Source organism: Hibiscus syriacus, unplaced genomic scaffold (assembly GCF_006381635.1).
Source record: "Hibiscus syriacus cultivar Baekdansim isolate YM2019G1 unplaced genomic scaffold, ASM638163v2 tig00003041_pilon, whole genome shotgun sequence".
Classification (NCBI taxonomy): domain Eukaryota; kingdom Viridiplantae; phylum Streptophyta; class Magnoliopsida; order Malvales; family Malvaceae; genus Hibiscus; species Hibiscus syriacus.
The window spans coordinates 8,894,240-9,021,212 of NW_024061960.1; the positions used below are offsets into that span (position 1 = coordinate 8,894,240).

General features: G+C 33.0%; 7 protein-coding genes, 1 long non-coding RNA gene and 4 pseudogenes across 8 annotated transcripts; 6 read left to right on the top strand and 6 right to left on the bottom strand.

Moving 5' to 3' along the window:
- Positions 1–25,641: 25,641 nt before the first annotated feature.
- Positions 25,642–27,672, bottom strand: LOC120171799 (annotated as a pseudogene).
- A 9,833-nt stretch (positions 27,673–37,505) lies between these two features.
- LOC120171807 (aquaporin SIP1-1-like) lies at positions 37,506–38,286 on the top strand. The gene has a single exon (XM_039179454.1). The coding sequence runs from the start codon at positions 37,572–37,574 to the stop codon at positions 38,172–38,174; it is 603 nt and encodes a 200-aa protein (XP_039035385.1). The 5' UTR covers positions 37,506–37,571; the 3' UTR covers positions 38,175–38,286.
- A 924-nt stretch (positions 38,287–39,210) lies between these two features.
- On the bottom strand, positions 39,211–43,482 carry LOC120173930. Its single transcript, XM_039180965.1, has 5 exons — positions 43,443–43,482; positions 40,901–41,103; positions 40,675–40,821; positions 40,073–40,393; positions 39,211–39,375 (listed from the first exon to the last, which is right to left on the bottom strand). The coding sequence occupies exons 1-5, from the start codon at positions 43,480–43,482 to the stop codon at positions 39,328–39,330; spliced, it is 759 nt and encodes a 252-aa protein (XP_039036896.1). The 3' UTR covers positions 39,211–39,327.
- A 317-nt stretch (positions 43,483–43,799) lies between these two features.
- LOC120167171 lies at positions 43,800–44,060 on the top strand. The gene is made up of 2 exons (XR_005520019.1): positions 43,800–43,844; positions 43,947–44,060. It is a non-coding gene; the product is annotated as an uncharacterized LOC120167171 (long non-coding RNA).
- A 10,851-nt stretch (positions 44,061–54,911) lies between these two features.
- On the top strand, positions 54,912–55,807 carry LOC120167179 (zinc finger protein GIS3-like). Its single transcript, XM_039176276.1, has one exon. It carries the CDS (start codon positions 55,002–55,004, stop codon positions 55,716–55,718), a length of 717 nt encoding a protein of 238 aa, XP_039032207.1. The 5' UTR covers positions 54,912–55,001; the 3' UTR covers positions 55,719–55,807.
- Positions 55,808–64,424: 8,617 nt separating this feature from the next.
- LOC120171816 lies at positions 64,425–66,462 on the top strand (annotated as a pseudogene).
- A 137-nt stretch (positions 66,463–66,599) lies between these two features.
- On the bottom strand, positions 66,600–75,739 carry LOC120173941 (annotated as a pseudogene).
- A 1,467-nt stretch (positions 75,740–77,206) lies between these two features.
- LOC120173952 lies at positions 77,207–78,266 on the bottom strand (annotated as a pseudogene).
- A 3,861-nt stretch (positions 78,267–82,127) lies between these two features.
- LOC120171826 (probable leucine-rich repeat receptor-like protein kinase At1g68400) lies at positions 82,128–84,956 on the top strand. The gene is made up of 2 exons (XM_039179467.1): positions 82,128–83,571; positions 84,145–84,956. Exons 1-2 carry the CDS (start codon positions 82,224–82,226, stop codon positions 84,822–84,824), a joined length of 2,028 nt encoding a protein of 675 aa, XP_039035398.1. The 5' UTR covers positions 82,128–82,223; the 3' UTR covers positions 84,825–84,956.
- Positions 84,957–90,816: 5,860 nt separating this feature from the next.
- LOC120171834 (vacuolar-sorting protein BRO1-like) lies at positions 90,817–98,075 on the top strand. Its single transcript, XM_039179471.1, has 8 exons — positions 90,817–91,609; positions 92,221–93,171; positions 93,435–93,524; positions 93,788–93,856; positions 96,006–96,146; positions 96,917–96,965; positions 97,296–97,399; positions 97,498–98,075. Exons 1-8 carry the CDS (start codon positions 90,932–90,934, stop codon positions 98,047–98,049), a joined length of 2,634 nt encoding a protein of 877 aa, XP_039035402.1. The 5' UTR covers positions 90,817–90,931; the 3' UTR covers positions 98,050–98,075.
- An 832-nt stretch (positions 98,076–98,907) lies between these two features.
- LOC120167190 lies at positions 98,908–99,710 on the bottom strand. Its single transcript, XM_039176283.1, has one exon. The coding sequence runs from the start codon at positions 99,404–99,406 to the stop codon at positions 98,942–98,944; it is 465 nt and encodes a 154-aa protein (XP_039032214.1). The 5' UTR covers positions 99,407–99,710; the 3' UTR covers positions 98,908–98,941.
- Positions 99,711–101,262: 1,552 nt separating this feature from the next.
- On the bottom strand, positions 101,263–106,848 carry LOC120171854 (LEAF RUST 10 DISEASE-RESISTANCE LOCUS RECEPTOR-LIKE PROTEIN KINASE-like 1.1). Its single transcript, XM_039179486.1, has 4 exons — positions 106,329–106,848; positions 102,695–102,727; positions 102,351–102,587; positions 101,263–102,266 (listed from the first exon to the last, which is right to left on the bottom strand). The coding sequence occupies exons 1-4, from the start codon at positions 106,696–106,698 to the stop codon at positions 101,290–101,292; spliced, it is 1,617 nt and encodes a 538-aa protein (XP_039035417.1). The 5' UTR covers positions 106,699–106,848; the 3' UTR covers positions 101,263–101,289.
- Positions 106,849–126,973: the final 20,125 nt, after the last annotated feature.

Consider the following 126,973-nt stretch of genomic DNA (forward strand, 5'->3'; position numbering starts at 1 on the left):
AATGGGTTTAGTTTCGTAGGTGATACTAGGTTAGCCTTATGTGTTGTTAGGTCAAATTTAGAATATTAATTATAATCCCAAAATGGTGTAGCTTAGGAGATTTGGGGTTGTTTGATTAGAAACGGTTTATTTGGCCTTTAGGTCATTCAATATTTGTTTATAATTCATTTTAATCCTTAAACCGAATGATTTTACATTTAATTTAGTCTCTTTATTTCATGCACATTTAATTTTAGTCCTAAGTGACATGGTATTTAGTTTTTGTTGTTTAGACATTGGATGTTGTACTTTGGTTTAGGGTTTGTTATAATTTTAGTCCATTCTATTAACCATAGTTCTATTTTAGTTTTAGTATTTAAAGTGGTATATTAGTTTTTTTTTACTTCAATTATTATGTTTTTTTGTAGTTAAGACGGTAATTTTCTATTTATTATTATTCAACCCTTGTTTTGACAAGTATGATTAGTTTGTAAAATTTACAAGTGTTATGTTTGCTTTTTTTAGTCCTATTTATATATCATTTTTAATATGCATGTATATATAGTTTGTTAATATTAGTTAAAATATATTTATTTAATCCTTGATTGTAAATGCTATTTTATATGATAATTTTAAGTGCTTGTTTGTTTTTAAATGATTACTTTTTTAATTAAGTTTCACATGATAGCCTCACGTGACCCATATTACATAATTGGATTAATGGTAATACCTTTTTAATTTAAAATTGTTTTAAGTGAGTTGTCTTAACTGATTAGAGATCTGCTTTTGACGATTTTAATTTAAAAGTGTATCTCATTAGTGACATCTAAAAAATATTGATTCTTCACCTTAAAATGTGAAAACGTAAGAAAAAGAAATATTCGACTATTTAAATTTGTTGAGACAAGGTCGTTAGAACTCACCTAAAGATTTGGTCTCGATATTTTTAAATAATCGAATATTCTTTATCTTTCTAATGACTCGGTAATTTTAATTTAATTATTTTGGTGCTATTGAATGTTATATATTTTTATTGTTTTAAGGGATCATAAATCAAATTAAAGTTGAACTTGTAAATTTCATTGCAAAGACATTAATTAATCGACTAGGTATCGATTTAGGGCGATGTGGGGGTGCTAATCATTCCTCACGCGTAACCGACTCCCGAACTCATTTTCCGGTAATACAAACCTCAATTTGTTGTTTTAATTAAAATTAATTTTTATTTAAAATGAAAAAAACGTTTTTGGGTGTCCAATCACACCCTAATCAAAGATTGATGGAGATTCCTCGAACCATATTTGTTTTTGTCATAAAGGAATTTCCAAATTTTTCGAAACGAGAGGTTTTCTAAAATCATATTATTTTTAATTAAAAATCATATTGTTTTTAATTTAAAATCAAACCTGAAGAGAAATAATTAAAAATGACGCGATTTTCAAAATCTCGCCGCTCGTAAAAAAATCGTTTCGACAGAAGATATAAGTATACAAGCTTTTCCATGCTAGGGCTGAGCATCAATACCAAAAAAAAAAAACGAAAACCAATTTAAACCGCAGTGTTCTGTTCAGTTTTTATTCAAGTCGGCTCAATTCTAAGATAGTAATAGGGTTATTCGGTTCGGTATTCGATTCACTAGTTAAAATATCATAGTTATCAAACCAAACTGCATTATATTTTCTAATTATTTTTATTTCATTATATAAAATAAATATTTTATTTCTAAAATGGAAAATAAATATAAATTACTATAATTCTTTTAGAGAGAAAAACAAACAATGACGCAAACCACAATTTTGGTCTGTTTTAGTTCGGTATTAGAAAATCCGAATACTGCATATCAACCACAACTTTTGTCCAAAGTTGAACCTAATCATTATCATATGTAGTATTTGTTTAAAAAAAATTTATTCTAGTAATAATAGGTACCTTGCAAATGTAATTGTTTAAACTCATATCTTCTAAGAAGAAGAATATTTTCTTTTATCAATAAATTCGTTCAATGAGTTTCACTTAAAATGGACTTGAATATAAATTTAGTGCTAATTTATAAAAAAAAAAAGGTCTCTTTGTAATTTATTTTACATGTTAAGAATATAATTATAAGTATAATCATTACTATAATAACATAATCAAATGGATAAAAACATATTCAAACTTTTAACTAGAACAAATCTAGACAAAAGTTAACATATAATAAAATTTAAAATCAAAATAAAATATAATAGTTAGTTGTTTCAGTTTCATGTTTGATTATTCTGACATGGTTACACGATTAAGGAAGCAGTCAAAAGAGTATCGTTTCTTTTTAAAGGAGTAAAGGTTTGTCTCCAGCTATTTAATTATATTTGGGAAGGATCAACTTGAATGGATTTCCAGTACTTTAAATGAACAGAGGAAGTGAATTGGATTGTACCAATTATACAGTACTTTGAACCAATGGGGAAATTGGACCACACCTCCATCATTAATCAATGTGTCACTTTGTTTGATTGATTAACTGTGTGTTGATTAATATAGATTAAATTTTGTTTTAAATTTCAAAATTTATTGATATTAAAAAACAAACATCAAATTATATTTTATTTAAAATTAATTTTGATTTAATTTTAGATATAATCAGAATTCGATGTAATTAAAAAAGAATATAAAAGATTTTAGCTTAGTATATGGCCAACGGAGTAGGGTGGTCCAAGGAAATGACGTGGAGTTATTGAATAACTTGGGATTGGGGAACAGGCAAGGCAATTCACTCAAGCTTGGCTTCTTATAACAGTTCCATCGGGAATCATCCATGAATGATACCAATCAACAATTAAACTTGCTGCTCATACAACACACCAACTTTATTTATTACGTAAACACTATGTATGTGGGTGAACTTTATTTATTACTGCAATATTCATTATGCCACAAGGAAAATTATGTAAACATATTATGTGACATGTAATGATGGAACTGATTTAATTTCAGAGCGGGTAAATATATATTTTGAAGTATAAAGTTTTTATTATTATTTAATTTATTGTTTGTATTTACTTTCATATTTTGTTTATGTCTACTTATTTTATGTTATTAATATATGTATATTACTCTTAAAAATATTTTTATATCCGTCACTAATAACATATTAAAATACACAATAACTCCTATTATACTGTTAATTAAAAAAAGTCCTTTTTGCATCGATTTTCAATTAAGTTAATGTTACTTAAATTCAATTATCAGTGTATCCTACTTGAAATATTTAAAATTGACAAATTGAAGGACTTTAAAACAATTAACTAGAGTCCATAGGCTCTTAACAATAAGTCAATCTGTTCTTTTTTTCAATAGAATTATGTAGATACAATGGAAAGGTCTGTGGCAGATCGTGGGTCGTTATGGAGAGGTTCTGAGTGTGTTTATTCCTAAGAAAAGGAGTAGAGCAGGTACTAGGTTTGGTTTCGTTAAAGTCTGTAATATGACAGAAGCTGAAAAAGTAAGGGATCATTTGAATAGTATTAGGGTGTTCGACAGTCGCATTTCAGTGAGTTTAGCAAAGCACAGGCTGGAGGTTCCTAAAGGTAATCTTCTTGTTAAAAATCATTGCACGGAGGCTGGTTTTGTGGGAGGTTCTAGAAAGAAAGTTTTGGTCCATGTTGACGCTCTTGAAGTAAGCAAGTTGAGGAGGCGTTTGGTGGGAGTAATGGCTGAAGTTTGTAGTGTTAAAAGCATCGTTGACATATTACATAACTGGGGCTTAGGAGAAATCAAAGTTCAAAGATTAGGTGGTAACTCCTTTCCATTGATGATGATGAACTGTTTTCCATGCTTGAAGACCTTCATTGGTCTTATTTGAAGGAAATCTTCGTGGAGGTTTTTCCTTGGTCTGAGATGTTTTGTCAACAAGATAGACTTGTTTGGATTGAAATCGTTGGCTTACCTCTGCAGTGTTGGAATGCAATCACTCTTAAACGATTAGCATGTCTGTGGGGCAGATTTGAGGCTTTTGGTGACAATGTTAATCACCAGTTAGATTGTGAAAAAGTTTGTATGTTAATTTCTACTTTGTCAGCTGCTCGGATTGACGAAGTCTTTGATGTAGTGATGGAGAATAAGATAGCTGATGTTTGTGTGATTGAAGTAGGTATGAAAGATCATTTGTTTGTTCCTTCGTCCATTCATGATGATCCTAAGAATTTAGAGCTTGCGGATAAGAAGAACGGAGTAGATTTAAGGTATGTTAAAGAGGGTGTTCCTCCGGCAAAGAGTTCTATCGATATTTCGGAGGATTCTTCAGCGTCGGTTAGTTTAACCGACAAGATCGGGACTCCTAGTTCCACTGGTGGTGCTCTTGTTGAAGAGCGCACTAGTGTCAGTCCTGCTGACTGTGAGAAGGACGTTGTCGTGGAGCAGCCTTTGGGGGGTAGTGGAGCAGCAAAAGATAGAAAGTGGGGCTTTATAGAGTGAATGAGGATGGGGACGGTTTCATGGGCGAAGGTTTAAATATTGGAAATTTTATTTTTGAAGAGGCTTCTAGGAATGAGGCTAGTGGTATGGTTGTTGGGGTTGTTGAAGATTCTTTGGATAGTGGTCTCCCACGAGGGATGGGCACTTTGGTTGAGGAATTAGTGGATTTAAACAATGTCTTTCCTTTGGCAGCTGGTGAGAGGCGTGAGCGTAAGGTTTCTTATGTGGGTCATTTGTCTTCAAGTGTTAAAGTTAGTCCAATTTCTAGGTTGAAAGGTAATACCGAGCTTATTGGGCGTGATGGCGAGGAATCGTTGGATGTGCCGATTAAGTCTTCCACCAATGCTTTTAGGATTAAGAAATTCGGTTCCATGCTGGAAATTCAGGGTAAAGTTCTCTCAAAAGCATAGAGGAGAATAAGATATAAAGCGTTGAAGAAATTTAATTTGGATCAATCGGATCTTCTCTTTTCTGAATTATCAGATTCCTCAATTTTTGATTCTGTTTTAAAGCAAAGGTGGGCCGAAGCTCTTGTTGAAGCGCAGGAGGTGGTGTCGATAAATTAGCAATTAGGAATTCGGTTTGGAAGTCCTGTTAATGAGGTTCTTTAGGAGTTTTGTCGTTAGAAGGGTGTTGGGGTTTTTTTGATCTTTTTAGGTGTTGATTAAGGGTTTTGGTTACTGTTCTTAAGGTTTTTTGTGTTTGTTGTCTTCGGGTCAGGCATTCGTAGTTCTCGCTCAATACAGTGCTTGATTGTTGGGTGGGTTGTTGATGATGGTGGCCGATTTATTTAGGGTGGTGTTTCTTTGTTCTTGGTTGATGTGGCAGAGTGTGGTATTATTGTGTGGTTTATTGAAGTCTTTTAGTGGTATGGTTGTTTGGCTGGTGTACTTGGTCGGTTTTTCACCCAGTTTCTAAGTGTTTGATGGCTATTGTATAGTTTTCAGTTGGGTTCCCTTTTTTTCCTCAATGGTAATGGTTCATTTGTTTGTTCTTCTTCGTACGTTTTGGAGTTTGTTGGAATCAGATTGGAGTTTTGGGTGCTTGATTGTTGGGTGGGTTGTTGATGATGGTGGTCGATTTATTTAGGGTGGTGTTTCTTTGTTCTTGGTTGATGTGGCAGAGTGTGGTTTATTGAAGTCTTTTAGTGGTATGATTGTTTGCCTGGTGTACTTGGTCGGTTTTTCACCCAGTTTCTAAGTGTTTGATGGCTATTGCACAGTTTTCAGTTGGGTTCCCTTTGTTTCCTCAATGATAATGGTTCCTTTGTTTGTTCTTCTTCGTACGTTTTGGAGTTTGTTGGAATCATATTAGAGTTTTGGTGGATGTTTTTTGTGGTCAATGAGGTTTCTGTTATCCGCGTTTTTCAGCTTGAAGGTCGAGGATTCATTCTTTTATGGCGCATTTGACGAGCTCAGTTTTTGGATTCTTTTGCGTAGTGGGTTATGTGTTTAGTAGTATTGCTCTTTCTCTTTTGTTCTCTTTGATCGGATTGTTTGTATGATTGTCGGGTTGGTTTGCTTCTTGTTTGTTGTATTTATGTGTTCATGATTTATGTCTGTTTCCACCTCATGGTATACTCTTTTTCCTTCAATAGGTTTAGGGAGGTTTTTTAATGAGGGTCATAGGGTGGTGTACCTTGTATTCCCTTCAATACAAAGTACTCATCTTACAAAAAAAAAAAAAAAGATGATAGAAGTCTCTATGCAGAGAAAACAATGTATTTTTTTCTATATTCACTTTAAAAAATTTATTTACAACATAAATTTTTACTAAAGATCAAATATACAATGGTTAAATATAATTATAATTACTCTAGATGTTTTTGTCTACACTTAGTACAAGACTTAGAACAACATTATACTACTAAAATATAGATGACAAAGTAAACTTAATTTTTTACTAACTACATGCATGTATATAATATACATTCCCCTCAAGCTTTTGAGTATATTGTATAATCTCAGCTTATATGTAATCTTATCTAAGTTATTTTTTTTATAATGCTTTAATAAAAACATCATCTAGATGACCTTTGGTAGGGATAAAAAAGTTTTATTCCTTTACAATTGACTTTCTCTTATATGAAATGTCTATCAATCTTTGTATGTTTTGTTCTGTAATGGTGGACTGAATTCCTGACAATATTAATAGTTGACTACCTATCACTGTAGAGTTCAATGTTTGTGTTGTATTTTAATAATGTGTTCTTGGAGTTTTGAATATGAATATTTATTAATTTTAATTTAGTTCAACATTACGTGTAGAAAATATTTTAAAGATGATTTAATTGTTTTAAAGTCTCTTAAGATGATAAATTGATTTTTTTTTCTCTCTCTAAATAATGTTATGTGACATTGTAAGAATGGTCCACATGTCAAAGAATGTTAGAATTTAATGAAAATTATTATACGAATCTGTCCCACCATATTATTTGTGATCCTAATAAATAGAAATCACTGAATTTATCTATTTCTCTTCATGTCATTTTTCTAATTAAGGATGATTTTTTTCTATGTAAACATGAAGTGGATGATTACTTGGAAAGCAATTTAAATAGATTAGTGTCGTGGAGGAAAAAAAATGAGATAAGTGTTTTTTATTAATTGAGATCATGAATGAATGACGTAATAATAAAAATTTTATGAAATAATTTATTGAATTTAACATAGTTAGATGTAAATATCAATTGACATGTTGAATTAAAGTAAAGAGACGCATTGAATAATTAGGAAGTGAAACTACCCATTAAAAGATTCGATAACATACATGGGAATCTATGTCATTATACTAGAAAAATTAAATCAAATCGAGTAAATTTTTGTTATACTTTTTTCCTCCACCCGTTGGTCAGTTTAGTCTCAGATTGATTAGGTTATGAATGAAGTTTTTAATGAGAAATCTCTTTCTTTTAATTTTTTATAGAATTAAATTTGATTTTTAAACGACTCATTATCAAATCCGAGCCTGCTTTGGCAGCTCTTTAACCCTATTAACTGGAGGTTTAAAAATGAATTTTATTATATTTGAGAGGTTCAAAATAGATATTTGAAGGAAAGTAAGATAAAAGATTTATGATTTTTTTCTGTTCATTCATTTCTTCAGATGATCTTAATTTCAGTGATTTTTACGAGGTGGAGTTTACAGAATAGAGGAAAAACATAAAGTAATATTGAGACAGGGGCATGGCAGCCTAGCTACATGCTAGATCCATGCTAGAATAAGATAAATATTAATTTCTATACACGTAATGAATGACCTTGATTAAGCAAGGAAGGGAATTCCATAGGATAAAACAACATTTTGTGGGGTTCAGTCCACATCGAACTTAGATCACAAAAATCCTGTTAATGAGACCTTGATAGTAACAGTTGCTTGTTCCATGGCAAAGATAAGGGTACAATGATATCGCCCGGGAAGCCCTTAAAAAGCTTACATGGGGACCAATCATAAAATTTAATCGAAGGAATTAAGATTCAATCGATTCGTTTGATATTTTTTTTCTTACATGCATGTTAAGGATCAATTAATGTATTTATTTCATGTTTAATGCAGTCAACTTTTACAAACGCAGTTAATTGGATGCGAAGAAAAACATGGCCCCCAAACCATGGAACTAGTTTGTGTAGGATGATAGAGTTTGTCTACGGCAAACGTCTTTTTCTCTCGAACCAACGTGATTCACCAGCTACAACAAATGACTGGACGGACTTGAATCAATTAACACAAACACCAGTCTCCTTTTTTTTTTTTTGAGTTGTGCGAGAGCCACTGTCCCTTATTGTTGTGTCAATTTGAGAAGAGAGAGAGATGAGTCCAAAGAGGATGGCAGAGAAACGGATAGTCAATGCTCCATTTTTCTCCACCTTCACTCAACCAGCCTCTATAGTTCAGTCTCCAACTGAAGTCTTCTAATTTTCTAAAGCTCTAGTTTTACTCCATGTAGGTCTTATCTTCTCCCTTCCTTTTTGTTTTATGAAACCGAGCGATAAAGGACTAAATCTCGGTGGACTGTGGATTGTGGCAGCAAGGCCACTCCCTTTCTTCTTCTTTCTCCTCTAAATCTTCTAATTAATTGGATTTTGTGTGACTATGTTCATCTTTTTTGGTTTCACAGGAGACCTGAGAAGAACCCTCTAGACCTCAACTACTTGCCTGATGAGTACAATAGGGATGGTAAACAGATCTTTGAGGAAGGCTCCTTCTCCGGTGACTACTATATAATCTAAGCCTTTTTTCTTCTTTTTCACGCTGTTCAACGCTCTACATAGAAAGAAATTTAACTATTTTGTTGATTTTATTTATACGGCGATTTTAGGTAGATTAGGGTTGCGATTTTATTTATCTGAAACAGGCTATAGGACAAAGAAAAACCGCGCTAAGGAAGGGAAAGATGATGAGTGCGGGAAGGTTTACGAATGTAGGTTTTGTTCGCTTAAGTTCTGCAAATCTCAAGCTCTTGGGGGACACATGAACCGACACCGCCAAGGCAAGTTTGCTAAATTTCAAGGTCTGATATGGGTTTCCATGTTCATTTTGATTTGATATAATTGCTGTTGTTGGTTTGGTGGTCAGAAAGAGAGACAGAGACACTGAACCGGGCTCGGGAGCTGGTCTTCGGTAACGATAACTTCACCACCACCGGGCACCTAGGGTATGTTCCTTCAAGCTACCATCCCACTGATCCGACACAGTCGTTTATTTCGGTTTGTCCGCCGAGATTGTTTTCCGGTTCTTCGTCACCGTTAGTTCCACCGGCGTTACAGCCACCGCAACCGTATGTACACCTGACTCACGAAATGAACGAATACTACTTAGGTCAAGTCGTCAAAACAAGCGGTAATTTGTCACATTCACAATATCATCAGCAAAACCTAAACCATCTGGGCGCATCAGACTCTAACTATACTTGCGTTGGAACCCCGGCTGGAAACAGGTTCGGTCATGGTCCGATTCGAAGATCGATTTTGGACGGACCAAGACCAGTAGGTGGTGCCGGTTTTAGAGACGTGACACAGCACCATTTGGATCATCCTTCTACGAATCGATTTGAAGACGGGTTCTAAATATTGTTTCATCCTTTATCTTCTCTTTAAAATGATTTTTCTTGTGTCTAGGAGTTGCGGGTCATGAATTTGTAAATGAAGTCTTCTTTCGCTTAATAAAATCGGTGTTAAACGTAGTTAGCGGTATGAACTGGATCAACTGATTGACATTTATTAGCGTTTTAATTAGCATTAAATTTCGAATTTCATTTATAATTTCATTTGGCTGATGATTAGTGGCATAGTAGAGATAAAATATATATACGAATACGATAAATTTTGATATAATTTCATAGGGTTAGGATCCAACTTCCAAGTAGTCCGGGAAGGTTTTGTGAAAGAGGAGTTGGGGTCGGCTGTAAGGTGTACCAACACCTACCCATCTCAAGATATTTAAAATTGTCATTATTATTATTATATATACATTAATTCTTTAACAAATTTATGATTTTTTTATTAATATGAGATAAGTAAAAGGTAATATTTGTTTAAATATAACTCGAAATCATTTGACTTTAAACACTCATAATCGTGCTCGAACTTGAAATCTCAAATAATAACAAAATTCATTTATAAAAATATTTATATATAGATAGTTTGAAATTTCTCATTTTCTTTATTTTCTCTCTTCATTTCCTTTTCACCTCCACCGTTATCCTCATCTCCTCCTCTCTCTCTCTTTTTTTTTTTTCCTCTTCATTTGCTTGAGCTTGTCAAAGAACAAAGAGCATTTGGTCTTTGACGTAACTAGAGATGCGCATGGCTTATCTAATTATATATTAATTTCACTTTTTAGATCTAAATTATGGTTTCGATTTTTAGTTGAAGTTTTTTTTTATTCGACTTAGGTTTATTGTAAATTCATCCTTTTCATGTGTCGATTTACTTGCTAGTATTTATTATGTGAAAATTTGGAGGCTTCGGAGGATTTCGGCATGGGAATTTTAGTTTTTTTTATTGAAATTATCCGATCAAAATTCAATCATGTCTCAGGATAGTCTACTCATTCTAAGCATAAGATAACATCTCTTGACCTAAACATCTTATAATTTGTTTCCCGAAGCGAAAGCATTTGTTTAATGGAACGTGTGGACAGTAGAGGGGCGAAAGGTTTTGATTTATGTACAGAGATTGTGGCAGCTGTTTCAGCACGTGGACACTCTCAACTAGTTTGGCTTTGAGCTCTGGGGACTACATGGGGTTGTATTGTTAGTCCCCGTTAGGGCATAGGACATAAAGTTGGGTTTGAACTGAAAAACCCCAACCCTCTTTTTACATTTCTATTTCTTCAATGATTTTTCATCCTCTCCTATCTTTCTTAGTATCTACTGCTAGGGTTTAGGGTCATAATTTTTCTTATATACTAACTTCAAAATGAAGTGAGAATTTTGATGAAGAAAGTGTGATAATGGGAGGGGACTGAGTTCATTAGAGGTGGGAAAAGATTTTTATTAAAAAAATAGTCTAGATACCTATAAATTAACATTTGAGGGAGTCTATTAAAACATATATACATCTTATAAATACAACTACTCGAGCTCGAACTTAAATTTTCAAAGAAGATTAATATTCCATTTTATAACTGAGTACGGATTCTAGAGGCGGGAAAAGATGAATGGGCCGGGATGTATTCATATGCCACAAATGGGAAAAGATGTATAACAGCAGGACTGCATTAATATTAACTACACAACATTTAATCAACTAAAAAGAAAAGGAAATGTATTCAGTGCTAATCAGACTTTTTCTTGATTATTTTGTCTGTCAGGAAACTCTCAGCGAAACAGTTTCAGCCACTTTCTCTCTAGTCATTGCCCGTTTTGTGCCAATAGAACTCACCTGTTCCCTCTCTGCACCCTTCAGTGCATAAGAATCTTGTTCACTTTCTTCTTCAAAAAAATAGGAATTCGATTGTCTCCATTAAAGATTAATGGTTCAAAAGCTCGATAGAGAGAACCCTATGGCCTCGAACTAAAGGCTAAATAGCTACTGAGACACTTTAATGCTGCCAAGTTCCAAGGTTTATGAGGTTGAAGGCCAGTAATTGCATTCCAAAACTGGTTTGATTGATCAAATAAACTCTTATCGGCTTCAAAACACAGGCCAACCTAAACCCTAGCTTATAGCCCTACCGTGTGACTGCAAACTGTGCACCACTCCTTTACGTTTCAGATAAACTAATAACACCATCTCGACTCATTTGCAATTGCAGCATCAAAGGGAGGAGAAAAGAATCATCCATCAGTGAAAAGAAAAGGAAAGCAACCGTAGCTTTTAAATTAAGGTGCCGTGTGTTTCAAGTAAAGTTTTGGTTTTGACAAATCCTACGACTCAAATCCATTATAAATGATAATTCTCTTAAACGTCGAAATCGTTGTTTTGGGGCGGCTGTCGCCTTGTCCTCAAGGTTAAACAACCGGCGAGCAAAGAATAATTGTTTTTGGCACATTCTCCGAGAAGATTCTGAGGGTAAAGTTAAATTACCATGGAAGGTAACCCACAAGAAACCCAGATACGTATTGTAATACAATCTGAAAGCACTGTTGAGGCACTGCTGCTCTACCTGATTTCTCAAAGCCCCGCATGCAGAGGATCTATGTCGACCCCTCAGTCCTGTACCTTTCTCTCGAATATATCTCGGGATCACACCGGTGATAGAGAGAGAGAGAGCCATGGTAGTGATGGATCGAGGGGTGATCAAGGCCGGTCGCTATCTCAAAATTTTAAATTTTTATATATATTTTATATTTTTTATCAATAATATATTTTCGATTTCTTAAAATCTTATTAGTTCATCAATCTTAAAATATTATGAGTTCATTTCCCTGAGTACTGCGCTAAAAAAGTTGCATCTAACTGTCAAAATACTGAAATAAGAGGATACGAATGCACACAAGTGAAAAACATAAGAGGGGCAGAGCAAGCAGACGCCTATACCCTATATAGCCTACGTTAGTTCTACCATATAACACCAGAGTTAGAATGTTTAAAGCTGTTGTACGGCTTTATTTATTAGTTTATATGTTTAGGATTAAATACTCATTTGGTACTTCAATTTCACATATTGTCTTAATTTAGTTCTTAAGATTTGTTTTTGGTAAACTAGTAAAACTTGTTTAACAACAGGCAAGTGGGATCTCTTCACGCCATCTTCAGCCAATGCATCAGCAAGTTGATTGCAGTTTCTTGGCAAAAGAGACATCGCCAGCTTTGTCATCTAATTCCTGAAAAATATCAGCAAAGTGCCACGGATGAGAGATCGGGTGCAGCATCCACTGAACAGCAAGGGCCGAATCAGACTATAATGAAGATAAACCCTGATGTTAATTTCCTACATAATTATTTATGTGGTTCCATTTTAGTTGTCCAACTATTTTTTTTAAATCATATCTAACGTTATGTTTTAGTTTTATTTTGATCATCAATCGTAAAAAAAATTAACGGTGATGATGACATGTCATTATAAGAGAATACCATATCATCATTGAAAAAAATAAGCAATTCTATTATTTTTTTTAACAACAAACGATCAAAATAAAACTAAAACATAATATTAAATATGATTTAAGAAAAATAGTTAGTTGAAGAATACATAGTTTACCCAATACTATAACAAAAACAAGACATAAGTAAGTGGTAGATATGCAAAACAAAAATATTTTTGATAATATCATAAATGGAGTTTTTTTTTCAAATTCAAGAATTGTTTCACTGAGAGACGGAAGAAAAGAGAAGAGATGTCGCTGGAGAGTAATGTCGTCGTTGAAAGGTGAGAGTCAAAATGACTAGTTTAGGGATGTCAGAATGGTCAAATGACATCAGTTCAACCATCCAAATGTAACACGTCAAATTTCTTTGACTACGATAACAATTAGTAATAGCGAAGTGACCTATGTAAAATAATAACATTAATAATTGTTTTGTTTTGTGCTCAACTTTAGTCCTAAAACACATTTACTGATGTTTCAATGACTAGTTATATAGTTTGATGCGGGCATAGGAATGTGTTTTGTGAAGGATAAAGCCAGGGACTAAAATAGAAGAGTACATAGACTGGTAAAAATAAATAAAGACTAGTTGTAGTTTCACTACTCCTATGACTTTTATATGCTTTCAGGTAATACACATTTGTCTCTGACTGCATGCTTGGATATGTCCAAAACATGAAAAGAAAATTTGCTAAATGAAATATATATATATATTTGTGTAGAACTAAAAGGCTAAAGCTTAAGCTGTCAAAAGGTCTGGGACTGTGGCTGATGAGAGGGAAAGAGGGTAGGACTTTTTAGGAAACTAACGAAGTATTTTTTTGGCTATAAACACTTTTGTTGCTTTTGGGCTAAGCAGTACTTTTTCACACAATCATATTATAATCCATTTACTTAAATTAAGTTTTGTTTCATTTCTTTTATTTTCATATAAAGAAGATGTTTAATGTAAAAAAATATCTTATTTTGGCTTTAATTATTATTTTTAGGAGTATTTTGGATGAAAATAATTAGTTAATATTTTTTTTGGATAAGTTAGATTTTTTATTTATCCAAGAAGAAAAATACAAAGTTTCAGAGAAGGTCATAGACTACTATATACAACAAACAAATTAGGTTATATTCCAATTGTTACAAAGAAGCATATTAACATTATCAAGTTTATTGAAATCTCTATTCATATGATGAAGTCCTACTGTCTCTTTTATAGAACCAAGCAAGTCTTCAATAGTTCGGAATTTGTCTCGGAATATACGACAGTTTCTCTCCTCCCAAACCTTGAGAGCTGATATATGTGCTTAAATGACTATTTTAAATTAACATTGAGAGCTGATTTTAGTGTTATGCCTAAAAAGCTCTAATAGTTTATATTAATTTTCTTCTATTATCTTTGTTTACCGTTGTTTACCGACATATCTTTGGCGTCAAGGTCACCGTTTATACACGGTAGTAGATCTAGAAATATTTTTTAGGGTGGATATATATATATATATATATATATATATATATATTATATTAATAACATATTTTTTGTGAGGTAGATACAAATAAAATTTCAGAGTGAACACTTTCAATAAAATGAACAACTAATATAAAAAAAATCAAATTTCATGGTGAACTCGAGCCCACCCTTGACTCCACTTGCGTCTGCTACCGTTTACACATTGTATAAAATTTATTGATTCTTGTTGCAGACATTGCCATTGTCATCAATGTTTTAAATTTTCTATCGTCGCATTATATCTGCAATTGTTGTTGTTGCACTTATAATAGATGAGTTGTTTCTTAGTGATCGTCAATAATCTTAGGATTTGTCATTAGATGCATGTCTCTATTTAAGACTATATCAAGACTCAATCCATTTACCTTTACCTGTTCATCTTACTTTTATTTTTAGACAGATTTTTATTTATTTATTATTGTTGTTTCGCTCATCTCATTTATTGAATTTTTTCAAGTGTATTGTCTTCTCTAAAATAAATATATTATAAATTTTTAACGTTTCGATTAAGATATTTTAAAATACGTTGGAAAGGTGACTACAATCGATTATTTCATACTATACCACTTCTTGAACCACATCATCCGAGACTCCCAAAGTTAGACTCACTAGCATCATACCTATAAACATAACCTTGTAAATCCCATCCTCAATCAAAGACTAGGGGTTCAACTCCTGATAACCCCATATCAAGAGTTGTCCACAATACTAATAGCAATTTGAGTCGTAACTTATAAGATAGCCCAGGTTTTCACGTGGTCAAGTCCATCACCATATCAGTCGGTAAATTTATGCGCTTGCGACTGAATTCACAGTCCCAAGATTTGTCCACAACTGTAACTTGTTTTCTCCAAGCAGCAAATGACTATTTTACAATTAAAAGTAGTTGGTTTGGAAACTCACATGTTGGACAGTAAGAAATGTCGAACATTACAAATAATACGATGGTAGAAGCATTACAATTTCCCTCGAGCACATTTCAACATTTCCATATAGCTAGTTACCTTTTATATTGAAAATTCTGCCTCTGGTTACACAATCCCCTTGCCTTATGTTTATTAGTAGTAAACGCTGCTCAAGAAAATCACAAGCATATGAGATTGAACAACCAGCACCGGTCATCCACGCATTACGATGAAGCTCCTTCTAGTTTCAGCGAACCAAATTTCACATTGCTAATATAGAGATTTTTCGAGCCTTTTCTTCACATTTTGCAAAACTTTCACATATCATTTATGCTTAGTGCAATTCCTCTTAGAAAAAAATATAGAGATTTTTCGTTGATTCTTCAGGGATCATTACCTTCAATGTTGTGTCCATTGTTAATTTAAAAAGAAAGATTAACACTTCTCCAATCATGTCTAAAATTCTCTCACACCTTCACACCGATTCATGTTCGTTACAGAATCCTTGGTTGTCAATTAGTTTCATTTTCTCTACAAATTCATGTAATCTCTACATTTTTGGGCTCAAGTTACTTAGATTAAGAAGATGGATTGACTGGTGCAACAGTTGAGCCCAATCACACACGGTTAATCATTATCGTAGAGTAATTAGCTGCCAAAATGATTTTGAGCATTAATTGAAGATGGCAATCATACAGGAGGGGTCCACCCACTATTCTTATATTAAACTCTGGCTTAACATTCCCCAACTTCATTAATTAGGTACAACTGAAACTATAAATTACAAGAAAACGATGGCGCATTGTTATAAGCTTTGTTTTCTTTTTATTACTTAATCCGAGTTCTAATTTGCAGATTCCTAATAATTTGGACTACCCCATCAATTGCCTGACATCAAAGCAGCACCAGAAAAGCCCAAATCGTTGTCTTTGCGATTAGTTTGTCGTGAAAACAAAAGTCTTACTTGACTGAAAAGGGAAAATAACTGATGATAACATTGCTTCTTTGTTAATGTTTCTTTATTTAACTCATTAATTAATTTAGTTTCAATATTTTAAAAATAATTAGTTTAGATTAATTTATTTATTTCATGATATTAAGATCAATTTATTTCACTAAATCAATTGATGAGAAATATCATAAGCAATTTGCGATCTGTGTTGCCTAATGCATATAGGCTGAATCTGTGGGAGCTGATTTGGGTAAATTGACAAGGGCTTGCTTGGGTGAGAAAATTGAAGGGTAGATCCATCTCTCTATCAATACAGCTAATCGAATAGGATGAATAGTTTGTCTGACCATATATAATTAAACAATCTTCAATCATTATACTAAATGCAAAACTCTTTTGAGAACAAAGCCAGTGCCAAAACTGCTTCTAGAAACACTATATTTTAATTATAAATTATATTTAGAAATTCAATCGATTAATTTTTTAAAAAAAAAACTATTCCGTATATATTTTGACCACTAATTTTGTTAATCATCACATAACAGTTGTCATATTTTGATAATTTGGACTTTTTTTATATATAATTCTTATTTTATTTCATTCTGTCTCACAGATTTTGGTATAAGTCTAAAAGAATGGCTGAATTGAATCCCCACAAAAACTTGTGAAAATAAACCGGCAATTTCAACGTGCCCATAGTTCGGAAACGGACGAAAATCTATTACTTCTGCTATACATAAGCTTGTGACTTGGTCCCAAATAGAGCTATATGATGCATATTTGCTCATTGTATTTTGCTTCAAAGAATTTCAAATCATAACCGAATTATTATATTCTATAATTCATTCATTTAAATTTCTTTTCATGGATTAGAAAAATGTTCGAATAATCTTATTATAATTTTATATATTCACTTTTTAATAAGAATAACAACTTCTATTCAAAAAAAACTTATATTTTCATGGATTACGACTTTTAAAATTTATCACGTGATTTTTGGTAAAATGGTATGAATTTAAAGAAGGATTCATACTTATCCCATGATTTTATAGGACACCGATAATCAATTAATTTGAAGTATTGAGTAATTATAATGATAAAAAGAATTTATTTATTTTTATTTTCATTTTTTATATCAAACAAAGTTTGCATCCCTTAAATAAAGTTCAAAGTATATGTTATAAAAATATTAGTAAAATAAATTAAAAATTTACATCGAATTTTATTATTTTCTACTCTGACCGATCTACTAATAAATTAAATAGGAATGGTTGTGAAAAACTTCTTAATATGCAATACTAATTACAATTCATAATATTATTTAACTTAAAAATAAATGTTGCGATAAATGAATATTTACAAATGTGTCCTTCCACCTTAACAGTTTTTTTTTGTTCACATTTTAATCAAGTCTTATTCTTTCCAAAATAAACAGGGTTAACTGAGTCAGCCTGACTCGTCAATTGACTCGTCCAAGACGAGGACGGCGTCAGCATCCCACCATGTATCGACGTCGGAATCCGTTACGTTCCTTAACGACGAATTCGCCTTCCTCATATCACCCACAGTTAACTTCCCCGTAACGTCATCCCTGATGTAAACCTTCTCGACGCCGTCAGCATTGACCGCTGAGATTCTCTCCATTGGTTTTTCCGGACTCCATTCTGCGAGAATCGTCGGTTGCCGGCAATGGAGGCGCGTGTCCCACGCACTGAAAGCAACTCGTCCAGTTGACGAATCGGCGCCGGCGGATACGACAACTGTAGAAGACGACGACGAAACCGCCTGAAAGTTGCTCTTCCCCCCGAAAATCGACCCGATTATCGTTTCCCTGTTAACGTCGTAAACATTAAAAACGTCGTCGCTTTCATCGAGGTCCAAACCGAACCCTAATCCGAGATTTTCCCAGAGCTTCACCACACTTTTACCGCTGGTTAGCTCCTCAGCCCAAGAAAACAGTTCGCCGATGCTGTTCCTCCTTTCGAAGCGTGAAACCACCGTTCCGCCACTGATCGTCGATGAAATGACCCGACCCTCTAACCGGAAAATCCTCATCGACTCGTCGCCAGTTTTGAGAAGTGGAGGGCTCATCGTATTCTCCTTCGTCGTCAGATGATGAACAAGAGGAACTGTCCGTGTCAGTATCGAAATCCGTGCCGTAAAGTAGAGGTTGGGTTGGTAAAGAGTGGTTCCGTCGGAATCTGATGATCAAAATCTTGAGTCTATTGATTATGGTAGATAAAGAGGCTAGTAGGGCAAGAATCAAAGCTCCCCATTTCCAAAAATTAAAAGCTTGATAGAGCTTTTGAATCCCAGAAAGGGCGTAAACTTGGGAAAGAAAAGATTGGTTGTTTTAGAGAGCTTATGCCAGCCTCAAAATCGCTTATTCTGTTGATAACTGAAATTTCCATGGTGAATATGGTCTGTATCCAGACACTGCCTTGAGTTCGATCCCAATCTAAAAGAACAAAAATCAATGGATTTTTGTTTTCAAAAAAAAAAATCAGAGATGTTGAACTCTTAAAAAATGGGTAGCGAAAGATTTGGAGAGTGGAAGAAAAGATGAAGAGAAATTGAAGAGGGGGAGGTTTGTGAAGAAGGTTATCCTGGGATTTAAAGGCAGAATAAATGAGAATAAAGAGTTTTAAAAAATAAAAACAATTTGCTGGTGCTGAGATGGCAGATAACAATTGGTTTTGGTGTAGAACAATTTGGGAACACGTCAGATTCAGATGGGATAGATGAGTCAGCACGCAGAGGTCAAACATAGTTGTTTTATTTGAATATATATTTATATATATATATATATATATCATAATAATCCTAATCAATAAAAAGTATTCATTTTTCATGATTAAAATAAAGATATTAATTTAGACAAAAATTAATTGAAGGACCAAATTAGGAGAATTATTAAATTCATGGAGATTAATTTAGAGAAAAACAATTGAAGGACTAAATTAGGAGAAGTATTAAATTTGTGGATTAAATGTTAGTTTTTTCATTTTAAAAAATTATGGTTGTCCTCAAATTGTTTTGTCTGTTAGAGTAGGCATGAAGTAAGAATTAAATATTGACACTGATCGAAATATTAGATTATTTAAGAAAAATAAAAAAATTTATTAGGTATTTAAACTCGAAATTCAACGTTAACCAACCGACTTTAGTGATTAAATGATTGTTGTTATCCTTGAAGTCCCGAGTTCAAGCACTTATGTAGGGTATGAACGTTTATTGTCAAATAGTTAAAAGTTTTTATATATATATTACCTTGTATTCACCCTAAATTAAAAAAAAATTAGAACTCAAAAGATAACTTCTAATTTATCTAATATTTAAATTTACAATGACTTAAATTGTAATTAGATCAAAAAATTGAAAACACAGACTTATCATTTTTTAATTCAACTCCTGCTTGATTAAATGTTTAATAAATTTTTATATTTTTAAATTTAAATATTTATTTTTACATGAATTAAATTATTAAATTAAAATTTATCGAATATATAAATTTTAGCACAGCCCGGTCTCTTGAGCCATGAGGGAGCTCCGTCCCTGTGTTGGAGGCTCTGAGCTGTGGTTTGTGGCGGTGAGCGAGTGATATCAGTGCGGACAGAGAAGTACAAAAATAAAGGGAAGAATTTGTGGCGGACAGATAAAGGGAATTATGCCAAACTTAAATGTTGACGTAGGACAGCTTATTCGCTTTAACAACTATATTTTGGAAAAGTTATACATATATAAAAAAAACTATATTTTGGAAAAGTATTCCAACCTCTAAAGTTTAATAAAATATTCCCCTCTTTAAAATGTTTTTGGTGGTTAAAAATATGTTTTTAAAAAAAAACATATATTCGAACAGTATAATCTATACGTGTTTGTAAATTCTAGATTAAAAAAAGTTTAATTTTCTATTAAAAAATATATTTTTAAACATTGATATTAATATTTTTAAATATTGATATTTTATTAATTAATCCATTAATTTAAATTAAATCTACAAATATCTATTATAAAGATAATCATTTTAATCTAGTTTGTTCTAATCATAATATTAATATTTGAATATTTAACTTTATTTAAATTTTTTATTATTTCATCTTATTGGATCAATTCATTGTTCATACCCCATACATACATACATATATATATATATATATATATATATTTCACCTTATTCCATTAGTTCATTTGTTCATACCTCTATATATGTAAAGTATTTAGTTTTATTAGAAAATAGGAAAGATTCAAAGTTACAATGAATGTCGTGAATTAAACACACAATTATGATATTTTTATAATCATTAATACAGTAAACTAGCCCTTTAAAATTGCACAAGTACCATAAAATGAAAATGTTAAAAATTCATCCAAAAAAATTAAGACAAAATATATATACCAATATATTTGATTGTATCGAAAAACGAACCATAACAAGGGATTACATTATTGAAAGACCACCGACAATCGTAAATCATAGTCGAACATTGTGAGAAAACTATCTCCAAAAACAAACATCATATCTAAATACAATCCGATGGTCCAAAGTATGACATATCAACATTATAACAAATAAGTAACATCTTGATCAGTCGATGCGACATCAAATTCAATCCTAAAAAATTTAAACGATGAGAACAACTAAATAATCGATAAAAAAAAGGCCAAAAACATGTCATAAAGACAATATATTCATATTTAAATATTATGTGTGAGTTTTTAATATGAGTTTATTACATATTAAATTATATTATGGGTAATTTAAGTTTAGTTAAAAAATAAATAAATATTATCTTATAATCACCTCAAACTATTCAAAAATTATTAAAATATCAATTTTAATATAATTATATGAATGTATGAATTGTAATAATAATTCTCTTTATATAATATACTAGTCGATTATGGTTATAATCATTCAAATATTTTAATCGTAATTGTAATTCTAACTATAATATTTTTTTAATTATCCATTAAAATAATAAGTGATTAAATATAAATACTTTTGAAATTAATAACTGTAAGTTTAGTTTCAATAAAATAGATAATTATATATTTTTTTCCGTCTTCTCTTATGTACAATTTTATAATCTTTATACAAATATTTACTAGTGATTGATCTAAAAGAATGAAATATTAACTTTTTTAAATAATATTGTTGATTTCAATTTTAATATTACGAATGAACAAACAAGAACGAATACTAATGATTATAAAAGTTTTTCTATACAAATACATTTTATATTCAATTATACCTTATTATTGAGTTTGATTTGTTTTGTATTCTTATATGCTTTTCAATTAATTTTATTTCCATTAAAACCTTTTAAATTTTTAATTAGTGGTAATTAATTTATTCTAAATAAAATAATTTAATGATCCGAAGATTAATATATAAATAAATTGAATATAACTTAAAATATTTAATTTTACTTGAAGTCAAATAAAACATATTAGAACTGATTTTATATGATACTATATTATACTTTTAAAATTTAATTACTTTTATTTAAAATAAAGAAATAAATAGAAAATAAACAGTAGTAATTCATTTAAAAATATTAAGTTGTAAAAAGTAAATTAAAAGTAATGTATTAGTTTAAAATGGGTTAATCCAATTAATTGAGCTAAAAATCCCATAAACTCATAACCTACTGCAATTCTCTATTAGAAGAAAAAAAAAACACACTACTCAATTTGGTCGGTCCTTAAGTGGCTCAATGATTTGCTTTTGGTGGGCGGTCCCCGCCTCGCACCACCCCTAGGTGGTGGACGGAGTGACGGTTAGTCGGCGGTGGACGGAAGTCAAGGCTCGTATAAAGTATAAACTACGATGAACAGGCGGCCACATCCGAGTTTTGAGATGGGTCCAAGTCCAAGAAACTTTTGTTTGTATTTGCGGTTTTTCTGTAATTTTCGTTGGTTTTGTTTGTTTGTATAGATGAATTTGGAGTGACAGTATTTTAATTTAGTAGCTAATGTAATATGAAGATTTTAATTTTGTATAATTTTATACATTATTTTAATTTAATTCCATTGTATATATAATTTTATTAATAAAATTATTAAAATACATGATTACTTGATAAATTACAAATAATATTATTTTATTTGGGTCATTTATTGGGAATTTATGAAAGAAATGGTATAGGTTTTTTAACAAATTGATCAAGATCATTTTACAATATATATCCGAGAATGATCCGAATTGATACATAACCCGGTGGGCACAAAAGGTAACAGTCGAAAAATTGTCAACTGTTGCCATCAAAGACAATTTGCAGTTTTTAGCATGTTTGGATTAATCTTTTCCATCTATAAAGTTCTATATCCCACCTCTTCAACTATCAAACAACCAAACCCCACATTACTTCTTCATTGATCATCCTTATTACAAGGGTCGTCGTGCACCTAATGGCAGGAAAATTGATTGGATCATGCATGAATATAGACTCCAAACTTTTAAACTAGGATCGCCCCAGGCAAGTTTTAATTTTTCACCTCTTTGATGCACAATGAAGATGTTTAGTGATATATGAGTTTATTCCGATGGCTGGAAAAAGGATGGGTGGTGTGCCGGGCATTTAGAAAGCCGAGTCCTAATCAAAGGTAAGGCTTTGAAGCATGGGACGATCATACTTCTATTTCGGATCATATAGTAATCTCATCTTCATCTTCTTCACTCGAATCAAGGATCAAGTTTTTATGAATCCTCTGGTTCCCACTTCCCATAACCACAATGTTTTGGATAGCCAACAAGTCATTGAACCACCGCTAGTGGATAGTCCCCCCATTGGCCATTACTGTCTTACCAAGTTTAGCAGAAAAACAAGTTTTCCGATGCGACGAAGAAAAGAGCAATAGTAATAGCAGTCAAATACAAATAATCAACTGGAATAACTTTGACAACTTGCTTAACTCTCAGCTGACTGATACAACATCTCGTCCATATCAAAGTACTGCGGCACTAATATCCCAAAACGATGAATTAGAAGTTCAAGTAAAAAACCATCTGCTGGGTTGCTTCCATGAATCATAGCGAAGGAGACACAAAGTTCATCAACTGATTTTATGCTAGTCTGCTGATTCAGAAAGCTAAAATTCTTGTCTCAACTTAATATTATATATATTGGAATTAAATTCAAGCTTCACCCATGTTTCCCACAACGAGTAATGACAACAGTCGGCAATGCTTCGACTGCTTCCTTTCGTTTAAGTGGGATTTCGTATCGACTCGGATCATTCTTGGACATTTATTGTAAACGGTCTCAATCAATTTATTATTTTTGAAATTTCAATGGAAAAAATGAAAACACTCAAATATTAGTGACCATATGCATAATTTATCCTTTTTAGTTTTATAAATTCATTGTGCCACTTGCACAATAATCCGTTAAAAATCTAACGGTAGAACCCTCAATGACCACGTCCTAATTAAATAAAAGCGAAAGTGATCAAATATTATTATTTTTAATTTAATAATGATAAATATATAAAACTTAAAGGAAAGTGATTAATCTCATAGTTTACCCTTTAAAAAAGGTCAAGTTTGGACAATGAATATTACTTATCCCAATTCAGTTTGCCATTTCGTTTGAACTTTTTTTCCGAAGAGGTTCCATTTGGGTTTAAGATTTTGCAAATGAGCCGAGTCCTCAAACGATGGATTCCACAGTTTAGTTGTTTGCAGATCAACACAAAGATGTTGGCTGAGCCAAGTTCAACAACTGTTAAAATTTCATGGAAGGAAAGACACTATTTATAATACAACATAATTATGCCTTTCACATACTTGGATTCCATGAATTTTAGATTCATAATTACAAACTCGGATATTTCTGGACATATCGGCCCATAAGGTACCCTGTTCAATAAACAAACCAAATATATTCTCTAGTGATCAGCAACAATAGCAGTCTCAACTCGATTATGAGGGTTAGGGTTAATCGTGATATATGTTTTATTTTTATATATACAAATAGAAACAGTTAGTTTTATTAGAAAAAGGGAAAATTATAATTATAATTTCACAATTATAAGAGTAAACTAAATATTTAATTAGGACATTTTCTATAACTATAGACACAAAAAACTAGCCACTTGAGTTGAGATCATACTAGAAAAATGTTAAAAACCCATAAAAAAAAACTCGAACAAAATATAGATACAATACATTGATAAAGAACCTTAACAGGAGATCAAACAACTGAAAGATCATTGACAATCGTAAATTAGAGTGGAGCGTCGTGAGAAAACTATCTCCAAACACTTATTGTGTATCTAAATCCAATCTGAGAGTCTAAAGCGGAAAAAATCAGCAGGATAACAAATAATCTTCATCTCGATCAGTCGAGATGATGTCAAATCCAACACTAAGAAGATTAAACAAATAGAACAACCAAACGACCGATAGAGAAGATAAAAAAGTTGCTATAAAAACAGGGGGAAAACGTGTCATGAAGACATAATTCTTAGAAGGCATAATGTCAAAATTAGCCTCCAACGTTTACTAAAATGATCATTTTGCCCCATATTTTTTTTTGGAGATTTTGGCCCCCCGACGTTTCATTTTAGGGCAAAAAGGCCCCTAACATTTGACAGAATAATCAATTTGTCTCTTTTTTCTGAATCGTTTTAGCCCTCGATGTATCATTTTAGGTTAAAAATACTCCTATTTTGGAGCGTTAATCATGTGTTTATTAATGATTTTCATCTATAGAGGGAGCTTTTTGTCCCAAAATGAAACATTAAGGCTAAAATTCTCATAAAAAAGAAAAGAAAAAAAGAACAACGGCCAAAATGACCATTTTGATAAATGTTGGGGGTTAATGTTATTTTTATTAATTATTGATAATCATATTTGTGTTATATATTATGGTTTGTAAAAAGTATTTAAGATTGTCACTTGGGATGAAGTGATCGTCGCTTCTTCCTTAAGACTGAACTTTAAATCCTCTTAAAACCATTTTTTAGTTTGTTATAGAATTTATTCTAATTAATCTAATACATATAATTATATAAAATTAATTTTAAAATATCTTTATTAACATGTCATCATACCACGTCAATATGTGTCACTATCATGTCAATGTGAAATGCCGTGCAGGTACAATATTATGGTAAGTATTGCATCAGGCACAATATTTCATTTAATTTGTTATAGCTACAATCAAAGAAGAGTTATGGTAAAGACAAACACTCTTTTGCTATACAAGTGCATGAAACAAAATTCTTTTGAGACTTTTAACTTTCTTTGCTCATAAATGTACATTTTGCACTATGCATTTAAAATAAATATTAAATTTGGAGTCAAAAGGGATTTTTTTTTTCTGGCTTTAGAAAATAAATACAAAAATGAATAAAGAATAATTATCCAATTATGTGAATAATATTATTCATGGAACTGCATAACTTTAGGCGCAAACTTCAACAACCTGTACAAAGCATCGGGCGAGAACTTTCTGGCGAACAAGTGACACACATTTGTTGTGTTCCCATTGTACTCACATTGGCTTTGGCTCCTCAATCTCTCCAAAAACTCAACTGTCACATTTGTCCTTATGAACTTGGCTGGATGAGGCCCTCCTTTGGACCAATCAACCCACGTTAATGTTCTGTTGGAATTCTTGTTCCCATTTTTCATGGTAATAAACGTCGGCAGATAATGTTCATCGGCATAGCAAGCGCCCCTGCAATACTTTTGGAACACCGGGAAATATACCTGGTCCGAAACAACTTTGAGTGCCAGCTCTCGGTCCATCTCGAACCATTGAGCTCCTTTCCTCCATTGATGCAGCGTGACCTGAGGTCTCATTTTCCGATTGTAACGACCTCGGCCGACGGGGCCTGGTAAATCATACGATTCCACGAAACTCTGGGAGGAGTTGATGAGGTAAGAGTAGGCGGTGGAGAAGTTAAAGAGCGGAATACACGCTTCCGATAGAAGAACGAATCGTTGGTTCGAGAAATCGAGCAGTGCATTGGCTAGAAGCCGGCGCTCAGCTTCGATCATGTTCACATTGCCCCATTCAACTTCCTGCATGATGATCAGGTAATCGTTAAAACTTAAAACCAGGACATAACTGTAGGCAGATGGGCTTGAAAATGAAAGTGGCAAGACAAAAGTGGAACCGGATTTGGTTGTCCCGTACTGCTTGTAATACAGTGCATCTACCTTTCAATGTCGTATTTATTACATATGCACATAGTCCTTTAAATGGTCGTGAGCCATCAAATTTAGGGGATCAATGAATCTCGTCTCTTTATGTTGATTAAAGTCAACAAAGTTTAAAGCCTTTTTGGATTAAATTAAGACATAGTGAATCTGTTTAGGACAAAGAGAGAGAATAAGAATTCATTCCCGGCCAAAAGGATTTCATATTTGTTTCCTCAAACGTTCTTTTATATTTGTTAAAAAAATCTAACAAATATAATATAGCAGAGGCTCATATGATTACCGGTGAAAAAGAATTACTTATAGAAACAAATACTATTTATGATACGATCTTTATTATTATAATGTTAATGGAATGATAGCAATAAACAAATATTTTCTATAATATTCTCTTAGGGTAGGATTCATTATGAAACTTACCAAGCTTGAATGGAATTGCAGACATGAATGTATCATATGTTTGACATAAATGAATAAAAATAAATAACTACAAGGAAATGAAAAAAGAAAATTAAAAATCTGACCTTGCTGGGAATTCTTCTGCCATGAAATACCGACCCCTCAGGCTCCGATAGATTAAAAGATGGATCCGAGTGCACATAGATAGAATACAGCCCTTGATGTCCTTTGAAGAATTTCTCCCACAACGGAGCCAATGTAACAGGCCCTTTCGTCAAGAACATGAAAGCCACCTTAGGAACTCGATCGAACGGATATTGCCCGATCCGAGGAGACATCGAAGCCCTCCATAGAAGCTCTTTATCATCCATGTCGTGCATCGCATTCGGCGGCACGAGGAATTTCGTTAACCCCGACACGCGAGGTTTCGTTAATCGGGGAAGGCGACGTCGCCGGTCTCGAAGTCGAAGGCAATTGCGTGATGTGAAGAGCAAAAGAATAGTTTTTGAGTTGAAAACTGAGAATGACTCCGAGAGAGAGACCACAGCCGAATAACAAGAAACAAGAGAGGATATTGAAGAAATGCATTTGCGCATTGAAGAGCTTCCAGAATGAGATTACTTGATTACTGCTGTTTTCACCCTTCATTTTTGCTTGAAAAAAAAAATAACAACAGGGTGTTTATTTCAGAATGAAACTCGGCTATATATGTGTGTGTGAAGAAACTCGAAGAAAGACTTGTTATGGAGAAAAGGGATTTTTCAGCTGTCACTCCAAAAACAGTTCTTTTCTTTGATGGCAAGAGATGCCAAATGCCAAAAAGGAAATTCCAGGAGAGATCAGAGAAATAAAAACGCAGAAAGAGAATAGTGAAATAATATTGAGAGAGGCTCAGCTGGGTGGGATTTATGTCTAAATGGGGAGGCTTGACCGGCTGGCAGCCAGTCTAGACCATTGGAAAAATGCGATGGCAAAGTCGCATATAAAATACAAGTCAAAACTGCCATTTAATTAATTAAATTCAACGTTAAGGAGAAGCTTTTACTCTAGCTTAAGTAATTAGAGATGAAACCGCTTCAGTTTTTGTTACGTTTGCTGTTTCTAATTACGCGCTTATGGGGAATCAGTGATTAAACCTTTTCTACGTGCCGGATAATGCATGGCTGCCAGCATTTCAAAAGTCCCATGTGCTTTCTTCTTCCTTTTCTTTCCCGTAAATTATAAATGTTCTCGTCTATTTATTTAACGATTTAAATAAATATAATATAATTGTAATAATATAAAATAATAAAATCTTGAATGTATTCGGCCAATGAATAAAATTTTGGCCTGTATTTCCAAGCAATTGAAGTGGGTTAATTTGCGTGTTGGACTTGACCAACAACCCCAAGCGTCAAAACGATAATTGCATTGATGGCTCATCGGTCAAATTTCGTCTTGGAATTTTAGTCTTTTGGTTTTTCTGTTTTGGCGGAGAGAAGACCCATACACAACCAAGCGCGTTTCGTGTCTTGTTTAGACTAAATCCTGATATGACCCCTGGAGTTTATCAGTCTTTTCAGTTTGATACCTATTTTTTTTCACTTTATTGTATCATCAAAAAGAATATATAAAAAACTTATTTCATCTTTATCAAAATTTTAGTATCAAATTTCCTTTATATAATCAAGTTACCTCAATGGTTAAAGGGATGATTTTTATCTTTAAATGTTTCAAGTTCGAGCATCAACGACTGCAAGAATGTTTCAAGTTATCTAAATAATTAAAGTGATTGTTATTATTTTTAGAAGTCTCAAGTTCGAACACGAAATTATAATGATATTTGAGTTTTTATTGTCAAATGATTGAGAAATGGAGCAGACTATGATGTTAATTGTGATGTACCCTATATTGTAATCGGCCTATATTGATAAGAAAAATTGGCAACCTTGAAGAAGTGACACGATCACATGATATTATTGTGCACCACTAAGGTTTCAGTTGTGTGTTGAATGTCGGTCATGTTTTAATTAATTACGTTAAAGAAAGTGATATCTGCAGCTCTTATACATTTTAAAAGATATATTTAAATTATTTAATTTAAAATTTAAGTTTTTAATATTACCGATAAAAGGTATTTAGAGAAAATAAATTATGTTTTAAATGTGATGTTCTAACTAATATTTATTTTTTAATTAAAATAAAAGTATTTTTTATTAATGATAAATAAATTTATAACGATTATAGTATTTTATGAAAATAAATAAAATTCAAAATAATTTTTATTTTAAAAATTGATATAATGAGATAAAAAGGTTTTAAACTTATAAATAATTTATTAAACATATAATTATATATTAAACAAAATTATAAAATAAACACATTATAAAATAACAAAATGAGGATTAAAATTATAATTTTAGTTCCAAAAGTACTTTCAAATACAAATTTGATATTTTTAACTTTCACGTTTTGATTGAAAATTATTTTTTTAAATATACTCTTTCAACAAAAATAAAATTTCTTTAACATTGAATTAATCATTGTTATTTCATCTATTAACTGACTAATTTAGATTAGATATTAGAGAGTCGAGGGTGATTCTCCAAATTCAATTTGCTTCATTCGTAAACGTCAGGGTTCGAACCACTGACATTGCTTAAAAAATCTAGTACCTCATCCAACTAAACCAACTAATTGTTAGTACATTGAATCTATCTTTAAAGATACTTTTGACTTCAAAACATAATTTCTATAAATAATATTAAATAGTACCCTAAGATCCAACAAAAACAACTTGATTAGGACATGAAAAAAAAATATAATATAAATTTTTTTATATATAAAATAGATAGAAAAAGAAACGGGAATAAGAGATGCCGAAAGAAAAAGAGCGAAAACTACGTTTAATATTCCTCCCAAAAGGATGTAATTACCGATTAAGATATGAGTTCCACATTTTTAATAAATATCCTATCACTGAAAAGAAAATGGAAAGGGATGTATGAAATATTTCATTACTATAATACGCACTCAAACATATATATTACTATTCGATTTAATTTAATTTAGTTAATATAATTGCTTCTTTTAATAATTTAGGTCGATTATAAGATAATATATGTTCTGAATCATTTTTAACTATTACTAATGTACACACTCTGTAAACCAAACTGTTCGAATCTAATATTATCAAGCATATTTAAATAATCGATGCCTTTTCATTTAAGGATAGAAAAGACTTAATTGTAAATGTATTGTATTAAATATATAAGTTTAATTTTATTGATATGCACGAACCCAATAATTTTGGTGGTAAATGAATTATTGTTATTCCTTTAGGTTATGTGTTCGAGCACCAAGAATGTTGGAGGTGTGAGCGTTCAATGTTAAATGGTTAAGAGTTATCTTTGAACATATATAATCTTGTACTTACCCATGTTTAATAAAAAAACTTGATTAATATAATTATCGGTTTAATATATAAGAATACGTGATATTTGTTGAAATGACCTTTAATTTCGACGATTTTGATAGTTCTGAAAATACATGTAAATTTATGTTTTGTTGGAAAACTCAATTTACTTTTTTTAAATAAGACTTTGAATCGTCACCGATTATTTAAGGATAGATATGATTAAAAACCTATAAAATCATCTTTTAAAATAAAATTTGGAAACATCTTATTAAAAACATTTTTAGAACCTAAATTTTACCAGAGATTAAAAAAGGGTTTGAGAGACGATTGACTATGAAACACTCTCGACCCGATTCAAAAGTCGAATTCAAATCAATGTTATCACATTACTAAACTTAGAAGTGTAACTTACGAATTTAATCCAATTTTAATCAATTAAAAAAACATCATCGTTAAAAAAAGAGAGATGATAAACATCTAATCACAATCATATGACCACTTATACATATAACATTTACAGTACAACTCCAATGATCGAGGTAAGAACTAACATATTAAAATGAAATTATTTTGCATGTTAATTTTAGATAAGATATTAATTTGATCATTGAATTTGGTCAAAATATCATGTTATTGATTTCGTTCACCACAATCGATTGCCATCACCAGACACTGTTTTTGTCAACGATCGATAGACCCTAAAATTTTCAATTTATTCCGTTTTGACCTCTGAGCGTAAATCTAATATTTAATTTTCGAAAAATACTCTAAACTCCATAAACCTAATTTAGAACGGATATGACATGCTTGTACGATGTTAGTATGTCCTGTTCAGCGGTCATAGACAATAGCGAATACCAGATTTTAGTCCTTCGTGAGAAGCCATTTCAAATTGGTCAGTTGTCATGCAAATTGGGTGGCGGGTGCCTTAAACGTTCTCAATCAAGTAATTTACGCGTGGACGGATGTTGCCAGCAGAATCTAAATTCCCGTTTAACTGTTACAAGTGCTAAACCCCTGATTAGGCTTTACAATTAACAGCAATATCTTAGTTTGTGGCAATGGGGGCGTTACCAAGGAGGATACACATGAATTCACCCCCTGAAATCTGAAAACTATGCATATATGATATACCAGAATTTCACCGAGTTAGGTCAATGAAAGTGGTCAAATTCAACTGCACGAATACTTGAATGCTTTTTTCGGACGTAATATTATAATATTTGATCGAATAACCACTTTAATTCTATTTTTTAAAATAATATTTTAGCTCTTAACTATTTGTTTTGAGTTAGAATAATCATTTTTTATAAAAATTATTAGTTGACTGGCTGTAAAATTTTTAAGAACAAACTAATGTGAATCTCTATGAATAAACTTAAAATTTTATTTCAGGATATAAATTTAAGAAAATAAATTAAAATTTTAGAAGGTATAAAATTATAAAATTTCAGAAATGTAAAATTAGATCATTGATTGAAAGTATAAAAAAATATAAACAATGTAAAAATTTAAAATTTTAAAGGAGTACAACTACATCCAGCACAATCTCCGTCCATCTTAACTAGATAGTCATGCAAAACCACAATTATACAACATACGGATACATAAATGATCAAGAAAAGGGCGATTATCCAATTATCTTCCCAGGTAAGCATCAGCCAGAAATGCTCCGATCAACCCTGTGATGTAGCAACAGAAGTATATGGTAATGGAGTCGATGCTTGAAGAAGCGCACCAGATTGTTGCTCATCCCATAGTAGGCCAAAACTTTTACAACATTCGTCTTCTGTAGATTAAAAGATGATTCATAAGCAAATCCATCTTTGACTTTACACATGACCATTAAAAAGTGATTAATTTACCAACAATAAAGGGACATTCTTTCCGGGTTCTCGTCTTCTTTCTATTGGCAGGGCTTCCCTGATAATCCCATTGTTCCAGCTTTCGAGTGTTTCGGCCACAACTTTATCTTTGCCTGCTAATTTTTGTAACATCTAAAATCAAATCCACAAAATATGCTAGTTGTGTGATTTGTGGTTTCTGTGTATCTTTAAGATTTTCTTGTTCCTTTTGTTTAGATTCTGGGAATTTGGCACTAGTTCGAAGAAAGCATAAGATTCTGATTTGATGTACATATTGATCACGCAAATAAGCATTGAAGAACTTTTAATATTTCAAGTGTGCAGACACGTATTTTCATCCCACATACTTAATTAGATTGGTTCATTATAATATATAGTATTAATAAACATGTTATAAATATATTATACTATATATTATAAGATTACACATATATTACATATGGGTATTAACTGATTTTTTCTTTTGTTTACAGGGCCCAATACACAGCAAGCCCGTTTACAAAACAAGCAATCCGGAGGCCCGTTTGTAAACCCAAATCGGTTAGGGTTTTGAAACCCTAACCCTCACTTTGTTTCCAGCGCCGCATCCCTCTCTCCTGAAGCCATCCAAGGCCGCTCCTCCAACAATCCGAGTCTACCGTCAGTTTTCTCGGCCATCACCAACGCCACGCAAGGGAGATGAACACCAAAAGCAACCAAATAGCATTAGGAGTCTATTTTGAATAGGATTCTAAAATAATATGTTTTTTTCATTATAAATACATGTATATCGATATTAGCAGGGAGACGATTACACACCATTATACTACGATTATACATGGGTTGTACGCGATTTTTACAGTGAGAAATACACAATTTTATACGAAATACACGTAAACCGTAGCCAAGAACAGTGGTTTTTCGAAGCACTCTTATTTCGAAAGAAAGAACTACAAGTAAAAGATCGTACCTTTGCATGTCGGTTTTATCTCCCTTCGTTGTGTTTTGATTCGAAAGAAAGCAAAAAGAAAGGTTTTTAGCCGATGAAAAAGGGGTTGTTTTTTTTAAAAAATTATTTTTTCAGATTTACGTTATCCCGATGTCGTTTTAAAAAAAACATTTTGATTTTTAAACCGAGGAAGAGAAGAGTTTTTCGAAAATAAAAAAATAATTTTTGCCGCCGATGACCGGCAGGCGCCGATCAACGGCGGCGGTAAGGCGGCACAGGGCGGCCGAGGGCCGATTTTCTGGAAACCATGGCCTGTGTTCTTCCCCAAGGAAGAACAGGCGAGAAAAAATTATAAAAGGGGGGGTTTTCTGATTTTGAGAGAATAAGTGAGAAGTAAAAAAGAAAGGTTGGCTTTTATACACAGCTCATACCCGGCCTGGTGACCCGCGCCGTGACCCGACCCGCCTATTAGGATCCGAGCTTTTCTGCTGTAAAAGGGGTAAACTTTGTTTTTGGTACCAATATTTTTAAAAGATTTAATACGGCCCCCTAAATCAATTTTTTATCCTTGATTTCCTTCGAAATTGACCCTTTAATATTTCTTTTAATTTAATTTAATTCTCTATATATGTATATATGTTTAATTATATTTTTTATTTTATTTATTATTATGTTTTCATTAGTTTATTTATTATATAATTATGTATTTTTTATTTTATTTTTTTCTTATTTATCTATTTATTTATTATGTATATACTTTACTTTAGTATTTTATTATTATTATATTTTTTACCTAATATACATATAATATATATATATTATAATATATATATATACATTACTAACCTTCATTATTGGTATTTGATAGGCCTGTAAACTAACCGAACGCACACGAACGGACTTATGTTCATGTTCGTTCATTTAATAAATTAACGAACACGAACATAAACAAACAAATTTTTTCTGTTCATGTTCGTTTATTAAGGAATAAAACTTGTTCATGTTCGTTCATTTAATAAATAAACGAACATGAACATAAACAAACACGAACATAAATGAACACAAACATAAACGTTGGAGACCCTACCTTCCATTGTTCTTTCATGAAAAATAGTCGACAATGCAAATAAACCAAATCTACAGTGATAAATAGCGTAAGAGTTGATTAGCAGTGATGAAATGTTTGAAGTTATCAAATATTTCGATCGATCTTTTAAAGATATTAAATGATTCACACGACTTTAATTTAACGCCATAACATTTATCTTAGTGGTTCATGATTACATATGAACAATCATTTTCCACTACGTTATTCTAATAAATTCGTCGGCTAAAAGTTTTGTGACATCAATGTCAGACTTTAGTGAGGTTTGTTTATAATGGTCCTTTCTGTTAGTAGAGTAGAAAATTTAACAACATAAAGATTTCGAACGGTACAAATTGGACTACAAGACAATAACATAGATCCGAAATCCCTTCGATGCTACATATCGTAACTGATATTATTGCTAAACCACCATTTAAAATTTTAACGTACCTAAAGTCTACTCCAAACTAAAGGACACAAGAACTATGAAAAACAAAAGTTCATTGTCAAAGTGTATTTTCTACTTATTAATGAGTTCTTCTTGGAAATCTCATTACTTCTACTATTACACTCTTTTTCAAAAATTGCATAGAAACTTTTGTTTTGTTTTCTGACAAATTCTATATATTTTTCTCTTTACTGATGCTCATATACTTTCGATTGTTACCTTTATCTTCTCATTTATTTCTAGAAAGAATTATGATGTTTTCTTGAGTTTTAGATGTGAAGATACCTGTAGTAACTTTACATATCAACTATTAATCCAAATAAAACAGAGAAAGAGATGAAAACAGACCTGTAAAAATTCAGATTGCACTATAATATAACTTGTTTTGAAGCTTTCAGCGATCGTCTCCACTCTCTAGTGAACACTAGGGTTTGGGAAAAAATGGGGGAAATGAATATAGGTGCGAGGTGCCTCACGGGTTAACATATTAGATTTAATCTCTAAATAAAATTGGATTAATTATGGAGTTGGTCATCAGAATATCAGATTAATTAATATTTTTAAGATACTTACAAATTGGTCACCAAAATTGATTTAAGAAGATTGGGTTAAACATAAATGAATGAACATAAACGAACATAACCGAACGAACATAACTGAACGTTCACGAACGTAAATGAATGAACAAGACCTATGTTCATGTTCGTTCATTTAATTAAACGAACACAAAATCTTGTTCATGTTCGTTTATTTAATAAATAAACGCACATAAATAAACTTCTCGCCGCACAATTCATGAACGGTTCACTGAACGTTCAGTTTCGACCTAATATTTGATGGCCCCTTAATTTCTTCCTTACCTTTTTCCACCGAATTCTTCCTTGTTTTTTATTAAATAATGTGGTTTGTTAGGTTAGGTGAGAATGTTGAATTATGTGTTTTTTTTTTCATTTTTTAATTTTTTATTATCATTACTATGTTGAATTATGTGTCTTTTTTTAATTTTTTTATTATCATTACTATTATTTTACCTAACATATATATATATATATATATATATTATTTTTATTCTTTTTTTTTATTTATTTTATTAATACTATTATTTTTTTATTCTTTTCTCATATTTATTTTCATGTTTACAATCTTATACTTTTGACACTTTTTTAGAGAAATTTCAACTAATCAAAGGTAAGTAATTCGAATCGAGTTTTTAAATTTAAATCTCAATTTTTAATTTTCGCAATTAAAGACAACCGATAAATTAATTGGTACCGAAAGGACGGTTCAAGGGTGTTAATCCTTCCTTGACCGTAACCGAACCCGACACGTTTCTGGTACAACGCATATCAGGTAAGATAGTGTCCGACCCACCTAAATTCATTTTAAAATGGTCGGTGGCGACTCTAACTCATTTAATCCAAGTCGAAGCCCAATTCCAGGGCCTACCCGAAAGACGATTTCGACAAAGTGTATCCCAAATTTTTGGTTATATATTATATTACATCTTGTATGAAATATCAAGATCAATAATCTTCTAATTAATTATAATTAATTTAATTAATAATCTTTTATAAACATAATATTACGTTACGTAATTACATGTGATAATTTCATGTCAATGTTTTTTTTATCACATGTAGATATTTCTAGTCAATAAAAATTAATTGCTAATCAATCAATAATTTTCATTTAAAATATTTTAATTTAATTCAAAACAATTTAACATATTTTACCAATATGCTTATTTAACATATTTAACATATAGCAAAAACAATTTAATTTTTTTTAAATAAATACTACATTATAATCACCACATATTATTAACAAATACTTATAAATTTTAAAATATAATTTAACAGTTTATTATTAATAATATATTTAATATAATAAAAAATCAAACTTGATAAAATTTAACCTTTATGGTGTGTTTGGTTCGAATAACCTTTTTCGGAATTGTATTCTCACGTTTGGTTAACGGAAAAGATTATTATTTGATAATACTCTTTTTCCAATAGTAGCATTTTTTAGTTAAAATGATAAGAATGTCATTACCTCTAAATTCTTAGGTGTTACACAGTTCTCACCACTTTGGACAAGAATACCCTTAGACTAATGAATTCTTTTTATAATGATCATTCTCAATTCTTATTTTTTATGTTTTACTCAAAATTATAAACATAATAATATACAAAGAGTTTAATTTACTAAAATATTAATAAATTTGAGAATTTAAAATATTTTTATATTTTTAATATTCAATATATTTACTATTTATAATTTTATGGGATGAAAAAAATACTACTATAAAAACATAGTTATTTAAAATAATATTTAACTTTTAGTTATTAAAAATGGATCTTATATATTGAAAAAAAATCTTCATCCACTCAATATCATAATATTATTTTTTTCATATTATATTATATTTTATATAAATAAATATGATACTTTTGAAGATTATTTCAAAATATAAATTTAATTTACTAATTTATATTAATTATATATTAAATGTATTTTTTTTCTCAAAAATTAAATAGTATAACGATTAAAATTATGAATTTTCATTCAAATATTTATAAATTAATATTAAAGTTTTAACGTTAAAAAAAATATATCACAAGGATAATTTATTAAAATATACATCTAAATAATTTTATATTCTTCCAACTAAACACTGTAATTTTACATTCCTATTAAATAAATTAAACAAGACAATATAATATTATCATAATAATATTACATTATAATAATATTATATCTAAAGGTAATCTCATATTCTGAAAATCAAACTCCCTAAAAAGTTTTACAACGTGGGGAATATTTTGGCCGGTGAAGCACGTGAAATTGCTTCAGCCAAAGATCAGTAGTTGGTATATTGTTATTTGTTTGTTACTGCAGCAAAACATAAAAATCAAAGGGCAAAGTGCAAACCCTAGAGAGAGCTCAAGAAGATGGGAGTTATCAAGTCAGCCATGGCGGACGCTCTTTTAACATCCATGTGGATTTTCAGCATGCCCTTTCTCAGGGTTTTCACCCTCCAAATATCTGGTTTCCTCGGCGTTCAAACCCTCCCTCTGGCCATCTTCTTCATCACCACAATCGTGGTCAGCCTCATGATGTTTATCTTCACCTTGATCGGCAGCGCTCTCGGCGGCGCCAACTTCAATCCCACTGCCTCCGTCGCTTTCTACGCCGCCGGTCTCAAGAAAGACATGTCACTCCTTTCGATGGCCGTGCGTTTTCCGGCGCAGGCCGCCGGTGGAGTGGTTGCTGTGAAGGCAATTCTGGGGATCCTTCCCAGGGAATTAAGGAAAACCATGAAAGGACCTTCGTTGACAACCGTGGGATGTGTTGGGACAGGGGCTAAGTACACTGGACCATCCCTGAACCCAGCCAATGCATTTGGGTGGGCGTATGTAAACAAGTGGCACAATTCATGGCAACTTTATTATGTATATTGGTTAGGTCCTTTGACAGGGGCAACTTTGGCTGCTTGGGTTTTCAGATTCTTGCTTTCTCCTCCACCAACATCAACCAAGGAGAAAAAAACTTGATTTTTGTAAAAAATTGTCCTCTCTATTTCCAATAAAAACATTTCCTTTTTTCCATTTTCCCTACTTTGAGCTTATTCATGATAGTGGGCTTATCTTGTTCTAATCTTTAGCAAAAACGAATTTATCCTAAAATCTGATTAAAAAATACCTCTGGTAACTTCTTTTACTGGTCTAGATGATCCACATGTAGCCCGACATTGGATGCAGCAGCAATCCAGAAACTGTCCCGGAATACACATTAGCAACTATGTCAAACAGTGTTTCTGCTCCATTTTCTATAGCTTTCAAAATTCTTGCTTCTCTACTCCTTCGGTTCCTGATTACTGATAAGAAGGAATCTCTGTATCAGGAAAAAATCTATGTTGTTTGCAATTCCATCATGGTAGGCTATTGAGACTGATAAAATGATAAAAGTTCGAACGTAAACACCATTCTGACATTCCCGTGAACGCATGGTATTTTCATGTGTGAGCAGTGTAGCATTAGGATTGCATTTTTGGATATCCAGAAAAGAAATTTAAACATAAATATAAAACTAAGAGTTTGTTATTTCAGAAGAAATAATCTCAGTTGGCATGGAAATGGTAATGAATAACCTCAGTTGATTGTATAACATCATGAAATAACAAGGAAATATGGTTCCAAATACATCATTTTTGAATAAATAGTAAGAAGCACCTAAAATTCATAAATAGCAGAGTCAGCAGCTTTTTGGACCTAGGATGAAGATTACATGACAATAAGCACACTTGCATGATCAATTTATCAAGTGTAGCATATCAATACATAGACAATATGAGCATATACAAATTTTCTTTTATTCACCCCGTTTTTTGTATATCAGAAAGCAAGTAAAGCATAATATTACTAGTTGAAAATATCAATGGGAGAATATCAATCTAAAACATATGAAATTCATAAGATATTCAATATGCACAAGACAATAACCAAACTATAACTAAACAGGCATCCACGGAAGAGAAGCACTCATCCATATAGGTATGCAACAATACAATAAATTCGAGGATCGCTGGGGTGTTGGCAGAAACAAAAGAGGACGACTATGTACCAGTAGAGATGGTGTCAATGGAAGAAACAGGAGGTGCTTCGCCAGGCGGTGGAGTATTGCCTTCTTTTCCAATGCAACAAACCATCACATGTTGGTGATTGGAATTAATCGTATAAAATGTCCTCGCTTGTTCTTGCAAATTTGCACAAAAATATATTATTGAGGGGGAGCTTTTATTGAAAACATTTAAATGACTCAACAAGTGTTTTCACAAGCAAATTTATCTTGTCTTATCAAGAAGGGAAAGGTTATTAGCTTCATAAGCTTTGTATTGATCTTTGTTTTGATATAACAAATCCTTAAGCTCTTTAGTTTTCTTTCTTTATCTAAAAATAATTTCAATATTGCATATTTTGATTATGTATTTTAAGTTGAAAACTACGTAGGTGCCTAGGAAAGCAAGCCTTAAAACTCTTGAAAAACTCTGCTAATCAACTGGAAATCAGAGGCTTAAAAATTTGCAATCTTAAAAGTAACACTTAAATAAAAGTTTCTTTGCCAACAGATTTTCCATCTCCTAGAACTAGGCAGTGGCCTTTCATATTCATATTTTCATTTTGGAGTAAGAACCACAGCCTAATCATCTCTCCTGTAACTTTACTTTCTCGGAGTAGACTTCACCAGAGCATGAAAATAAAGAGATGGATTTCTAATATTAAGGAATTAAGAATCAATCTATTGCCCTTAGAAGTTAGAAGTTAAACTTCCACATAAATTTTGATTATAAACACCCTGAAATTGTTAATGAGTAGACCACATTCTTGCTTATGACTAATGCAGCATGCTTTTGATAGATCACAATGCCAAAGTCACTCGAAAGACAGCAAACCTGATAGCACAAGCAGGGATGTAATTTCCGTGCAGCAGACTGCGATGAGTCATTTATAAGAGCAACAACTACAGAAGGCCCTACACGGTCATTACATGATTTCACCTCCAGAAGCCAATTAAGACAGCTTTGAGTAGACATCCACTTAGAGAACCCTGAACATGTAGCGGAGTATTTCCAACAATAAGTTGCATGAGCTTTAAAGCATATTCTGGTGACAAAATCAACAAAATAATAATAAACCATAGAATTTGAACAATGGCATTCAAATGAACTTTTGGTAACCGTTGAAGATAAAACCTGCCCAGCTTTGGCAATCCCCTAAATTGAACAATTTTACAGCTTTAACAAACTAGCACCTTCTAATGCATTTGAAAAGCTGCTAAAAGCTAGAAATCCGGACAAAATATCATTTATATATCTGCTCCCGAATCTCTTCCCGGGTCAAGCTAATCTAAGAATTAAAAATCTTCACTTTATATTTTCACCCAATTATTTTTCTTATGCGTTTCTTGAAATCAGCATAGAGGCTGTAGAAGAATTAGTCTACAAAAATGTAAACCGACTTTATTTAGCTTGAAGCACGAGTAATATAAACATACCTCAGAAGTGTGATTTGCATCAAACAATTTGCCCATAACAAAAACAGAATTAACTGGAAACCCAGGTCCAAACTCAGCTTCCTCGACGTACTTAAACAAACTCAACTCCCCTGCACCAATAACCCGTAAACCCAGTTTTTCCAGCTCCTAAAAAATAACCAACTAACCACCATTAGATCACAGAAACTCGAAAAATGAAATTATTTATATTTTTAAAAAAGATTACCTCATCAAGAGCAAGTTGGACATCAAATTTAGTCAAATCAATGTTCTGAGATGACTGGGCGCCAAGGATAACGATCCCAGAGTGGAAATGACCCTTTTGAGGGTGGAGAAGGGCGGAAGGGATGTCCCAGAGATCAGAATCCACATAAGAATCGTACTGGTTTTCGCCGAACTTAGACGGTGGAGTTTGCTCAGGGATTAGACCTTATTTGAATATATAACCTTTAAAGTTTAAATCAAATTGAAATATTTAGAAATTAATATAGATTTATCACTGTCCTTTTGTGTAATTCAAATCACATGGGTTTCAGGTTAGGACTAATTTGAACCTCAGATGATAGTCTGAGCACCTATTGATAAAATTAACCATTTTTCAAAATATAGTTTTGATATCAACTCCGGCTATCCGTCGTGATCCTTGTGAAGTTTTGTGTTGCAAGGGATTCCACTGACCAGGAGATTAAAACTGCCAATAGAAAACTAGCTCTCAAGTAAGGATTTTGTTTTCTTGTTGCTCTTCTTAATGAATTTTTGTCGCTTTAATATTAGAGCCTATTTTAATCTACTCAGAAGTTGACGATTACAAAAATTTTGTATTTAACTTTTAGTTGCAAACTGAATTATAGCTCAATGAGGCTAATGATTTCGTGGGGGAAATTTGCACCATTTTGTTGATAGAAAGATTTTAATTAGAAACCTCTACGAAAAGTTCTTACACTTGTAGGATGCCTCTTTAGGTTCTGTGGTAGAATAGCTGACGAAAATATAGCCGAGACAGATTGTTAGAGGAACAAATGTGTGATGCTATGCTTCCAGCAATTCTTTCTTTAGCCCTGCCAGTTCCTCGTCTCATTAAGTTCAGTGGGCATTTATTCTGTTGTCATTTGCAAGTTGAGTGCATCCTGTGATTTGTAAATTGTAAGTTATTATTGCAAACATTTCATGCATGTGCTGTTGACATTATAATAATTGCACCCATAAAGCAGCTAATAAACTAAAATAAGTTAATGGAATATAAAAATGTGGATGTAATCTCACAAACGAGATCGTATTGTGGTATTCTTATCCATTTATAAATGATAAAACTATAGCTCCGACCTACAAGAACTATGACTGAGTTATTAAGTTCAATATTACAATCCAATGCTGTGATGTTTGGCTTAACTTTTACCAGAATTTCCTTATTTTTGTTGTTTGTTTGTTTGTTTGTTGTTCTTTGGCATGTATCTTCCTGACAAGAATGCCAACAATCTTGAGGCTTGTGAGCATTTTAAGGAAGTTGCATATTCTTACAGCATTTTATCTGACCCAGAAAAGAGAAGACAATATGACACTTTGAGTCTCACTTTCCTTAATTCAATGTTACTGCTCAGCTCAGATTTAAGCATTCCTTATTTGAGTCTCACTTTCTTGTTGGGATACTAAGAGTTTCATGCTAAGAGATTGGTGCAATTGCTCTAAATTTAGATTTTATGATGAATTTCAATTCAGAAGAAAATGTATCTATGACTAGAAAAGGTTCTACGAGAACATTGGTTTTATTTTACGGTTGTAAAATTAGAAGATACAAATTCATGTAGAAAATGAACTATAGATTCAAGGAAGAAGAAATGATTTTTCATCATAGTATGTGTAGTTGACTATGCGAAATGCTGGGTTCAATCGTAAACTTGAAATGTTCCTATTGACGCTATCTACTATCTAGTATATATTTTGTCTATTTTCACTCTATGATTAGGTTTAAAGTTGGTTTGCTAAACCCAAATCCTAAGAAAACCTTGTCTACAAAAGCAAATAGTTAAGAGAGGTGTTATCTCTGACATTTTGTAGTTGTCTGGGTACTCAATGAATTTTTTTCTTACATCTTTTGGCATGAAATAATTGCCTATGAAAGAGTCCTGGTTACTCAATGTGAAGAACATGTATAAAACATTCCATATTTAACTTAGTTTGTCAAGAGCACAAGGCGCAGTCTAGGTGTCAGAACCATTATATTGCTTAAAGTGCTGGGTGAATAAGACAACTTGCTTGAGTAAAGGAAGGTGTGATATGTGTGCATATATTTGCATGCATATATATACATATAGAATAGGTAATCAACTTTGAAAAGTGGTCCAGTTTATCTTAGAAAACTTGCACTTTTTTTTTGTTGGCCAATATGCATGATTTCCTTATGGTCCCATGTAAGTATATGAGGTCTGAGATTCCTTGTTGTTTGGCGCTAAGGTGTAGCATTTAGTTGCACACCTTAACCACATTTATAATATTGCCTAACTGGTCTCTACATCCTTTACATAAAATTCGTCTTTGCTTTGACTTTTGGTGGAAATCCTCATTCCTCTCTCCATAGATCAGCATATTACTCTAGTATCTCTCTCTCTCCAGATCACCACTAGGGAATTTGGCTTTCATTTTCTTTTGAACTTCCCTCTAGTTTTATTTTACCCGTAGAAACTAGAAAACCATCAGTTTTTCCTTAGGGTCCCATTCTCTTCTTGTTTCAGATTATCTACTTTGCAACACAAGTCTGCATTATAACCTACGTTTGCTATCTTGTGTCACATCACCACCTCTTGTTCCCATGCTACTTGGTGTTGCCTGCTACTCTGCTTCTTTTCTATCTAATTCTATTGGACATTGTTGTGCAACCTTGTGCCACTATCTAAGGTTTTAAGAATCTATCTGCATTAATAATCAAAAGCACCATCTTGGTTCTTAAATTTCTTTGATGATGTTGTTAACTTAAGATTTATCCATTTCCTCCAACTCTTTCTTTTCTCTTTGTTCACAATTTCTTCCTTATATTCCTTTTACGATGGCAACCAAAACCTAAATCTTTCTCTCTTTTCTCAACAAATTTACAAGGCAGGTTAAGATTCGATGGATATGGAGGTTGATTTGTCCAATCTAAGAACTGTTAATACAATGTTTGCAGCATCATTCAGGTGAGGCATGAGACATCCATTAAATATTGCTACTTGTATGCTGCATTTACTTTTTACTAAGCCACTTATTCTTTCTTTTATCCTGCTTCTTAAATGTTTTAGCAAGCTTGGTGTTCCCATCAAGACTACAGTCTCAGCTAATGTTCTTGAAGAAGCTCTAAATGGAACCGTCACAGTTCGACTCCTTCCTATTGGAACATCAGTTAGTGGAAAGGTGTTTTGTGTCTTTCTAACCGATTCACCATTTCCTTTCCTACACTTTCCCTAATTCTCATACATTTTGCTGCAGGTAGACAAGCAATGTGCCTACTTGTTTGGTGTAACATTAAGTGATGAGCAAGCTGAGGCTGGGATTGTTGTCAGCGTAACTTCAATCGCACAAAGCAAAGTCAAGGTATCTATCTGTAAATTATTAATTGCTGAAAGGTCTTATTTTTTTTTTTTGCTCATCAAAGGACAATTTATTAAATTAAATAAATAGTCAAAGTTCAACTTATGAGCCTCATTAAAAATCTCCCTAATCTAATTGGAGGAAAAGAGTACTACATAAGAGAACAAAACAAACGCATCGAACAAAAAAAAAACAGAACTCAGATGCACAAGAAACCCACCCCCTACAAATTTACACTCTTGGCCATCTAAAAAAAGCATAACATTACAGCCATCAAAACGCTCAAAAGTAAAAACCAACAAAACAAATCCAATCGACAGAACAAAACTCGACACCAGGAAACTCATACAGAGACATAAAAACATTTCCACACACTCCAGAGTGGGCTACCAAGGTAATTCTCGAAGAAGATTACGCTTACACAAACAATACTATGGAATCCAGAACAAGCTCTTTCCTAATGTCACCAAGCTTGAAGTCATGAATCTATCAACAAACCAAACAATAACCAACCAATCAACCATACCACAATCGTCTTTCACCCAGCAGTGCAAATACAACACCAATGGTAATGGCTCTTCCTTAATTATTCCTACTAAAAAACCTCCACTTAATATTCATCAGAACAATGCTTATGGGCATGAAGTGCTTGATTATGTCCTCCATCTCATCACTTCCCTCTCGATTCTCTCCTTCTGTGTGTTTTTGTGTGCATGACCATTGCTTATGGGCATGCATCTCTTCTATGTGGCACTATGTCAGATGTATATAGTAACTTACTGTTTCATTAATATAAGTCGGTTACTTTATTTCGAACAAGACGTCAACGGTGGCTATGGTTTGGCCCTACAGGTTCTAAGCACTTGTTTTTTATTCTATTCCTTTCCAATTTGTATGATTTATCTAAAACTTTTGTAGTACATGTTAAATTTTAATGTTAATTTTCAAGGTAATCCATGCATATACCATTTCACGTATTTGTTTTGTGACGTGATTGTTTTTGCTATATCTTTTTAGTAATATGAGTGTGGGAACTTTAAGTGACAGAAACAAAAAGAAAATACCTAGTCATCTTATTACCTTTAAGGTCTATGAAGGCTAGCGGAAACCTTGCTATTGATTTCTTAAAAAATTACCAGCTATGCTATTTCCCATGGTAACAGTGCATGATCATGTTAAGTTTTGATGGTATATATTGTACATTTGTGGTTTTTGGTCATAATGAAATTAAGGTTTAATTTTAAAATTGATCGAAATCGAGGTCTAATTATTTATTGTGGTTGGAAATAAGTGCTGAAATTAAAGAATAAAGAAGAGAAACTAAAGTAGATGTGCATGTAAAAGGGATAAAAAAAGAAGCATGCAAATGAAATTGTTCGTTTCTTTTGATTCGTAAAAGAAAGGACTTCACTTCTTTAATAGTGAAACGTACAGATATACGGGGTTAGGATCACCTACACAATATAATTTTTAAGTTTTATTTATTTTTTTAAATTATTAATTAATTAAATTCAATAGTTAAGATTAAAAACTTTAATTTTAACGATAATTAATTTTTTCTCTTAATTTTTTTATTGTTAATCTCATCAAATAATCCAAAAATAAATTGACAATCTTTTTATTTTTGATTGAAAATCTAATTTCATCCTCCTCAAAGTTGATAAGTTCGTTTTTTTTATTAAAACTTTACAAATCCACTTGTACATATACAATTTTGCATCTATCTTATAAATTCATTCTAACATAAAATCTTGTGCCTATGTTTGTATGTTTAAGTGATGGCATGAGCATATGTTCCCTCCCAAATCCAAACTGAGAATCTGGAGGTGAAATGTGGGGTGGGTTGTGCATGCATCTAGGTGGGTTGTGCATGCATCTAGGTGTCTTGCTTCATTAGCTACCAACCAAAGCATGTTTGTTTTGTCTCATTGATTCACCCAAACTTCCTTCTCTCTCTCCTCCTAACTCCTCATACAACTTAATACTAGCTAGTGTTTTCATGTAAGAGAAATCACTTAGATCCATTTTTCAAGTGAACTTTCTAAAATTTAAAAATTACGTGAATAAGATAAAAGGGAGTATTGTTCTCCCCAAAAGTCATGGGTTCAAGTAGTTGCGTGTGTGGGTATTGTCAGTGTCTAAGAAGAATTCTGAACAGATAATACTTTGTAATCATCTTAAACAATTCAAAAACAAATTACATGAATAAGATGATATCTATTATAAAATAAAAATAAAATTAAAAATTTAAACCTCTTAAGAACTTCGTTATGTTGACAAGATCGATGTCTTACATCTATGAATGTTCAGATTTAAATCTTATCACGTGTAAATAATATGTATGATTCTAGTAATTAGTTTAATTATTCTAATCTAAATCTATATATATTTCAATTAGTAACCTAACATATTTTTATCATAATCCAAAATTTGTTTAGTGACTAGTGTGATTACCTAAGTTGAGGTCCACGTTAGATTTGTAATAAAATATAGATTTGAATTGATTAATTCAATTAGATGGAGAGGGTGAGTTGATCACATGACATGACTTAAAAGCTAACCCACCCAACCTCCCCACCTTTAATATTTTATAAAAAGAGTAGTGTCACTTGGAATACTCGGAGGGGTTCTAGTTGTGAGTCACATTCACATTATTTGGGATTTTGCTTTGAAAATGTCCATAAAAGGGGTTTTCAACTTGAAAAGCTAACTCACATTTTGGGTCTTTTTTAAAAGAATTAGTTTGGAAAAAGATGATTACAAGCTTAATGGAGTCTAACACCAACACTCAGGGCCCCAATATCTTTGGTTCTTTATGTAAAGAGATTGTAATTTGAAAAATGACATCATTCTTGTATTTTATAATAGCAATTAAATAACTTAATAATTTTTACTCGTAATATTTTAACTAAGGTGGGGCAGACATTGATTCTGGCAATCTTAAATGATATTATGGACATCCCTTTAATCAACAAAGGAAAGGAAAATAAAGTGTTATTTTATGTAAGCAATTACCGCAACAATCCATTGTTAAGAAGACAGTTGATTATTAATCAACCGCACTATTTACAATGTTTGATTGGACAAGAAAGCCACGAAATTGCCCACGTGGTCCCAAACGTGCCACAACGTGAGCGGCTCCCATCAATGCTTTGAACCAATTAGAATTTGGATGCAACCTCACATGTTTCATCCATCATCAGTGGAGTGGCATTACGTCAAAATTTGTACATGTTCTGTATTTTGACCAATTGGATATGCACGAACGAAGTGATTAAAGGATAGATTCGTTTATATTTAAGTAGGGTTTGTGACACGTCATATAATCTCGAAATTTTAAGCTCACACATAAATGTCATTCATATTCTTTTACGTATAATCTTTGTGCTCTAATGATATTTTTGTTCGAAGATAAAATAAACTTTTTGTTTCGTTCGAAGATGAATTTTTGATTGTTTCGATTATGTTTCGAAAAATGGGAATCGTGGCTAGACTTTGCTCCCACCTTTGAATATTTTTGATATTACACCTGTTTTGATCCCGAATCGAATTTAAAATTATTCTTTGAGAAAATATTTTCTCAACATCCATTTAACTATTTTTGAGTTTCAATTGATCTTTTAGCAGTTTGAAACGATTTATTCTCTTCTGGATTTAATGTAACCAAACATGCGTTAAGTAAATTTTCTTTTCATGTTTTTTTTTGTCCAATGCAACAAGTGAGATAAGGCACACTTTTCATTTATTTCAAATTAAACACAAATACATAAGACGTTGTTTATGTTTATTTCAAACTCAATAAAAATGTGTCAAAAGAACCACGCTTAAACTTTTCAAAATTAAATATTTTCATATACTTATTAGAGTTGTCATGGACGATAAAAACGCATCCAATCAACAATTGAATACTATGTCTACAAAAGATTATATAAGGATACAATTGAATAAATAAACTTTCCAATGAGGTTGTTTTGAATAGGAGGAGAAAAACGAAACTAAACTAAACTCCCTTAACCTTTATGAACATGACCACTCACATTTTTTTATGGTCACTTAAGAGCACATTTACTTTTTGAGGGACATCAACCACTTGCTCGAGTCCCATAGTGGGTGATAGTGTCCCAACCTTTGTATATATTTTTTCAATCTAATTAACCCTACAAGGACAAAGAACTGACCGAGGAAGAAAGACCCAAAGGGAACAATCATTGGATCCACACAAAATAAAGCAAAAAGGTCATTAGGTTTTTAAAAAGGCAAGTGTTATTCCCCGCCCCTTCTGAGTTAATGAAGATCCCAATCTATGTCCAAAATCTATGACCATATTAATTTCAGGTCTCCTATGTATGTAAACAAACATGCATGTTCAGAGGAGTTTCAAATAAATAAAAAAGATGGACCCACATGCATTGATGCATGGGATGGGTCATCACATCTCTTACCTGCTTGTCAAAACCTGCAAGAAATTTGTCGTTATAAAGGGCAAGCAAGAATAGGAATGGGCATGGGTAGGGTTGGGTCGGAATTTTGGTCCACCCGACCCGAGAATAATGACTCCTCCACCCGAGATCCGACTCTACCCGCATAAAACAAGATTTCATCTGACCTGATCCCGACCCGATATATAACTTAAAAATCCGACCCGACCTAAAATAATAAAAAATATTATTTTTATTCAATAAAACAGTGACTTAATTAGGAAAAAAAATAATATATAGAGGGGTATTATTGTAATTATTTTTAAATATATAAGATAAAAATTATATTTTTCGGGTCAGGTCGGGTATTTTTCACCCTAAACCCGACCCAACCCGAACATCACATTTAAAAAATCCGACCCGACCCGATTGGATCGGAACCCATCGAGTTCGGGTCCTATGCCTATCCCTAAGCAAGAATCTAAGAACATTAACTTATGAGACAAATTAGTTTAACATACATACATATATGTTAAGATTAAATGGTTACTTCTAACCTAATATTTTTGAAACTATTCAAATAGAATTTAATTCTTAAAAAGATAGAATAAGGGTCTAATATTTTTAAATTTCTCTAAATAATGACATGATATTTGAAAATATGCTCAAATACTAAAGAGAGAAAAAAGAGTTAATTGTATCGCCTGTCCTCAATATATGACTTTCATTTTAAATTAGCCCCTAAACTTTTAAATGCTCTAATTTCATCCCTAAAATATGACTATCATTCTAAATTAGTCCTCAAACTTTTGAACATTTCAACTTCACCATTGTTAATAAAATCGTCAGGCCAAGTTATATTATTATATGTTTAAAGAAAAACAAAATTTAGGTTAAACTATAGTTGAAACTAATTACATATTTGGATGAAATTGGGGACGAAATTGGATTATTCAAAAATTTTGGACCAATTTAGAATGAGGGTCATAGTTTAGGGATGAAATCAAAATATTCAAAGTATAAGGACTAATTTAGAATGAGAGTCATAGTTTAGGGATGAAATTAAAATATTCAAAAGTTTAAGGACCAATTTTAAATGAGGGTTATAATTTGGGGACATATGATGCAATTAACTCATGAAAAAAAATTCATGTCAAAAAGTTATATCCTTATTTTACCGATTTGAAATGTGAAATTATTATGTGTACAACTTCTAAAAGGTTGTATCTTTATAGGAACATTTAGTCTATAAAATATAAAAGGGTAAAGTATATCATAGGTTATTCTATGTCAAAATAATCTTTCTAGTAAGTGACCTTTCAAATAGTATAAAACAATTGTTTAACTTTCCAGTGGTTATAAAATGGTCATTGAATCTATCAAATTATCACAAATGATCATTAAACTTATCAATATTTAATACTATTTATAACTTTGTAGGGATCATTTTATAACAATTTCATAAGTTCAAATATGTTCAAGTACTAAATAGAAAAATATTCATGCTAAAAAGTTAGATCCTTATTTGACCTTTTTGAAATGTGAAATCGTTGTGTGAACAACTTCTAAAAGGTTATATCTTTATTAGAAACATTTAGTCTATAAAATATATAAGGGTTAAGTATATAATTGTCATTTAACTATAACAGAATAATCTTTCTGGTAAGTTAACTTTCAAATGGTGTAAAACGATCATTAAACTTTTCAAACAGTTATAAAATGGTCATTATATGCATGAAATTGTTACAAATGATAATTAAACTTATCAAAATTTAATATCAATGATAACGTTATAGCGATCTTTTGTGATAGTTTGATAAGTTTAATGATTATTTTGTAATGTTTAAAAGTTCATTAGCCTAAAAGATCATTTTATATAATTTAGTGAAATCTAGTATATTTTATCCAGAGGGGGCACATGTTGATCTTAGTAATAATCATGAATCGGATCTAACGGCCGAAAAGAAAAGGAGAGAGAAATGGGTGGGTGTGGGTTGTTTTTATGGGGGGAATGGACAAAAGTAAAAGAGGTGTTTGAATGGAACACACGAGAAAGGGGAGACAAAGGTGGGTCATGTGTTTGGAGTTGTGACCAACACTAACACTTGGTTAGAGCTTTTGCATAATAGAAACAAATTATGATTAGATTATATTAATTATTCTCTTTGGAAGTGGGAGGTAAATTATTGAAGAGATTATAATTTAGAAAGAAACCCCAAAACTTTACTCTCTATCTCTCTCGTAGTTAGTAAGATTCGGATAGATTTTGGACAAAGGCAAAACAAGAAAATTACATAAACAAATATAGATTTCAACGTCAATCACGCTAAACAATTATTATTCATCATCAATGCATAAACATGGGTCTGTTTTCCTACTTTCAAAACGCCTCAACATTCCGTCATTTTCTTCTTCATCTCCATCCATTGATTCCGATGCCCTAACCCTCTCTCTGTCTATATATATATATATATATATTCAAACAAGGCAAGTGAGGAATCAATTGGGTGGTCTCTCGTTGATAAAAAGAAATGCCATTCTTTTTAGAGGATTTAAATACAAACAGTAATGTTTATAGGATGTATCATTTATATGCATAGCTAAATAAGTACTTTATAATCACTCACTACTAAAAAACTGAGTTTTACCCTAGCTTACCATGGTTGAGTTGACTAAACTCCCACAAAACTGCTGCCATGGCAGGGAGTTTAAGTTTTATCTAATGTGAAACATATTGCTAGCCCTAGGTATTCAGCAGGTCCACCACCCCATCACTATCGTACTTTTTATCAGAATTCTGATCATAGTACCTAAAGCTGCTTTGATCTCCCTAACTACTTTCACTTTTTTTTCTTTCAAAATCATTCAAAATTTGAAGTGGTTGATGAAAATAAATGGATTATAATGGTTATAGAAGTTCATTCTACTTGATTTTAATGGAGAATAGTAACTGATAATGGAGTTGTCAATGTCCAAATCTTCTTTCTACATTAAGAGGTAGAAGATGGTTCCATGAAGAGGGACAGTATAATTCTTTTTTCAGTCTTGATCGAGATATTTAATTGTTAGCATGTTAAGTGGATATGATTGACTAACAATAAATTTAATTATGATGAATCATCTTTTCAAAAAGTCATAATTTTTCAATAAATGTCAGGTATTTAAGGTACAAAAATATATCTTGCATAGGTACAACAAAAGCATAAAGAAATATGCATGACTTTATATATATCGTAATTATTTAATTAACAACATTAAATATTTAATGATATAATATCTAATAATTAATCTTTATTTAGATCACAAACACGAATAATTGTGATTTACAGAAAAAATACAAAATATTACATGTATGTACGTATGTATGTGTCGATGCATGCATGGATTTTACATGTTAGATTTAATTGGACTTTTTCTTTTAGAGAGAAATGGGAAGCGAGAGTGGTGGTGGGTGGCGGTGTCGGCTCCTGAGATTGAGCTGAAGTGAAACGCGGGACACAAAGAGAGAGAAAAGGCTTTTCTACCTAAATATCACCCTATCTTTCTAATATTCCTGATGTAACAATATTATTTGAATATTTTCCAAAATAGCACACATTCAGCTGATGCGGAAGGAAGGCGCGTTCCCAAGAGCGCACTTTAACGGAATTTTTGCTGACAAGGTGGAAGGCGCGTTTCATGGGACACGCCTTCTATGAGTTTTTGCTGACTGGGCTACCACGTAGGAGAATGCGCTTTGCAGGGGCACGCCTTCGCTGGATTCTAGTGCCACGTCGGAAGGCGCATTTCCAGGTGCGCCTTCCATTAATTGGGCAATTAATTCCCACCCATTTTCTCACCTAAACCCCCTCATCCTCCCCTATATAAACCCCCTTAACACCCTTTATTCAATGTATGTCTTTTTTTCTACAATTTCCTAATGTAATTGCATTTTTTACAATTTCCCAATGTATGTGTATTTTCTACATAAATTTCCCACTTACCTCTTACTTCATGTGATTAATATTTTCATTTTAATCGAACCTTACCCTAAACCACTTTAACCTACACAACCCTTGACCACTCTCACCTTAAAAAACCCTAAACCACTTTAACCTACAAAATCCTTCACCACTTTTACCTTAACGAACCCTATACCACTTTAACTAAAATCACTCCAACCTAAATAAAAAAATTAAAAAATATTTTCGACCATCCTTAAATCATAACCGGGTCCCTTTACCTAATAAATTATCAAATTCTAATAACCCTAAACCACTCTCACCTTCAACCCTAAACTAAAACCCTCATTCAAAACCAAGTGAAAAGCCCTTTCCCCAAAAGAGCTTTCGGAAGGAGCGCCCCCTGAAACGGTATTTCCACCGTGGCGCCACACCAGCTGTAAGGCGCTCCCTTGAAACGTGTCTTCCCTCCACATCAGCAAATCCCGCGAAGTCGCCCCCCAGAAATGCTCCTTTGCTCCACATCAGCTGAATGGGTACTAGTTTAGGAAATATTGGAAAAAGGGTTTAAAATGAGAATATTAGATATTTAGGGTGTGTTTGGTTCACGGAATGTAAGATTACCAGTAGGAATAAAAGATTACCAGGGAATAGGATTACTAGAAATGTTGTATTTTGTGTTTGGTTGGTTTAGCAGGAATGTAAGATTATCGTGCTTGGTTAAAGGAATAAAAGATTATTATAATGTATATTTGATCAAATTGTCCTTATTATATATTTGTTTTTTTAACAAGTTGGAAAATATTTATATATTTTCTTTAAAAATTTAAATTCATAAAATTTATATAATTTTTTTTACAAAATTGAAAATATAAAAAGGTTTAATGAAAGGGTAAAATTTTATTTTACAACTGAACTTCATATAAAATTTTAATTATAGATTTTTTGTTGTAAATCTAAAATAGTTTAAAGATAAATTTATAATTTAACATTCGTAGAATTTTTATTATTCAATGACATAATAAGGATATTTTTGAAAGGAAAAAAAATTTAAGGGCATTTTAATCCAAAACGCCAGTACCTAAGGAAATGGAGGTAATAACATTCCCGGTAATATACCCCGAAAAATTCACTATTGGTAATGTAAGATTACCGGGAATGACATTCCCGGCCAACCAAACGGGGAATACGGATTTCATTCTCATGGGAATCTCACATTCCCCAATCAAACACATCGTTAGGGTTATATTTAGGTAGAAAAGCCGAGAGAAAACAACACAAATAAAAACAAAATTAACAGAGAAAAATTTCTTTTGGAGCAGAGACATTGCAGGGAATTTAAGATATAGGCATCACGGCATCCCATTGGAGACAGTTCCACTAACATTTCCAATCATTGTTTACACTCACTGTTTTGGTTAATTAATTAACAAAGAAAGGTCCCCAGTTTTCCAACATGTGTCATCATTCCGAATAGAATCTTTTCATTAGTACACCCTCGTTTTGTTTGTTAGTATTTTGTTTAATCTAAAGCCATACACTCACCATGTTGATGCCCACCATTAACAGAGCCATCGACCTATACTATAGACCTCTAAATTACCCATAACCACCTCTTCGAATTGTATGTGTCGTGTAAGAACTTTGTCATTTTTACACACCAATGTCTGAAAACAGCTATGTTAGCTTCTCATTGGCCATCCAAACCTTTTCTTCTTGCACCAAAGTGGTCCACATCACACTCCCTTAGTGCATTAATCTAACCTAATTGCTTCACGTTCTCAACAAAAGTTTGCTTTATAAGTTAATGAAATAATCTTGAGAGTGAATATATATATTAATAATATAAATTTTTATACGAGGTGAGCGTAATTAAAATTTTAAGATAGGTATTACTAGTAAAATAAACAATCAACATTAAAAAGTTTTGGATCTTAAAGTGAATACATGTTCATCCTGAATAATACTTGAGTCTATTAGTGTAAGTAAAACAAAATTATATTATAAACCAGAGCGATTTTTTTAGTAGTCTTAAATAATTATAATATAATATCTGTTTGAAATACTCTCAATTATTTAAAAATAAACGTTTAAAAATTTCTACAAACATCATACTCAAATCTAAATTTTTTAAAAATAACAATCAACCCTTAGTCCGAAACAAATTTGAATCCCCATAGGTGAGGGTCACAAGTCAAGTGTGTTATTGGGTCGTGTCGTGTTCACTTATACTCTCTCCTTAGGATATCCGAAACCTTATTCTGTTCATGTCCTAGAAAAGCCCTTTTTATCATGTATATATACCCCCACACATGCAACTCTTTACCTTACATTTGACATTAAAATACTAGCCCTACGCTTTGTTCATTTCTCTTTCTATTTTTATTTTTTTTGGGTTTTATCTGTCATGGCAGAGCTAGAATACCAAGGTGATAATAATACCAAGAGCAGCAACGCCACCGCGCGTTTAAAACTCTTCGGGTTTAACTTCTCAGAAGATTATGATGTTATGGAATCTAGTGGCACAAAAGATCCGTCTTCCGGGTCATCTTCCGATCCGTGTGGATTCGCTGGTGGTGGTGACCGGAAATACGAGTGTCAGTATTGTTGCCGTGAGTTTGCTAACTCTCAAGCTTTGGGAGGTCATCAGAACGCTCATAAGAAGGAGAGGCAACAGATGAAGCGTGCTCAACTTCAGGCCACGAGAAACGCGGCCGCTTCGTTCGGTAGGAATCCTATTATCTCCGCCTTTGCTTCTCCGCCGCATCTGTTGGCGTCAGCTACACCCGTAGTGGTACCGGCTGGGGCTGGACCGTCGTGGGTTTACTTACCTCGAGGAGGTCCAGCTCCTTTCCACGTCTCACATGGTTGCGTGATCCCAAGCGCCGGTGGTGTTGGTGGAGTGGGGAGGGGGCCGGCGGGGGTACCTTACTGGGGTGCTGGTAGTGGTTTGGGGGAGCCGAGGGTAGGCGCTGGTACGGTGATGCAAGGTGGGACCCACCTCCATGGGCGGGCGGTTGATGGGCCATCGTTGCGTAGGTTTTCAAAGGGAGACGGTAGCCCCAGTTTTGACGAAGCATTGGGCATAGATTTGCACCTTAGTCTAGCTCCGGCCAGGCCTTGACTCGGGCTTTGCTGCTTGGGATCCTTATACATTTTCAAAACAATTTTATTTTTTTATTTATTTGGAAATTATTTGTCACTTGCACATACCTTTTTATTTTTCAAAATTATAACCTCAGCAATATGAATTTTGTATCTTATGATCTAAATTTAGAAGCAAAACTTTCATGTGATGTATGTATATAAGTTTATAGTTTCTTCTTCCTATAACTATTATTATATTTCTTGAAGTCGACTAAGTCTTTGATTAGTATAATTTCTATTACGATATACATAACGACATGAATTTAAACTTGATTAAGCGAGAAGTTAAAATTCTAGAAATGAAAAATAATTAAAAAGGGGAAGGGATCATTGATGGACATTTGACCTTACAACGTATATGACAACAAATACATATGTATGATTTTATGTTTGAGATATATTATAAAATTCTATGAGATGGTAACGTATTATCAATAAAAAATATTTAAATTAAATAAAAATTTAAAATTTTTAAAGTGACAAGCACACCTTTAATCCCATCAAATGGAACACAATCTAGTGCTTGGCTGGTTTGGTTGGTCATTGATCACACTCTCCAAAGGTAACACCACACTTTGTACTTTATTGCTAAATTATCAAAACGATATGACGGAATTCAAAAGGTGATGTCCAAAAAATACTTTAGAAATCACATGCAACATTCAATTTGCAGAGAATCTTTGCCTGCTACCTTGGTGGGGAGGAACTCAAGTTAGAGACATAATTACCATCAAACCCAGCTCAGCTGTTTGTCATACAAGATGTCTTGAATCATTTGTCTGTTACCAATCAGAAACCTAAATTTGCAACCTTCAACCTTATCGGTAAAGAATGCATGTAAAATTCAAGACCCGATTACCATAATGATAGCTATAAGAATGCATAAAGATAGAGGATGAACGGAAAATTTTATGTAATTGAAAGAAATATAAAATTTTAGATGATGAAGTTATATCACTAATAAAAAAAATATCATAAAATAATTAAATTATATAAAATTTTAAAGATTCTACATTATACAGTAAATTGAGTAGTGTTGGAGACAATTCAAGCTGGTTACAACTTAAAATCAATTATCTTTTTCAAGTGGAGCAAGATCTGTGTCTCATACCATCTCCCCTAAAAGAATGCATTAACAGTAAGTTGTCAGTGTGAGTATAAACAAAGACATGTTAAAGTGACTTGTAAAAAGCCAAACCCTAATATTTGTCTTGTCACATGCTTAAAAAAGGAAGGGGTCCAAGCTGTAAACTCTCTTTTACTTTCAGTGCTCTCCATTTCAACAACAACAGCGTTTAAAAATTATTTATGTACTTAAATAATAGAAAAACATTACTTGAGTGTTAATTTTTCATTTAAGTTTAAATTTTTTTTTTATTTTCAGAAATTTAAGGGTATTACATTCCCAATATTTCGAATCAAAGTAATTAAACTGAAATAATTTTGTATCAGTTGATCTCTGGTTTGATATTAGTACATCATTATTACTCTTTACTTTTTCCTACATGCAGCATTTTTTTTACCAAATAAGCAAGGACAGATTAAGTAACCTAGTAATTTTTTCCCCGTGGAAGGTGAGATATTATTTCTCTTATAGTACCAATAACTCTAAGTTTCCAACTAACCCTTTGATAGTTTTGTTTGTGTTTTTTAGTTTATTTTCTCTAAAGTAGACTAGAATATGATGGAAAATGGGGACCCATTACATGCAAATATGCAATCCAAAAATTTTCATGAACTACCCCACATTTTGAAATTTTGCAGCTTTGATTAGATCATAAGCTGCTGCAATCTTAGTGTCCCATATTGTCTGGTATAATTAGTAAGTTTTTTTTAAAGGTTTCTTCAAGCCCTCATTATTAAGATGATAGAGATTAGGAATTAATAATGTATTTGGTTGAGAAAACAATGTCATTCATATGAGAGCTTGTGGGCAAAAACAAGGTTACGTGTAAGCACTTAAACAAGATAATGTAAGACCAAGAAACCTACTGCATTAGGGTTACTCCACTAATTGGTCAAAAGGGCAGGTGGTTGTTACCCGTCACCTCCAAAAATTATTCATACTTTTCTTTTCGGTGCAAAGTGAAGCTTAGGGTCCTAACAGCCTTTCAACATGTCCATAAAAGGTCGGTGACAAGTTTTTGAAGTATCGTCCGCCAGACAGTCGGTCGATAGATTCTTCAACAGGTTCGATATCGAAACCTATAAGCAAATAACTGGAAGTTTCTTGCAGTTGAAATGGGTGGTTTGGAAAGAAGGTGATATATAATATGAATGGTGAAGATATTGTGTAGGTGGTACAAGTGGGAATAAGATTCCACTTTTAATTGGATACTTTTGGACGTTTAACTTCCATATTCGGCCGATCAAAGCTTTTGGTAAATTTGGTTTAGGGAGAGAGAAAAAGGAAAAAGAAAGTTGCACAAGGTAGCCACAAACCATATTCATAGGTTTGAAAACTAGTGCACTTAGGGAAGAAAAATAACAAAAAGGGTTTCTTCATTTTTGTAAGATGAGCTAGCTTTTTTTATATATATACGGCTCCTAGTGGTTGGTCAGACAGAAACTGGCAATAAAATCAAATTAAATTTCCCACATGAAATCAAAGTTTGGAATAATTGATATGTTAGGAATTTACAAGTTAAAAAATAATTGAAACTAAATAACATAAAATAAGACATGCACAAGAGATAAATTTGTATAATTTGGTTTTGTTTATTTCTACGAATAAACAATAATTCACTGTAAATGTACAGATCACAAGGGGTACAAATCTATGATATCTCATGTATTCTAAAATTCAATATCTATAGCAAAACCTGAAATATCTCAAATCATTCAACTAATATCCCTAGAAAGTTTATATTTGCAAACATAAATCCCAAAAGTTACAAATATTACAAAAAGATTATCACTCTTAATTATAAAGTTTAAGACATACTAATCAAATACTTTATCACACAAAATATTTATTCCATAAGAATTCTTAACTGAATAAACAATCACAAAGTAATATTCAACTACTAGAATTATAATAAAATTAAACTTAATTTTTAATTAGAATTTAAATCAATATATAATACGATCTAACTAGATAGAAAAATATTAGATTCTTTAATCAAACTTTTAGATGTAACATTGCCGATGCCTAAAACACAAAGCCAGTTGTGGCTTGGGACCCAAGATTTTGCTTCATTAAAGCCATTGAAACCGATGTCAACACCCACTTAAATTTGACTCCTCTCTCTTTTAATATTGTTAATTGACTAGTTTGTAGTGGGAGAAGTCACTGCCCAATGAAGTTCCAGTCTGTGCTAATTAAATAAACAAATCAAAAGCCAAAATGGAAGGATTAAAGGCCAAATGTCTATGAACTTCTTAGTCACCATGATCCAATCAAATTCCACTGCTTACTCATATTCCAATCAAATTCCATCACTAAAAAGTATACTTCGCGTGTTCAACATTATTGTTGGGACCCGATAGGAATGAACAAGAGTTGGCGGAGACGGTCGTCGAAAATTTAAAATTCTTATATAATTAATTATCTTTTTGTATTTTTTATTGATACTATTTTTCTTCTCTTAAAATTTTATAAGTTTATCCGTTTATAAAAAATTGTGTTCATCGTTGGGACTAGAAAATTTCTTTGAGGCAGTCATTTTTGTTTGCTAAATCGAGTGCCAAATGGTTTGAACTTGATATACAAGATTAGAAATTTCAGCTATCAATTCAATGAATTGTATAAAGTCTAATAGTTTATCTCAAGATTAGGTGATAAATAATCAAACCCTAAACTTATTTTTGGGGGTAGAAAATGACTTGGAACATCATGGTGGGCACATCATCATCTTTTTCTTTCACATTTATATATAGAAATTATATTTGTTGTTGGTGGGTGGCTAGATATGCTCTAGCTCAAGGATGTCTAATTATTTATTGATGCTTTTGCATTGATTTTTGTACTATTTTCTCAACCAGTTGTGACCCGAAATCATTTGTGCAATCCAACATGCAGTACCGAAAGAAATCTCGTGCTGGTTCACCAGAATGTGACATCGACAACTGTTACTTTTATTTTCAAGCTAACACATTAATATTTCTTGGAAAGTCTCTCTAGGTATGAAATGCACCAATATTTAGCAGTTTTTTAATTAATGTGCCAGAGTAAAATCATTTTTAAATTTGTAATATTTTAAAAAAAAATTATAATCTACAGAAGTAGTAAAACTGTCGATTTCAAAGTTATTAGACATTGTTGAAGAGAATTTTCATTTCCTTGAAGAGAAATTTTTGGAACATCATTCATTACATATTCGATCGTAAACTTATTCAACAAGATTTATATTCTCAGGGTTATAATGATGTTAAGAATATTATCAGCAGAGACAGACGTTAGATTTTATGTTAGATAACGGATTTCTAAAATTTTAAGAGGACAAAAACTTATAAAATTATATGAAGCGAAAACATATTATCAATTGAAAAAAAATGTCTAAAATATATACTAATTTGAAATCTTTAAGGGAATGACTGTTCCCACCTATCATCTTCTGTTCATCCCTAATTATCGAGTACCTTAATTTGGTTGTACAGCGTGTAACAATGGGTGTAAGGGCAAAAAAATGGAAGTATATATGTTGAGCTTCATGGATTTGCCAAAAGCACAATATAATCCTACATTACTTTGAGGGGGAAAAAGGGGAGAAAAGCACAGTATATATGCTAAGCCCATTGAAATTTTTGAGCTTAATTATTGGGCTTTTTTCATTTTGTCCAAGATGGACAAACTAAAGTTCACATTTTTTTATACATAAAAGGGTAAACTATATCAACGGTCACTAAAGTTCTGATAAAAAAAATTCGTCACTAGGGTTTTAAAAGTTATATTTCAGTCACTATAATTATCGATAAATAACAAAATGATCATTCAGACGTTAACTTTCTTCATACTGATGATGATGTGGCACGTTAAAGAAAAGAAACTTAAACTGCCGGAAACCTGGAATGAACTCCCCCGACTAATTTTAGTATGTGATCAGTATCTTCATTCCTGTCAATGTAGATTTTTTAAAGCTAGCTACCATATTTGACATATCTTCTGCAGTGGAAATGCAAGCCTATGAGAGAGAATGTCATAGTTAAGGGTGGAAGGGCTCATTATTTGTAAGATCGCGCATTTCAAGCACTAAAGGGATTCAAAACATCCCACTTTGCGTCACCCGATGCTTAAATTTTTTAGGATTCTAATATCACTTCAGGTTTTGTTGCAAGGATTCATGGTATGGGAAATACTGTATAGCTTTTTTAGTTCCAAAGTCATTAGTGCCAGTATCATACAAAATGTTGTGGTCTCACTTTCAGCAGCACATGACAAAATAATACCAGATGTAACCTTATTCTCTGGTGTCCTGAATCCTTGTTTCTGCATTCTAAAAGTGAACAGATATAGGATGCTGTTATATGAACTCGTGCAGAAGAACGAGTCCTTTAGTTCGCATTTTCCTTTATTTTTTTCTTCTTCTTTTTCTCTTTATTATCATATTAAGCTTTTACTAACCAAGGCTGAGGTGACTAGAATTGACCTAAACTACAAGCATCATGGTGCCGATCTTAGATTGAAGTAGTCGATTGCGTTCTGGGCGAACACTAAATCGATTGCTGCTCAGGGTCAGAAAATGTACATACACTAGGACAGTTGGCTGATTGTTCTACAGTTCTTTTTTTTTTTTTGCTCGACAGAAGATATATTTTATTAAATAAATCCTGAGTCAAGAGTCTCGTTAAAAACCTCCATAAACTTAAGTGGAGGAAAAGAGTACTCTTGACTAGGAGCAAAAAACAACTCCAAACGATACAAACGAAACAAAACATAATACAGACGAAGATGCCCCTTCAATATCTGAATCCCCTTACCAAAGGCAAGGCTGGGAGCAATGCAACGTTACAACAACCAACAGACTTAGTGCAACAACAGCACCTTCAACCGACACTTTAAAGACTTAACACAAACATCATCTCTAGAAACCAATACATACAAAACCGAGCTGAAACAAGCAAAGCTAACATCATCTAAAAGAAGAACAACGAACGACTGCATGCTTCGACAATTACGCTCCAGACCATACCTAGAAATAGATTGGTAAACGACCTAACCAACAAAGAGAAAGCCAACAAAACATGCAGAGCAACTAACAAAAACTCCAGCACTGTAGAGGTCATCCAAACCAACAGCAACCAAACTTCCAACAGAATAACCCAAAAGCAATCGGTTCTGCGCACCCCATCGAGCACAAAGCAATGCGCCATTCTATTACGATTACAAGGCATGAACCAACCATTGCACTACTTGATCATCCAAACAACTTACACATTTCAGGAAGAACAATTGGAAATACTCTTCGGGAAACACCTCTTTGACCAACAAGACCAAGCAAAGCAAAAAGGGTAAACAACTCCCTCACACAAGCCAAGATACAACTAGCAAAAGACAATATGGAATGGCCAGAACCTAACATGAATCAGTGCAACTTTAATTCATTACTAACAAAGCTACTTCCTTCACCACTTCCTGCTTCTCACCTGAAAAATGGATACCAAGGCTTTTACCCAACTCCAAAGTTTTCTCGGCTTCTTTAAATGTAGCCAACCATCTACCTTTTAAATCTGAATCAGATAATGACCTTCCTGATAACTCTGAGGAGTCCAAATCATCTATCTTCAATTTGAGTTTCTTAAGCGCTTGATCCCTTTTTCTTCTGTTTGGAAACGATAAAACTTGATTTTGTATTTTCAGAAGAGATCCATACTTTTTCGATTTTTTGCTTTTTCTCAAGTGCTCAAATTTTTGAAAATGAATTGACCAAATCATCAGACACAAAATCTCCCCGACCCTTAAAGTCCTTAAGAGTCCTCCGCAAATGATTGTGGTCTACATTAACAGTTCTTGATGCTATAACTCATATATTTTTGTCTCTAAATTTTTTAGAGTTGGATAATGATTGCTAAAGTGTTCACTTCATGCATGACCAAAAAAAGTTGGTTGGTTGAAATGTGTGATGACCAAGCTATTGTTGACAAGTCATAATGGCAATGGGTCATGCATGGACGTGAACACTTTAATAATAATGAATATCATCAAATATATTATGTTATCACTTAATTAGTTGTTTTAACATGTAATGTGATATGTAGGGTTTTGTGTGTGTTTGGTTTATTTCTTCTAAAGTTGTTCTTTAATATTTCTTTTAAATTATCACTTTAAGTGATATTCTAGTATTGTCGTCTCCCCTTTTCTTATTTTCTTTCTTTTTAGCGTATTCTCTAAACGTTTGTTTTTGTATATTTTTAGGCACGGTTTTATCTATCATTATAATAGTTTAGTGTTTCATGTTGCATTCATCACAACACACCTCTTAATCAAGAACGATCAACGATATTACATAATTAGATCTTCTTTTGCGATTATTGATCGATGCATTCGAAATTGTTCGTGAACAATTTGTCAGACTCATTCTCTGAACATATATATATTTTTAAACTGAGACAAAGAGATTATTCATGTATTTAAAGGAATGTTTTAGTTTCATTTTTCTTTACGTCTTCCGAATTTTTATATTAGATTGTGTTGCTTTTGTTGTACATCAACTTTCATTTAATGTAAACCTAGCTTATTATTTTAAAAAAATATGTAATGTGATATAAATTAAAATATTTGAATAATTAATTGTTATTATATAATCCTAATCCTAGTTTATGATCTAAAAAAATATAAAGAAATAAAAACTAACAGCTTGATAAACCAATTAAATATGTTATATAATTTAAATGGGGTGTTAATAAAACTAAAAGATAGTTATAATAAAGGGATGTCGTTTTAACGTGATGCACGCCATTTCTAAACTTGTAAAGCCAAATTCTGTCGTCTTTCTGTTTTGTCTCTCTAGTTTCCCAAGTAAGGGCGGCTCTTAAAACTTAAAGAAAGGCATGACGGTAGACACACAGGAGAAGAAGAGAATGGAAGAGAGTTTAATACCCAAATTAGAGGAGGAGAGGAGCAACCCCTGCTTATCATGGGCTGCTTTCGCCGGAGAAATTAAAAGGGTGGGTTGCCTTGCGGGGCCAATGGTGGCGGTGACCATGTCGTAGTACCTCTTGCCAGTTATATCAACGATGATGGTGGGTCATCTCGGTGAGCTTGCTCTCTCTAGCTCTTCCATTGCCATCTCTCTCGCCGGGGTCACCGGCTTCAGTTTTCTTGTAAGTCAATTTGCATTTTGCTTCTACTTACCATACCGATAGTGATGTTTAAAATTATAATGTCCTCAAACTCCAGCTCTATTTGTTTGTATGTTCCTACTCTTTTACTAGGGAATTAGGTTTCCTTATTTAACATGATTGTATCTAATTAGAAGTTCGATTCTGACTCAACCTAACCATACCCATATAGAGCTAATGAGTTTACTCGTGGAAATTCATGTCCCCTTTTCATATTCTCTTTGTGGTTGGATCTCTTGACTTCCAATCACATGATCTCCCTCCATCTTTTACGTATAAATGTTTTTGGACCTTTTGGGCTTATGTTGACTTGAAAAATCTTTATTTTTCAGTTAATTTAAACACTTGGGCAGCAAGTATGTGTGATGACAGATATTCCTTTATGCTTTTTGACTTGTAGTTTTTCAATCACTATCAGTTTAACAAATTAAAGAAAAAAGTACAATAATTGAATGATTGGTTTGCTGCTGAGTCTAGACCAGCTGATGAACTGAGTTTGGATTACTGGAATTGTCAGTTGTCACCACTATTACTATCTGAACTTATAGAATATCAAACAACTAAATTTTGTAATTTGTATGTGATTATCAGCTAGGTATGGCTTGTGCATTGGAAACGCTGTGTAGACAAGCTTATGGAGCTCGACAGTACCGAAAAGTGGGAATCCATACCTACACTGCTATATTTTGTTTAATCTTAGTTTGCATCCCTCTGTCCCTCCTATGGCTATACATGGGGAGGCTACTTGTGTTCATTGGTCAAGATCCCTTAATTTCACACGAAGCCGGCAAATTTATCCATTGGCTAATCCCGGCACTATTTGCCTATGCTACTTCTCAACCACTTGTGCGCTACTTTCAAACGCAAAGTTTGATCACTCTCATGCTCATATGCTCTTGTGCCAGTCTTTTAGTACATATACCTCTATGTTGGGCTTTGGTGTTCATGTCTGGATTAGAAAATATAGGAGGAGCATTAGCAATTAGTATCTCAAACTGATTAAATGTGATTTTCCTTGCACTTTATATGTTGTACTCTCCCGCCTGTGCAAAAACTCATGTCCCCGTTACAACGGAATTGTTCCAAGGAATCAGAGAGTTTTTCCGTTTCGCTATCTCCTCTGCTGTTATGATTTGGTTCGTTATCTCTTCTCCTCACCTGAATATATATGCCTAAGCTGTTGAAGGTCTGTAATGTCTTCTTTATTCAAACAATTGTAGCCTTGAGTGGTGGTCATTTGAGCTACTTATCCTGCTGTCAGGGCTTTTACCACATCCGGAGCTGGAAACATCTGTCCTATCTGTGTGGAATGTTCATTTGCTATCGTTTGGGATTGATGCATCTGGTATCCTTCAAAGCTTAATGGATATTGCAGCCATATGATTTTTCATTTGCATCATGTTGTAATTACTCTACTAATAAGTTTTTCTACTTTCCTAAGCAGTCTCAACACCATTTCAACACTTTATGCCATACTATATGGACTTGGTGCTGCAGCAAGGTATGTCCTGATATGCATGAACTTATTTTGTAATTCCTTTTTATCAAAATTGCAACTTTTTCAAACCAAATTAATGTAACTAAGAATTATTTTCTATTTGTATAAATAGTACTAGAGTTTCCAATGAACTAGGGGCAGGGAACCCCCAAGCAGCACGTGTAGCGATGTATGCTGCTATAGCTCTTGCAGCTTTAGACAGCGTTATAGTTTCTGGAATCCTGTTTGCGAGCTGACGTGTTTTCGGTTATGTTTATAGCAACGAGAAGGAAATGGTGGATTCTGTGACAAGCATGGCTCCCATGGTTTGTGTGTCTGTTATTCTTGACGGCTTACAGGGGGTTCTTCAAGGTTAAACTCGCTATCTTTTTGGTGAAAAATTAATATATTTCCAAGGAGATGAATGTTACAGTGGTAGTCTTACAAATGGTTACATGCTTGGATCAGGTGTTGCGAGGGGAAGCGGATGGCAGCATATTGGAGCTTATGTCAACCTCGGAGCATTTTATCTCGTCGGAATCCCTGCCGCTGCCACCCTTGCCTTCTGGCTACAGTTGAAAGGGATTGGCCTGTGGGTCGGTATACAGTCCGGTTCTTTAACCCAAAATATTCTGCTCGCCATTGTTACAAGTTGCGTAAATTGGGAAGAACAGGTAATACTGCAACTTAGCTTCAATGACATCTTCATTTGTATACTGGAAATCGCACCTTTTAGCAGATTGTTAACACTGAAGGGATTGAAAGACTTTAAATTTGCTTACTTGCTTGGCTTAGTCTTCTTCATCATTTATATTATATTTTTTGGACTGTGCCAAAAAACTGCAGGCAAGTAAAGCAAGGGAAAGGCTCTTCCATGGAAGCTCATCAATGGAGTATGGAACCATGTAAGAAAGCAGAATCAATGAGAGATTGTTTTGAAACAATCAAATTTTATTACCATAAAAATGTAATATTATTAGATACCATACATTATTAGATGAGTGGGAATACATATACATTTGCACATCATAGTAGGATTGAAACAATTGCCTAATCTGGTGAAAAAGGACTATTATATTCCGGAAACCATACATTAAAGAGCTATGCCACTTTAACTCCAGTGGGGCGTTTTCTCCATGGCATCCATTATATTCCGGAAACCACCGCAAAGAAAGGGCCCTTGCCACAGCTTTGAGCTGGTGGAGAATATGGAACCTGCATGAACCGAGATGCCTTCACTTGGAGCGAGGTCCACTTGGCATACGCCACATGTGAATATACCCCATGTTGTTTGCCCTGCGCACTCGTCGTCTCTTAGTCTGCAATAACAAATGAAAACAGTGCAGTACAGTATAATGTCTATAAATTTAATACTCGATAAATTAATAATCTCTCTAAAATAATAATTATTTTCGGTCCCAACCTAGGCCCAAGGTCTATGACAGACGTCGTATTACTGTCAAATAATTCTTTCTTCTCAAAAATAAATAAATAAAGAGAGTAGTAAAGAGAAGCAGGGTCGATCCACAAAGACTTTAGAGTTTCTGAAGTTGTGAATTTTCTAATTTTAGATCTGGATAAAGATGAGAAAAGATAGGGATTTGGTTAAAAGACGAGATTAAAATAAATGATTTTAAATTGTTTAAAAATATGAGATAATAATAAAATAAATAAATAAATAAATAAATTGATATAAAGAAAACTTAGGGTGAAAATAGCCTCAGACTTCAGATTTGCCTCAATTCTATCTGATCATCGGAATAAATTTTCACTTCAATATCTGTCGGTTACAGTCTACAGGTTCAACCCCTGTAACTTGTTTCTCTCTCTTGTGAACTGATAATCCAAAATCTATCTGAATTTAAGTCCTTATGAGGACTAACTACGACTATTGTCGTTAGCACCAACTTAATTTTAAAGATCTGGAAAAACCATACTCGGACTATGTTGTCTCAATAAGAATCGAATACGATCTCAATTTCCCTTAGCAGATTACTGCTAAGTGTGTTCACAGGAAGTTGAACTTGCTACCAGTCAATTCTTCCTCCCAACAATAAACCAGAACAACATCCAAACCAACGTCGACTTTTTGATTTAAAAGCGTTTTGATTTTAAAGGAAAGGCCGATTGCCAATCCTATTTCTCTAGAAAATTGAGAAAATTACCCGAAGGTATTTTTGGGTGCTTTTCAATTCTCACAATCTAAATTGAGTCATCGCTTCAGCCCTTGGCTTACGGAGAAATTAGTTAAGTATGACAATCATACTTAGCATCTTTAAAAATAAAAATAAAAACTTTGAACATAAAGAAAAACTTTTATAAAACCCAAAGTCAGATGCGTCATGCCCAGAGTCATGCCTACTAATCCAGTCTTGACTCCAAAAATAAAAAAACTGTAAAATTTTATCCTTTTAGTGCAATTTCTAGAATCTAGTGTATTGCACAAAAAATGAATCAAAACGAATAAATCAGCCACAAAAACAAAAAAATTAAGGAGTAAATTAAAGGCAAAATAATAACCAAATAAACCACCTATCAAATTCCCCCTCACTTATTCAATGTTTTTCCTCAAGCATTCCTCAATTAACACATTAAAATCATAAATTGTCATCTTTAATTTCACTTTATTCCTAAAACTTTCAATCGAACTAAGTTCATGACAATTGCCGAATTCAAGGTACAATCAAACAAAATCACAACTAAGAAGAATTTAAGCGAAGCAAGATATCCCAATTAGTTTTCAACATCAATGAAGCATGACTCAATGCCTCACAAAGATTCACTCATATCCGCTTAAAGTGTTTAGGGTAAAATGAAATCACTCAAACCTGAACTAACCAAGATATTACTATAGGTTTGGAATCCAATCAAGTCTTCACTACTAAAAGTGAATATAAAGCAATAATCAAGGGGTCTTTAAATCAACATGTAATGTGGCTTAGGTTAGGATAGGGAAAAGGCCATGATGATCGGTTTAAGTATCAAGACAAGATATTTACAAATTATTCATAACTTCATAAAATAAAAGTAAACAAATAAGCATAAACATAAACATAAATCACTTTTTCAATCTTTTTTTGTTTTTTCCTTTCACTGCTTTTTTCGTTTTTATTTTTTTCTGGTTTTTTTCTACTATTTTTGCACTGCATTGTTGTAATTTCTACATTGTTCGAACCATTTTTCACAAAGGTAAAAATAATAAAATAAAAACATACATCAAATTAAACAACTAATCTACTTGTCTTGATAAGAGTAGAAAAAGGGGGAAAATAAAGGTTTGGGTTTAATTATGTGGTAAAAACCAAGAAAATGATAAAGGCTCAAAAACTGGTTCACTAGTGAAAATATAAATGGATATGTTATTTGAGGGAAAATGGGCTTAATCCTAAGTGTCCCTATCACATTAAAACATTATGTCCAACATGTAGTCTCGATATGCATTAAGATTACGAGTTCTAGAATATCATAATTAGTCTGGCACACTCAGTCAAACAATGAGAAAGAAAGAAAATATATGATCGTTAGGCTCAAATCTCACAAGAAAGATTTATATGTACTGAGTCAAGATCATCTCCATCAACAAAAGCTTGAAATATCAATATTTAACAGAAAATCACCAGTTATGCCAGTAACCATCATGCAAATTAAGTTCGATAAAAGCATGGTCACGTTCCAAAAGGAAGCAAGAGTATAAAGTGAATTTCAAAATAGGCAACTAAAGATTTCAACACATCAATATCAAAAAAACTTAATCCCAACCAATCAAACAAGCAAGCGAAAAATTTGATAGCAAATTCTACCCCCCACTTAGACCATATTGTCCCAATATGTAAAGAAAAGCACAAGAGATGGAACATAAATACTCTCATGGTCTAATGACAACCAAATATAGACTTCTTGCTGGAACCATGGTATCTTACAATATGTTGTGCCGCCTATTGAACAAAGTATTATCTCCAACTGTAAAACACTACTCCAAGGCTGTATATTCGATTAAAATTTGAACATGTTCAAAGAAAATTTAAAGAAAATAAAATAAGTACCTAATAAAATAAAATTTACTAAAAATTAAATGAAATAAAATAAAATATAAATGAAATAAATAAAATAAAATAAAATTTACTAAAAATAAAATAAAATGAAATAGGTTGCCTCCTATTTAACGCTTTTGTTTAACGTCGTTAGCTTGACGACCTATTCCAGACTACAGGTTTCGAGAGAAATACTTCCTTTACTTCATACGTTTTTTTCCAACTAAGAACTTGCTTATGATAAATTCTACGATCATATATATTTCTTTTATTCTTCTCTTGTAGATTTTGGCATTCTCAAAGGCTTTTCTAGAAATCCTTTTCATCTTGTCCGAAATAATTACTGGCAAAGAATTTTTTTCCAAAAAATGTGTTCTTCAAGTGTTCTGACAACTTCTTCAAATCGACTTGAGAAGCCTACAAAACAGAATGTAGCATTTTAGGATTTGAGGGAGTAAAGCATAAATAAGAATTAACCGAATTTTCTCAAACTCTCTGATTTCATTTTCAAATTCCTCCAATTCCTTCATAGATTATCAATAAAGTTAGATTTTATATAATCATCAACGGGAGGTCCAATAATATCAACAAAATTTATACTAGCAACATTATCAGGATAACCCATTGCTTTGTATACATCAAATTTTACGATCTTACCGTCAAACTCTATTGTTAGAATCTCACTTTTTACATCGATTTTTGTATTTTTTTTTGTTAAGGGACGACCCGGAAGTATCTCAAAACAAATATTTGTTCGATCATTTTCCATGTCAATGACATAGAAATCTACTGGAAATATAAGCTCATTTACCTAAACCAATATATCATCCAAAAGTCCTTTGGGATATATTATCAACCGATCCGCCAGCTGTATTGTCACTCTTGTATCCTTCAATGTCTCATTAGAAAGTAAGTTGTACACATATAAAGGCATAATATTTATAGAAGCCCCTAAATCACACATTGCATGTTTAATTCTAACTTTACCAATTTTGCAAGGTATAGCGAACATACCTTGATCTTTTAACTTAAGTGGAAGCTTTCGTTGGAAAACAACTGAAACATGCTCTCCCAAATTTACTTTTTCAGTTCCGGTGAGCCTTATTTTTGTGGTACAGAGGTATTTAAGAAATCTAGCATACCTTGATATTTTTCGGATTACTTCAATGAGGGGTATGTTGATTTCAACCTTCTGAAATACTTCCAAGATTTCTTTCTCTTCAGCTTGTTTGTCTCCTTTTACTAACCTTAAAGGAAAAAGAGGCTGAGTGGCATATGAAGATGGTGATGGATCAGATTGTGATGCTTTTTTCTTCTTTTTCTAGGGATTTACATCAATCCCTTTGTCCTTATGAGTTTCTGCTTCAGTATTTTTTTTTCTTTTTCTTAGATTTCAGGTATTCTCCATTCTTTTGGGGATTTGTGCCAACATCCTATGGGACTGGTTATTCGATAATTATATGGATTCGAATGTTGATGGCGCTAACATTTTCTCGTGGGTTCGCTTCAGTTTGTGATGGAAGCTTACCTTGTTATTCCAAGCGTCCCACGGCCTGAGCTAGTTGAATAATATACTTATCTATTTCTTGCAAATGAGCCTCAATGTGATTCTGGAATTTTTCTTGGGAAACATCCATCCTCTTAACGATAGATTCCAAAGAGGACTTTGGCAATTCATGAGGTGGCGGAGGTGGCCTTGATTGATAGACTTAATTAAGCCTTGAGTTTTATACGTAACTGAAATTTGGGTGATCTCTCGGGTTGTAAGTGTTTTTGTTAAGGTTGTAAGGCCTCTGAGAAGGTCCCAAAAAATTGCCCACTGTGTTCACTTGTGCGTCAGTTTCTTCTTGTAATTTCGAACAACAGTTTGTTGGATGATCTGGCATTGTGCATATTCCGCATACTTTCGCTGCTCAAATTTTTCCTGCAACCAAATAATTAATTGTGTCAGTTAACTTATCAATTTTGTTTTCTAAGGAAGTAGTACTTATCTCGTGAACCTGTCGGCTGGGTTCACTTGAAGTGCCAAATTGCTAAGAGTTGGCAGTCATTGCTGAAATTAATTCCCTTGCTACAACTGGTGTTTTGTTCATAAGAGCTCCTTTACTAGCAACATTTATAGTCTTCATCTCCATTGAAAGTAACCCTTCATAGAAATATTGGAGGAGTGTTTGCTCGGATAATTCATGATATGGACAGCTTGCACAAAGCTTCTTAAATCGCTCTCAATAATCGTAAAATGATTCTCAATCTTTTTGTCTTATTCCCATAATGTTTCTTCTTAATTCACTTGCTTTTGCTGCTGGGAAAACCTATCAAGAAAATTCCGAGTTAAATCAACCCATGTATTTATAGAATCACGAGGTAAATAAAATAAACATTCTTTAGCTAAACCAGATAAAGAAAAAGGGAAATCTCGTAGTTTTATTTGGTCTTCAGATACTTCTTGAGGTTTTATGCTTGAATATACCATATGAAACTCTGTGAGATGTTTGTGTGGACTCTCACTAGGAAGCTCATGGAATGTAAGAAGAAGATGAATAAGGCTCGTTTTTCAGAGTAAACGAAGTTTCACCTTGAGGAAAAGTGATGCAGAGGGGTTGTTGTACGGCAGGTGTCGCAGATAACTAGTGAATCGTTTGATCTATCATTGGTTCTGACGTGTTGTCTGTGCCTAGTGTATCTTCGATTATCGGTTCTTCATTTGTATTGAAAGAAAATGATCCTTTCGGATTTAATTTTGGATTTGAATGCTCCAGTTGTTCCTGTTGTCGTTTTCTTCTTTTTTCTTGAAGCGTTTTTGTGTGAATTCATCTGGCTCGAGTTACGATTTCTTGATTAAATTCTACCAAATCACTTGGATTACTTCTGGTCATAAATAAAAAAGAAACAACTCTATCAGTTATTTTAGCCGAAGTCCCCGGCAACGGCGCCAATTTGACAGGCGTCGTATTACTGTCAAATAATTCCTTATCCTTAAAAATAAATAAATAAAGGAAGATAGTAGTAAAGAGAAGCAGGGTCGGTCCATAGAGACTTTGGAGTCTATGAAGTTGTGGACTTTCTAATTTTAGATCTGGATAAAGATGAGAAAATATATGGATTTGGATAAAATATGAGATTAAATTGGGAATTTTAAATTGTTTAAAAATATGAGATAATGATAAAATAAATAAATTGAGATAAAGAAAACTTAAGGTGAAAACAGCCTTAGGTTTTAGCTTTGCCTCAATTCCATCTGATCATCGGAATAAATTTTCACTTCGGATATCTGTCGGCTACAGTCTATAGGGCCCAACCCATGTAACTTGTTTCTCTCTCTTATAAACCGATAATCCAAAATCTATATTTGAATTTCAATTCTTATGAGGACTAACTACGACTATCGTCTACGACTATCGTCGTCAACACCAACTTAGTTTTAAAAATCTGGAAAAACTCAACTTAGACTATGTTATCTCAATGAGAATTGAGTTCGATCTCAATTTCCTTTAGCGGACCGCCGCTAAGTGTGTTCACATGAAGTCGAACTTGCTACCAGCTGATTCTTCCTTCGAACTATAAACCAGAACAACATCCAAACCAACATTGACTTTTTTATTTAAAAGTGTTTTGATTTTAAAGGAAATGATGATTGTCAATCCTATTTCTCTAGAAAATTAAGAAACTTATCCAAAGGTATTTTTGGTGCTTTTCAATCCTCACAATCGAAATTGAGTCATCGCTTCAACCCTTGGCTTATAAAAGAAAAACTTTTATAAAACCCAAAGCAAAGAAGAAGAATGAAAATCTGAATGTGTTTTCAAGTTTACCCTGAGGGGTATTTATAGCTTTTTAAATCCCTAAAAATAATGAAAATATAATTCCTAAAAACAAGAGATAACTCCTAAAGATAATTCTTGAAAATATTCAAACTAAAATCCTAAAAAATAAGATAATTTTCGAATTCGAATTTCAAAAACGTGATTGATCCGTTCGTCCTTCTAGAAACGCTGATTGGACCTTCTAGAAGCTGCTAACTCAACGTCACGTCAGATGCATCATGCTTAGAGTCATGCCCACTAATCCAACTTTGACTCCAAAAATAAAAACTGCAAAATTCTTTCCTTTTAGTGTACTTTCCAGAATCTAGTGTATTGCATAGAAAATGAATCAAAATGAGTAAATCAACCACAAAAACCAAAAAACTAAGCATCAAATTAAAGGCAAAATAATAACCAAATAAATCATCTATCAGTCTAAATTAATAATTTCAATAAATTAATAAGATAATAATTTTCCGGAAGACCCTTATAGAAATTTATGGTCCTTTCAATATTATAAATTAATAATTCTACAAAATTGCAAATATAATTAAGACAACTTAGTAAAATATGATTATATTATTGTTTGTTTCTTCTTAAAATTTAAATCTAACTGTATTTCATCTCTTACTTTCTTTATTGTATTCAAAAGTTCCGATGTTGAGTTCTCATACTATAACAAAAAATTGTGAAGAGTTATTGCCACTATGAGTGCTTCTTTCCACGTAATTGATCTCAAATGTATTGTATCATCTTTAGTTTCATCCTCAATAGGTGATTGACATTCATTTTGTTGCAATACCTAAAGCCATTAATCATCGTATCAAGTTTATGAATACATTTTTAAGTAATTCCTTCATTTAAATTCTTTGAGGCTACTTCATCATGAGAATGGATTTTATAATGTCCAAAACAATTTGATATTGTCTCATTCAATTTATAGAGGTCTTACTATACGCGGAAGGAAGCACTCGATAAATTAATACCTTTTTAAGTTCCTTTTATTCATTAAAAATATGTAGGTTTATTGAATCAGAAAAAAAAATTATGTGGTCTTGTTATTATTAATTTATAGAGGTTTTACTGTATTTTACTTCCTAGATATTTATATCCGACACGCACGTCTGAGTTCGAGTATTTTAGCGGCAATGACAGTTTTAGATACTGCTAGTGCTAAATGCAAACCTTTCAGCAAGCATTGCTGAGCCTTCTTCAAACAGTACTTCCACTATACCAACAGCTGAAAGCTTCTTCGCTAGTTTATTGGCGGAATCACGGGACTTGCTCCTGAATAAAAACGCTCTCAGTTTATTCGGCTTCCCGGAAGACGCGAAGGCGGCGGTGAATTTTCAGGGGGAATTATGTTGACGACAATGCAAGTCATGTCATCCTTTAACCATCGTGTCCTTAATGCTTCCTAAGCAAAAAGATATTAGAACATGAAAAAAAACTGGTCTAAAAGGAGAAACCGTATGACAATGAATTGAATCACCTTAACTACTTGTCTAGCAGCAACTTCGGCTGGTAGACCACAGCAAGATTTTGCTGCCGTTCCCGACGATAGGACATCCCATATGCCATCCGAAGCAATTATAAGCCTCCCACCAGCATTTGACAGCTTTAAAAAAAATCAGCAATTTCATTTACAAACTTTAAATGTGTGCATATGCTCTTCAATTTCAAATGAGAAAGTGACCATAACATCAACAAGAACATTGCAAAAGGTCCAACAAGCTTACCTTTACTTGCTTTCCATATGGCATGGGAACTTTAAACTCTCCAACATCCATACCTCCTATTGACCTAGACAGACATGAACCACCTGGTCAACATCGAAGACGATCAGGGATGCATGATTTTATGATAGGAGACCGAACTTATAAAATTTTATAAATGAGCAAACTTATAAAATTTTAGACGGTAAAAACATATTATTAATAGAGAATGTCCAGAAAAATCTAAAATATAATAGAATTTGAAAATTTTAAGGAATGGATGGAATCTATCTCTGGAAAAAATCGATCTGTCATGATCCGGAGGAACTATAAACTCTTCCACATTGGTCATCAATGCAATTTGGAACCAAGATACCATTGATTTAGATTTTGAACTGCTTATCAAAGATTGTATTATGATGGTGGTATCTCTGTTTCAATTTTTGTTTTTTTTTATTTAAGTTCGTAGATAAAATAATAAGATAATTTATACTCTAATAAGATAATATTTATCCAATGACTGATACATGAATTTGTGTTGGTGGATGCAAATATAAAAAATTATATTAAAATTTAGAAAGTGCAAGATTATAAAATTTTAGGGGTATGAAATCAAATAGATCACATAAAATACAAAGAAAATATCTAATATATAAGGGAATTTAAAATTTCTACTCACTGCATCCCTGCATTTATCGTATGTTGATCACTTGAATTAAAAGAAGCTTTCTAACAATTTTTTTGGATGCTGTTCTTAACGATACTTTTCATGTTTTTCCTAATAATTATAAAAGATATTAAAATTCGATGTATAGAGTGAATTAATTAATTTAGTTTTTAATTTGTCATTATTGATGGTTGGTTTTAACCATTTATCTTGCTTGAATTATAAAATTTTATATATTTTAAAGAAAGATTGTTTTTTTTTTCTTTCTCAAAAGTAACTTCGGTGCACAAACCCAACGGCGGAACCACCCCAAAAAGTATTTAAAAAATAAAATATATTTATATATATCATATGTATAAATGGGTAAACTACATTTTAATACATAAACTATTATTTTTATCTGTTTTGGTGTCCAAATTTTATTTTTGTAAAATCATATATGACGTTTAGTTTAAGTTTTAATTTAGTATTTTACCGTTAAAAATTAATAGAACTTAAACATTGTATTTTTTTCCCAATAATGATGTGACATTACCTTATGATATCACGTTAAAATCGTCGTTGAGTTTTGAACGACGGATACAAAAATAAAATATAAACTAAATGTTAAATATGATTTTAAAAAAATAAAGTTTAGGTATCAAAACGAAACATATGTAATAAATATTTAATTTACCTTATATAAATATTAAAATATTAAGTTTATCCCTTAGAAAAACGTTAATAAGTTATTAAATTTGGCTTCTCCAAAAACGACGCATATACTACTTTAGGGATTAGAAACAACCTAAATATCATTTATTAAAAAAAAGTTAACATCTATTTTTTATATTATTGTTTTATTTATAAATGAATTAAAATATTTTTTTCTTTTTCATTTTTTATTTCAAGATATGATTTTTTTTTTGTGTTTTTTCTTGTTTGATTGTTTATATTCTTTGAGTTGTTCATCTTTTTTTGAGTTGTGAACTTCAATCAAGTTACAAATATTTAATTTTTAATTTCATTTCAGTTTAAGGTGTTTTTTTAAAACAAATTCAATTCAATTTATATTTATGGTTTTATTTCAAATACCTATATTTATCAATGTATTTTAATTTTTCAAATTTTTATTTGAACAGATGAATTTAAAGTATTTATAAAATTTTCTTTTATTAATATAATAATTTAATATAAAGTTTATATTGATACAAATACAGAAAGCAGTTAGTTAATATGTACAATTTTTTTTAAAATGGCCCCTCTAGGGAAAATTGAGTTCCGTCACTACACATACCTCTTGAAATTTTTAAGGTAATAACATGAGAAAATATAAATATAATGGACGTAATATTAGCGATAGAGACACTATTCTCCGAATAACCTTAAAATCAAAGAAAACTAAAACCAAATATTTGTAATTATATTGCTAAAATCAAAGTACAAGATTGCTCATCATGTAAAAGTTGGAACATATGTCTTTGAGTTGAAAGAAATTCCAAATTTGTCATGCCTATGCTTTTCTTCTCCATGTATTGTCTGTGAGTACTGGCATTCTTTGCCATTGCCCCCACTCTGAATATGAGTCTGCTACCCTTTGCCTCTTCCTTGGAAACTCTGCTCCACCAGCATCAGCCTTCTGTTGTTGCGTCTCATTCTCTGCAGGTGGCTGCTTCCTTTTCACGGCGGTGGCACCTTTACTTTCGGCGTTCACGATTCGATTGATAGTGTCTCTAAGAGTCATATTTGTCAGAATATCATCAACCGTTATTTTCCTTCGGCAGAGACAATCGGAGTCGGAAACAACGTGTTCCCTTATACACTTATCACAGAAACTAGCAAAGCAACACTTTGTCAATGCAGCATTCTTCATTATTTTCTCACACAACGGACAGTTCAATTCGGGTGCTATCTTTTGATCAACTGAAGTACCATTACTGGAAATCGAAGAAATCCCAGAACTATTGGAGCTCGAAACAGACGTCTCCGAAATCGTGTTAACATTTTTGAAATCAAAGTTAGGGGTGCCATTGGTGGGACAGTGTTGAATGTAATGTCCGGCCACTTTACACCGATAGCAAACGTATCCCTGTGGTGGGATTTGGCTCTTTTGATCAAAACCCTTAACGAATCCTTTTCCAGCTGCAATCTTAAACCCACCATTGATTTTGTCTTCTTTACACTGGGTGTTTCTTGGATTTACGGTTAGGGTTTCAGGGACTGAACTGAAATCAAGTCCAAATCCTCCGTTTTCTTGATGGTCTTTCGAAGCAGATGATTGGTTGTTGGCAATCTTGGGTTTTCTTTCACCGATAACAATTGGGAACGAAGGCAATCCAGGAACGCGACGAATCAAAACGGAAGAATTCGCGTGGATCAACGAAGACTCTTCCGTGAACTGTTCATCATTTTTGGCGTCGCTGATCAACAAATCGAAATCCTTGCCATGGCCGTAACGATTGGAAGCAAAGATTTCGGCTTTGAAATCATGAACTGAGATGAACAGATGATTGATGGGAAGAGCATGCATGGAAGAGTTTGGAGCTCTTAAACTTGTAATACACGAAAGCCATAGCCGTGATGGAGTTCTTGGAGACACTGTTTTAGGTTTTGGTTTGAACTTGAACTTGAACTTGGTTGAATAATCAGAGAATGCGTTTATATTTTGCCGTTGCACTTGGCTTTTGTAGAAAATAAAAAAAAAATTGAAAAACTTGCAGTCCAAGAAAGATTTAGGTTTCAGTCTCATTCGGGCTTCAATTAAGTTTGGATAATGAATTTATTTTAATAATTTTCTTTTTAATTTAGTAAAATTGTGGCTTTTTTATTTTTTTCTTAATATTTTAAATGACAAATAATCAATACCGAAATTTATTATATATTTTTCTAAAACTTTTTGAACAAATATTTTTTTTAAAATTTTAAATATAAGTATATTTGTCAATTGTAATAATTTATTACATGAATATTTTAGGAACTAATTTTATTCAATATATATATATTGACATACTAATTTATTAAATTAATTTTAAAAAACTTTTTCAATTAATATATAAGTATCAATTTTCATGTTTCGGTTATTTTATATTAATAAGAAATGTATCATTATGATTAGTCTTAAATTATCAAATTTAATTAATCATATCAAATCACTCTAAATTTCGTTTCATAAATTATATAATAAATAGATTCATTAAATAAAATAATACATATTTCCATCTTTTCAAAGTTATTACAAATTATTAATTCAACATGCACTCAAAGGATAATTGCCGACCGCATTCACCTTGGACTCATTTATTAGTTGTTCAGTGAGCATATTTGTTTGGTTGATTAAATTATTTATTTTTATTTTTTATATTATTTTAAGTCATGAATTTTAAACTCATTAGAATTCGTAAAAAAACTCATTTCCTTAGACGTCCACCTATTTTCTCTACCCTACTCGTATATCATTTATTACTTTATGTAATTAAATTGTTTATTTTATTAAAAATAAAAAATATTTAAAATTATAATGAAGTTATTAAATTAAACGTATAATTAATATATTTTGTTATAATCGTTGATATAATAAATTAGTCACTCGAGATCAGACAATAATCATATGATGAAAAAGTTAAAACTCATCCTAAAAATTCAAACAAAAGACATATATAAACAAATTTGACTGTATCGAAAAACGAATCATAACAGGAGATTAAACTACTGAAAGATCATCTACAACTACAAATCATAATCGAGCGTCGTGAGAAATTATCTACGAACGCAAACCGCATATCGAATTCCAATATAAATTAACTCGCATCCTCACCATGGCCTAGAGCCCAATTCTCCCATCAAACTCATATCCATAAACATTTTTTAAGTCCCATCAGGCCTAAGCAATACCCGAGTATATTTATTGAGAGGAAAAATTCGACTTAAGCCTTAGTATATACAAATCCCTTTTTTTTAATGGTTAGAGAAGTATATGAAAGACATTCACTTAAAAATTTTAAAAAGAAGAAAAAAAATTGTAACTTTCAACATTTCCAAACAACACTTGAAACTATCGTCTTTTATTTAGCATCAGCAACTATATCTGTAAAGTATGTGTATGTTGTTAATTGATTAAAGAAAATTTTATACAAATAATATCTTTTAATCACTTCACTATCAAATATTATCAAACATTATTTGAATGATTCATATCTAAACAAAGCTTCACAATCGTTCATCTTTATGACAAAATCAAATCACACTCGATGAATTCGGACAAGTAAACATTCACCCTACTCAATAAACTATCTATTTGACATCTCATTTATTCAATATTATTATTTTGGTCATCTATCTTTTTTTTAAATCAAACTTAATGTTACGTTTTGTTTCTATTTTGATACCTTGTCATTAAGTTTACCATTTAATTAAACGAAAATGATGACATGGCATGGTATAATAATAGTTGTAATCTAAAAACTTACATATTTTATCAAATTGCTCCTAATTCGATATAATTCAATAAACTTTCAATATTTAAAAATTATTATTAAATTAATAATAAATTTTGTAATTTGTTAAAACTTTAAAATATTAATAAATTATTAATTTATTTCAAATTAGAATAAGGACCAAATTGATAGGATTTTTATATATCGAGGATTTATTGAGTTATTTTGAATTAAGACAAATTTGATAGAATATATATAAGTTTTGGAGATTAAAATTATTATTATACCATGTTACATCATCATTATGTTGAATTAATCATCAAACTTAGCGATAGTATACCAAAATAAAAATAAAATATAATGTTAAATATAATTTTAAAAATAAGTGAGAGATTAAAACAAAATTACAATAATAGATGAAATATCAAATACATACTTTATTCTAATATTGATTGTTATTGTCAAAAGCTAACAACTTCGACTAGTCAAAGTTCATATAGAAGATGAAAAGCAGAAGGCAGAAGCGAAAAACTAGACCAAATATGCAACCTTTTCTATTTTCTATTTTCTATTTTAATTTACTGGTAAAGCAAACAACTCCGATAAACCAAGTTCATCGCTTTTCCAGTGTTGCTCAAACAAGTCTAAAGGCACACTTGTGCCTCTAAATACCCCATTTATCCCTTAATCCACTCTACTCTTTATTCGCTTTTTCATATTCATATTCACTTTTTAAACATTTATTTATTATAATCACGAGTTTCAAAATTATTTATTAAAACAATAACTTTATTATATACTACATATATTATTTCACTTGCAGAGCCCTACCTCATTTTTTCTTATATTAATAACATAAACATCTCTATTAATATTAGATATTTGATTGAGAGATGTTACAAATTAAAGAATTACATGTCCAGCTCAGTTGGTAGAGCGCAAGGCTCTTAACCTTGTGGTCGTAGGATTGAGTCCCACGGTGGATAATTCATAATTATAACTGCCGGAGGTCTTCCACGGAAGCTGCTCTCAACCTGGCGTTGGGGGCAACCTACTACCCTACCTCCCCTTACCCCATTACATATGAGAATAGGGTCAGCTAATTTTAGATGTTACAAGTTAAACAGTATTAACTCAATTAGGAAAAAAAAGAAAAATATTTTAAATGGTTATACGTATAATTATAAGGATATTTTTTATCTTTAAAATTTTATATAATTTAAATAAAATAACTAAAAAATATTAATTAAAAATAAATTATCATGGGTCAATTAGTATAACTCTATTATGTTTTGAATCATTTCCTAACTGAAATTATGTGATAAAAATACCTATGATGAGAAAATGTTGAAAGAAATATATTTCACTTTTCTGATGACTAATATTTTTCATGCATATATAATATTCTTGAAAGAATTTTAAATATAATACGAGTTAATGTATTGATTAATGTTATTATTAATATAAAATATTAATTTTAGAAAAAAATAGCATTCTCGCTGAGAATCGATAATATTATTATTTATATTATACTTTAATATAAAAAATGGTTTTTCTTATTTAACAATCATTTTAACAATTAAATTAAGAAGCTTGTCTCGTTTACACTAATCCGCACAGAGTACCCACTGATTTACCCTAAAATAACAAATAAAGACTCATCAAGGTCAATAGCTCTACACCAGCTTCACTCATTTGATTCATCTACCGTGGTCCGTGAGCCTTTCGATCAAATCTCGGCCGTCCAAATTCATCAGATTCAGATTAAGATCGGAAGTTAATGCAGGTAATTTAAGACAATTATTAAAACGTTACAAAGAATTAATTAAGACAGCAGCAATATATTATTATAATATTTTATAATAAATTTACCTCGTAATAGAACACGTTACAAGCTTTTTGAGCAAATCCAGCTGGTTCAGTCCAATCGACCAGAAATGAAATACTTACTTTTTTTATTATCAATAAAACCTTTCATGTTTTGCGTTATTTCCTCTCTCACCACTCACCCCTCCACTGACCTATAATCTTCGTTTCAAACTCTAAACTTGAGACAACTTCACTTCCCCTGCTCTGTGTGCTTCTCTCAGGGCAGAAATGGCGAAAACTAGCTTCTTGAACCCACTTGTTTTACTCCTTTTTCTGTTGTGCTCTCTTGTCCAAGCTATTCAAAACCCTGATTTAAAGACATTAATGGATTTCAAATCAGCGGCAGACAAGTCCAACAAGCTAGCTTCGTGGAACTCAACCGTTGACGTATGTACCTGGACCGGGGTCACTTGTTTCCAGAACCGAATCTCTCGGCTCGTCCTGGAAAATCTCGACCTCACCGGCTCTTTCGAGCCCCTTGCTTCGCTTACCCAGCTTCGAGTACTCAGTCTAAAGCAAAATCGTCTCTCGGGTCCGGTTCCCGACCTTTCTAATCTCACTGCTCTGAAGCTCCTGTTTTTGTCCCACAACGAGTTCACCGGTGAGTTCCCGGCTTCGGTTATCTCGCTGTTTCGGTTGTACCGTCTCGATCTGTCGTTTAACAACTTTACCGGTGAAATCCCCGTTACTATCAACCGTTTGACTCATCTTTTGACGCTCCGGCTCGAGGAGAATCGGTTTTCAGGGCCGGTTTCTGGTCTCAATCTTCCGAACCTCCAGGACCTGAACGTTTCTGGTAACAGGCTTTCAGGTGAAATACCACAGTCTTTGTCGAGTTTCCCAGTTACGGCCTTTGGTTTAAATGCAGCTCTTTGCGGAGCTCCATTGGAAAAATGTAAGAGCATTGAGAGTAAACCGACAAAACCCGGATCGGACGGGGCATTAGCGTCGCCGTTAATGCCAGGTCGAAACCCAACTGTTATAGCTTCATCCCCAAGCTCATTGCCGGCGACTGGAAACCCCAACAAAACTCCAAACCCTCAACATCAGCATAATGCAGCCAAAATAAGCCCATTGGCTTTAATAGCGATTATTTTAGGGGATGTTTTGGTTCTGGCTTTGGTTTCTCTCTTGCTTTACTGTTACTTCTGGCGAAACTACGTTACGAAAATGAGAGAGGGGAAGGGATCCAAGGTTCTCGATGGAGAGAAGATCGTTTATTCCTCGAGTCCATATCCGGCACAGCCGGGTTTCGAGAGGGGAAGAATGGTGTTCTTCGAAGGGGTTCGGAGGTTTGAGCTGGAGGATTTGTTGAGAGCTTCGGCTGAAATGTTGGGGAAAGGTGGGTTCGGTACGGCGTACAAAGCGGTGCTCGACGATGGAAATGTGCTGGCCGTGAAGAGATTAAAAGACGCAAACGTAGGTGGGAAGAGAGAATTTGAGCAACAAATGGAAGTTCTGGGAAGGTTAAGGCATCCCCATTTGGTTAGCTTGAAAGCCTACTATTTTGCCAGGGAAGAGAAGCTCTTGGTCTACGACTTCATGCCCAATGGTAGCTTGTTTTGGCTACTTCACGGTATGTTTCACCTGCTTTTTTTGCATTAGTTTCAAGTTCATTTCATACAAAATCAATGAATCTGGTTGTTGTTGCGGTGGGTGGGTGGAAGTAACTACCCTCACCGGGCAGATATATTTGTGGGGTTTATGGAGATGGTTGATGGGTCACTTTCTCGTAAGTACAGGCAGTTTGATTACAGCATTTGCTTGGATAACTTACAAAACTTAATTTGGTGGTTGAACATGAAAATTAACGAATTAATAATAATGTCTTCCCCCTGTAACGTGAAGCTTGAAGAAGATTTGACCCGTTAGGGCTCCATCTCCGGTAGACAATAATGTCTTCTTTTTCCTTTTTCTTTTTGTTCTTTTCCCAATGACGAGCCTTTGGCCTTTTCTTTTTGCAGCGAATATGGCCAAAAAGTAAAACGATAGACGCCGTTTGATCAAAATCATTATTAGTTCATCATCCATCGCTTTCTGATATGGATTGGCCCAACTGATATATATATTCCATATTACTTGCATACAAATTTCCAGGATCACGACCTTTGTTCTGTAGTATAATATTCGTTGTTGTTTTTCCCTACAGGGAACCGAGGACCGGGGAGAACGCCGTTGGACTGGACTACCAGGCTGAAAATAGCAGCCGGAGCAGCTCGTGGCTTAGCTTTTATTCACAATACATGCAAGACTCTTAAACTCACCCATGGTAACATCAAATCCACGAATGTCCTCCTCGATAAATCAGGCGATGCACGCGTGTCGGACTTTGGACTCTCCATCTTCGCTTCACCCACCAACAATGCCCCGAGATCAAACGGCTATCGTGCGCCGGAATTATCATCCGATGGCCGGAAGCTCACCCAGAAATCCGATGTGTACTCGTTCGGTGTCTTGCTACTCGAGATTCTGACGGGGAAGTGCCCTTCTGTGGTGGATAATAACGGTGGCGCGGGGTATGGATACAGCGGGCCCGTTGATTTACCCCGATGGGTACAATCGGTGGTGAGGGAGGAATGGACGGCGGAGGTTTTCGATCTGGAGCTAATGAGGTACAAGGACATCGAGGAGGAAATGGTTGGGTTATTGCAGATTGCAATGGCTTGTACTTCCGCTTCTCCTGATCAACGGCCTAAAATCGGTCTCGTGGTGAAGATGATCGACGAGATTCGTGGGGTGGAGGTCTCACCGTGTCATGATGAGGCGGTTGACTCTGTGACCGACTCACCATACTTGTCTGAAGCCACATGCGGCGCAGTTAGCCAGTGATTTCTTGCGAGTTGATGTAAAATCTTGGTTTTGAAGTTTTAATGTTAGTTTTCTGCTCATTGAAGATATTAAGACTTGCACATATTTTGTGTGCTTTGGTATTAGCAAATTGATTTTTAATGGGTGGCAAGTAAATTTTAGTATTTGATTAAAATGGGATAAAATAAATAATAGTGAGCTGGCAAAGAGTTTTAGAAAATTCTGTTGTATGGATTAAGAATGAAATTAATATTAAATAATACTATTGGATTATGCTGCCAGGCTTTGTATGGATTAAGAGAAAAATTAAGGCCAGTGTTTCTCTTCTTTAATCACTAATTTATATACTAAGGGTGATGGAGAAATCGTTAGACAATTAATGTATGAAATATTCTATATTTATTTTTAATAAAAAAATATTTAGGTCTTTAAAGTTAACTTAAGGTATAATTTAAATATATATTTTTGTATTAAACTAAATTTTAACGAAAATCTAGAAGTTTAGAAGATTAACTATTTTATAAATTTTAACAATCGAGAGATTCAATCAAACAATATCTTATAATTGAGAAATCATTTTATAATTTTTAATAATTGAAAACTCAATAAAAACGGGCTATATTCGATAATCATTTATATACTTTACCCCTATATCTTTTCCATATTACTACATTTTTTCATTTATCTGTAGTTTCTTCAAAATCATTTGAGGAAAAAAATTTTGATATTTGAGTAAAGTGCCTATCCGCATCGGCATATACCTATGGGACAAGATCTAACCATAGAAAGATACTGGTTTCGCCGGAATTATTATCGACTTTACGAAAAATAGGCATGTGGATCTCAAGATTTTCAACATTATATTAACATACATTGTTATTTTATATATTAATAGTGTGACTAGTGAGGTCTTTTTTTTAATTTTACGCTAAACATATATATATATGATGATATTTAGATTTTATTTATAAAAATAATGAAAAGAATTAGAATTACAATATACTCAAGTATAGAGAGAAAAATAAAAACAATAATTATAAAAAACACACATAAAATAAAAATATTAAACCCAATGATTCGAAGAAAAACGAAACATTATCTCGAGAATGATGTTCAACATCAAAATAACTCATTAACCTTTTACAAAACTCCTTATATCTGTCGAATGATACGCTTTATGAAGTGATAAAGGAGTGGTGAGCGAACTAAACTATATGACAGACTGCTTCGTTAAATGATTCTAATTATATCAACAAACAACATTTTACTAAATAATGGATTTATCTATACATGATCATTGTCAAACTAATCAGAAAACAAATAACATGAGAATATTTGTTCTATCACCAAAATGATCGTAAATGTATGCAAAAACATACCAAAAGCCATAAGAAATATGCTACAAGAGCAAAGAAAAAACATTCCACAAGAGTAAAGGAAAATGTGTCACAAGGACAAAAATTCTTATTCAAAATTAAAAAAAAAATCAAGAAAAAAAAACAAAGGATATAGTATGAAAAACAAGAGAAAAAAATTATTAACGATCAACAATCAACATTTAAATTGATATTGTCATTAACTAAATAAAAAAATAAGATGATACAAAAATATTAAGAGAAATCTTGAATTAAGGAAAGATGAAGTTTTAGGATTTTTTTACACTAAATATTTATGAATAATAATGTGTCTATTCTTGTACATAACAATTAAAAATGCGTGGCAGCTTTCTTATTCTGTGTGTGGATTAATAGTTAAGACTCATCGCATGCTAAAAAAAATAACATGAATATAATATTAATACATAATCATATAAAATTTATTGTTAAAAATAGTAATAATATTTTACTTGGGAAAAATAATGAGTATTACATGATAAATTTTTTAAGTGAACATGATAACATTTTTAAATGAAATTGTATATATTACGTTATTTATATCAAATCATGTAAATTAGATATATTTTTAGATTAAAACAATAAAAAATATAATAAGTTGTAAGTTTTATTCAATGAAAAATTCATGTAACATTATAGCTTGTATTTGATTATTTTATCAAATATGTAATTTTGTATCTTAGTATATAAATGTTTTACTCAAAGTTAAGAATATTTTATATATCTTAAAATTTAAAATTATCTTTTGTTTTTGTTTTAACTTATTAAATATATTTTATTTTTATTTTTTTTATCTAAATATTAAAGTGGATATGATAGCATTTTCAATTGAAACTGAAAATATTATATTGTTTATACTAAATGATGTAGATTAAATAATTTAGGTTAAAATATAAAAAGATACTATCGGTGGTAAATTTTATTCAATTGAGAAACACATGTAAGATTCTTTGTTGTAATTGGGAATTTTATTAGATGTGTAATATTTTAGAGTAGACAGAGTGATATTTTCAGTTAAAACCGACAATACTATATTATCCATAGTAGATAAAATAAATTTTCAGGATAAAACGTAAAAATATATTATCAGTTGTAAGTTATTCAATCGATAAACTCATATAACATTATAGGTTGTAACTGAGATTATTACCACATATGTAACTTTTTAGAGTGGACATTGTAACATTTTCAATTGGAATCGAAAGTATTACGTTTTCACACTAAATCATTTAGGTCAGATAATTTTTCAGGTTAAAATGTTAAAAGATACAATCAATTATAAGTTTTATTCGATTGAGAAACTCGTGTAACATTATAGATTGTCATTGAAATTTTTACTAAATAGGCAACTTTTTAGAGTGGACATAGTAACATTTTCAGTTGGTACCGAAAATATTACGTTGTTCATACTAATTCATGTGAATCAAATAATTTTTCAGGTTAAAACGTAAAAAGTTACCATTAGTGATAATTTTTATTCTACTGAGAAACTCATAGCATTATAGATTGTAACTGAAATTATTATCAAATATGGTTTTATAGTGAAAATGGCAATATTTTAGTTTGGAACTGAAAAATATTACGTTATCCATATTAATCATGTTAATCATATAATTTTCAGGTTAAAGCTTGAAAAGTTATCATCATTGATATTTATTCAATTGAGAAATTTAGGGTATGTTAGGTTTTAGAAAATATAGTCTATTTTCATTTTTATTTTCTTAGAAAATAAAAAACATTGAAGAAAACGTCTTTGATTGTAAAATTATAAAATGATTTCTGGAAAATAAAAACAAAAATAAGGAAAAATATGAAAATATAAAAAATACATTTTTAAGTGTTTTTATTAAAATTGTTTTGAAAAATTAAAAAAATAAAAATATTATATATGGATTTTTAACTTAACTTACATGAGTTCAAGTCCTTCTAATAAATTTTTTGGCTTAATGGTATCTGAAACCCTCAAACTTTTATAAAAAAAATTAATATGGTTCCTAATTTTTTAACACTTAACGTGGTCCTTAAACTAATTTTTTTTAATAATTTATATATTTATTGTATTGAATATCTTAATAGTTGTTTATATTTTATATTTTAAAGTTAAATAATTTCTTAATTTTTCTAAAAGATTAAATAAGTTCTCAAATTTTATAAAAAAATCAACTATACTCTCGAACTTAGCCAAAAAAAAATTAAGCCCATTTATCACATAATTCTCCATTGTGTACTATCATAAAAATATCGTGAACTATAACATCAATATTGTATATTGTTGTGTAAGCTTTGTGAATTGTCATCTAAACGATGTAACAGTCAATGCTTGATTCCATTATTTAAAAGGTTATATTGATTTTTTTTCTAAATTTAAGAGTCACACCAAGTGCAAAAACCATTTAGGGACTACACTAGTTTTTCCCCAAAAGTTTGAGGACCTCAATTACGACTAAACATATTTTTATTTGAATGACACTTTTGTGTGCTTTTGCTTACAATAATATTTTTGTTTATTTTTAAAATTTAATTGATGTCCAATATGCATCAACAATATATTCTTATTATAAACTAAAATAATTTTTGTGTTATGGAATTTCTTATCAACTTTATTGTTTTATATTTGCATAACTCACATATCAAATTTATGTAATAATTATAGTTTAGTTTAATTATTTATTAACTATTTGTTCATTTTTATTTAACAATTTTTTATTTTATTATTTTTATTCAAGTTTTCATTTATATTAATTAAATATGCTTACTAATTTTCAAAAAACTGAAAATGAAAACTATTTTCTAAAAAAAATTATTTTCTAGAAATAAAAGGATACTTATATAACATTTTTAATTGCAAATAAAATACTTGCTAAATATATAATTTTTTTAGAGTTGATAGAAGAATGTTTTGAGTTGTATAAAGTAACATTTTGAGTTCTATTAATTACCTGTGGAATCAATCACATTACAAATTAACCTTATATTTCATGCCACACAGAAGAACATTTGTTATATTATGTCCTTATATAACATTAAAATTATTTATTTAATATTTAAATTTGTTGATAAATTTTGAAGAGATGGTATTTGATATTTTTACGTGTAAAAGTAAATTATTTTAATTTAAAAATGGGTAAATTATACTGTTCTTCACTAAACTTTACTCTCTCTCATATTTTTCTCATTGAACTTTCAATTTTTTCAATTTGCTCACTAAACTTTACATATTAAATTATTTTGCTTATTCGACCGTTTTCTCTCTAACAGCCGGATGATGTGACTTTTTCATTAATATATATGATTATATATATATTAACATTTAATTATAATGTGTAATATTTAAAAGATAAAAAAATTCTTAATTTTTACACTAAACCCTAATCCTAAATTACAACGTCACCCTCCCACCTCCACCCTACCCATACCATCTCACCCTCCCACTGTAATTTTAAATCCATTGAAGGTGAGTTTAAAAATGCAAAGAGAACAACAAGTTTCAATTATGGTAGGGATAATTTCATGGCTAAGCAATTCAACAATTCTCATGATCAATTGTTACTATTAATTTTTTTTTAAAAAAAATAGAAAGAACAAATTCATGCCACTACCCAGAACTGAAATCAAATAATTTCCATGAACAAATTCATAGCAAGTGATGGCTTTAAAAGTAGAAAGAACAAATCAACTAAATATAAGAGGGGAATCCAAAATCATGCCATTGCCCGTCAAAGAAGAACCCCAAGTATCCAAAGACTGCAATGACCATTGATTTCATACGAGTGGGGGCCAGAGCGGATCCACCCAAAAGACAATGGCAGATCCATGAAGTTTAACGGATTTTTCGCCTAAATGAACAACGAATTTACGTTTAGGAGGACGAAATGAGTTTGGTGAAAAAATTTAGGACTTATTAATTACTATCAACGGCAGCCGATGATGGTCAGTATGGTGGTCGACTGCGACGAACGGTAGTCGAAATTTGAACATGTTGACAAAAAAAAATGGAAGGAATACAAAGAAGAAGAAGAGAAGTAAAGAAGGAAAATTTGAATTTTTATATATAGGTACAAAACGACGTTGATTTGATAGAAATTTAATTTTTTTTAAAGCAACGTAGTTTTGATGTTGTGTGCCATTTCATAACGCCGTTAATTATTTAACGGCGGAGTGACCAAAACAAGAGTTATGTCAAAGTTTAATTAGTAAATTGAAAAAAGTGAAAGTATTATGAGTAAAATAAGAGAGAGTAAAGTTTGATGATGATTGATGTAGTTTATCCTTTAAAAATAAAAAGAAGAAATTAATTAATTTAACATATATTATAAAATTTGTTTGTTTTTATTGTCATTTTTCAACTAGGTTAAATATTAAATAAAAAATAAATTTTATTTCAATTTTTCGATATTTTCTATCAAGCAAAATAATGAAATTTTATACTAATTAAATGATTTTAATGATAAAAGAATTATTATTATTTTTTGAGGTTAAATTTTAGATATCATGAATGTCAAGTGTTTTAATATTTAATATTAAATGATTAAAAATTATATTTAAATAGATATTACCTAATATTTTTATCAGATTAATAAATGAAAAAAATAATAATAATGAAATTTCATTTGCCAATAAGAAGACTACCCCTTCTACCGTTTCCTTAATCCCAATTTCATTTTTCTTCTCATCGACAATTCCACTCCTTCTTCGTCAACCTAACGTTTGATCTCCACTAACATAGCCGTCGCCATGACCGCGACATCCTCCTCGGCGACAGCCACCAACATCATGCTAGCAATCTATGAGAAGAAAACCAACTCGATCGACCTCTACCGTCCCCTCCGTCAATACATCTCCTACACATACTCCGAACGCGAAGCCGTCAACCTCGAAGATGACCTTGACACAGTCAAAACCCTCCGCTCCGACATCGAACGAGTTCCGGACCCATCCCCAACAACCCGACGCGACCTCCTCGTCTCTTACTTCAAAGCCCTATGCCTAATTGAAACCCGCTTCCCAATTTCCCCCGATCGAGATCACATAAATTCAATCCAATTCACTTGGTTTGATGCATTTAAACAGAAGCAAAAGGCGGTTCAACAAAATATCCATTTAGAAAAGGCCGCGATTTTGTTTAATCTCGGCGCGGCTTATAGCCAGCTTGGATTATCTTACGATAGGACTACGGTGGAAGGGAGGAGGCTGGCGTCTCACGCGTTTATCGCTGCAGCGGGGGCGTTTGCTTACCTCAGAGATAATGCGTCGACAAAGGCTTCGATGGGGAACAGTACGACCGTGGATCTGTCGGTGGAGTGTGCTGGGATGTTGGAGAGGTTGATGTTGGCTCAAGCTCAAGAGTGTGTTTTTGAAAATACTATTGCCAAAGGAAGTACTCCTGGAGTTTGCTCCAAGATTTCTAGGCAGGTTAGTGGTTATTTTATTATTATTATATTTATTATTTTTGTGTGTGTGTGTTTGTGCTTTGTTTGTACTTGATTGACAATTGGAATATGCATTTTCTGGAATGAATGAGTAGATTGTCGATCTTTTTCTGGGGACCGATCAAGCGTATGGATGGGTTGATTATCGTTTTAAGATCTTAAAACGTAGTTTACTTTTTACTGATTAGTTATATTAAAATTGGTTTTTGCATTTGATCATATCGTTTGGTTTCTGATCAATTATTATTTTTTCTGTATTCATTCTTCGTTTTCATCTTATGAAGTAAAAGCAAACTCAAATTGGGAATCCCTTATAATTCTGTTCGTTACTTTACTCCTATCATTATCATTTATAGGTGTAGAATCTAGTTACCAAGTGTGAAAACCATACTTTCGGATGGTGATTGATTATGTATTAGAAAGTAATGGAAGGGGCTAGGGAGTTGACTCCCCAAATGCCCTTTAGTTATTTCACTTGAGGGAGCATTTCAACAACTAGAAAATTAAATATAGAGGTCTATGGAATTGAGATTTCATGTTTACTAGTGGGAATTTGAATAAATTTTTAGTTAGGATTAATGAGATTATTTTCAGGTTGGATTATACTATGAGGAAGCTTTAGCTGCATTAAATACAGCTCCTTTGAAGGACCATTTTGAAAAAGCGTGGATTACACATGTGCAGCTTAAGGCAGCTCTTTTCTATGCAGAAGCTTGTTATAGGTATGGTTTGGAGCTGCATGAGAAAGAGGAGATTGCAGAAGAAATTGCACGCTTGAAGAGTGGTGTTAGTGCTTTAACTGAGGCAAAGAAATCATCGAAAGGGGCTCCTGCACAGATTCTGGATGCAATTAGCAAGTTAGAAGTTAATCTTAATCGCAACCTGGAGAGGGCTATGAAGGAAAATGAAAGGGTTTATCTGATGAGGGTTCCTTCTCCTAGTTCTTTAGCAGCTCTCCCTGCATTTTCTATGGTGAAGTCAATGCAGATGAATGATGTGTTAGATGCAAGCAAAGAGAAGATGTTTGCAAGTCTTGTTCCTGACAGCAGTGCAAAGGCTCTTTCCAGGTATACTGAAATGGTTGATGAAGTCATCAGGACACAGGCTGAGAAATTGCAGCAAGGAAGTGAGCTAACCCGAGTTAGGCTTAAGGAAATGGACTTGCCAGATTCAATTCTTGCTTTGGAAGGGAACTTTAATCTTCCAGAAGATCTTAAGAATGAGGTAGAAAAGGTGCAAGCTAGTGGGGGCCCAGCTGGTCTGGAGGCTGAGTTACAACAACTTAGGGATCTAAGAAGGGTGAATCAGGAATTGCTGGTACAGACTGAGGAGCTTTTGCAGAAAGAAGCTGCAGAGGATGCTCAGTTTAGAAGTCAGTTTGGAACCCGATGGACTAGACCACAGTCCAGCACTCTGACAAAGACTTTGCAGGAAAGGTTAAATAAATTTGCTGCTAACTTAAAACAAGCTGGAGAAAGTGATGTGCGAATCGAGCGCTCTGTGAGAGAGCATTTTGCACTGATGTCCATCCTTAACCACCGACCGGTATGTCGACTTGTTATTAGTTATTTGTGTTTTTATGTAATGCAAGTAAAATATAAGCTATTTTGCTTAGTCTTTGAGGATGCATTTGTTGTTGGCTTCTTCTGAATTGGCTGGTACTGCTTTTTCCATATTATTTTGCTATGTATATATGAGTGTGGATACCTTGTTGCTTATTCTTTTTAATAACATACTTGAAATGATAAATTGACTCTTCTTTTTAATGTGCGTCCTTTTTTGCTTTTGTGTTCATATTACTGTTATAGATAGAAGCTGCCCTACCAAGTCTTTCAAGGCCAATAATGTCTTTGGATGCCAATGAAGATGCAATAGTTGGGGCCCTTAAGCAGAGCTTGGTAATTCTATTTTCTAATCTAAAATATCTTCAATATATACTCTATGCTTCTGTTTCCCCTCAAGTTCCCCATGCCCCAAGGCTAAAAGATGAAAAAGGGAACAGAAAAAACGAATTGTTATTTTATCTGATATTACCTTTGCATGCTTAAGCTACTATGCAAGTCATTGATTCGATCCATTGCCATTTTTCTGTTGGACAAATCGAATTGAATTTTACTTTTATGTACAACATGGTTGTCATATCCTATTATTTTCTTTGCAGAGACAATTAGAGACTCTTGGTGCTCAGAGGGCAGGCCTCGAGGATATGCTTAAAGAGATGAAAAGAAAGGTTAGCTAACTGTTTGCGCTACATATCTTCTGCATGCTTTTCTTTTTATACTATCACTTAACCAGTGCTACTAGGCATTCAATTTTACTGTTCTTTCTAAATGGTGCCTGAAGGATTTGCAACATTGTAACTCCATACGTAGACATAACTTGTAATCCTTCTATTCTCCTTTTTCCCCAAGATCTATTAGGATAAATCTTCTTATACATTTCGTTGGGGGGGTGATTATTTAATTGCATCTACCCCAATGAGTTGTTTACCAAATCGGTGCAATTGATGTTCAATCCTGAAGAGAGGGAAGATATCCATTCAAAATGGGTTTTATATGATCCAATAAATAATCAATCATATTGAAATATTCCTGGTTTTCTCTATTCTGTTGATAAAGGAGCTCAAGCCTTCTTTAGATATGTAGTTTCTTTTCTGAGATTCTATGTTGTTTTGATACTTTTGAAATATTATGAAGATCTAGGATTATATTTGTGCCTCCTATCCCTAGAACTTTTGACAGAGCAAATGTTATTACTCTCATAGAGAATGGTAATAGGTCAGTGTTTTTTCTGCGCAAAAGAAGGATGAGCCGCCCCTGCCCCATCCCTAAAGTTGAACCTGAACACCTTTTCGTCCCCACATTTCCAAGCACCATGTCTTTCCTCCAAGCTTTCCTTTTGGAATATGGAATTGGAAAGTAATCTCGTCAGTATAAATTACCCTATATCTAACCATTCTCACCATTCCTACGGCTTTATTTTTTTCTTGTCTATTATGAAAAAGAACTTTTGAATATCGTCCTTTCTCACCATTCTCTCCACCTGCAGCAGCTTATACTTCTCCCCGCATTTTTCAATACTTTTTGGTTTGGTTGCCATGCCTTCCCATTTTTTTTTCTGATAAGAAAGGGAGACCTTGTTAAAAACCCCCTTCATATCCTAAGGTAACTCGACGGACATTGGAAGGAGGAAAAGGGTGCCTCAAAATTTTATTACCAACGAAATAAACAGTACATTATAACCATTACAATAGTTTCACCTAACAGCGGACAATACAACCTATAATAACCAAGAAACACAAGTTCATCCAATTCCTATCTTAGCTAACTGATCCGCTTTACAATTCACAACTCTACTAACATGTTTTACAATAACATTCCTATCTACTACCAAAGAACCAATTTCCTTGACCAGCGAACTAAATAGCATAGGACAAGAACTCGGACACTTGATCCAGTCAACCGCTTTACTGCTATCGCTCTCCAAAATGAGTCTACCCCTCGAGTTCCAACTCGAATTCAAGAAGAATAAAAGACCGGCTTTGATAGCCAAAAGTTCGGCCAAAATTGGAGGGCCCAACCCAACACTCTCGGTAAAAGTTCCCAGCACCGCCCCGTCTTCATCCCTAAGTAAACCACCAATACCCCCTTTATTCCAAGACTTCTCCACCGCTCCATGCCTTCCCATTTTCTCTGTTCTTTTTTCATCTCTGCATGTTGATGCTTTCATTGGCAAGCCTGACGGCCTGCCAATCTCCTGCTTTTTATCTGTTTTTCATTATTTTCCTTTTCTTTCATATCCTCTTAATTCCCTGTTTAAAGCTGTGTGGACTTGCTCACACTCTAAAATTTAAGCCTCATTTCCCAGCTTTTTGTGTTTTCTTCTTTGGCCCTAAGAAACATCTCTTTGATTCCACTTCCTATTGCTACTGTATGCGTAAACTTTGAATTGACATTTTTTGTTTCTCTTTTTCTTTTCTCATTATGAGAACTAGATAAGAAAAAGAAACATGAAATAAATAAATATTCAGACCGGTCAAGATTTATGCACTGTTTGAAATTTGTGCAAGCAAGAAATCTCTTTCTCAAGGATGAAAATTTTCTTGAAGGTGATCGCATCTTGATTTGTGATTGAGTCTCTGGTTTTTGTAACTAAGCTTGCGTCTATGCATGGCAAATGTGGGCCACATGATTATGTTAAAGTGTTTGATGGAGTGTTTGTGTGAGATTTCTGTTTCAAACGTGAGATTGTTGGTGTTTCAAATTGCGAGTCATTTGATGCTCATTTATGTATCTCTTGTTTGTATAGTTACTGTTCTCATAGCTGAATTATTGGCAATTTTCATAAACTTTAGTAGTCTTATCTGTAAATTGGTGCAGGATGACATATTACCTAAGTTGATGACATCCACTGGCTCCTATGAGGATCTTTTCAGGAAGGAGATAGCGAAGTATGATCACATTTGTGAGGAAATTGCCCAAAACATTGAGGCACAAGAACAATTATTGATGCAAATTCAGGTTTAATTATCTCTTCTTTTTTATTCTTCCCTGATCATTTTGATAGTATTTTGAAACAACTGTATATTAGTACTCTAACTAGACTATGTCTGATAATTGATGTAAAAACTAAGGGTAATTTGCAATCAAGTGAATATAACATATTTTCGTTTTTCCATGTCATTGTTTGGCACTCGTAAAGCAATGGAACATTTGGTTCATAATACATTGCATCTTAGTTTTAATGGTAGAGTTGGGCCCTTTTTCTGAGGGTGGCTATGATGTTTGCTCCGTGTGGCTGGTAGCGTATAATAAATCCTTATTCTTCATCCTGAATGATTAACTTAATTAAATGAGCTTTCATGCCTTGAGGAATGAATTATTTATTCCTATAAAAAAAGGAATGAATTATTTATTGAGAATATTAGAAGGAAAAAGGATAAAACTTTGATGAACATGAGTGCATTTATTGGAGACTTTTATAAATATGCCATCTTTTGGGTCTTCCATAAGCCTACTAGTTTTTATTTAAGACAAATAATTTTAAATGAAAGATTCCTTCTTCCTCCCTCACTTACTTCTCTCTCTCTTCCTCTGTGGTAAATATATAAGGATGGAGATAGTCTTGGATGCATCAACTTTGGTCCTCACATGAAGTTAATTTGCATGATATTCTAGTTTCCTTCACCTTCTAATGCCGTAAATTTTAGATTTTCATTTTTGCTGATTATTAGGAAATGTACCCTGAATGATTGACAGTGGTTTTTGTTTTATTGATTTGCCTTCTGCAGGCTCAGAATGAAGAATTTGGTGCCGTATTTAATCTTGAAGATTATAAAGGTACATATTTCTTTGAATGTATATTTGATATTATTATTATTATTATTATCATCTTTTTTAGGGAATCTCATATGCGTGCATTAAACTTTTTGTGCTTGGTGTGTCTAACCCAACACTGAAGATGTTTTATATGTATCACGTATAGTTTGTCTAAATATGTAAATCCTAATTACATTGCAGTTCGATATTTGGAACCAATACTTGTCTAAAGTTTAATTTGTTATAACAGTCATGTTCATTATTCAGTGCAATGATTTGTATGGTTATTTCAGTCTAAGTTCTGATGTTCACTATGACAAGATCGGTGTTTAATGTTTTATTTTGTTTCAGCATCACGAGAGAAGTGTTACAAACAAATTCAAGCTGCTTTAGCAAAGTGTAAAGAAATCAAGGATAATATTAACGAGGGACTGAAGTTTTATGTTACTCTTCAGGTAAGAAATTGCATATCTATTACTTTAGGCAGTATTTTGAAGTTGGTTCAATAATGTGGCATATGCATATGTATTAAGTTGCTTCTTTTGTTAAACAGGATGCACTCAATAATATCAAGCAGCAATGCAGTGATTTTGTGATGACTCGAAACATCCAGTGTCGAGAAATGATGGAAGACGTTCAAAGGAAAATGGCAGGTTTCAGCTTCCAGGAACGTGAGAGCGCAGGTCCATACCCTTCAGTTGGACAGCCCCGGCCAACTCCAAGACCCGGTTCACAGCAGATAACAGAACCTCAGAGTATATCCCATCCTCCACCGCAAATTCCTTACTATAGGTCTGCTGAGCAGCCAATGCACACGTACAGTCATCCGCCTCCTCCTTATACTGCCCCACAGCAACCGCCTCCTTACCATGTTCACTCATCTACTGCTGCTCCTTATCCTCCCCCATCTTCCACTGCTCCTTATCCTCCCCCACATGCCCTGTTACGTCCGCCAGTCGGCCATGAATATGGTCAACCCGCCTATCCCGGGTGGCGTGGGCCTTATTATAATGCCCCTGCGGAGCAACCCGGGTCTCTTCCTCGACCACCATATACCACTCCAAATCCGTATCATCCCCACCAAAGTGGTTATTATAAGCAATGATCATCTAGTCCAACGTTTTCTTTAAATATATTTTTTATGATACTGTATTTTGTGTTTTCCCTCTTCTTCTCATCTGCTGTACAATGGATTGGATTCAAAGTAGATCTTGACGTGTAGCATATTCATTTGGAGTATTTGACGATTGTTGGCTCCCCTAATAATGTCTGAATGGCCTCGTTTTGTTTAATTATTGTCTGAATGTAATTGATGACATCCGTTCCATTTTTATTCATTATTATTCAGTAAAAGTTTAATTACTATTCATCATCAATCATAAGCACGATTTATATGATTTATATGAGTTCAACACATATATATGGTAATAATTAATTCACTATAAAATAATAGGAAAATAATAATTAACATAATCTAAACCCATTATTTTCCGCTGAATTCATGTTAATAAAATAAAAATATTATTTTAAGTAGAATATTATACTTTTTCTAACTGAAATTATAATTTATTTTTATTAAGAATATTACCATATAAATTTCCATCGTAAATAGTTGTTTTTCAGGTGTGTCGGCAAGAGAAATTAATTTTCGGGGGAAGTAGCACTTGTGACGACAGTTTTAGCGCAAATAATTCGTCGGTAGTAGGGGTCAAGGTCTATGCTTTGTGGATTTTAGTTAATATCAATTTTATTGAATCAACTAAAACTGTAAATTATTCTTTTGTCACTAAAATGAACATTGTAATGAAAATCCAATGATCAATCCCATTATTTGGATATAAGAATAAGAGAAAAAAATAGATAATAAAAAACAAAAATTTCCAATAAGCCAACTGAATCGACTATTACATGTTCGTTTAAGAAGAGATTTAAACGCCATAGCGAATCAAAACATGGAAAATATAAGATAAATAATAAGCAAGAAAGAGAACAGAAAACTATTCATGGATGGTCTGAAGCATGGGACGCCAAGCCTTCCTCAACAGCATCCTATGTCTAAACCCGATCCAACTCGGCCGAGGTGATCCCGGTTCACCTCCAAGTCCGTTAAGACCATCGACTTTCGTTGCTAAAACTACTTCACTCTTTCCGCCGAATCTCTCCTTAACAATTTTACAGTCGTCGTCATTTCCTTCTTCTAGCGACGGACACGATACGAATAAATCCTTCAAAGTGTGACCGTCGCCCTTCTTTTTCTCAGATGAAATGTCGATGTAACTACGCGGATACGGCATTTCCCGAGTATTGGATGACTTACGACTACCAGTTCTGGTGAGGAGCATTCGCAGTGTGGTTTTAGGGCGACGGAAATTGAAGAGGGGACTCGTACTTGGACTTCTCGTGGGGCTTTGGGCGACGCCGCATTGCGTCGCTAATACCTTGAATTTCTGCAACGTCGACATGTTTGGTTAGCTCCCCTCTATTCTTTCTTTGGGCGTTTAATAGTGATTGGGAATTTGAAAGATGGCAGAATGATTGAGAGGGTGAAATTTCGTTTTTGGGTGGGTTTGCTTCAAAGCAAAAGAAAAGAATCAAATGTTGGAGATTTCTGTGTTTGTTTTCTTCGGCATGCTTTTTCTTTTTTCCTACACTTTCAAAAGTGAACCCTTTGAATGGAATTTATCTTTTCCCTTGGAAGAAATGAAAGGTAGACCCAAGGAGGAGAAAGAGGCATTGTAGGGTGCATTTTCCCAGAAAATTCTAAATTTTGACTCCTAAATGGGAAGACCAATCATTTCTATAATTTTTTTTCCTTCCGGATCTTGTTTTGAGGGACCGTTCATACTTGGGGATGGGGATGGACACGGGGTTAGGTCGGGTTGGATCAGATTTTTGGTCTACTCGACTCGATCTGAGAATAAAAAATCTCCACTCTAGATCCGATCCGATTAAAATAAGATTTTATTTGATCAAACCTCGACCTGATATATAATTTAAATACCCGATCTGACCCGACCCAAAATAATAAAAATATTATTTTTATTCAATAAAAACAATGACTTAATTGGAAAAAAAATATAGAGGAGTATTATTATAATTATTCCTAAATATATAAGTTAAAATTATATATTTTTCGGGTCGAGTATTTTTCACCCCGACCCGAACTTGATTTTTTTTATAAAAAAACCGACCCTATTCATACTTCACAAATTTATTCCCTGCATTAGGTTTAGCTTTTATTTAGGATTTAAACCCTTGTCCGTTTCCGGAATAATAATAATAATAAAAATGCCGTCTAAAACTGTTATTTTATAATTTTAATATCCATAATGGTTGTAATAATATTTATTATTATCATAATCGTGATAAACGTAATACTATTAGAAATACTAATGCAATTGTAATTTAAGTTCTTAATTTTAGGGTTAATTCATTTATCAATCATCAAAATCGAATAAGGTGATAGCTGAATATCCTTGATAAGATGTATATTATCATTATTTTAATTTTTTAATATAAAATTAATTAATCTTTTTTTCCTTCAAAACAATATAACAACATTGTCATTTTTATGATAATGGGAAGCGAATTATCTATCATTGAAATTAGAGAGGGTGACAACCTGATATCGGATAAAAATGTATTTAATAAGATGTATAATAGCTTTAAATTTTTTATTTTTAATATAAGATTCATATTCTTACCTCTTTAAACGTGACATTGTGCAATGATAGAGTACCACATACATGATATTTATGAAACAATGTAACAACATTGTTACCTCTATGATAAGAAGCCATGTAAAGGATCTTCCCATATGAACTTTAGATATATATATATATTAATATAGAAAAGTTTAGGTCGGGGTAATTCATCTAGTCAGGGCTAGGACATACCTAAGACATAATTGAGATTTACATATAAATTTATATGTTACCCACTTAAAGTGATGGTGGTAGAATTTAGTTTTACAAGCTTAAATTCCTTAATCACAACCACTTGTATCAATACTCGTTGATGAATATTATACAATATATAGTATGGATACTTTCCATTTTACATATGGCCAAGGTGGCTGTTTAGGTGATCATATTTTTAAAAAATTTAAATATATATATATATAATTTATATTACTTTTTATTAATAATCTAATTTCGTACTTATGAAATTGTATACAAATTATAATTTTATATTTTCTAAAATTTAATATAACTTATAAAAGTTAATGCTTCCCGATATAAATGCGTCCATTCTTATCATTTACTATTTAAATTTCCTCCGGAAAAAAAGAAAATAAGAACATGGCCATAAGAGTTGAATGTAAAGCGGGATAGTGAAGCAAAACTTATTCACTGGCATTAGGTGTAGTTCTCTGGCTAATCCATTTATCCGTCACCGAAATCGGAGAAGCTGGCTGCCGGATATCCTTCAATAATACAATCTGATCGCCCGTCAGCGGTGAAGGAGGTGGTCTTATACTCGTCATCACCTCACAATCAGTGTGTTCCTCCTGCTGCACTTTCTCCAACTCGTAAGCATCACTTTGTATTATCTGTAGTTCCACCAAAACCTCTTGCATTGAAGGGCGCAGTTCTTTCTCTTGTTGCAAACATCGAAAAGCCAGCTCCGCAACCAAAGTAGTCATCCCTGTAACTTGTTCACATGATTTGTACCCAAGATGAGTGTCAATCAGCTCATCAAATGCACACTTTTGAATCTTGTTTATTGCTAAAGTTGCCAAATTAATCTCATGCCTATGCCTGGAGATATCGACAGCCGGCATCGATGATATGAGTTCGATGAGGACAACTCCGAAGCTATAAACATCACTCTTTTCAGTAAGCTGGTAACATTGGTGATATTCTGGATCAACATAGCCAGGGGTCCCTTGTGGAGCAGTTGATATATGCGTGACATCGTTTGGTAATAAACGAGAAAGCCCGAAATCCGCTACCTTGACAGAGAAATTATCGTCGAGGAGAATGTTTGTAGTCTTGACATCGCGGTGTATGATGTCGGAGGCATGGAGATAAGCTAACGCAGTCGCGGTTTCTACCGCAATGCTCATTCGAACAGGCCATGTGAGTGAACCAGACTGTGCACGATCACCATGGAGATGATCGGAAACGGTGCCATTAGGAATGAACTCGTAAACAAGGAGAAGTTCCCGGCTACGTCGCGAAGTGCAACCGTAGAGGGAGACCAAATTCTTGTGGCGCAAGCGGGTTAAGATTTCGACTTCGTTAACAAACTGTTGGTGTCTTCTAAAATTGTGTTGGTATAGCCGCTTGATTGCAACTTCTCGCCCATCTCGGAGTTTACCTACATCAAAACCAATGAGAGAATATCAATCAATTCATCAAGCTTCTGCGAGGTTAAAAACATGCAATTTACTGTCTGTCTTACCATAGTAAACAGTCCCAAAACCACCACCTCCAAGCACTTTATGATCATCAAAATTATTGGTGGCTTCCATAAGTTCATTATAGGAGAAAATGAGAAGGCCAAAGCAAATAGCAGAGCTATTTTCCAGGTCAGATTTTGACGAGAAATTGGATGAAGAGACATGTTCTTGTTTGTGTCGACGACATAAGACAAAGATGCAGAACAGCAGTATCAGTAGAGCGACTGTGGATCCAATTCCTACGTAAAATCATAACAAAGAAGACAATTATGCAAAACATCAGTATCCTTCATAACAAGGAAGAGTTATTTTTTTTGTTTATATTCTGGAAACAGAGAGAGATTACCTAGTCTGAGTTTCAGTCCCATTTTGTTCGTCCCTACAATTCAAGTTGCAAAGAACAATGTTAGCTTTTACCCTCCAAAAAAAGAAGAGGCAAGTGCACTTTGTCCATGATAATTCACAAGTCAAAACCAAGTCACTTTTGTCATTACATATTCAAATTTTCTCATAAATGCATCATCTTCCGTGAATTAGAAAAAAGTGGGGGGAAATGCAGCAGACGTTTAGGTATACCTTTACTACAGTAAAATCTCTGTTTTCTAGCTAGGCATATACCGCCTCTCGCATGACAACTCCAACAAGAAGGAAATACGTGAACTTTGACAGATACAATTAGCTGAATAGTTGAACAAATACAGATACTTGGTGGTCGACAATCGTATATGGTGTAATTGTCACGGGGTGTGAGGCTGTGTGTATTTGAAAGGCTAGCATTCAAGGCTTTGCATTTACACGAGGTTAAATTGGGAGCTATTTCGAAAGAGGCATATGGAAGATTGGGAAAACCCAAATTATTCAAGGATCGACGTTCCATCTGCTTTAACTGGTTGGCTGGGATTTCATCGGAAATGGTAAGAGTATCACCTTGGGAGATTGTGTAAACTTCATACCATTTTCTATTTTTTCCTTCACGTGTTAGCTGCACCTGGACACTTTTGTTGGAACTTTTGCAACCCTTAACTACAAACAATCCGCAGTCTGGGCGATCCTCTTCGGTGAATGGGAATTTTAAGTCATAAAGTTTTCCACAAGTGAAGCTTCGGCAATACCTGTGGAGGTGATTTCCGTCGTCTTCAGCCGTGCGAAGAAGCGAGAATTGCGAGAGAACGACCAAGACAAAGAAGGGTATGATAGGAGTCATTTGAAGATATAAAAAATCAGAGTTGAGAGCCAAGTTGTCTCACTTAAGCTTTCTTATATATCATATAGTAGTATTCCTTCTTTCTTGAGGCAGAAAAACTTAAGAAAAAGGGGATTGGTAAGGAAGACGAGAAAAGTGGGCATAGCATTTAAATTAGACATGTGATGGCAAAGTCTGTATCATTGGTGTCAAACACTAATTGCATGGCTTGTTTGAAACGTTGAGATAAAAGTAAACTACAAAAATTTCAAAGTCTTTCACTACTTGGAGCTTGGGAGTTGGCGCTTAGACTTAAGCTAAAGTATATATAGAATATGGGTCCAGACTTGACGTATCATTCGGATAGCGGTGTGAAAGAAAGAATATGTATGACTCAGATTGCGGCATGTAAAGAGGCACGCGAGTTTAGCTTTGAAACGATGTGATAATGCCTTTTCTGGAAATTCAAGGGCAAATAGAACTACTGTTCAGCGTGAAGTGGGGGGGGGGGAAAGGGTAAAACAAAACAAATCATACAAGAATCCTCCTTTACATTCTCCAGTGTTCCACTTCTATGGTAGTTGCAGAATTTGAGAACAAGACAGGTTTTACCTCTAAGCTCCAAAGAGTGAGAGAAGTTTATAATTTATGTAGGCTTAGCCTGAAATTTTCTCCATTAATGAAACAACGTCCAAACTTCCTTCAAGTATTCTGACGAACCCCACCTCTTCCCCTAAACACCTAACGCGTGTAATAGCAAAATCATAAAAGGAGGAAAAAGAACACAAACAAACAAAAGTAAGATTATGGAAGGTAACATTTCGATTGAGGATAGGAGTATGAATGTAATATTATTCAAAATTCTTTTTTGTTATAATTTTTTCTAAACAAAAATTTGAGGGTCAAAATAACGTAATAAAAGCTTAAGATATAAAATAATTAAATTGATAAAACTAAAGGGTCAAAAACACATCCTGAGTAAACGTTATATAGATAACTTGAATATAATTTGCTTTAAAAATATAATCTTAGTAAATTTTAATGTCACAATTTTTTATATGTTAGATCCAAGTTATCATTTTAGCACGAATATGTGTTTAAAAATTTAATTTATATATTATACGAATCACACGATTTCAGTGGTAAATGAACTGTTATTATTTTTAAAATTTTAGGTTTAAGTACCATAAATACAAAGCGTTTAGTGTCATTTAAAAATTTACTAACTTATGCTTACCTCATATTAATAACAAAATTACTTAATATATTCTAAATACATTCCATGTCATTTAAAAAGATTAATCGGCTAACCAAAGAATTTAATTGAAATAATATATCACCCCAGACTAACCAAATATATAAACAGGAGGTCCCTAAATTCTTTTGAACTTTAAAGTTTAATATTACAGAAATTCGGGTAATGGTATTGTGAGATTGAACTTTATAGATAATCCTAAGTCGATAGAATAATGGGTTTTGAACCGATTAAAAGAGTGATGGGTTATCATCGATTAGTACAACTACGGAACCTACTGGCTCAAGTAGAGAAAATTTTTATCCAAGGGTACCTTATTTGCAAGCACAGCAATGGAAATTGAAGGCATGTTAAGACCGCTAGAGGATTCATTGAATAACCCAATTGACACGGTAGTCGGGTCCAGAGACGGATACGGAATTTCATTTTAGGTATGAGAATTTAAGAATTTATATTAAATTAAAGGTACGAAATTATATCATCATAGAAAACACAAGTGTTGTGATGTATTTTTTTTTGGGTCTGCAGTTAGTTGGTGCTCGTGGTTTTGATCGTCTACCGGTTTAGACAGACAACGATGACGCTTTTCGGCTCCGCACGGATCTAGCTGAGCTCCATCTCGCTGGTTCGTGTAATAGTAGCGCAAAGCATTGGCTAACGCCTAAAGTTAACCGATAAGACATCTCCCTGAATTGTAATATGGTCTCTCCAAAGTTATTTGTTTCAAATCCACACATATCAGTCCCTGCCGAGTTTAGGATTGGAAAACAACAACCACACGATGCCGAGTGGCGGAGAAGGTTAATTTAGGTGGGAAATGGTTTTATAGTTCATCCGAACTCTATTATATCTTTTCACTTGTCACTCGATTTAATTCAAATTTAAGAAAATTCTATCTAACTTGAAATTCGATCTAACTTTTGAGTAAAAATTTATACTCGACTAGACATAAATACTTATATAAATTTTTTATTAAATAAATATAAACTTAATTTAAAAATATATAAAAATATATTATTATAATTATCTCTAAATATTTAAAATATAATTATATTATTATCGTAAATATTTTTCACCTAAATTTGGTTCGATCTCATCTTTAAAAAAATATAATCTAACATAATTTGGGTTAAATGCTGGTCCCTGTTATTTCTTCCCAAGTTTGAAAGCTTGGAATTTGCGTTGGTTGGTTCGCTATTAGAGATAGGTAGAAGGTTGAAGATAAAAGGTAGAGTATAAAAATCATGTCTACTGCAGACACTTGTTACATCATTATCCCAAGTTAGAAAGTCAATCTTGTCCGGTGTGGAAATCACCTAGTGGCTAATGATGAATGATTTTGATTAATAGGAGTGGGGCCAGGCCTAAGAAACACCAGATTATGCAAAAGCAGCCGAGGAGTGGAGAACAGCCTTATCCTTTCCACCCAAAGGAAATGGCCACTGGCGGCTGCTGACAATCCCCAACACGACAAGACAAAGCTTGAAGATTATGATTTATGCAGGCATTGACACAAAAGAAAGAGATAAAAGTGGTGCATACCAGGAGTACAGTGCCAAGCGTGGGGCCTGTCAGGGCAAAAACACTTGAAATGGTAGCTCCGACGATCAAATCCACACCGTCCACAACTCGTCTTGCAAGCGCTACAGTTACTCGCTCTCCAGTTCAACACAAACCCACCATTCAACAAATCTCCAACAGCTCCAACTCCTTTATGATCAAACGCCACAGGCGCCACTACTGTTTTCACGCAATAACCCGAAGCAAAATTGAGCTTGGGATCATCGTTGAACAGTGCCAAACTTGAATTATTTGCACTTTCATCACCACAATCAATCTTGTACTTGGAAAGTTCCAAGGTCGATCGCGAGGTTAAGTTGCAGTTAAAGAGCAAAACCATTTCTCTACTCATTCGGGGATCAAGATAATAGCGGTCTTCAGGCAAGGATATGTTTCGGATTGAATGGCTACAAACGGCATCTCTCTCGGCTCTTGAAACGTGCAAAGATTGGATCTGATAAAAGATATCGTCGATGATATAGTCGCCATCGGGCAAGCTGAGGATTGGGATTTTGTTGTTTCTGCAATGGATTTTGAATCCTGGATAGCCACATCTGGGTTCGACCTGCCCCTCGATGAAGAATGGAAACGTTATGTTTAGCTTACCACAAGTTCTGGGCACGCTGCAGATTGTAAAGTTTTCGTCCACTCCTAAAGCTGTTCTGACCAGGAAAAGCAAACTCAGTAGGATAAAGGAATTCATTTGGTGGGAATGTTGATTTGTTTCGAAGGGAGTGGTGGGTGTGGGGAAGAAGATGAGCGATTGCAATGGATATTACTATATATTTATATTTTTATTGGGAAAGGAAAATTAGGTGGGGATTTATTATGTGCGAAGTTGGACCTGTTTAATGATCATCTACCCGACCACGAGCATTTGGTTGGATTCTCAATAAAGCATATAAAAAATTATAATATAGAATTTAGCAAGTTATCTTAATCATTAAAATAAATAGTGTTATCTTTATAGATCTTTGGTTCAAATAATTATGTCTATTAAAATATGAGTTATCAATAACTAAAAAAATTAAACAAATATTACCTTAGGAATATCGGCGATTTTCCCGGTATATCACCGGTGATCGGTATTATTACCGATCTAACACCGGTCAGACTATATTTCTCGATCTAACACCCTTAGCAGGAAAGCGCGCCTCCTGTACCGCGTTATACGTTGATTTGGCGCCACGTGGAGTATAGCGCACTCCCTGAACCGCGCTATACGCTGACTGGGTTACACGTTCTTCGCCCGCAAATCTTGAAGCATTGATTCAAACGTTCGAGGAAGTAGTTCGTAACCTAATCAAAAAATGTATAACTTACTAACTTGCTTTCTTTGCAAAATTAAAATGTTCAAAAAATGTATAACTTACTAACTTGCTTTCACTTACCCATGCGCACAATTAATTGACGCTCATCATTCTTCTTGTACATTCCATGATAGTTCGTAGCAATGTGTCGGAGACAATACCTATGTTGGACAAAGGGTGGTTTCCATATTGGACCCAAAGACTCCATTGCTGCTTTGATCCTAGCTCCGCGATCTGAAATGACACAAATTTTTTCCCTCGTGATAACATGTGCACGTAAATTTCGGAGAAAAAAAGCCCAATAATTTGTATCTTCTCCTTCGACAAGAGCAAAAGCAACTGGAAGAATGTTGCGATTGTCATCTTGGACAATTGCCAATAATAAAACTTGCTTGTATTTTCCATACAAGAAAGTCCCGTCGATCTGGACCACAGGCTTGCAGTATTTGGCAGCATTAACGCACTGTGGGTAACTCCAAAAAACCCAGTAGAATTGGCATCGATCACGAAGAACTCGATCATTATGGTATGCATAGGAGGTTTCGAAGTCCACAATTGTCCCAGGATTCAACGTCCGTACCAGCCTAAACCAACCTGGAAGTTCGTTGTAAGATACATCCCATTCGCCATGAAGTTTGACAATGGCATTTTGTTTTGCCAACCAAGCTTTTTTATAAGAGACGGTGTACCCATACTGCGATTGTATAGCTGAAATCAACACTGCAACAGCTATATGAGAGCTTGCTTTTACCATAGGCATGATGGCTTGGCATATCACTTCAGAGTCCAAGTTCGGATGATCTTGGTTGACCCCTCCAGCACAACATGTGTGAGGACCGTTGTATACTGTTAGTTCCCATATGTTGTTTTTCCTCTTCATTTTCGCTACGCGAACCATCCAATTGCATCCGTTTTCGCGTAGGGAACAGTAGCATACATATTTTTCAGTCGTCGATCGGTTGACTATGGACTGAACATAATTACGGGTATTGTAATTTTTGATAGCCATCATCGCTTCTTCTTTGCTTGAAAACTCCATGCCTAAAGATAACTCACAATCATTTATTGATGAGTAATATCCATAGTCACCGAGATGAGGCATATCCGCAAATTCTGGCCCGTACATTGCACCATAATCAGCTTCATACATGTGTGCAGGAGGGTCAGTTTGTGCCATATTTCCTGGAACTTCATCATCATCAGAGTTGAATTGCGGTGATTCTGGGTGAATGAATAGTCCAGTCTCAGCACCATCCGCACCAGGCTCACGAAGCGGTTCTTCTAGTGGAGATGATGGTTCCTCCATGCTCTCCACATTTAGGTCGAAGAACCTACTACTTGCACGCCTTCCCCTTGAACTTGAAGGTATATCGACATTGAGATCAAAAAAGCTCGCAGTCGAATGCCTCCCCCTAGAGCTTGAAGACATCGTGTCAAATGGAAACTGCACAGATGGTTGTGTCGATAGCATCTCCATATTAAGGTCAAAGGGATTTACAGATGAATGCCTTCCCCTTGAACTGGACGCGGTGTTGCCATACGGATTGTTCGTGGACCCACCTCGGTATATATCGTAAGGAGTTGCGGATGAATGTATCCCCATTATGGCATTAAAATCATTACACATTATTGTAGTCGGGTTGTCAACTTGATCAACTTGTTCAGACAGCCCATAGTGTGAGCTTAAAGATTGTCCCCGAACAACACGCACTTGAACAAAATGTGCATACATCTCAATAGCGGCGTCTGAATAATTACTTTGAGCTTCAACCATCATTTAAACATTATCATTGTTCGAAAGTTCGAACGCTGTATAAGTTAATGACAACAATGATGTTGGAAATCTGTACTGCAACGACAACATTCTTCTGTTACTTCCATCATGAATCTTCCTCGAAATCTTTGTTATTAGCTCCTCAAGAGTTATGTTTCTCTTTAATTATATTTTAACACGCTCATTTGATACGAAAACAATGCCGGTTTCATCTTCTCGAATTTCACTATCATAATAAACAATAGCTGAAAGTCGCGCCATTCTTTGAGTTTAAAAGTGCGGCAATATTATATCTGTAAAAAAATAACTTAAACAATCCTGATTAAATAAATTATATATGAACGAAAATATAACACAATAAATTTTTTACACATCAATGTAAATAATTTAAATAATATAATTTTATATTATTACATGCACCGCACAACTATTTCGACGTATGCTCCCGCTTTTCAATTTTACAAACATAAAAATTAATTGAAAATAATTAGTATAATATTTTTTCAAATAATGATAATAAACAATAAGTATAATTAAAAAATTATAACAAAATTACCTTATAACGAAAAATCGCACGAGCTTCTAAATCAAATTTGAGAAGATTGCGAGAATTATTACTCGTTGACGGAATTGTTGTATTAATTTATAAGAGATGAGAGATGCGAGGAGATGTGAGCCGGAGGAGTGTATTTATAAGCATATAAGGCGCAGTACTTGCACCGCGCTATATGTAAAGATACAGCGCGGATCAGGGACCACGTTAAATATAATTTTGGTACGGCGTATACCGCGACCCTTGATCCGCGCTATACCCCTACGTGACGTATAGCGCGGATCAGGGGGCACGCTATACCCCACTTATAACCTAGTCAGCGTATAACGTGGTTCAGGGGCGCGTTATACTCCACGTGGCGCCAAATCAGCGTATAGCGCGGTGCAGGGGGCGCGCTTTCCTGCTAAGGGTGTTAGATCGGGAAATATAGTCTGACCAGTGTTAGATCGGTAATAATACCGACCACCGGTGATATACCGAGAAAATCGCCAGAAATATCCTATATTACTCAAATATATATATAATTCTATTAACGATGTTTATTATAAAAAAAGAAGATACTATATACATATTATAAAAAGTTAAAAAGTGCTTACTAAAATAATAAATTATAAAAACTTACCAAAACCAACATAATTGAATGAAGCAACTTTGAAGGACTATAAACTAAGAATAAGTTGCAGATATACCATCAACTCAAGACAAGTAGCAATCTCACGATACTATTCAAATTATGCAGAAAAATTAGAAAAAGGACGTTGTTGTACTTTGTCACCATGAATTATTGAACCTAATTTTGCTTTTTTTATATTTTAAAGTGCTTAAAAGATAACATTTGTTTAAAATTTTTCTTAATTATTTGCGATGCATATATACCCTGCAGATACAATTACTCAAATCCAAGATTCTAAAGAATAACAACTCCCTTTCATGACTGAAACTACACAATACATTTTTGAATCTTGCATTTATAAAATCATTAAAGATCCTATATAAACTTTTTCATAATCATAGAACTTAGAAAAACAATTAACTTGGAGATAAAATCTCGAAATTTAATGTTTAACATAATGATTATTATTTGAAAAAAAAATAAATATAAATTTTATTGGGTGACTTTAGTAATAAAATAGAATATTGTTCTTCTTAAAAAATTTGAGTTCGAACAATTATATTTATAAGACGTATGTTGTTAATAGATTCTCTGATGGAAACTCCAAATAGGTCATAATGTACTATTAGAGAGCAATAGTAAATCAAGGATGAAAGAAAACCTTGTTCCAAAAGATAATAAATTTGTATAACCTATTTGTGGTGTATTCATGACTATTGAAAAACATTATAATTTGAAAGAAATTCTTGAATGTAACGAATATTATTTTGAGTAGCGATGAGAATCAAAAGATCAGTGCATGATGATAATATTGTTGAAAAGTCAACATTTGAAGTCTAATTTCGGTGGAAATTGTTGAGAAACTTTCGGTGAAAGTGGTGTATTTATTGCACCGAATTCAAGCTGTAATTTGTTGAAAAAATGAAAGGAAAAATTACAAACTTTAGTCTATAAACTTTAGGGTATTTACAGATTAGTCCTTAAGCTTCAACTATAAATATACTATCTCATTTAGCTTCAAAATCATCCCAAATCATTCTAGCTTTCTCCCAATACTAGAGAATTTAGAGAGTTTTCTTGAGAGTTGTGTTCTCATTTTTATCAAGAGAGAATTATATTATTTTTTCCTTGGTAGATCGAGAGAAGTTGTAATTCTTATTTTCTCATAGTGAAATTATTCTACCGTTGCCCATGGTTTTTACCCTATATTATTTAAGGGTTTTTCACGTAAATTTTGTGTCTCTTTTATCTTCTTTTTTATTTTCTCAAATTACCAGTTGCGATTTTGCTCTATCCGATAGCCGTCTTCCGTAACAATTGGCATCAGAGCCAGATTAGAGTGTGTAATATCTACTTATTGTCTTTGTGGTTGCTACCAAAAGGTGGATCCTCCAACATAAGAAAATAAGAAGGTATTACTCATTCTTTGAAGGTTTAAGAAAACTATTCACGATAGTGAAATAGTGGGAGCTATCCGTAATAGAAGCTATGTTAACGAAATTTGATATTGAAAAATTCAATGGGAGAAATTTCTCAATGTGGAAATTGAAGATAAGGTCATCCTGAAGAAAGACGGGTGTCTAGTAGCTATTAGTGAAAGGTCGGTAGATTTCACAGATGACAACAAATGGATCGAAATGGACGAGAATGCTATGACAAACTTTAATCTAGCATTAGCAGATGAAGTATTGTCAAGCATCGAGGAGAAAAAGACAGTTAAGGAGATATATGATCATCTCACCAAATTGTACGAGGCCACATCGTTGCACAATAAAATTTTCCTTAAGAGGAAATTATACACTCTCTGTATGCCGGAATATACTTCAGTGACGGAGCACTTAAAAACGTAAAACACTTTATTTTCTCAGCTTACATCCCTAAGATGTACAATAGGAGAACAAAAACGTGTTGAACTTCTACTTCAAAGTCTACCTGATTCGTAAGATCAACTCATCATCAACTTGACAAATAGTAATGTCACCACTCTAGTCTTCGATTACCTTGCAGCAGTTGCTCTATAAGAAGAAAATCGACGCAAGAACAGGAAGACATACAAGTAAATCTACAACAAGCAGAAGTGTTGACAACGATGAGAGGGAGATCAACAGAACGTGTCCAAAGTAGCAGTCACAAATATGGTAGATTGAAGTCAAGAAGCAAAAAGAATTTAAAGTGCTATAACTGTGGAAAGAATGGTCACTTGAAGAAGGATTGTTGGAGTCTAAATAAAAACTCCAATCCACAAGGCAATACCGCAAACACTTCAATTTCTTCTTGCATCGCCGTCATCCATAGTGAATCATCTGAGTTGTTTATTGCCTCCTGGTATGTTGATGGCTCACCGTCCTCTGTTAAAAGGCAGTGTGCAATATTTAATCTGAGTACTAATTGGGACGTCTTCTTACACGATCTGATTGATGAGTTGTTGGAGCTTCAGAACTCTCTGGTTCTTGTTCATCATGTGCTAGTTCTGCTTCAGAAGAATCTCCTTGTTCAAAGTTTTTTCCCACATGTATCTGTGTAGTCTCTGACTTTTCGGCGCTACTATCTTCTTCTTTTCTTTGTAGCTTATCTTATAAAAAGATATCATCCCTGCTGATGATCACTTTGCGGGCAGTGGGATCCCTCAAGCGATACCCCTTGACTCCATCAGCATACCCCAAGAATTTTCATTTCCTGGATTTTGGATCAAACTTTAAGTTTTCTTGAGAGTTGTTTTCTCCTTTTTATCAAGAGAGAATTATATTGTTTTCTCCTTGGTAGATTGAGAGAAGTTGTAATTCATATTTTCTCATAGTGAAATTCTTCTACCGTTGCCCGTGGTTTTTACCCTATATGTGTGCTACATATCAGCATACCCCAAGAATTTACATTTCCTGGATTTTGGATCCAACTTTAAGTTTTCTTGAGAGTTGTTTTCTCCTTTTTATCAAGAGAGAATTATATTGTTTTCTCTTTGGTAGATTGAGAGAAGTTGTAATTCCTATTTTCTCATAGTAAAATTCTTCTACCGTTGCCCGTGGGTTTTACCCTATATGTGTGCTACATTGAACTTACATCTAGAGCAGCTAGATGTTAAAACAACTTTTCTTCATGGAAATCTTGAAGAGATTTACATGCTCCAGCCTGAAGGTTTTGAAGAGAAAGAAAAGAAGAACTTGGTTTGCAGATTGAACAAATCTTTGTATGGTCTAAAGCAGGCACCGAGGTGTTGGTATAAGAGATTTGATTCCTTCATTATGTTCCTTGGATACAACAGACTTAATGCAGACCCTTGTGCTTATTTCAAGAGGTCTGGTGATAACGATTTTGTTATATTGTTGTTATATATGGATGACATGTTGGTTGTAGGACCCAACAAAGATCATATTGAAGAATTGAAAGCACAACTGGCTAGGGAATTTGAAATGAATGACTTGGGATCAACAAACAAGATTTTATGGATGCAAATTCACCGAGACAAAAGTAATAGGAAGATTTGACTTTCACAAAAGAATTACTTGAAAAAGATCTTGTCAAGATTCAACATGCAAGATTGTAAGCCAATTTGTACCCCTCTTCCTATTAACTTCAAATTATCCTCCAGTATGAATGAAGAAGAGAGGATGAAGATGTCTCGAGTGCCATATGCATCAGCAGTGGGAAGTTTAATGTTCGCTATGATATGCACAAGACCAAACATTGCACAAGCAGTGAGAGTGGTTAGTCGGTACATGGCGAATCCAGGCAAAGAGTATTGGACTATAATAAAGAGGATCCTTAGATACATCAAATGGGCCTCAAATATTGCATTATGTTATGGAGGATCAAATTTACTTATCAATGAGTATGTTGATTCTGACTATGCAGAGGATTTGGATAAAAGCAAATCTACTACATGATATGTGTTCAAAATTGCTAGTGGAGCTGTAAGTTAGGTTTCAAAATTGCAGTCAGTTGTGGCTACGTCCACAACAGAAGCAGAATATGTAGCAACTATACAAGCTAGTAAAGAAACAATTTGGTTGAAGATGCTATTGGAGGAGCTTGGGCACAATCAAGAGTATATCTCTCTGTTTTGTGACAATCAAAGTGTCTTGCATCTAGCAAGGAATCCAGCATTTCATTCAAGGACAAAGCACATACGAGTTCAGTACCATTTTATTCGTGAAAAGGTGGAAGAAAGAACGATAGATTTGTAGAAGATCCATACCAAAGACAACATAGCAGATTTCATGACGAAGGCAATCAATGCTGATAAATTTACGTGGTGTCGATCCTCTTGTGGCCTGTCAGAGACGTAAGCAACATGATGGTACAAGGTAGAAAGAATGGTGTGAAGATATGATTGTTTCAATCAAATCTTCTAGTAGAAGATTGTTGAAAAGTCAACATTTGCAGGCTAATTTCGGTGGAAATTGTTGGGAAACTTTCGGTGAAAGTGGTGCATTTATTGCACCGAATTCAAGCTATAATTTATTGAAAAAATGAAAGGGAAAATTACAAACTTTAGTCTATAGACTTTAGGGTATTTACATATTAGTCCTTAAGCTTCAACTATAAATACTCTATTTCATTTAGCTTCAAAACCATCCCAAATCATTCTAGCTTTCTCCCAATACTAAAGAATTTAGAGAGTTTTCTTGAGAGTTGTTTTCTCCTTTTTATCAAGAGAGAATTATATTGTTTTCTCCTTGGTAGATCGAGATAAGTTGTTATTCTTATTTTCTCATACTGAAATTCTTCTACTGTTACCCGTGGTTTTTATCATATATTATTTAGGGGTTTTCCACGTAAATTTTGTGTCTCTTTTATCTTCATTTTTATTTTCTCAAATTATCAGTTCTATTTTACTCTATCCAATAGTCGTCTTCCGCAACAAATATAAATAAAAGAAATTCAACAATTATCAATTTGAGAGAAGATTTTTAAAAAATATTGAGAAAAGATAACTTTTATGTATTATATCATTATTTTTTAACGACGATCGAAGAGTATTAACCAACAACTTTATTACATGTTGGGCGTTTCTCTGTTGTTTTAATTTGATTGAAGCATTAATTATAGTATTAAAATGAGTAAAGTCGAATGATTATCCATTAAGATCAAACTTGTAGAAAGGGAAGAAGACAACCTCCACCCTTTACAACACAATGCCAAAAATCTAGGACGATGGAGAGAGAGAATATAAAACTAGAATAAAAAAAAGTTTTATATGGATCCAAACAAATTTTAGTGTAAACTTTTCTATTTTAAAACAATATTATTTTGGTGTCATTTATCATGTCACAACGTCATTAACTACTTAACGATAAAGTGATTAAAAAAATGAACAATTCCAAATTTCAAGGATTAGATTACAAAATTTATACTTAAATGACAAAATAGAAAGGAGGGTAAATTTGAGTTATAGTTTTACTTTTACCTGGCCACTTTTCATTGATGATTTGGTGCCTTTTATAAATATTGCATTTTAAGCATTAAGAAAATTACAGATAATAATTAAGATGAGATGCTTATTGATGGGCAAATGTGCCCAAATAAGGATGTGGGAATGCTTAATTCTCAATCTAATGTACTTATCCGATTAACTTTTGATCTAGGGTATTTTTTACAGGGTTTTGAGATCTCTCGGTGTCTTCTGTGGTGTTGATTATTTTTTAGGATTTCTATGCGTCTTCAATTAAAACCCAGGAAAAAAAATTGGCGTTTTTACACAAATATTACCTTAACATAAATTAATTACTTGTTAGGCACTGTTTAAGAATATTTTACGAATCTAGCAATTTTTAAATACTTTCTATAAAATTATTACTGCATTAAATTACACAATACAATTATGTCTACCAATTACCACTTGACACTTTCTGATGCGTTTTTGACCCTTTCAAAATCCTATACGTATAATATATTCTAAGAAAACTTTGAGGGTAAATAATTTAAAATATAAATAATTTTATAAAATATTAAGGATCATCATCATCATCATTTTGAAAATAATTTTGCAGAAAGGTGTGGTACATGCACCACATAAGATTTTGAAAAATATTTATAAAATTTTTATAACTAATATTTATTTTTTAAAATCCTATGCGGTGAATGTGTCGCGCCTTTCTGCAAAATTATTTTTCAAAATCCTAGAATATAGTATACGTATAGGATTTTGAAAGGGTCAAAAACGCATTAGAAAGTGTCAAGTGGTAATTGGTAGACATAATTGTATTGTGTAATTTAATGCATGAATAATTTTATAGAAAATATTTAAAAATTTGCTAGATCCGTAAAATATCCTTAAATATTTACGTTTCAAACACTCTTTGAGATAATATTCTCGATCTAACACCCTTTGCAGAAAGTCGCGACCTATGCACCTTCCATCCCACCGACCTATGCACCTTTCATCCCACCGATCCAACTGACTGTTCACACCATCCATCCCATCCTATAAATACCTCACTCTCAACTATTTTCATCACACCAAATCCTCTCAAATTCTCTCAAATCCTCTCAAAAACCATACCTCGTTCAAATTTTATTTATAAGGTATATTTTGTTATATTTAATATTTTGTTAGTATTTTATTTAATTATTGTATTATTTTTTTATTTAAATATTTTTTTTACAGTTATAAAATGGAAAGTGGTATGCTTCGTTTGGATGGAAATCTGTATAAGTTAACGGAAACAATGATGTTGGATATTTGTACTGAAGCGACGACATTCTTCTAGTTGAGAGGATTGTTGTGAATATTTACGAGTTGAGAGTGTATTTATAGTCCAGAAAAAAGTTTAAAAGCGGTGCATGGGCCGCGCCTTTCTGCAAAGGGTGTTAGATCGGGAATATTATCTCAAATGGTGTCTGAAACGTAAATATTTAAGGAAAATGTGATTTTTTGGTAAAATCGTCAAAAGTTCACAGTAAGCAGAAAAAAAATTAACTAAAGACGTCGAGTAATCCATGTACGAAACTTTTAACCTAAAGACACCTAGATATCCTGGGGTCTTTAGATGATTATTGTAGAAAATATGTTAGATGAGAAAATAATATTGAAAGCAGGTTAGTTTGGGAATTAAAAATTCCCTGTAGGGCACTTTTGCCCTTATTGAGTTGTAAAATAAAATGAAAATAAGTGTTAGACCCCACGGCTTTTCCTTATTTCAGTTGAGGATTTATCCATTCGGAACATTTCAGTTGATATTGGGACAAACATATCTCTCAACACTTCAGGAACATCGAAATCCTCAAGAACCTGCACAAATATCAAAACTACGAAACTACTATAGGAAAGTACATAACCAAATATCATAACCCATAATTTAAATATAGCCTAATGTCCCCATCAAAAGAAAAGAAAACCCTAAAAAATTAAACATGCATGTCTTTGCATACGTTTTTCATATGCTTGTATCACTGGATGGATCAGAATCCACATTTACTTAGAGCTAACAAAATCCTCGGAACAATAGAAGAGGGGCTAAAATCTATGATTAGGATTAAGTAATATGAACGTGTAAGCATTTTTAACCATATTTTACATGCAAGCATACCTTAAAAGAACCATCAACATTCCGACCAGCCACGAAGATGCATCCTGTTCTTTTATATCCAGAGAGTGTCTCAATCATCCTGTTATAGCTCCCATCATAGTATTTAGGCTGCCAAAGTAAAAAAAAAGTATCAAAACTAAACATATCATTCAACACTTCCAACCCTATTAGTACATGTTTCATCGAAATGAGTGTACGACCTTGAATGCATTCAATATTAATTATTTGGGTCAGTGTCTATGGATGGAATGTAAATATATATATATATCGTTTCACCATTTAAATATAGCAAATTCATCAAACTTCTGAGGAATATAATAAGGTTCATAAACTTTGGTGTCTAAAAAGCAGCCAAATCCAATTACGATCAGCATACATTTCATCCAGTCATCCAGTTCTGGTTTATGACTATTTGATACTGCAGCATCCAACCCTAAACTACTCCCAGAGGAACAATTATGTATAAAGCTTGCTGCAATGTTTTCGTTAAATCATATATCCCTCATTGCTGATTCAGCATTCAAGGCAAAGTAAACATTTATCTTCCTGTATTCAATGCTTCAAAGTTATAGCCAGCATTTTGATGAGAAACTCTTTAACTATAATTACGCCAACAACCATTTTGTGCCTAATAGTTTCTGCTTTACCAGCAGCAACTGCTAGAAAATATAATAGGGTACTTTTCTTCTCATTGAAGTAACAGTAATTATACTTGAACTTCTAGCTTTATTTTCTCCAAAAGTTTCTCAAAATTAAGTTCACCTCAAAAGATTTATGTATGATGTTTTTGAATGTTTACAAATTTCCATATTTTAGTATAGAAAAAGCAACTACAGTGATAGACGGACACTACACAATGAGATCAAACCATAGCTAATTCAACAAGCCATCTATAAGAAAGGAAATAACTAATAATGTTAAGCCCAAGATCATCCGTAACCCATCTTCTCTATATAGTTTATGTTGCTCAAATATGCCTATAAGAATGCTTTGTTTGGTAATAAGAGTATTATTTTCCCAACCTGTCTTGCTACATAAATTAGCAATAAACTAATTTCACTTGGTAATTTTTATCTGGTCACGTGGCTTGGTTTGAAAAACGGAAGGAAAATATTTTGCTTATTTTGAAGGTCTTTTTAACTAGAGTTTTTACCCATCCTTCTAACTGCAATTTCATGCTGATTCTTCTTTATGTTATGACAAACTATCTTATAAGTAATAATTAAGTTTTTCCTTGTGTTAGCACTTATGTAACCAAATGAGGAGGATTCCTCAAGATCTCAACTGAAAAATCATGCATAAATATTTTAACACAAACTTTGAACTTTAAAGGTACGTTTGGTTCATGAAATGTAACATTATATCCGGAAATAAGATTACCGGAATGTAAGATTACCTAACACATTACTGAGAATGGTGCATTGTTGTGTTTGGCTCGTTTAGCAGTAACGTAAGATTATAGTGTTTGGTTAAAGGAATAAAAGATTATTGAAATGTATATTTTACCAAATTGTCCTTATTATATATCGGTTTTTTAACAAGTTGAATTGTAAATATTCAAATGAAAATATTTGTATAAAAGATCATAGAAAATATATAATTTTACTATTTTTAATTTATATATTTTCTTTAAAAATTTAAATTCATAAAATTTATATAATTTATTTACAAAATTTAAAAGATAAATAGGTTTAATGAAAGGGTTTAATTTTATTTTAACCTCTAAACTTCATATAAAATTATAATTATAGACATTTTTGTAAATCTAAAATAGTTTAAGAATAAATTTGTAATTTAACATTCGTATAAAGAATGATATTTTTGAAGAAAAAAATTCTGTTAGAGGCATTTTAGTTCAAAACGTTGGGAATGTAACAATACCTAAGGGATTGGGAGAATCACATTCCCGGTAATAAACTCCCAAAATATTACCGTTGGGAATTGTTTATTATAGGGGTTGAGAATCTTTACAATCCAAACGGGAGAATCACATTCGAAAAAAAAAAATCCCCAATAATCTCACAATCCCCAATCCAAACGCACCTAAAGCTATCTATTAAAGAATCCTATGGCTTTACATCTAGCGAGTTTATAAAAAAAGAACATGATATAATGTCATAGGTTTAAGGTGTTCGAAGTGCCATACATTAATCAGCCTCACTGCAGTGTCAGCACCAATTACAAAAGCACTACCAGGAAAAAGTTCAGCTTTCTTATAGAAATAAGGCTTATTGGAAACTATTACCGTCTTTCCTGCCATTAGAGAAATGAAAGCCTCTTATTATTTAATATAAAAGTTGTCAAATCAAAATGGTAGCAGTCAGGGAACCTGCAAAAATTATATATGATTGAGGATGCAAGCAAAAACTGATACAACATACTATCATTTTAAGAAATACAAATTTCTATAAGAATATATGTATATATATATATATATATAAACTGGAAAAAATCGGATAACCATATGCCTGCAAGCACCTTGACTATAACTCTGGCCACTCACCATGCATCAAAATCCTCTAGTATATAAGAAAATTGTGTTCAGATACCCTTATAAAAGAGCATACATGCAGTGTAGTAAATGAACAAAATATGACACGTGTAACATGCTACAAACTTAAGTGTTAACTGTCACATTCCATCCAACTCTGATTTTATTTCTGAGGAAACCAGCTATACCATTAATATGCATGCTATAAACAAACAAAATCAGCATAAGCTCTCTAACAAAAACATTTAGCCATTCCAATATGATTTCCTAACTCTAGGTCCATGCTCACTCCTGCAGCCAATTAAGATTTTTCCTCTTACTATCACACAAAGTTTTAACATTCAAGGAATCACAATTGCCACCTGATATATTAAGTCATTCATAGAGTTTATAAAAGTAATGAGCCTCACCAATTTTATCGAACTGCATAACACGCTCCTTGATTTGTGGTATTGACAATGGAGGTTTGTCAGCATTAATAGCAGACAATTCAAAGCAAGGATACCCATCGCCACAAATGCTGCATCATTAGAAAGCTTTAATAAGTAACTTATCATGTATCTCCACTATAAACTTCATTTTGGAGACTACTTTGTAGTCAAAGTGTATATCTACTAGCAAGCAAGAACCAGTTTGATGAAAATGGAATATGAATTATGAATAAACAGCCCTCTGATGTTTGTTTCGGAGACTACAAGAAGTTGGCAAGTGCATATCCAGTTGCCAGCTAGAACCACAAGTTAACAATTTTAGAAGTTTAAGTTTCTAAAACACATTCACAAACCTAGTGGCAACTTCCAAGAGCTTGAGATGTCCATCATGTAACGGATTAAAGGATCCAGAGAGTATAATCTTCCTATTACCGTTTGTCTTATCTGTCTCAGCAAATCAGTTTCCATACTGTAAATGACAAATAAAGATATACTTAAAAAAGAAGAAAGAAAAAAAGCTGTCAAATACTCGAACGGTTATTGGGATATAACTCGGCAAATGTTTAACCATACCACTTGAAAATGGATATACCTTAAAGCAAATTTGCCCGTTTATAAGTTGCTCCAACTCCTGATCTTCATCAAATAACCTTTCACATTCATCAGCAACATCAGATTCAGTAAACTCTGAATCAAAAGTTGATGAGACTTTGCAGGCATTAGCGACTGCCTATAGCCAAATTAATGAAAGTATTAAAATCTACAACAAATTTTGAAAAGGAAATAAAACTATATTGTTTATCAAGAGATGCAACATGACAGTCAACAACTCAAGAACCATCAGAAAGTTTCATTTTCCTACTTTTTCAAAATATTAAAAGATATATTTACATATATTTTGATATAATCTTCCCAAAAAAACATGTCTTGTTAATATATAAAACGTCATTATTTCTAAATTTTAGGACTTTGATTTTTCTTCTTTGATGTGGGATTAATATTCTCGCCTCTCCAAAACGTGATATATGCATGCTCCTCCAAAATCCAACATTATGTTGATTTTCACATAGAAGAAAAGTGAGGATACCATGTGATACTTTGTGTTTGTTTTTCTCTTGTACAAGTGTATTTCTATGAATTAGTTTGTAGTTGAATGAGAATTGCAGATCCTGAAAGGTTAATGTTAGAGGTTCAAAAGGTACTACCATCGTGCCTGTGATGTAGAGTATGATGGGAATGAGATGGGAAAGAACAATTATAACTAGAAAAAACTCATTACTAGTTACCACTAGAATTCAAATGGCTTAGTTCATTCTCCATTGGAATCTCCCCTTGTGTATCCTGGAAAGCTTTTCAGGTGAAATAATAACACGAGTCCAATCTTGGAACTGCAAATAACCTTGTATTTCTCCTGCTGATAAGTTAAACACACAAAAATGAACTAAAGGACCTAAAAGATAAACTTGCTCTCCAAGGTGAATCCTATGTTATAAACTATAGCAAAACCAATAAATGCAGCTATTTCTATCCAGAAAAAAAATGTTCATCGAAGTTTTGTCCAAGACTCTCTAGTGTTGCTTCACTTATTGTAGTTCCCATGGTCAGCATCTGCAAAACAAATAATAATAAGTGGGAAAAAAACAATATGCAAGCTGCCAACTTCCATTAGCAACCATCTCCAGTCAAAAATAGCCAATTTTTAAGATAAGAAATTTGGGTGTATTGGTCCCGGCGGGGAAAGAACCTGCAACCTTCAACTCATAAGACCAACATTCTAACCAACTGATTTACGGAATCAATTGATGTTATATTTTATGTTAGCATAAAGGATTATAAATATCATTCATGTGAGCCTGTACAACAGTAACTGGTTTACTCCGCACAGATTAATCATATGTTTCAATATTTTGTGTTTCAGATACTAATGGATGGCCTAGCTTTATACTATTACATGGAAGAATACTATATGATACTTTGTGTCTGTTCCCAACAAAAGTTTTCTTGTACAAGTATGTATTTCTATGAATTAGTTTGTAGTTGATTTCGGGCAGCACCAACATAACATATGGGTAAACTAAAGGTAGCTTTATGATAAGGTATTTCAATGAAAGTTTTAAGGTCATTTTTAGGCAAAACTACCACGATAATGTTTGGGGAATATATTATTTCCCAAAGTAATGTTGTAATGTGATTATTTCCTCAAATGGGGCAATTGACACAGGAACATGGATCTCTCGGTGTCTTTAGCAGATTTATCGGCGTCTTCAGGTTGGTTCATTCGTTCGAGGGAGATCTAGGCATCTTCAATACAATTGCATGCAAAATCATATCTCTAGGCGTCTTCAACACAATTTGCATTCAAACATGGAGGTCTCGGCGTCTTCAAATTATTTTCCATGCTCGTCGGATCTGTCGGCGTCTTCCTTTGGTTTCTATGCTTGTTCCATTCAAACATAGAGGTCTCGTTGGCAGCCATAGATTTTTGAGCAAAACAAGGAAAGCAAGGGAAGATAATGGGTTGTAGGGTCCAACGTGAAAACTTTCCAACTTATGAGTGAGTTAGTTTAAACACCAAAAGCAAAAGCAAGGGAAGATAAAACGTACATTTATAAATTTATGCAAAAGCAAAAACATTAGGGCCCATGATTAATATTAAACAAATCCATACATTTATTATATAAAAACATTAATTTTATAAAGTAGCACTAAACATTAATAAAGGTTACAGGATCTATATTTATGCAAAAGTGAATCATGCACGTAAAAGGGAATTCACGTGGTGAGCAGGGAATTCACGGGGTGAGTTGATAATAGGGCATGGCATGTGATTAAGTAGAGGATGTCTCGGCGTCTTCTTCACTTTGGGTGGATTACTCGGCGTTTTCTTCACAATTTGGGGTGGAATGCTCGGCGTTTTCTTCACATGGGAGGGGATGTCCCGGCGTCTTCTTCATAATAATGCATGCACAAGAGTTCGAAACATCTTTATAAGAGTGCTCGGCTCGGCGTCTTTCTTCATTGTGAGATAACACAAGCAAAGAGAGTGAGAGGAAGGATATCAGAAGCAAAGAGAGTGAGAGGATCATCATCGTAGTCAAAAAAAAATTGAGGTAATTTAAACTCAAGCCCTAGATCTAATTTTCTTATTGTTTTAAGGTTTAGTGATTATATGTTGTGATTATATGTTATTACATTACATAGTTTGAAATAATGATTTATATGTTGTTACATAATTTGAAATAAGCTTTGGATCATTTTGGAACATTGTCAGGTTATGGTGACCGTTTTGCAAATTTTGTGGAATTTAAAGAATAAGATGTAAATTATTAAAAGTTTGTATACTATGCTGGAATTTAGTATTGGTATGCATAATTGGTTCAATTTGATAGAATTTATAAATTTAGGGATTATATTGCAAAGTTTGAAAATATTGAGAACCAAATAGTTAATTATTTGAAATTTATCTTTGAAGTTTATTTTTATTTTTTTTATTAAATTAGATAACATGTTATTTGAAAAAAACAACAACTTAATATTTGATTGTAATATTTAATTTTTTTGTCTAGATTTGTTGAAACATGGCAGAAGAAAATGTTCTTTTGAGGCTAGATGGTCGACATATTTCGAGTCATTTGGGAGAATTGGTAATATGATCGACTTATTTTTTTTATTTGAGAACAGTGAATTAATTCTAATTACATGGATTAATAAATTACAGGATGATGAACAACGAGTCCTTCGTCCTCGACTTATCAACTGTGAGATGCCAGATCAACGTATTGTTGATAATTTGAAAACAGTGGGTTTTTATGATGTTGCTTTTTGTAAGAGAATTTCAGTTGATCCCCGGTTTGATAAGTGCATTAATTGAACGGTGGAGACCAGAAACTCATACTTTTCATCTTCCATGTGGTGAATGTACGATCACTTTGGAGGATGTGGCTTTACAACTCGGGGTTCCTACAAATGGAATGGCAGTGGTGGGAAATACAGATCTTGACGTGTTTGCAACATGTGAGCGTTACCTTGGGAATGTACCAGACAAAGATATAGCAAAAGGGTCACGACTGAGATTATCCTGGTTGGAAAATGAGTTTAAGCTTGATCCACAATGTAGTGAGCGAGACATTATATATGCAACTCGAGCATATATATTACGACGTTTGATCGGCAGAATCTTGATGCCAGATAAATCTAGTAATCTTGTCCATATACAATATCTTCCGTTTTTGGAGAACTTCTTTATGACCCGTCAGTATAGTTGGGGATCAGCAATATTGGCATTCTTGTATCGCGAGATGTGCAAGGCGTCATTAATTGTTAATGATGCGTATACGACTGAAATCGGTGGATGCATGATGTTATTACAATCGTGGGCATGGTACAGAATTCCATGGTTAACACCGATTAGCCGAACTGCAGTTGACTTTCCTCTTGTCGGAAGGTAATTTTATTGATTTAAAATATTTTATCTTAAATTAAATAAAGAATATTTTGTAAATGAAAAATAATTACAGAATTTTATTTTGATTGGTATACAGATGGAGGCATAAAATAGAAAGAACGGGGTTGGCGCACAACAACGTGAAAGAGTTTAGGTTTAAGATTGACATCAAATGCAAAGTTGAGGTATATATAAAATTAATAAGTGAATTTATTTTTTATTATGTTTATATTATAATATTGTTATGGATTTATTTTGTTGATTTTTATAATTATTTAATTAAAAAATAATTATATAATTTTATTTTATAGTTTATTTGGAGGTCGTACGATGATCAAGAAATTATGTCGTGCGTACCGCAACATGTCTGGGAGGGTTGTGAATATTGGTGTGCTGTTACACCATTGATCCATTTCATGTTTGTGGAGTTCTAATTTGCCGATAGAGTGTTGAGGCAGTTCGGCTTCCACCAACATATTCTAGTCATTCCAGAGAATCATGATGCTCTCCATCGATTAGATGGGCGGGGTAGGGTCGGTGAGGATTGGTCGGTGAGGCATGCCAACCATATCAATCATTGGAACAACAGGGGTTCATACTTGCCAACGCTCACTCCCATACAAGCAGATGACTTTGACTTCAAGAGTTTGGATTACCTGAATTATTTTTGGGAACATGGAAAGCCGTTCTTGACAACGATCAGAGAAAGACGACAATTTATAGAATATACGAAAAAATTCGGTAAACCCGAGAAACCAAGAAGGACTGGGAGTGGGAGTGGGAGTATGAGTTCTTCTCACCGTGGAGCAGAACAAGAGACGATGGATAATATCCCACCAGAATCTTTAAAGTTAAATCATTGAAGTAATTATTATTAAATCATTAAAATTAAATCATTAAAGTAATTATTATTAAATCATTAAAGTTAAGTAATTATTATTAAATCATTAAAGTAATTATTATTAAATCATTAAAATTAAATCATTAGAGTAATTATTATTAAATTATTAAAGTTAAATCATTAAAGTAATTGAAATATAATAATACAAATTTATAAAATAATAAGATTACTGTTGCGGTCTGTATTGTGGAAGGTTTGGACAATTTCTTTTTGAATGACCTTCACCTCTACATAATCTACACCTCTTCGGTTGGCCTTTCTCTCTAATATGTATATCCATACTGGTATGAATACGAGTAGATTCCGGTCGACCTGTAGGACTTTTACGAAGTAGTGGATTTGGAAACCATTCATCATGATCTCGATTCTCCCAATAAGATTCATTTGGGATTGGTCTGAAGTCATGGTTGTATATATTTAATATCCTGTGCAGGTGAAAGCACTCATCAACATAAGTGTATGAATTGATTCCAGTATGCATACATGCAGCGACTGCATGAGCACACAGATATCTCCACGCCTGAAAGCGGCCACAATCACACCATCTTTGTCGCAAATTAACAGTAAATGATTCTCGATCTGCT

What these genes read in the sequence shown, in the direction of transcription:
- LOC120171807 (XM_039179454.1), top strand. Translation starts at nt 37,572, where the DNA reads ATGGGAGTTATCAAGTCAGCCATGGCGGACGCTCTTTTAACATCCATG.
- LOC120173930 (XM_039180965.1), bottom strand. Translation starts at nt 43,482, where the DNA reads ATGGGAACAAGAGGTGGTGATGTGACACAAGATAGCAAAC. An exon ending in ATGCAAATCACACTTCTGAG is followed by an intron (nt 40,394 to 40,674) that starts GTATGTTTATAT and finishes TGTTCAATTTAG; the next exon opens with GGGATTGCCAAAGCTGGGCA. An exon ending in ATCCCTGCTTGTGCTATCAG is followed by an intron (nt 39,376 to 40,072) that starts GTTTGCTGTCTT and finishes CAAATTTGCAAG; the next exon opens with AACAAGCGAGGACATTTTAT.
- LOC120167179 (XM_039176276.1), top strand. Translation starts at nt 55,002, where the DNA reads ATGGCAGAGCTAGAATACCAAGGTGATAATAATACCAAGAGCAGCAAC.
- LOC120171826 (XM_039179467.1), top strand. Translation starts at nt 82,224, where the DNA reads ATGGCGAAAACTAGCTTCTTGAACCCACTTGTTTTACTCCTTTTTCTG. An exon ending in CTTGTTTTGGCTACTTCACG is followed by an intron (nt 83,572 to 84,144) that starts GTATGTTTCACC and finishes TTTTCCCTACAG; the next exon opens with GGAACCGAGGACCGGGGAGA.
- LOC120171834 (XM_039179471.1), top strand. Translation starts at nt 90,932, where the DNA reads ATGACCGCGACATCCTCCTCGGCGACAGCCACCAACATCATGCTAGCA. An exon ending in CCATCCTTAACCACCGACCG is followed by an intron (nt 93,172 to 93,434) that starts GTATGTCGACTT and finishes TTACTGTTATAG; the next exon opens with ATAGAAGCTGCCCTACCAAG. An exon ending in AGTTTTATGTTACTCTTCAG is followed by an intron (nt 97,400 to 97,497) that starts GTAAGAAATTGC and finishes TTTGTTAAACAG; the next exon opens with GATGCACTCAATAATATCAA.
- LOC120167190 (XM_039176283.1), bottom strand. Translation starts at nt 99,406, where the DNA reads ATGTCGACGTTGCAGAAATTCAAGGTATTAGCGACGCAATGCGGCGTC.
- LOC120171854 (XM_039179486.1), bottom strand. Translation starts at nt 106,698, where the DNA reads ATGAGTAGAGAAATGGTTTTGCTCTTTAACTGCAACTTAACCTCGCGA. An exon ending in CGCTTGGCACTGTACTCCTG is followed by an intron (nt 102,728 to 106,328) that starts GTATGCACCACT and finishes CTTGAATTGTAG; the next exon opens with GGACGAACAAAATGGGACTG. An exon ending in GGGACTGAAACTCAGACTAG is followed by an intron (nt 102,588 to 102,694) that starts GTAATCTCTCTC and finishes GATTTTACGTAG; the next exon opens with GAATTGGATCCACAGTCGCT.